Below are 135,086 nucleotides of genomic sequence, written 5' to 3' on the forward strand. Positions count from 1 at the left end.
CCAGGGGGAAAGTACTATCTCTGGGCGGCGTGTACCCTCACTTCTCTGATTACGGGTGGACATCAGCATCTTTCCGCAGACAGCCATTCCTGCTTCCTTTGGCAAACGCCCAGACCGCCCGACCCGCTTCTAGGAGGTTGCGGCCTGGGCCTTACTAACTCATGAGAGTGCTTCCTTGGCGGGGAGGGGGTCAGCCCAGTGGTGGGCATGTGAGTTACAAAGTCGTCCCCAGTTTGTCACACATCCTTGACTTAAAAGGCTATTTCGTGGCACCTGAGCGGCTCAGTCGGTTAAGCGTCCTACTTCAGCTCAGGTCATGATCTCACAGCTCATGGGTTCGAGCCCCGCGCTGGGCTCTGTGCTGACAGCCCAGAGCCTGGAGCCTGCTTCAGATTCTCTCTCTCTCTGTCCCTTTAAAATGAATAAATATCAAAAAAAAATTTTTTTAAAGGCTATTTCTATGCAAAATGTCACAATTTGTAATTTAATTAGAGTGATAAACTCTTTTCTTAACTGGTTTCTGCTTTTGTATCACGTTGAGAAAAGCCTTCCTCATCTTGAGACTATTGAAGTCTCCTGTTTTCTTGGAATGCTTTTGTGGTTGTGATTTTTTTGCAGTCATGATTCTGGGCCAGAAGAAATTTATTGTGGAGGTAGGAGTCCGATATTTTGTTTTGTTTTGGTTGTTTGCAGATGGCTGCCAGTTGTCCCAAACCCTTAATTAAATAATGCCCTTTTCCTCGTGGCTTTTGAATGCCAAATAATCGTATGCTGAATGATGACAGAAACCTCTGATCTGTGTGTGTGGTGAACTGCCCATAACAAAACGTTCCGGTTGGTTCTCTGATGGTCTGCCCTCCGGGAGGACTAGAGCCTTCTGTTCCAGAACTTTCCAGAACCTTCTGCTTAGTCATCTTTCTTTCTTTTTTATTGTGGTGAAGTACATATAACATAAAATTTACCGTTTTAACCATTTTTAAGGCTACCTTCCGGGGGCATCAGTACATTCGCGTCTTTGTGAAGCTATCACCACCACCTATTTCCTGAACCGTTTTCATTTTCGCAAACTGAAATTCTGCACCCCTTAAACACCCCTCCCCCTCCCCAGCACCCACAATCCTGCTTTCCTTCCCTGTGGTCTGAGCCCTCCAGGGACCTCATGGACGTGGACTCCCAGTGTTTGTCCTTTTGTGACTGGCTTATGTCACTCAGTGTCCTCTTGAAGCTGGAGCCAGGCCTTCCTTTTTAAGGCCAAGTAATACTCCGCGGGCTCAGCCATTCGTCCATCAGAGGACGTTTGAGTGCTGCCACCTTTTGGCTACTGTGAGTAACGCTGCTGTGAGTGGAGACTTAACACGGCTGTTCGGGTGTTTGCTCAGAAGGGGAAATCCTGGATCGTACAAACATTCTGGATTTAAGGTTTCGAGGCCATAATGTTTCCCACAGCAGCTACACCATTTCACATTCCCCCCAAGAGTGCACAGGGTTCCAATTCCTTCACGTCCTGGTCAGCACTCATTTTATCTGTCTGCCTATCTTTTCCGATAGTGGCTTCAACCAGAGGTGGCGTCTCGTGAGTTGTGACGTGCCCTGCCCTGCCCTGTGACTAACGACGCTGAGCACCTTCTTTGGGGACACGTCTGTTCAGCACTTCCAGGCTATTATTCTTGCATCTTTATTCCCTACCTGGACTTTAGAACTGGTTGATGTAGCTTTAAAACAACATCTTGTGGCTGCTTTTGCTGAGTTGTATTCGATGTACAGATCAGTTTGGGTGGGACTGTGGCCCCGCTCACCCTGCTTGCTTTCTCCGCTCTCCTCTGGGTTCCTGGCTCCGTGTACCTCATTCTTTCCACCCCCTCCTTGTGGCTCCAAGTACTCCCATACCTGATGGTGCCTAAAACCACCCTCTAGCTCAGTCCTCAACTCCCAAATGCTGCCGCACAGCTCACCTGCTTGTCCTCTAGGCTCTGCACCCCTGTGTCACTCTCTCAAGGGCTGACCCCTGCACGTCTGGTCCCAGGTTGGCCAGGTGACCGCTGGGAACCACCCTTGCCTCCCCCCTCCCTCACCTTGGAGGAAGTCAGGATCCTGGGAGGAGACAGACACAAAGAGAGAAAAGGACTTTTATGAAGGGCCATTTCCCAAGGTGTGTACAAGGGGCAGGTGAAGCTCTGGGTAGGGGCTCCTCCCAGAGCCCTGAGAGGGAAGGAAAAGCGACCCTGGGCAGGGGCTGGGGCCTCAGGGAGAGAGCAGGTCTGTGCCCAGCAAGGAGCTGGGGAAATTCCCCAACCTCTGGGCCGGGGGCCAAACTCACCCGGAAGCCAGAGGGCGTGGGGGATGGGGCCACTGATGTAGTCCGGAGCCCAGGGCGGGGAGCGGCGGGAGGACGGCAGGTCTGGGGGGCAAACCGGAATACCCTGTCCAACCTCTTTCCTCTCCTCCTTCCCCACCTTCTCCAGCCCAGGGCCTCTGGTTCGATTCCCCACCCACTCCTCTGGTTCGATTCCCCACCCACTCCTGTTAGAGTTCTCTAACACCCTGATCTGGGCAGGTCTCGGCTGGCATCAAACCCTCGTGCGGCGCCACGTTGTCCTTGGGATGAAGTCCAAACTCCTTGCCCACCCACATGCGGGTCCCTCCCCTGGCCTGCTCCCCCTCACCCCGGACCTCTCCCCTCCGGTGCTCCCCGCAGGGGTCCTGTGCCGCGGGCCGCCCGCCCCCTCCTAGCCCCGCCCACTGCGGTGGGTTTCCACCCTGTGTGCCCCTCCTCTCGCTCCCACGCCCAGGTCAGGGCCTGGTGACCAAGAGGGCGGCAGACGGCACAGGTGCAGGGCGGGTGGGCGCCGTCGCGACAGCGAACGCCCAGCGGCTGCGGCCGTCCCACAGCCCAGGCCGCCCAGCGCAGCGCCCCCACGGCGTCGCCCCGGCCTTCGGCGGCTCACCTTCGTTCAAGGCCCTCCCCGCACCTGCAAGGCAGGCTGCCGGCAGGGCCGTCCCCCCGCGAGGCGTCTCCCACGCTGCCCCCGCCCTCCCCCGTCTCCCAGCTCCCGGGCCACGACGCCTCTGCGGTAACGCCCAGCACCGAGCCAGCGGCCCGTGGGCCCCGACCCCGGGAGCGGTGAGCACCTCGCGAGCGCCCGGACGCACCCGTCCCTCGGCCCCCAGCCGACGCCCACGACCCCCGCCCCCAGCCCAGCCCGGAACGCCCCGCGCCTGGGCGCCGGGGGCGCGGGCGGGAGGGCCCGGACGGGCCTCGGGGACTCCCTCCCCCTCCCCCCAGGCTCCACCCGCATTTGGGCGGGCGGGGCTAAAGGTTAGGGGCCGGGAGGGCTCCCGGAGCGCGGTGAAGCGTTAAGCCGCGGGCCCAGGGCCAGGACTGCGGGCTGCTCCGGGCCCCAGGGTCCGCCGGGCACGCGGGGGCAGGTCCCCCAGCCGAGGCCGGGGCGGGGCGGACACTGGGAGGGGAGGGCGTCTGCGGGCGGGGTGGGAGGGGGTGGGGGGGTGGGCGGGCGCGGGGGGCCGGGACGCAGACGGAGACGGGAGGGGTCTGCGGGGGGCGCGGAGACGCGGAGGGGAGCGCGCGAGGGGCGAGGGCGGCGTTCACCTGGCACCGGGGCCCGCCCTAACCTGGATTTCCGGGGGCGGGGCGGGGGCGGGGCGGGGCCCGGGCGCGGGGCGGGAGGGGGCGGGGCCAGGGCGCGGGGCGGGGCGCGCGCCCGCAGACGTCAGGGACCCGCGCGCCAGGCCGCGGGGCCGCCGCTCCGCCCGTGGGCTCGGCCGGGGCTGCCGCGAGCGTGCGGGCCGCGCCGGGCATGTCCTAGGCGGCGGCCCCGCCCAGCGCTCGGCCGGCAGGTGCGGGCGGGAGGGCCGGGGCCGCGCCGGGGCCGAGCCGCAGGTAAGCCCGGGGCCTCCCTGCGCCCGCACCTGCGCCTGCGGCGCCGCGCGGGGATGGAAGGGGGCGGGGGGCCGGGGGGCAGGTCCCCTCCGGGCGGGACAAAGGCGTGGGGACGGCGGCCGCGGGCACACCTGGCCGGGCCGGTCCCCGCCGCCGCGGAGGCGGCCCAGGGCTGCGCCAGGCCGGGAGCGGCGCCCGGCGCGCGTCTACGCGGCCTGGAGAGGGGCGCGCAGGCCTGGGCGCCGGGGTCCCCGCCCAGGCACCGGCTCGGCCATGGCCGCCCCGGAGAGCGCTGATTCAGAAGGCGCCTGTCCCTCCCCCTCCGGGCCCGGCCGCCGCCCGGCCTGGTCTCTCCTCCCGCGGTCCCTCCCTCCTCCTCGTTTCCCGTGTCGCCGCCGTCTCTCCGCGGTCCCTGCCTCCTCTCCCGGCCTGTCCCCGGCCTCCGTTCCGTCTGCTCCTTCCAGCCGCCCGCCCGCCCCAGCCCCTGCCGCTCCCGGCCCCTGCCCCCATCCTTTCCCATTCGCAGTCCCGGCCGGCTCCCTGCCCCTGCCCCCATCCTTTCCCGTTCCCAGCCCCGGCCGCTCCCAGCCCCTGCCCCCGGGCGGCTCCACCTTCCTCCTCACCTCCTGGCGGGTGGCTTTTCTGGCTGGGGCGGCCGGGGGGACAAGTTTGGGGTGTTTATTATTCTCCCTCCTAGCAACGGTGGCCAGCCCAGCCCCGAACCAGCCGCAGGCTGTTTGGGAACATCCACGGCTCCCCTGGCCTGAGCCCTTTCAGGATGGGCTGGTGGTGGCAGGGTTGGGTGGGCTCTGGAACAGCCGCAAAACCAGGCTCTGGGGGCCTGGCCTCCCTTTGCTGTTAAGTCGAGGCTGTGGCCTCCTCTGGGTGGGGTCGCTGCCTTTTGGAGACCTTAGCAGGTGATGCAAGAGTGTGGGATGTGGGGGCTGGGAAGGGCAATGATGGGGCGGGGGCTTTCCCAGAGAAAGCCTTGTCCCCTCCCCCAGCTGCCCTAATGAGGGAGGCCTCCACAGGTCCCCACCCCCTTGGCCTCTGTCTCCTGCCCCTCTGGCTGGACTCTCAGGGAGCGCCCGAGGCCCCGGGGAGGGGGTTCTGGCAGACTGGAGCTGCCTTCTGGGCTGGATTTTCCCACGGCTTCCCACCTGCTTGCCTCAGGTGTCATGAGGGTATGCGTTGGGACACATGGCCACTCGGGCCTTCCCGGACTGGCATGTGCTGGTACTGGCCTTGCTCACTGTCTGCCCAGAAGGGAGCTGAGACCTGGGCCTCTGGGTGCGGGTAGCAAAGGGACAGGGCCTGGGGACCCCCTCTGCTTCCGCCAGGGTGGCGGCACCTTCCTCTCTCTTCCCGGTCGCCTCACCCTAGTCTGCCTAACCTCTCGTCCGTGCTGTGTCCTGTGAGTCACATCGCGGCCTTGGGACCTCCAGGGCTGGCCACACAGGCGCCAACCGGGCCCGTGCTCTGCTCTAACTGGAAATCCTTCATGACTTCTGGACAAGACTACAACACTTGGGTTTTGCGCTGAGCCCCCCAGAGGTGAAGCGTGTCCTGGAGCCAGCTTTTGGCTCCAGCCGCAGGCCTTACGACCCCATGTCTCTGCACTGGTTGTCCCTCTGCCTGGGACGTGCACATCCACCTCCTGGTGTTACATGTCAGCTTTCCGGGGCGCCTTCCCAGACACCCTCCCCCCCCTCCCCCTGCCTATCCTTCCTCTGGGACACTCACACTTCCTCAGAGCCTTTCAGCCTTGCTGCGGCCTGCCCAGCTGGAGAGCCCCCGATGCAGGGCACAGCTGCTCACAGTCCAGGACAGCGCTCGGCACACGGTGGCCCTCATGATGCGACTTGCCCCAGTGTGTGTGTGTGTGTGTGTGTGTGTGTGTGTGCGCGCTTCAGCAGTGTCTGTGCAGAGAAAAGGGGCCAGAGCGCTCGTAGGCGGTGCTCCAGGTGTGGTGTGGCCCATGTGCACACGTGTGTCCCATGAGCGTGTGTGTGTTTGGGGCCCAAGTGCCTATGCTGCCGTGATGGCGCAGCTCGGCTCTGGGGCTCCGCGCGAGCGGGCTCTGTGTGACAGCGTGTGCATGCTGGCTGCATGGGGGCCTCCGGCTGCCCCAGGGCCTGGTCTCCGGGTGACACTGGCCCTTGTTGCCACTCAGGTTGTCCCCACTGTGCCCGTCCACCTGCCTTCGCTTCCCTGCTCATCTTGACCATACCAGCCCCTCACACCCATCCTCCACCGATGCCCCCAGGACCTTGGGCACCAAAGCACTCCCCTCCTGGGCACTGGAGGGGTCACCTGATTCCTTGGCCACCTGGCGCTGGCCTGCGTGGAGGCCTCTGCCCCCAAAGTGTTCGGTCTCCTCGAGGTGATAGGTGTATTGACGGCTCAGGACTCTTGTCTTCAGCTGTCTCCCCCCGGGCCCTCCTGCCCTCAGCCGGGGAAGCTGATCCCCTGGTTCAGAGCGCGTGCCCTGGAGCGGGGGTGCAGGGAGGGACGCCTGCCCTAATGACTCCTTCCCCTCAGGGCCAGACGGGCCTTGCCTTCGCCAAGATGAGCGTCACCTCCTGGTTCCTGGTGAGCAGCGGTGGCACCCGCCACCGGCTCCCGCGAGAGCTCATCTTCGTGGGGCGTGATGAGTGTGAGCTTATGCTGCAGGTGAGTCGGGGCGCCCGAGGGGCGGGGCCGAGGGGCGGGGCCGGGGGGCGGGTCCGGAGGGCACCACACACATCGTTGGGAGCAGCAGGGCCTGAGTGTGTGCACAGGGCCGGTTCCTGCGCCTGCGCATTGGAGCTTTCTGACCGGAAGTTGCTTAGGCTTCTATCAGGCTCTCAAGGTGTCAGGGACCCCACCTTTGGAAGGTGCCGCAGAGTGGACATGTCCATATTCTTGTCCGGGGGCCCCACCTGGGCCATGAGCCGAGTGGGGAGCCGCGGGGCCAGCTCTGAGCATGAGAGCTGTCCAGGGCAGCCCGTTGAGGCACCCTGGGGTGGGGAAGGGGCCTTTCTGGGATAGAAGAGGCCGGTGGAGTCAGGGTACCGGGCACTTGACAGTGAGGAATTTCTCGGGCCCTGGGTTTCAGAGTCCGAGTTTGGCTTCTGTGGGGCTCACGCATCTGGCTATTTGGGAACGAGGAGGGAAGGGAGGTGGACGACCCTGTAGGGTTCACCCTAGTTCGGGGGTCCTTTTCCCTGCCCTCATGGGTGCGACGGAGTCAGGCTCCCCGCGGCCCCGGCCCCTTGTGGCCCATGGGCCCCTGCCCCCCAGCCCCTCAAGCCCCATGCTACCCGCTGTGGGACTCTCGGAAGGAGAGGTGTCCTGGGTGTGGTGCACTGCCCGCACGGCCCTGGTTCCTTGTGCAAACCTGGCTGCTGCTACCCCTTCCCCAGGACGCGTGGGGCCGGGGCTCCCAGCCACGTGCACATTCACGTGGGCAGCACATGTGTGTCTCCCTCTCCCGAGGGCAGAGCCCATCCCGGTCTGGACACCCGGGCTTCTCCCCAAGGTCCTCTGACTTGCCTGACCGCAGACCAGCAAAGTTCCCACATCGTGTCTGGTTGCTGGGCCTCTTAAGCGTCTTTAATCCGGAACAGTCCGTCTCCATATTTCTCTTCACGCCTATGGATGCCGGAGGGACCGAGTCGGTGACTCTGTACAGGGTGGGCACGTGTCTTCTGTAAAGCCCTGGGTGTCTGTTGGGGGCCTTCCGGGCCGCACATCCCCACGGCAGCCACTCCGCTTTGCCGGGATCCGGATGCGGCAGCCTGGCGGTGGTGATCCAGCTGACGCGGCTGGACCAGGAGGACGTTCCTTATGGGCATTGAAGCATCAATCTCGTATGGTTCCCACAGGTCACGAAGGGGTCTTGACCTTTAAAAACTGCCTACAAGTATAAAGAGCACTTGCGGCACTGGGTCCCCACGAGGCAGGCAGCAGCTGTGGGTGCGTCCGGGCCTCCGGGATGGCCCGCGTGGGTCTGGACGTGGCTGCTGCTCCCCCTGGGTGGTATCGTGGGATGTGACCCCTGCTCTCTGTCATGGGAGGCAGATCCGAACGTGTGCTGGCTTCGGGGTCACCGCGTTTGTCCCTGACCCCTGGCAAGGTGCTGTGTGCCTGTGTAGTGTGTGGATGGTTCTGCCGGTCTCCCTAGGGTGGCCAGGAGGGCCTCTTGGAGGAGGCAGTGCCTGACAGGGGGCCTCTGTGGGCGTTCTTTCTGCCCACTGCCTGGCTCTGTCCCCCCTGCATCGGACCCTCACTCTGCTTGCTTCTCTCCCCAGGTGTTGGTGGAGAGGCTTCTGGGTCACGGGGAGGGGGTCAGGCTAATCGCAGGGTTTGGGGTCCAGTGCCTAGTTCTGGTGAGTCCGTGGTGGAGCCCTGAGCGGGCCAGGAGCAGTGAGGGCTTCTCAGCCATTCGTGGGGGCCGGCCCCCGGCCTGGCTGTTCCTGTGTTTCTCCCCTGGCTGTCCTCCGGCACATGGGGAAACTGAGGCTCCAGGAGCTCACGCAGGCATAGAGGGGGTGCGGGGATGCCGTCCGCCCCTGCAGCCTCCCTCTCTGCCCGGACCCTGAGCATGCTGGGATGGCCACAGCTTGTACCTCCCTGGGGTCCTGTCCACACCCATGCTCAGATGATTCACGTGGTGTCCCGATGTGTCCCGCCCCCAGCCTTGAGCCCCCTGTGTTCATAGCCTGCTTGGACATCACAGAGGCAGCCCAGGCTGTGTGCTACTGAGCAAACCCACCATCCTCCCCTCCACCGGGGTCCCAGCCAGGGTCCCCGTCCGTGGTCCAGGGACCAGCCCTGACCTTCCCTCTCTCACCTGTGCTTTGGGCCACCGCAGGTGCCACTGCCACTTCACCCAGGTTCAGGGACAGGCACACCGGGCCCAGCCTCACCCTACACCTGCCCGGGCTGTCCGGGACCTCTCCTCGGGTGCCCTCACCTGCTTATCCTCACCAGCCAGCCCCTCCTCACCCGCTCCCTGCCTCATGCTCCCGGAGGGCCCGGGCTTTCCCTCTGCACTGTCCTCGTCTTCGTTCCCACATTTGTGGCTCAACAGTTGTGATGGAGCACCGTCCTGTCCTGGCGCTGGGACGGCCACGCAGAGACCCTGCCTGCCCCTCCCCCCCCCCCCCCCCCCCCCCCCCGCCCCGCCCGGGTCAGCGCTCCAGGGGTGGGGCCGGCCACACACATGTAAGCCGGACCAGGTGAGTCCCCAGGGGAGAGGCCCAAAAGAGGTGGCCCTGGGGACAGGATGGGGACCGTGGAGCTGAACACCCAGGAGGAGGAGAGGCGTGGAGGGCTGGCAGGGGTGCCAGGCCACTGGGGCCGCTGTACAGGGCAGAGGGAGGAGGCCGGGGAGCACGGGGCTGTCCGGGAGGCTTGTGCCACAGACCAGGCAGGAGGGGCTGTGGCTTGGCCCTCGGGGGCAGAGGACGTGAGGAGAGAGCGTTCCGGAGGCAGAGACGGCCACCTGGCCACGTGCCACCCCGTGTCCTCCAGCAGCCCCGCGGGCGGCTTGCCACCGTGTCCATGCCATGCAAGCCTGGCCCAGAGCTGGTGCCCCTCCAGGGTGTGTTAAGTAACACAGACGTGAGTGTGGACGCGGGCCCAGGTCAGGCTGCCGAGGCTCCTGCCCCCAGGGGGGCCGGGCACACTCGTGGGGGCCTGTGCGGGTGCACCCGTGGACGTAACAGGCACGCGCGTGCCCGTGGATAGGTGTCGTCTCCGCTTCCGCCCAGTTTGTCCGGTCAGAGCCTGTTGGGATTTGTCCGCTCAGATCCTTCCTCGGAAACCACAGCCCCGGGCGGGCGGACAGGCTGAGGCCGTCCTCTGTGGGCGCTTGTGGGCTGGCAGGAGGGCGTGTCCGGAGCCCTGGGGTTTGGCCGCTGCCAGGGTCAGCCTGGCCGGGCGGGGCTCCCTCCCGTGCGGGAGTCAGACACAGAGTCTGGAAGCACGTCTTTATTTCTTGTAAAGTAAGTGTCGCTAGACCTTTTCCCAAAGCTCGAAACGTTTGGAGCTTCTCAGGGCCGTTTTGCTAGTGCGTGCCGAGGCTGCTTTCCACGGGGCGGCTGGGGGGGTCAAGGGGCTGCCTCCCCCTCCCATGGTGGACGCCCAGCCTCTGAGCACCTGAACGTGGTGGAATTGGGGTCTGCTTCGGGCTTGGGGTGTCAGGGCTGGGAGGGAGCCTTCCGGAGGTCCCTCTCCGCCTGCTCCCCATTGGTCCTGGTGCCAGAGCCCTGGCTGGGAGTGGAGGGCGGGCCTGGGGACTGGATGGGGCAGCCCTGGCCGTGGGTGCAGATGAGGGCACTGTGGCAAGCAAGGAGCCAGAGGTCTGGCCGGGGCAGGGCAGGGAGAGGAAGGTTCAGAGAGGCCTCCGGGGCCTTCGGCTCACGGGACAAGACCAGCCTTTCCTCTCCGGCTGGTCGGGAGCCCCGGGAAGTTTCTGCAGAAGAAAGACGGCAGGACCGATGGGGGCTGAGAGGATAGGAGGAAGGTGGCTGTGGAGGGGACGGGTTGGGGAGGAAGGCCAGTGGGTGCCTGGGGGCAAGAGGGTATGGCGGGAACAGGTAGGGCGGGAACAGGTGGACCCTCAGCTGGTGGCGTTCCTGGGGGAGGCTGTGGGGCCGTGGGCAGGGAGGGAGGAGTCAGGTTTGGGCTTGAGCCGCCCAGAAGGTAGCCAGGGACGTGTTTAGGAGTGGGGGTGTGAGGCTTGGGGAGGGAAGAGAGTTGTTCAGGCTTCAGCCCAGAAGCCCCTCCAGCGGGGTTATTCCTTGGCAAAGGGGGTCTCCAACCCTGAGGGACAGCATGCCCTTGCTGCTGCCTCGGGCCAGCCCCGTGTGGCACCAGCTCCTGGGATGGAGCTGGCAAGAGCCCCGTGGCATGCCCCTTCCCAGGGCTCTTCCCCGGGCCTGCAGCTGCCCCCCGCCAAAATCTGCTACCCGGCTGCAAAGAGGGCGAGGCCCGGCTCCAGGCTCACCTTCCACAGGCGGGGGTTTCCTTTGGCACCCAAAGTGTCGGGCAGGGCTGAGGCGGGCGGCTGGCCTGTCCTGGAGCCCTGGGCCGAGCTTGGGAGAGGGTGCGGGTGGAGGCAAGCCCCCAGACCCACAGCAGCACTAGCCCTCTCCGCCATCAGGCTGGGCTCTCGGCACTGTGACAGCAGACTCGCAAGGGACGGTTACCCGGCCCGAGGTGAGGCGGGCTGAGCACTCAGGTCCCCCAGAGAGCTGCTGTCCTTGTCAACCCCACCTGCAGCCAGGGGCCTGAGGCCCAGGTGAGGGAGCGCCAGTGTCCCCCAGCAAGCCCCGTGCCAGGTGGGGGAGGCCCAGGCCAGGGCCAGTGGGGGGCTGCCGTGGAGGGTCACTAGGGCCGGCTGTGGGGGTGGGTGAGTGCTGGGCGGGCCTGCGTCGGGGACCAGCAGGAGAGTCTGATGGAGGAGGTGGTGCCCAGCATCCAGGGAGGAGGCTGCGGCCAGGGTGGCCAGGACCTGGCTGGCGTGGGTGCCCACTTTGGATGAGGGATCCAGGATGGGGGCAGAGGTGAGGCCTGGGGGGTGAGGCGTGGGTTTCAAGGTGAGACTCACCCGGTCAGAGGCCCGCTGCTCTGGGAGGCAGATGTGTTGGCACCGGGAGCCTCAGCAGTCTCGGTCCTGGGGGCTGACCAGGGCACATGCTCGCAGCAGGGCTGACCCCTGCCTCCCTGGCCCCCTCGGCAGTGCTGGGACGGCCCCACAGGCTGCTCTGCCCTCTGGATCGCCCCTGCAGCCCTGCTTCCTTCCAGAGGACCGGAGGCCTGTGGCCTGCGCCCCCTCCCCTCCTAATGCCTCTCCCCCCAGGCCCCCCACTGCAGCAGCAGCCTTGTGGGTCTGGCCGCATGGGGGCCTCTGATGGGCAGGCAGGGCTGGAGGCTGCTGCTGGGGCCCCGCCCACCCACTATGGTCTGTTCTCCAGAGCATTCGGCCCATCTGCTGAGCAGAGTGACCTGGGCAGGGCAGAGCGGGGCCAGAACCCGTGTCCACCCCCACCCGCACCTTGCTGTGCCCTTGGGTCTCTGGGTGAGGCAGGAGGCCCTGCCCTAGGGGCTTCTAGTCTGTGGGAGGTGCTGGGCCCTAGCCTGGTGGTGCCAGAGGGGCTGAGCAGGTGGAGAGTGTCGGAGAGGAAGTGGGCTCTGTGGGTCGGGCTGTCTCGGGGAGGGAAGGTCTGGGCACTCACCTGTGAGAGCTGACGACCCTCGAGTGGCATAGTCACACGGGCACTCGGGTCCTGGGCCAGGGGCCATCCCGGGCCCTTGCAGATAGGTCCGGGTGTCTTGTGGAGGCACTGCCCGGCAGGTGCACGGGGCCATATATTGCCATCCAGGTGGGTCTGGACACCTCCTAGGTTGGCCGGTTCTGCTGGCCTCTCCGGGGGCTGGTCCCAGGCCTGGGTCTCCTCAGGTGGCGAGAGAGGGATGCAGGGGCCGCCTGGCCGTCCAGGGCCTCCAGCAGGGTGGGGGTGGGGTGGGCAGTGGCCGTGTGCCTTGTGCCAGGACCGCCGGCCTCGTGGCTGGGGGAGGGGTTGGGTGACCATCCTCGGAGGGGTCCTGAGGGGGTGGCGAGCAGGGAAAGGTTAGAAGCGCTCGGTGTGGGAGCACTGATGTACGTGTGCACCTGTGTGGCCGGGTGTGAGCCCCGTGTGTGAGGGCACATAGACGCACCGTGTCTGTGTGTGACCGTCATTGGCAGAGGCTGCGCGGGCCCCTGTGGGGCTGACTGGGAGTGGGGGGAGGCCTCTCCCTGAGCCCCCCCGCCCGTCCATCCTCTCTGTGGGCTCTGCCTGCCCCCAACTGCCCTTGGGAGTGAACAGCAGCATGTGCCAGATGACCAGGGGGTTCCCAGCCCTCCCCCCGGCTGACGCAGGGGCAGCCTCGGGGATGGGGGGAGGGCCCCAGGGGATGGGGGGGCAGCAGGGGGCGGGAGGACCCGGCCTTGGCACCTCGCCAATTCCCTGTGGCCCGCTCCCGTGGCTGGCACAGCTAGTGGAGTCAGGCCGGGTGGGCTTTCTGGGACACACGCACTCAAGATGGGGGCGTGGGTGGGGCCTCGGGGGCTCCCAGGCCCAGGTGGCTGGTGTTGGTCTGGTGGTGGTGGTGGGGGGGGGGGTTGGAGAGGATGGGGCTCCCACTGGGGGTTCCTCTGCCTCCGCGGCCCACACCTAACCGGGAAGGTGGGCTGAGGGCAGTCTGTGTGTCCCCAGTCCCGCAGCGTGGACAAGCAGCATGCCGTCATCAACTACGACCAGGACAGGGACGAACACTGGGTGAAGGACTTGGGCAGCCTGAACGGGGTGAGTGCTAGGGGCCTCTGAGCTGCCCCGCCCCTCCCACTTCACGACCCCTCCCTCTGAGCTGCCCCCTCCCCTCCCCCTTCAAGACCCCTCCCTCTAAGCTGCCCACCCCTCCCCCTTCATGACCCCTCCCTCTGACCTGCCCCCTCCCCTCCCCCTTCACAACCCCTCCCTCCGAGCTGCCCTCTCCCCTCCCCCTTCACGACTCCTCCCTCTGAGCTGCCCGCCCCTCCCCCTTCACGACCCCTCCCTCTGAGCTGCCCGCCCCTCCCCCTTCACGACCCCTCCCTCTGAGCTGCCCCCTCCCCTCCCCCTTCAAGACCCCTCCCTCTAAGCTGCCTACCCCTCCCCCTTCATGACCCCTCCCTCTGACCTGCCCCCTCCCCTCCCCCTTCACGACCCCTCCCTCTGAGCTGCCTGCCCCTCCCCCTTCACGACCCCTCCCTCTGAGCTGCCCGCCCCGCCCCCTTCACGACCCCTGCCTCTGAGCTGCCCCCTCCCCTCCCCCTTCACGACCCCTCCCTCTGAGCTGCCCGCCCCTCCCCCTTCACGACCCCTCCCTCTGAGCTGCCCGCCCCGCCCCCTTCACGACCCCTCCCTCTGAGCTGCCCGCCCCGCCCCCTTCACGACCCCTGCCTCTGAGCTGCCCCCTCCCCTCCCCCTTCACGACCCCTCCCTCTGAGCTGCCCGCCCCTCCCCCTTCACGACCCCTCCCTCTGAGCTGCCCGCCCCGCCCCCTTCACGACCCCTCCCTCTGAGCTGCCCCCCTCCCCTCCCCCTTCAAGACCCCTCCCTCTAAGCTGCCCACCCCTCCCCCTTCATGATCCCTCCCTCTGACCTGCCCCCTCCCCTCCCCCTTCACGACCCCTCCCTCCGAGCTGCCCCCTCCCCTCCCCCTTCACGACCCCTCCCTCTGAGCTGCCCGCCCCTCCCCCTTCACGACCCCTCCCTCTGAGCTGCCCGCCCCGCCCCCTTCACGACCCCTCCCTCTGAGCTGCCCCCTCCCCTCCCCCTTCAAGACCCCTCCCTCTAAGCTGCCCACCCCTCCCCCTTCACGACCCCTCCCTCTGACCTGCCCCCTCCCCTCCCCCTTCACAACCCTTCCCTCCGAGCTGCCCCCTCCCCTCCCCCTTCACGACTCCTCCCTCTGAGCTGCCCGTCCCTCCCCCTTCACGACCCCTCCCTCTGAGCTGCCCACCCCTCCCCCTTCACGACTCCTCCCTCTGAGCTGCCCGCCCCTCCCCCTTCATGACCCCTCCCTCTGAGCTGCCCTCACCCCTCCCCCTTCACGACCCCTCCCTCTGAGCTGCCCCCTCCCCTCCCCCTTCACGACCCCTCCCTCTGAGCTACTCCCTCCCCTCCCCCTTCATGACCCCTCCCTCTGTGCTGGCTCCGCCCTTCTTCATGACCCTTTCTTCTGTGCTGGCCCTTCCCCCTTCAGGACCCCTCTGTCAGTGCTGCCCCCCCACCTCTTCATGACCCCTCCTCCTGTGTTGGCTCCACCCCCTCTGACTGCTGGCCCCACCCTCTTCAGGACCCCTACCTCTGCTGGCCCCACCCTCCCTTTGTGATGATCACCCCCTCCCGTGACCCCTCCTCCTGGTGGCAGCACCCCTCTTACCCACCCTGCCCCCCATCATGGCCTATCCCTCAGCCTTGGCTCTTCGTGACCTCCCCCTGTGTTGGCCCCGCCCCTCTCCCCTGGCCTCACCCCACCACCCTCAGCCCACCCCCCCTGCCACCCCTTGTGGTCACTTCCCCTCGGTGACCACATCCCTCTGCTCTGTTCCCACCTGGCCTCCTCCTGAAACTCCTGCTCCCGTGGGGAGGAAGCCACCCGCAGGTGCCGTGGCCCCTTGGCCTCCTCCCCTGGGCAGGGCCGTTCTGGGGAAAGGAGCCCTAGTGTGGGCAGTGGAGGCCTTGGACCACCTGCAGGCTGGAAGTGGGTCTGCTCAGGTGTCCGCTGGGACACCCTGTCCCGGGGGCCACGTGGCCTCTCGTGAGCAGGGCGCAGCAGGGAGGGGTCCGGTGAAGGCTCTGTCCAGGGTCCAGTGTCCGTCTGGGTCCAGTGTCCGTCTGGGTGTGTTGTTTCTGCCTGTCCCAGGGGCCTCTCACCCTGTCCCTCCGGCTCGTGCAGCCTGCCCTCCACCCTGAGTCAGGGGTCCCCAGTAGCCTCCGGCTGGCGAGTGCTGGGCACCCCGGACCGCCTCCCACCCAGCACTTCCGTCCAGGGCTCTCGGGCCCCCGAACCCCTCCTCTCTTGGCCCTACCGGATGGGGCTGCAAGGGGGGTGAGCGCTCCCCCCGCCCGTGTGGGCCGCACCGAGACGCCGACCCCCGGACCATGCGGTGCTGAGAGGGTCCCTGGGGCCGCTGGCCTGGCTGGTGCTCCCCCATCCTCAGAGGCCTGGGATGTCCGTGTAGCTGGGGTCAGCTCTTGCCTGCCCGCGTGACACCGAGTGCAGCCAAGGACACGGGCGGGCAGGGCGTGTCTGCAGAGCCTCCCGGCTGCCCCCCTGCCAGCCCTGCGTCCTCCACTCCCTGCTCGGGGCCGAGGACTCCTCCTCCGCATACAAAGTGTGCGCATGGAGCCCTCTCAGGCCTGCTCTGCCCGCCTCCGCCCTGTACCACGTCCTCCAGGCCTCGTGTTGCTCCTACCAGACTCTGGCCCCCACGTCTGTTGTCCCTCTGTCACCCAGGGGCCCTCAGGGTGTGCGGGGCTCTCCCACCCGTCTGGCCACAGCGCGGTATCCGGCGACCAGACAATTAGAAGTCCCTGGGTGGGGGAAGAGGGTTCCGGGGAGCGGTGGCTTTGCACAACCAGACCAGCCTCGCCACGTGGCCACTGCCAAGGACACTGTGGGGCTACCTGAGGGTCCTGGGAGTCTAGGTGATGCCGGTCCTTCAGCGGCTGCCTGTCCTGGGGTCCCTTCAGGGTTGAGGCTAGGTGCACATGTGTCACAGGCACGCAGGTCATTGGTGCAGCGTGGGCACGGGCCTGGTGCACAAGCGGCTGTTGGGGGGCAGCACGCTGCCTGGCCCAGAACAGTGCGGAAGGAGTGGACTCCTGAGTTGTTGTCCTGCTTGCTGCCGACCGGGCCCCGCCACCTGCTTCCTCTGCAGACGTTCGTGAATGATGTGCGCATCCCGGACCAGAAGTATGTCACGCTGAAGCTCCATGACGTCATCCGGTTCGGCTATGATATCCTTTCCGGGCCGTGCCCCCTCCTTCTGGCCCAGGTCGCCCTAGGTTGTCCTGGCCCAGGTTGTCCTGGCGGTGGTAGGGGCCCCAGTGGGCACAGCTGCTCCGTGCTCACGGCCCACGGCCATTAGCCTGGGCTCCGGCCTGACCTGTACCCACTCTTCCCCAGACGGAGGCCCCAGTCTCAGGGAACTGCTTCCCACCTCCTGGTCTGAGCTGACACAGGGCTCCAGGAACCAGTGCGCCGACCTGGGACCCAGGGGCGAGCCGGGGGCTGCCCAGGCGTGGCGTTCTGTGCTCAGAGCATGTGTGACTGAGGGCTGGGCCTCCGCCCTGAGCAGCCTGGTTGCTCTGGGGACCCGCACGCAGCTGGAGCTCACCCTGTCTTCTCCTCTGCCCACCGCAGCCTGCACTTGTGTGGGCATACCCCCCAGGGGGTATGGACACAGCCCCTGGCTGAGCCCTCCCCTCCCCACCTCTAGAACATAGGGAGGCCAGGGCCGAGGGGTGGTCTGGGATGGGAGCCAGGAGCTAACTGTGTGGCCTGGCTCCTGGGCGCATCACCTGCCCGCCCTGCCCTTTGTGGGGGGCGTGTAGAGGGCATGTTCATGGCCCTAGTGGTGGGCGGGGAGAGGGGTGTGCTGGGTTCCGGAACGGGCTGTGTCCTGCGTCTCTGAGTTGGGCAGCCTGGCACGCAGGCCGTTGGTGCAGCGTGGGCACGGGCCTGGTGCACAAGCGGCTGTTGGGGGGCAGCACACGCCTCTCCTCTGGGCCGTCTGCTCCCCCGCTGCCCTGCGCCCTTATCCTGGCTCCTCTGCTCTGGGTTTGCCTTAACTCGCTGCCACATTCCAACATGTACGTGCTGGAGCGTGTGCAGCACCGGGTCCCCGAGGAGGCGCTCAGGGTCAGTGCCGGCGCGCAGCCCAGGGGCTCCCCCCGCAAGGCCCCTGCGCCCCACAGCCCTCCTGGGCCAGCACCCTCAGCCTCTTGGCTCCCGTGGCCTGGTGCTGGTGCCATGAGTCAGCCCAGCCTGGTGGGGCCTGTCCTGCCAGACTGGCCAGTCTAGCGGGTGGGGAAGACGGTCACTCCCCCGAGGCTGATGCAGCCGCGGGTGCTGGGCACGGAGAAGGGGCTGCTGTGTGCCTGTACCAGCTGGGGGGGTGGGGGCGCCGAGAGGCATCCTGGGTACCAAGGAGGACCCCAAGCGGTCTACCGCAGGTGGTGGCCAGGAACAGGCAGGAGCGGTCAGTATTTGGGGACAGCCCTGTAGGGGGTCCTGGGGTACTCTCAGTCAGGTCTTGAGGGGCCCGGGTGGGGGGGCCCTGGCAGAACGGCCATGTCCTCTCCCCTTGCTCGTTTGTGTGGGAGTCTTGGAGCCCTGACTTGGGGGACCCTGTCCATAGCTTTACCCAGGAGCTCCGTGTGGGGGAGACTAGCCCTAGCCCCATCTTTGGAGTGAGCTGTGAGCAGCACCGGGCCTGTGGGCAGCCTGCCTGGAGTCACCGGCCAGCGTGAGGCCGACTTCTACAACCGCAGGGCTCGACCAGGGGAGCCCGGCACGCACACACGCACTCACACAGACATACACAGACGCACGCGTGCAAACCAACATTCACGCGCACGGTCTCTTGGGGTAGACCGCTGCTCCCCACCTCCCGTGCCCTGGGGCCCATCCCTCCCCTCTCTCTGGTGGGTCCTGGGCGGGGCGTCACCTCTGATGATTGCCGCCCGCCCCTGCCTCCCCCACCCCCTTCCCGGAAGCTTCCTGGTCTCGAGGACCCCCCCAGGCTTGGGCAAGGACCCCCGGTTTCCACCTCAGGCTGTCAACTCCATGGGGGTCGGTAAGGAGAGCTCGTGCGTGGGGCCAGTTCCTGCCCCCTCTGGACTGAGAGGAAGGCAGGCTGCCCTGGGCGTCTCCAGAGCTGGACCCCACCCTCACCCCCTCCCCCCCTCATCCCCGCCTCGCTGCCCGCAGCACGAGAAGTACACTAGCCAGCTGCAGGTGAGCGTCAAGAGCCCGGCACCCAGGAAGGGCGAGGCGCTGCCCCAGCACACCCCCTACTGCGAGTCCTCGAGCCCCAGGCCGGAGAGGGCGGACCGGAGGCCGGGAGCAGGTAGGGCAGCCCCAAGGCGCACAGGCCGGCCCCCCCACGGGTCTGCCCCATCCAGATGACTCTCTCCTACCAGCACGGACCCTTGCCCCGTCTCCCAGCCTCCTGGGCCCCCTTTGTGGCCTGAGTCACTTCCAGAGCCTCGGAGAGACTGTCCCTGGGTATGGACTCCTGTCCTCCTGACCTTCTGACAGGCAGGCCCTGGGGAGCCCGGGGCTGGGCCGGAGGGGGTGCCTGCCCCTCAGGGAGGCCCGGGCGGGGCTGGGGGAAGCCAGTGTCCTGGACTCCCTGCGACCGTCCCCCACTGCGGATGCAGAACAGGGCTCAGAGCGGTCACGTTGAAGCAGTTAAGGCAGGGTCCTGGGCAGCCGCAGGTCTGAGACGGGAGCTGATGCTGGGACCCCTCCAGAGGCCAGTGTCTCCCCCGGCTCCGGGTCTCCCTCCTTGTCTGTGTCGGTGCCACAGTGACTCGGGGTGGGACTGTCCTCCCTCTGCAGAGGCAGCAGCCTACCGGACCCCTCTGTACGGACAGCCCTCCTGGTGGGGCGAGGATGAGGGCGACAGTCCGTGTGAGGACCGGCGCCCAGAGGAGCCCGACCCAGGTGGGTCCCCGGAACCCCCGGAGGTGCCTGCGCCGGGGGAGACGGCGGTCTTGGCAGACACGGGTGGGGTGAGGGTGCTACCCTGCAGCCCCAAGGACGTGTTTTCTCCCCCCACCGACGTAGAGCGGCCCAAGGAGCCGTCGCAGCAGGACAGGGAGCTGGCCGGGACAATGGCCGGCTTCCGGGCTGCAGCGGAGCCTCCCAGCTACGCGTTCAGGCGGGAGCCCAGTTACTTCGAGATCCCCACGAAGGAGGCCCCGCCGCCACGGCCCCCCGAGGCGCCGGTGCAGGAGCCCCCCACCAAGGACGTGGAGCCCGGCGTGGCCGGTGCAGCCCCCGTGGTACAGAGCCACGCCTCCTTCACTATCGAGTTTGACGACGGCAGCCCCGGCAAGGTTAAGATCAAGGACCACGTCACCAAGTTCTCCCTGCGCCAGAGGAGGCCGCCCGGCAGGGAGGCCACGCCTGCGGAGGCCGTCTCTGCGGAGACCAAGGTGGCCGACTGGCTGGTGCACAATGACCCCAGCCTGCTGTGCCGGGCCGGCCCCGGTGACGACCGCCACAGCACCAAGAGTGACCTGCCCGTGCACACCCGCACCCTCAAGGGTGAGTGCCGACCGGCTGGCCCACCACGGGCCCCGGGACTGCCCCGCGGCCCCCTCGCCTCCCTGGGGGCGCCCCGGTCAGGTTGGTTGATGTCCCGTGTGCAGGCGATTGTTCTGGACTCGCCTCGCACTCGGGGCCGTCCAGCGCGTTTCGGCTGCCCGTCTCGGCCGTGTGGGGCGGGGTGTGGGGCGCTGTGTCCCCGAGCACCTGTGACAGCTGGGGATCCCCCACTCCCAGGCCACAAGCACGAGGACGGCACACAGAGCGACTCGGAGGACCCCACGGCCAAGGCGGCGGCGGCCGGGGTCCCCGCGGAGGGCGGCGGGGCGCAGGTGCGGCTGCAGAGGCAGCTGAAGCGGGACCCCCAGGAGCTGCTGCACAACCAGCAGGCCTTTGTCATCGAGTTCTTCGACCAGGACGCGCCCCGCAAGAAGCGCTCCCAGTCTTTCACGCACACCCCTGCCGGGGACCCCAAGGCCGACAAGCGCCGAGGCCCCGGGCCGGCCGACAGGGACCGCCCCGGCGCCCCGGCCCCGGCCCCGGCGCGGGGGACGGGCGGCAGCTCGGGGCCACAGCGGGCCAGCTCGCTCAAGCGGGAGAGGACAGAGGAGCGGCTGGGGGGGTCCTCGCCCGCCCCCCGGGCCTCCCCGCGGCCCTTTGGCAGTGTGGGGCGCCGTTCCCGTCTGGCCCAGGACTTCATGGCTCAGTGCCCGTGGGACGGCCCCCCTGCCGCCCGGCCCGGCCCTGACAAGGCATCCCCGGAGTCGCCTGCCCCTGAGACCCCCCGTGGGGCCAGCCCCGTGGCCCCTGCGACCCCGCCGCCACCCCCCGCTGACCCCCAGCTGACCAAGGCTCGGAAGCAGGACGAGGACGACAGCCTGAGCGACGCGGGGACTTACACCATCGAGACGGACGTGCAGGATCCGGAGGTGGAGGAGGCCCGCCAGATGATCGACCAGGTCTGCGTGGCAGGGGCGTGGGGGCCCGGCCGGGAGGGGGGCGCGGTCGGTGGGTTGGCACTGACCCGGGCCTGGCCGTCCCTCCCGGCAGGTCTTTGGGGTACTTGAGTCTCCCGAGCTCTCCAGGGTGTCCTCAGCCACCTTTCGTCCGGTCATCCGAGGGGACAGAGATGCGGCCGGTGACGGGGTGGCCCAGCGCATGGCCCTCCTGCAGGAGTTTGCCTCCCGGCCAGTGGGCATAGACCCCCAAGGGGGGCTCCAGGTATGTGGGACACACACTGCTCCGGGGAGGGGCCGGGCGAGGGAGGACGGCAGCCAGGCCGGGGCCCCGCCCTCGGGTCCTGTACGCACTCGAGGGTTGTGGCCTGGCCTGCGCGGCGTTCCAGCCCCTCTGCGAGGCCGCGTGGAACCTTCCGTGAGTGGCGTGCCCGCCTGGCGGCTGGGTGGGGGCCCCTGTGTGGAGGGCTCAAGGGCAGGCCCTGGGGCTCTGAGTCGGGTGGGGCCCCTGGTACGCCTGTGCCCACGGGCGGGGCTGGCCTGAGTCACAGCTGCTGACCTCCGGGCCGCCAAACTGGGCTCGGACCAGGTAGTTACGTTGGCAGTTGCGTGGGGCTCCCGCAAGCCCAGGGGAGCGCGAGGTGTCGCCTGGCTGCCTCTGACGGAGGGGTGTGCCGCAGGTGCAGGGATGGCGCGTTTGGGCCAGGTGTGGGGGGAGCTGCCCCGCTGCCCCCGCCCCTCCTTGCCGCAGACACGGCTTGCCCTTCGCTCCGCAGGGCCTCACGGTGCCGGGCTCCCCCGGGGGTCAGAAGTGGGTGTCCCGCTGGGCCAGCCTGGCTGATAGCTACTCAGACCCAGGCCTGGCAGGTAAGTGGTTCCGGCCCGGCAGAGGGGTGGGGGACTGAGGGGGAGGGGGAGGGGGAGGGGGGAAGGGGTGGCCTCAGGCCCTCGTGCTGGACACTCGGGTGCGCGTGCGCGCCGGCTCTCTGGAGGAAGGCCGGGCTTCCGGCCTGCCTGAGGGCCTACAGGCCTGTGGCCGCTCCAACCAGGTCGCCCCTGTCTTTGCAGAAGAGGGCCCTGGGCGCAGAGCCGGGGAGCTCGAGGGGGCTCTGCCCGTGCGCCAGCGACGGCTACTCCCACAGCTGCCCGGCGACAGGGCAGACAGCCCTGGGGGCCTTGAGGCCACCAGGAGGAGCGGCCCCGGGCCTCCGGAGCCGGGCAGTGAGCAGGCCAGCTGCCTCTTGGGCCAGGAGGACTTGGAGCCCGACAGCCTCAGCGATGCCAGTGGGTCAGATGGTGGGCGGGGCTCCGAGCTGGGCGGGGCCCCGCGTGAGGAGAGACGCAGGAGCCCCCAGGAGGGACCGGCGTGGACGAAGGGCCGGCGCTCGCCAAGGGCCCCCGGGGAGCCAGCCCCCACCTCTTTCTTCATTGGGGACCAGAACGGGGAGGCGGCCTTCCCTAGGAAACCGTCTGTGGCTCCGGGGGAGGCGGAGGGCCCAGGACGGGTGGCCCAGGCCAGCCCCCCGGTGAGGGACGGCGTCTACGTGAGCACCAGCGGGAGGATGGTCATCCAGCTGCGGACAGGGCGGTCCCCGGAGCCCGAGGGCTCTGCCCCGGCCTTGGTGCGGCAGGAGAGCTTCAGCAAGGAGCCGGCCACTGGCCCCCCGGCGCCTGGCCAGCTTCCACACATCTCCAGCCACCCCCTCCTGCAGGACCTGGCTGCGGCCCGGGCCTCACGCACGGACCTCCACCCTCAGGACACCCACCTGATTCTGAAGGAGACGGAGACGGCCCTGGCAGCCCTGGAGGCCCGACTGCTCTCCAAGCCCACGGATGAGACCGAGGGCCAGATGGGCAGTGCCCCCGGGCCGCCGGACGACTCCCTGTCCGGGGACTCTGACGTGGACACGGCTAGCACTGTGAGCTTGCTCAGCGGTAAGAACGGGCCCAGCCCGACCGGCACCCAGCCCACGGGGCTGCAGAAGGACAAGCCGCTGTCCCCGCCGGCGACACAGGACCCGGGGACCGTCTCCTTGAACAGCGCCCGGGACCGGCTGTCAGAGAAGCGTCGCCCGCCGGGCCCTACCGACGCGAGGCGCGTGGCTGCGCGGCGTGGCCCTGGGCCCCGGGTGCCCTCGGACTGGCCTGATGAAGAACGAGGCTCGGGCCCGGCCCACCCGCCTGGCACGGACACGGTCACCTGTGACCACGAGCCCCCCGCGGCCAGCGGGGCAGGGCGGCCAGGGTCTCGCCGGAAGCCTGCGGCCCCACCGCCGTCTCCAGCCACCCGGGAGGAGCCGGGCCGAGGCCCCACGGGCTCCCAGAAGGCACAGCAGGTGCTGACCCGCTCCAACAGCCTGTCCACCCCCCGGCCCACGCGGGCCTCCCGGCTGAGGCGGGCCCGGCTGGGGGATGCCTCGGACACGGAGGCTGCAGACGGGGAACGGGGACCCCCAGCCAACCTGGAGCCGGTGGGCCGGCCGGCTGCCGAGCAGGCCAAGAAGTTGTCACGCCTGGACATCCTGGCCATGCCGCGGAAGCGGGCCGGGTCCTTCACGGGGCCCGGCGACTCGGAGGCGGCCCCCGCCCGGGCCGGCTTCTCCGGCCGCAGCGTCGAGCTGTACTGCGCTGGCCGCAAGCCCGTCATGGCCGAGGCGCGGGCCGCTGCCAGGAAGGCCGCCAGTTCCACCACGGTGCCCCGCCAGCCCTTCAGCAGGGCCCGCCCGGGCAGCGCCCGATACTCCTCGCCCAGTGAGTGCCGGGGGCAGCCAGCCTGGGCGGTGGGTTCCTGTGCTGGCCTGGCGCAGGGCTGCGGGGTCCCGGTTCCAGCCCGCGGGGACCCCCCGCTCCTGCAAGCAGGCGTGTCTCCACAGGCACGCGCAAGTGCCCCGGGAGGCCCAGGCCGCAGGGGGGCGGGGCTCTCGCTGACCCCAGGGGGGGACCCACGTGGCTGCGGACAGCGGGCCGGGCTGCACACTCTTCCCTGGCGCTCTGGGCTGGCATCCGGCTCACGAGGTACAGGCAGAGGCCCGAGCCGTGCCCTGGGGCCCAGGGAGGGTGTCTTCCCTGGACGCCCACAAAGCCCGCGGTGGGGGAGGGCCGTGTCCGTCTCCCACGCACCCCTGGGCAGAGGCCCCGGGCCGCCCGCGGTCTGTGCACACGCACGGCGAGGACAGACGGGGCCGTGGCGGCTGGCGCTGGTCTCCTGCCCGGGGGTGGCCCGATGTCTTGCCCGCTGGGGAGCCCGTCCCCCGAGCGAACTGAAGGGTGGGCTCTCTGGCCTGTGCCTCCCGCAGCTGCAGAAGCAGGGCGCCCCTACTTTCTGGTCCTGGGTGGGGGGGGGGGGGCGGCGGCCATGGGGGCCTCCACCCCCGCTGGGGGCAAGGGGTGCCGAGGTCCGGGCTCCACTGGAGGACGAAGCAGGGGCAGTGTGGTCCGGGGTCGGGGACCCACTGCCTGTCCTCGTGTTTCCCTCTGAGTGTGTTTGCCGCCGCTGTGAGGAGTCAGGTCTGAGACCAGGGAGGGGCTGGGGCTGATCCACGTGGAGAGTTTCGCCCTGATTTGGGGTCTCTGTGGGTCCCATTTCCTGCCGCTAAGGGCGCTGACCTCCCCACGGGACGCGCGGCTGCCCGGGGCCGATCAGCTCCAGCCGTGGAGGCGCCGGGCTGCCCGCCCCGCTGTCGGCTTCTCGGCCGGCGGTGGCCTGTCCCGCGGTGCCGGGCCCTCGCCCAGAGGGGCCTGGGCTGCCGCAGCGTGCTGAGTGCTGCTCTGTTCTGTTCTTGCTCCTGGAACGAATGCACGCGCCCAGGCACACGCCGGCGGCAGCAGGGCTCAGACTGCACGTCCACGTCCGAGGAGGAGTACGGCTCCCCCAAACACGCACGCGCCCGCACCTCGGCAGCCACGCAGACCCCACGGGCCGGCAGCTCCGGCCGGACCCGACCCCGGGTCCCCGGCCTCCGGGACACGGACGACGAGGAGGAGGATCCCGACCCCTACGGTTTTATTGTGCAGACGGCAGAGATCGCGGAGATTGCCAGGTGAGCCGTCCATCCAGAGGGCGCCCCCGCCCTGGCAGGGCAGGGCAGGGCAGGCCTGGGCTTCGGGTTCTCTTCCCAGACGGGCTCCGTGGACGCTTGTCGGACGGATGGTTCGCGTGTGGACGGGTGGGCGGGTGTGGGACCTCCGGGCTGAGGAAGGACTCTGCTGTGGTTGTTAAAGATGAACTCTCTTGTGTGGTCATTTGCTGGGTCACCTCTGGCCGGGTGCTGGGAAGGACAGTGCAGACGTGGGGTGGGGGGTGCTGGGGAGCGGCCGTTGGCTGAGCACTGCAGGGCTCACGGCAGGGCAGGAGCCTGGGCCTGGGCTAATGGTGAGTGTTCGGTGCTGAGGATGCTAAGCTTGAGCCCGTGAGGCTCCTAGAAAGAGGTGACCAGAGGCAGGTGGTTCCCCGGAGAACAGCCCGTGTGGGCGTGGAGACACAGGGCTGGTGACGGAGGCCGTGGAGACTCGAGGTGGAGCAGAGAGGACCTGCCAGGCATGGAGAGAAGGGGACCAGGAACCGAGCTCCCAAGACACTGGGGGAGGGGGCGGTGCCTGTGCGCTGGGGTGGTGAGTGAGGGTTCTGGAAGGAGACACTTCACCCGGAGGAGGGAGGTGAGCAGGGTGCAGAGGAGAGAGGACGGGGAGTGGAGGGCCCCTGGGGGCTTTGGAGGCCTCTGCTTCCAGAGTGAGCAAGCTTGAGCATCTGATATGCTGGGGGCCAGAGAGAGGAGACGGGTCTGGGGCAGGGGGCCGCGGGCACTGAGTCGGGCATGCAGGGCGGGGGGAGTCGGGGACTGAGGCAGGGACATGCAGTGCGGGGGGGGGGGGTGTCGGGCCCTGAGGTAGGGGCATGCGGGGTTGGGGGGCGCCGCAGGCACTGAGGCAGGGGCACGTGGGGCGGGGGGGGGGAGTCGGGCACTGAGGCAGGGGCACGTGGAGTGGGAGGTGGCCGCAGGCACTGAGGCAGGGGCACGTGGGGTGGGGGGGGGAGTCGGGCACTGAGGCAGGGGCACGTGGGGCAGGGTGGAGGGTTGGGCACTGAGGCAGGGGCACGTGGGGCGGGGGGGGGGAGTCGGGCACTGAGTTGGGCATGCGGGGCGGGGGGGCGTCGGGCACTGAGGCAGGGACACACAGCGCGGGGGGGAGGGGGTCGGGCCCTGAGGCAGGGGCATGCGGGGTGGGGGGGGCCGCAGGCACTGAGGCAGGGGCACGTGGGGTGGGGGGTGGAGTCGGGCACTGAGGCAGGGGCACAGGCTGGTTTGGTGCTGTTGTGAATTTGAGGGGCTTCTTCTGTGTTTTCTGGACGTAGGGAGGGTGGGTGGGGGTGGGTGGGGCCCAGTGGGGCCCAGTGGGGGAGCCTCATCTTGAGGGGACCTAGGTCAGCCTTGCCGGGGAGGGAGGGGCCGGCCAGGATGGTTTCCTCCAGCTGACTAGCATTTCTGGGGGCTGGGCTCCGGTGGCCCCGCCAGGCAGGGGCTGCGGTACCGCTGGGAGTGGATGGGCCCTGGGGGCCGGCTGGCAGGTGCCCTGGGTGGTGCTGAGACCGCCGAGGGCAGAGACCTGGTCCTCGGTGGCCTTGGAAGCTCTGTCCCCGTCCCTGGGGCGACCGCAGGCGTTGACGGGAAGAAGCTGGGCGGGGTGGGCCTCGTGCCCCTGCGGTGAGGGGGGATGGTGGCGGACAGTGACAAGGGGCTCCAGTGCCTCAAGCCTGGGCCGGGGGCTCCCGTGGCACAGGATCTGCTGGCTGTGGAACCCGATGAGCTTCGGGGACAGGGAACAGAGGCTGCAGGCTGGGCCTGGGGACCTCGCAGGCAGTAGGGGCAGAAGCCGTCCCCTGTCCTCGGGGGCTCGAGGGGACGCACGTCATCGCCTGTGCAGGGCGCGGGTGAGGCCAGGCTGATGCTGGGGGCTTAGCCTCCCTCAGCCTCCCCGCCTCCCCTGCGGGCAGGTGCCCGGTCTCTGCCTGCCTCTGTCAGCCTTTGCCTGATTCTGATCGTGGTCTGTGACCCCTCCCCCACCTTGGTGTCCCTGCCTGCGGAGGAGGGCTCGTGTGGCCACACGTTCTGTGGCAGCCCTGATGCCCGGCCCTGGTGGCCGGAGGAGGAGAGGGTGTGTGTGGCTCGCTCTGGAGCCCTTCCCACCTGGCCCTGCCCGGCCCAGCTCCGGCCACCCCTCAGGGGGCACTGGGGCCTTGAGCCTCCAGACGGGGCCCTGCCAGCTCTGACGTTGCCGATGGCCGCTGGGGCACAGTCTGGGCCAGGCTGCGGGCCGCCTGCCCCTCACCGGCACTTGTCCCTTGGGAGGGGCTCCTGCCTGCACCTGAGAGGGGGAGGTCTGCCTGGGGACGGGCACCGGGTTCTGTCAGCCTCCTGCTCTCCGACCTGCCAACACCGGCCCCAGCCCGGCGGACCCCACGGCACCTGTCTTCTTCCCTGCTCCCGCAGGCTGAGCCAGACGCTAGTGAAGGACGTGGCCATCCTGGCCCGGGAGATCCATGACGTGGCCGGGGACGGCGACTCGTTGGGCTCACCGGGGCCCGCCCGTAGCCCCTCCCTCAGCAACGTGCCCAGCACCCCTGCCTCAACCATCTCCGCCCGTGAGGAGGTGAGCCCAGCCCCGTCCCCGCTCCCTGAGCCGTGAGGTCCGGTCAGGCCGTGTCTGGCCTCCCCCCCGCCCTGCGGCAGCTTCTGGCACACCTTGGCAGAGGGCGGACAGGCACCAAGGCTGTGCGTCCTCCGCTCGGCTCCCCGAACAGCTGCCTTGGGGGCAGGGGCGTCCAGGAGTCCTGAGCGCCCAGGGCGTGGGGTCGGCTGTCTCCTCGCTGTCGTAGCAGGGGGGCGTGGGTGCCCGCACCTGCTGGCGGGCGGCCCCCGAGGTGCGCTGACGCAGTCCTGCCCTGTCTGCAGCTGGTGCAACGAATCCCTGAGGCCAGCCTCAACTTCCAGAAGGTGCCACCTGGCCCCCTGAGCTCTCGGGACTTGGACCAGAATATGAACGACCGCTGTGAGGACCCCCTCGCCAACAAGATGCGGCCTTGGAACCGTGAGGAGGCAGGCGCCCGCCCCCCCCGCCCTCCCCTGCAGACAGCTGGCCTGGCTGCACACAGGGGTCCCTCTGGCCAGGGGTGGGGTGTGCCCAGGGCTCCCGGGCGCCGCACTGACACCTGGTCCTCGCAGGTGATCTTTGACAACCTGATGCTCAACCCCGTGTCCCAGCTGTCCCACGCCATCCGAGAGAACACGGAGCACCTCGCCGAGAAGATGAAGTGAGTAGGGCCAGCGGGCTCCACAGGCCCCTCGGACACACACACGCACGTGTCAGCCAGGGCCTGCCGGGGCCACACACACACACACACACCCGGCCGCCAGGCCCTGAGCTTGTGGCAGCCAGAGCCCCCAGGGCGACCCCCAGCCCTCCCTACGTGAGGCGGGGACGGGGGCTCTGGCACCAGCCAGGCCCAGGCCCTCCTCCGGGCCTCAGTTTCCCCTCGGGCACGGGAGGGGCGTGGTGGGTGGGGTGGCCTGGGAGCCTGTGGGTCTAGGCTTTGGTCCTCACTGTCCTCTGCCCGTCCCGCTCCCACCCCTGGGCGGCAGGATCCTCTTTCAGAACACAGGGCGTGCCTGGGAGGAGCTGGAAGCCAGGATCAACTCGGAGAACGAGGTGCCCATCCTGAAGACGTCCAACAAGGTGGGCGCCGGCCCCGTCCCCCAGCCACCTGGCTCCAGGGAGTGGGGGGCTCTGGCCACAGACCTGGGGGAGAGGTGACCCCTTGGCGGTCCTGTCCCATCTCCCCCTGCTCGCTCGCTTCCAGGAAATCAGCTCCATCCTGAAAGAACTGAGGCGGGTACAGAAGCAGCTGGAAGGTGGGTGTGGCCAGACGCGGGCGGGCGGTGGGGGGGGACCCACACTGGTGCTGCTGCCCCCCACCCCCACGCAGGGTCCTTGGTGGGAGACCAGATGCATTGCCCACCGTTAGCCGGCTGGGAGGCCCCGGGGTGGGTCCCTTGGGCTGGCCTAACGCTCCCGCCCCCGCAGTCATCAACGCCATCGTGGACCCCGGCGGGAATCTGGACCTGCTGACCGGAAACCGGGGCGCTGCGGGCTCGGCCCAGCTTGGGAAAGGCCGGCCGGCCGCCCAGAGCCCAGCGTCGCCCCCCTTGGCCCTGCCTCTGAGGAGCTGCCCGCCGCGGGCGAACTGCGGGTCCCCCGGCCTCCCGGACCCCGCCTTCCTCCCCGACTTCCTCCCTGACGCGGAGAGGTTCCTGATCTAGGCGGTGGGGGCCGCGGCGGTCCCCCTGTGCCCCGGGGCCGGCGCCGCCAGCCCCCTTTATCCGCCACTGCGGCCCTTCCCGGCTGCGGACGGTTCACGCGGAGCCCCCCGCACGTGCCATAACCCCTGGGCAGGGGCCTCGGTTCCCCGGGCCCCTCCCTAGCTCCCAGCAGCACCCCAGCTGGACGGGCCGGCCCGGCCCGGCTCCCGTTGCGGCCACCGCCGCGGCCCGCGTCACAGGTGTGTCCCCTGCCTCCTCTCCACGCTGTCCTTTTCGTCTTTAGCTTTTGAGGAAAGAGTCGTCTGTGCCATCGCCGCGGCTCCCTGGGCCCGGGAGGCCCCTCCCCCGCCTCTGGCGCCGGGGGCTGCTGTTCTGTCGGAGGCCCCGGGCGCCGGCCGCGGCTGGGCCGGGTGGTGCCATTCAGTGCCAAACACAGAGCCGGGAGGGGCTGGCGGTGCCCCGGGACCGGAGGCCGGGGCGCACCCGGCCGGGGCCCTCACGGGCGGCTCTGCGGCCCGGTGGCCTGGGGCGGGGACGTGGCCCGCGGAGACGTTCGGGGCGGGAACCCCACTTCTTTGGTGCCAACGCAACTGCCAAGCCCACCGAGTGTGTGGCTGCTGCCACGCCGGCTGTGCACACGGGCACACACGCATGCCAGACACGCGCCCGCGCTCCCGGCCAGCCCAGGCACGTGTCCACACTGCAGGGCGGTAGGTCCCAGCTCGGGACGCTGGCCGCACTCGGCTTCCTGCGGTTCTAGGCCGGGGTGGGGCCGGGGGGGTGGGTGGTGAGCACTAGACCCAAGTGGCTGGAAACCAGAGCCTCCCTGGGCCGCCCGCCCTCCCCCACCGTCACCCCCGTCCTCCCTGATGCTGTGGGCATTACCTGGGTGTCTGGCTCGGGGCCCCCAAGGCTGCTGTGCTCCGGTCCCGGTGCAGGGGCGGGGCGGGGAGAGCAGGGAGAGACCCCCCCCCCCCCCCCGGGACAGTTTGCCTTCTCAGGGTTCTTTCAGCTGGGAACACGCCGGGGGAGGGGGGGCAGAGCACGCCCCCCCAGGGGGGCCCGTTTCTGGAGCCTCTAAGCCAAAGAGCCCGCGGGCTGTGGCAGGTGGGGGCGGGGCTGGCCCACCCTGGCCGCCGTGGCGCGGGGTCGCCGTGCACCCTGCCTGACGCCTGTGTGAGTGGCGGTTGCGGGACGGGGCCCGGAGGCCAGTGGGTGTGAGTCCGGGCCCCATGGGTGACGTGTGTGTCTGTGTTTACATTTAGCTGATGTGGACTCGTGTGCATGGGTCCTGTACGCCCCTCCCCCCCCCCCCCCCCGTTTCTGTGTGCGAGTGGTGGCGGGGTCCTTGCCAGGACCCCGCCCCTCGAGCCTGCTGGTCCACATGGAGGAGGTGCCGGCCCGCTGTCTCCTGCATGCCCCACACAGTCGCCCGCAGCCCGTCCCCTGGAAGCAAACAGTGGCCGTTCTCCATCCACACCCACCCTCAGTGATCGTTGTACACTTTTTTTTATTCACAAATTCCTGTTCCTCCCCCTTCCAGCCTTCGACTCGGGATCGGTAACTTATTTGTCTGGCTTCTCGGAGGTACTTCTGTCTGTCTGTCCTCAGGTGGTCTTATGGCTGTCTTTCGGAAAACGATTATTTTATATGAGTTGTCATGGAATTTGTTCTAATAAATCATTCTATCACATGGCGAGGTCCCGGCGTCCCTTGCCTCGGCCTCCTCTCTCCGCCGTTGGAGTCTGGCCTGGGGATGCCTGGCCCCAGGGGTCTCCCTTCATTGGCCCGAAAATCCCATTTGACCCCCAAGACCAGGGATGCGGCAGTGCAGAGACATTGCCAGCAGGGGGCGGTGTAGGCGAGAAAGCAAAGCCTAGAAATGTCGCGTTTGCTCCTGGAGAGAAGAGTTCTAATTTTATCCCAGCCGTTGAAGGACTGGTGGACCAGCAGCGCTCTAAAATAGGCCTGCTGTGGACAAGTAGCAGGAGGGGCACGGCGCTGAGTACTGAGCCTCGGTTTCTCCCAATTCCTTCATCCTTTCTGTGGCTTTGGAGCGATCGCTGACCTCACGCCGCAGCTGTGGTGGTGTCGTGCCACCCGGTGCCTGGAGCCCTGGGTCTGCCCACCCAGGGGATCACATCCCCCAACTCTGCCGCAGGGTGGACCCAGAGGAGATGGGCAGTTGGGCTGGAGAGCATCCAGCCTGCTGTCAGCCCACACTGCTGGCTGCAACAGAGACCGATCACCAGGTCGCTCAACCACGGCACAGGAACCACTTGTACCCCACTGCTCCCCCACCAGCGCTGTTCCCCTATTAGCTCTGTTCCCCATACCAGCTCTGTTCCCCGCACAGCTCTGTTCCCCCCACCAGCCCTGCTCCCCACGTTAGCTCTGTTCCCACACCAGCTCTGTTCCCCACACAGCTCTGTTCCCCCCACCAGCTCTCATCCCCGCGTTAGCTCTGTTCCCACACCAGCTCTGTTCCCCACGTTAGCTCTGTTCCCCCCACCAGCTCTGTTCCCCACACAGATCTGAAATGAATAATACATTGAATGGTATTAATAGCCGGGAGACACTGCAGAAGAAAAGACTGTTCATCTAGAAAATATAAACAGGAGAAATTAGCCAAAATGAAGCACAGAGAAAAGGCTTTAACAAAAATGAAAAAAATTAAATTAAAAAAACAGCAGCACTGATAAATGGCACAATATCAAGAAGTCCAACACACATGTAGTTGGGGTCCCAGAAAAAGTGCGGAGAAGAAAATGTCCAAAGAAATGACAGCAAAAGATGCCTAGACTGGATACAAGCTATAGATTGATGGATGTGATGAGAACCCCAAGGCAGGGGCAAACGAAGGTGATCACCAAAGCGCATCGCAAGTCAACAGCTGAGACTCAGTGACAGGGAAGGACTGAAAAGCAGGCAGTGACTCGTTCCAGAAAGGCAGGACCACGAAGACAGTAAGAGGCTCCGTGGTTTCCGGGGGCTGGCGCTGTGGAGGGAGGGACCGGGCGCGGCCAGTGCGGGCCCTGATAGCAGATGGGTACATGTTGTACCCTGGCCCAGACCCAGAGCGTGCGCGCGGACTGAGCCCTCCTGTAAACACAGGCCCCAGCGATGATGACAGGTCACCGTAGCTTCCTCCAGGGCACTCACATCCCACTGTGGTGGGGACGCCGACGGCACAGGGGGCTTGCGTAGTGCAGGTGGGAAATCACTGTCCTCTCCCCACTGTTTTACCGTGAGCCTAACACTGCTCAAAAAAGTAAAGTCTTAATAAAAAATTAAATTTTAAGAGATTTATTACAGGGGCACTCGGGGGGCTCAGTCAGTTAAGCGTCCGTCTTCGGTTCAGGTCATGATCTCATGGTTCGTGGGTTCGAGCCCCGAATTGGGCTCTGGGAGGACGGCGCAGAGCCTTCTCAGGATTCTCTCTCTCCCTCCCTCCGTCCCTCCCCCCACCCCCACTTTGTCTCTCTCTAAAAAAACAAACTTAAAATCAGTTAAAAAAAGATGTATTACATGTAGAGGAACAAAGATAAGGATGTCATCAGACTTCTAATCCAAATGTCAAAGGTACAACATAACATCTAGAAGGTGAAATAAAATTGTGACTTTGGGGTTACAAAGATTTCTTAAATAGGACACAAGAATCAGTAGCTACAGGAAGTTTTTAAAAAAGTACTTATTTATTAGTTTTGAGAAAGACAGAGCAAGCAGCAGACGGGCAGAGAGGGAGACGGAGAGAGAGAGAGAGTCCTAAGCAGGTTCCGCTCTGTCAGCGCAAAGCCTAACGTAGGGCTCGATCCCATGAACCGTGAGACCATGACCTGAGCAGAAATCAAGAGTCAGACACTTACCTGACTAAGCCCCCCAGGCGCCACCCCCCAAGGGAAGTTTTTCTTAAACTGGGCTAGCTCGGCTAAGAACACTTATTCATCCAAAGATCCTTCTAAGAGTGTGAAAAGGGACGATATTACCTATAACTAGATTCAGCAAGTAATCCATATCCAAAATACATGGGTCCTACAAGTAGAGAGAACAAGACAGACAACGCAATAAAAAATGGTCAAAAGAGCTGAGCGGGTGCTGTATGTGAGGAGCCCAGGAGGTCGGAGAACTGTGTGAAAAGAGGTGCCACCCCGTCTGTCATCAGAGAAGCGCAAGGTAAAACCATGATGAGACAGCACAGCACGACCAGCAGAGCTGAAGCGAGGGTCCCTGTCAAGGCTGGGGAGAGTGGAACAGCTTGACAATCTTGGAAAAAACTCAGCACTAGTTACTAAAGCTACCCAATGCCTACCCATGACCCAGCAGCTCTCCTGGGTCTACACCCAAGGGAAACAGTGCGGTGATCCCCAAAAGACACCATGAGAACGCCCACAGCAGCCTCACTCATAAGCAGCTAAAAGCGACCTCCGTGGCCATCAGGAATGGAATGGATCGGTAACTTCTGGTATGTTCACGCGCTGAATAGTACACTGCGACGAAACGGAACCTCACACGTTGTGATGAATCCGCACACACAACCAAGACAAAGGAAGCCAGGTGCCAAATCTATGCGCTGCGTCGTTTTGAAAATAAGGAAAACTAAGCCATGGCCGTGGAAGTCAACACCACTACTCTGGGAGGGAGGTATTGGCTAAGGAGGGCTTGAGGTAACGTCCTCCGTCCTGATTTCTGTGGTGGTTACACAGGTACATGTATGTATACAAAAAAATCCATTGAGTCGTGCACCTGAATATCTATGCCCTCCACACGGGTACCTTATAATGCAATAAGGATTCAAAAAAGTGATGATGGAAAGTGAATGTATTGACACAAAATTGCTCATAATATTTGCTTGTCATCTTTTTAGGGTCTGAGGGTCTGTTGCTGTGCTTTTTCATTTTCACCCCAAAGAGTGGTGATTCACACTTTCTCTCTCTCCTGCTCAGTCTTGCTGGGGTCTACCCACTTTATTTTTCTTTCTGTAGAGCCAACTGCTTGGGTGGATTTGTCAATTTTCTCTATGATACATTTGTTTTCTGTTGCATCAATTTTGCTCTTATTCTGTATTTTATGCTTATTGTTAGTCTCCCCCCCTTCCCTATTTTAAGCTTTCTTTCCTCCCCTTTTCCTTTCTTTCTTTATTTTGTGAGATGGATCATCATTGATTTTCAGCTTTCCTTCTTTTCCGATATATGGATTTAAGGCTACAAATTTCCTTCAAAAGACAACTTTAGCTGATCCCATGAAGTTGCATATATTGTATTTTCATTGTCATGTGGGTGAAACAATTTTTAGTGTTCATTAAGATTTCTTCCTTGGCCCGTGAGTTATTCAGATATGTGTTGCTAAATTATCAAACATTTGAGGATTTTCCATTATTCTTTTGTAATTGATTTCTAGCCTATTTCCACTGTGGTCTGAATATATATTTTGAATTATTTCGATCATTGGAAAGGTATAGAGTATGCTTTTTCGTCCAGAATATGGACAGTTGTGATCAATGTTTCATGTGCCTTTGAAAAGAATATATATACTTCCATATATTTTCCGTCTTTTACCAGTTTGATCAGCTTTATTTTCAAATATATCCATTAATGTTTTGTCTACTTATTTCACCAGTTGTTCCAAGGGCTGTGTTATAGTCTGCCGTTGTGATTGTGGATTTATCTATTTCTCCTTTCAGTGCCATCAGTATTTCTTTATGTGTTTTGAAGCTATGTTATTAGTTGCGTACAATTTAGTTGCTATATTCCTGGTTGATGAGCCCTTTTATCATCATGAAGTCTTCTTTATCCCGAGTTATTTTCCTTGCCTTAATTAAAGTCTACTTGGTATGATATCCGTATATCTTGCTTTTCTCTGGTTGGTGTTATCATAACATCCTTTTTCATCCTTTTATTTAAACTTTTGTAGATTTTGTTTTACAAAACTCAGTCTGACAATATCTATTTTTTAGTTGGAGTGTTTTTAGTAGATTCCTGGCAATTACCAACGTACTTAACTTTAAATCTGCGATATTATATCTATTATTCCATTTTTCTTCCCTTTTTGTGTTAGGATTAATCAAGTATTCTTTTCCTTCTCCTTCTCCTCCTCCTCCCTCTCCCTCCCTTCTCCTCCTCCTCTTCTTCCTCATTTGCTTGTTTCCCCATTTGCTTGTTAGTAATACTTTCGTTATACTCTTAGTAGGTACCCAAACAATTATAAAACCCATCTTTCACTTATTATGGTCTAATGTGAATTGTTCTTTTTACTGCTTCCTGGCAATTACAAAATAATTCACAACTCTAAAATTAATTTATAAAATTTATCTTTCACTTATTAGGACCCAGTGTGAGTTTGCAGTTTTGCTACTTCCTAGACCACATACAGACCTTCCAGCTCTTTAAATCCGTCTTCCTCTCCCATCTTTGTACTGTTACGCGCAAGCATTTTAACTCTGCAAATATTATGAACCCTACAATGAATTGTCTTATTGATTTCTGCAGTCAACATGCCCTAAAGGCACTGACATATTTGCACTCTTCTTTTCAGCTGGCATTTCCATGTTTCCACCTGGGGTCATTTTCCAATAGACCGTCACTGAGATTTTTGGTTTTGGTATATAGGTTTGCCGTGACGAAATCTCTCTACTTCTCGAGTGGGGAGTGTTTGGAAATGTTTTTATTTTGCCTTTTCCTTTCACTTGGCACATTGATATAATATTCCAAGTTGGCAGTTACCTTTTTCCGGCACTTAAAATACACCGTTCCGTCGTCTTCTGGATTTCCTTACTTGCGTGGAGAGGTCAAACGCGTTACTGCTGCCTTTCTAGATGGTGTCTTCTTTTCTGGCTGTTTTAGGTTTTCTCTTTCGTTTTAGTTTTTCGGTGGTTTTCCTACAATTAGGAGCATCTCTGTGCTCCTCTGTGTTGAGGTGCGTGGCACTTCTTGAACTGGTCTTTCACCAGTTTGGGGAAAGCCTCAGCCATCCCTCTTCAGATATAATTCGGCCCCAATTTCCCAATTCCCCTTGCTCGGACTCAGTTTATACGTGCGTTAAACCTGTGTGCATGTCCTGTGTGTCTGTCATGCTCTTTCCCGCATTTTCTGTGCATTTTTCCTCCTTGTGTTCGTCTTTTATTGTGTCTGTGTCACAGCTCGCTAGGCCTCCTGCACTTCTGTCCTGGCTGTGAACCCATACGTTGCACTTTTTACTGTGGTTATTTCATTTTTAATTCTAGAATTTCTTTGATTTAAAAAGAATGTCTCCTTTCTCCAAGTGAAAACTTCCATCTTGCCATTTGTTGTTCTGAACATATTAATCACAACTGGTGCCAAACTTGTTTGATCGCTCCAATACTTGACCCCTGCTTCTCCTCTTGGCTCCATGTGCTGATGTCTGGGTGACTCTTTTTTTTTTAAGTTTAAGTTTATTTATTAAAAAAATTTTTTTTTACTGTTTTTTAATTTATTTCTGAAGGAGAGAGAGACAGAGCATAAGAGGGGAAGAGGCAGAGAGAGAGAGGGAGACACAGAATCCGGAGCAGGCTCCAGGCTCTGAGCTGTCAGCACAGAGCCCGACGCGGGGCTCGAACCCACGAGCTGTGAGATCATGACCTGAGCCAAAGTCGGATGCCCAACAGACTGAGCCACCCAGGCGCCCCTTTAAGTTTATTTATTTTAAGTAATCTCCACACCCAATGTGGGGCTCATGCTCAAGACCCTGAGGTTAAGAGTCACACATTCCTCTGACTGAGCCAGCCGCGTGTCCCTTGATGTCTGGTGACCCTTTTTTGTTTGTTTCTGAGAGAGAGGGGGAGAGAGAGAGAGAGAGAGAGAGAATGAGAATCCCAAGCAGGCTTTAAGCTCAACACCGAGCCAGATATGGGGCTTGATCTCGTGACCATGAGATTATGACCTGAGCTGAAATCAAGTCAGATACCTAACTGACTGAGCCAGAAACCCCCAGGGACTCTGAATTTAAAGTGACAGACATTGTGAACGGGGACGGAAAGAGATCCTGTGGATGAGGTTACACGTATCAGAGAGGATCACCCCCAGAGAGGGACGGATCCCTTCAGTCCACTCAGGGACTGAGCCTAGACAAGGCTTCCTCTACCTCCTGTCTGCCCGTCCTTCCGGGGCTCTGCTCTCCTGGAGTCCCCAGGAGTCCCACCTGTGGGGCGCGTGACGTCACCAGCGCCCTCCTCCTCTGAAGGTCGCCCCGAGCTCAACTCTGCGTCCCCGGAGCGGTAATGTTCCGGAACCCCCCTGTGCTCGTGTCCCGTGCAGCACACGAGTCAGCAGGTGCCTCAGGAGGAAAACCGGCCGGAGGGTCTGCTCCTCTTTCTCTGGAGGATCTGGACCCTCAGTCCCGGAGGCCCCGGCATTGCTGGACTGCGGTGTTTCCCCCCCTGGCTTGGCGAGTCCCCCCGACGCATTCTGCCTTCCTACCCGGCTTCTCGGCCCCTCACGCTTTCTGCTTCCCCTCCGACGACCAGAACATCTAGAACCGTGAGCTGAAAGTAAAATCGAAACCGGACGCAAAGCTGAGATTTTAAGAAAGAAAGGGAAACCCCGCGTACCAGGAGTCCAGGGCGGACTGGAAGCTGGACGGTCAGGAAGCGCCGCAGGGCCTCTGGGGCAGCCGCGGGCCCAGAACCGCCCGTCGGGGCCGGGCACGCAGGCTCGGCAGACCGGGGCTCGTGTCCAGGAAGAGCAGCGGTGACGTCAAGACCCCCGCTCCGAGCTGAGGGCCCCCAAGTCTGCACGCGCAGGGGAAGGGTCAGGAAATCTCTCCCGGGGCCCAGCGAGAGGCCAGGGAGGCGCATCGGCTCCGGGCTCGGGGCGGGAGGAAGAAAAGGCTGCGGCAAGAAACGGAAGCCCGAGAGAACGCCGAGCGGCCGGTGCACAGAGCTGGACACGCGACTCGGCTGGCGGGCGGGGGTGGCGGCTGGAAACCGGCCCGATGCCACCGCGGAGGCGGAGACGCGCGGCGCTCACGGAACGCGAGCGCCACAACGCGAGGGCGCGGACAGTGGGCGACGGCTGAGAACCTTCCAGAAATGACCGCGGCACGCATCCTCCGGTTTCGGAGCCCCGGGCCCCACGGCAGACGGATGCGAAGCAACCTCACCGGGCCGCGCCGGGCGCGCAGGGCGGGAGGCCAGAGACGCAGGGACGGCCCTCGAGGCGGCGCGGAGGTGAGGGGAGCCGACGCGCCGTGGGGGGCCGCGTGCAGGCGCAGCCAAACGGAACCGCGTCTCCCTCCCGGGAGCCGGCCCCGCCCGCCCCCGACGCGGGTCTCCGGGCCTCCAGAACAGAGGCGATCGATGCTGCCGTGGCAGCCGCCCGGCGCCCAGCAAACCGGTAAACGCGTTCGTTCCGCACACGCGGTGTCTGCGGAGGGGTGAGGAGGGACGCCCGCTCTAGCGGCACCCTCGGACCATTCCAGAAGACCACAGACAAGGAGGGCTTTTGCCACGTGGGTTCGTTTTTGAGAGACAGAGCACGGGCGGGGGAGGGGCAGAGGGAGGGGGAGCCACGGAAGCCGAAGCAGGCGCCGGCTCCGAGCCGTCGAGCACCGAGCCCGACGCGGGGCCCGAACCCACGAACCGTGAGATCGCGACCTGAGCCGAAGTCGGACGCCCAATCGACTGAGCCCCCAGGCGCCCCCGCTCTGTTACTCGTAGGACGCAGATCTGAAATACAGGAACACGCACCAGCCTAAGGTAGAAGGATCTTTTTAAAAAGCCAGGCCAATATTCATCAGCACAGAGCTGGCATAGCTAAATTAAAATCGGACAACATAGATTTTCAGACGGAATCCGTCATTCGGGAAAGTGCGAGCAGTGCGTGGTGACAGGTGGCCCAGTCGGGGATGTAGCCACCTGAAGTACAGCCTTCGCTGCGGGAAGCAACAGTCCACGTGGGAATCTCCGTGGCCCCGCGCCACAGACTGGCAAGAAATGATGTGTAATATTTGAACAGTGCGTCCGCGAGCCCCGCAAGACGGATGTAGACCCCAGGCCCTCCCCAGTGGAGGCCGCACGAGGTTAAGGACCCAGTGCCACCGGGGCCCCGGCGCTAGGAGGCTGCGAATCAGCGACAGAAGGAGCTTCATGTGACACTTGGGAATCTGAAACCAAATTTCCTTTTTTTTGTTTTTTTTAAGATTTTATTTTTAAATAATCTCTACACCCACTGTGGGGCTTGAACTCACAACCCAGGGATCAAGAGTCGCACGCCGTGCCGACTGACCCAGCCAGGTGCCCCTAAACCAGATTTCCAGATCATTCATGAGTGACAGAAAAATAAAATACTCAGAGGTAAATATTGGTGGTGCCACATAGCGGATGGTGGGATGCAGCAAAAGCAGAATTCTGCAGAAAACGGATCCCTTAGGGGCGCCTGGGTGACTCAGTCGGTTGAGCGTCTGACTTCAGCTCACGGGTCGTGTGTTCGAGCCCCACATCGGGCTCTGTGCCGATGGCTCGGAGCCTGGAGCCCTGCTTCAGATTCTGTGTCTCCCTGTCTCTCGGCCCCTCCCCTGCTCATGCTCTGTCTCTCTCTGTTTCTCAATAATAAATAAACGTTAAAAAAATTAAAAAAAAAGAAAACAGATCCGTTAAACAGTTGTAGCAGCAAAGAGAGCTGGGGATTAAGGAGTCAAACACCCAGCTTAAGGCAGAAAAATAACCACAGAAATATATAATATATGACAGGAGGCAGAAGGATGGATACAATAAAAGGTGGAATCGTAATAGAAACAAAAAATGTAAAAGTGGATTTCTTGAAAAAATATTAATAAAATAGCCAGAATTCTGACAAGATCTCCCAAGGGGGAGAAAAGATAGGAGGCATAAAGGCCAGTGTGTGGAAGGAAAAGGGGGCGTCACTGTGGGCGTGGGGGACGGATGCGGCGAGGAGGATGGAGTTATCCATACCCTTCGTCCATACGACTCATAAGAGCGAACAAAGAGACACGTTCCTAGAAAAATATCATTTGCCAAATGTGACTCTCAGAGAAACAGAAAGCCCGAACGGTCCTGTAACCACTAAAGAAACTGAATTAATGGTTGACCACCTTCCCACAAAGATGTGAAAAATCAAGACAGGTTCCCAGGCTCCCCGCAAATGAAAAGGGGTATTTTAGCCTGTTTTCACAAACTTTGAAACGTAGGGCGAAGGGGAGAAGGGGGTGCGTACCTAATCCATTCCAGGACTCTGATACAATTTAAATACGAAAACCAGGCGACGCAGGACGAGAAAGAAGTGTGGCGAGTGACGGTCGTGAGCTCGGATGGACGAGCTGAAGTCCGTTACCGCCGCATCCAGTCCGACCGCGCGTGATCGCGGTTCGTATGGGGCCCTCCCAGGAGACCGAGGGAAATTACACCCGAGAAACTCCCTGACCCGCTCCACTAACAGGTTCAGGGAGAGAAACCCGGGTGATGTCAGTAGGTGCGTGCGGAGCGCGAGGCAGTCCTGGCGAAGGGGCGGGACTTGCCCACCAGCCCGGCCGCACGGAGCGTTGACGTTAGGATTGCTCCTTGGACATCGTGGTAAAGATGTGACAAGCCAGAGCTAATAAATAATCATAGTGACACTGGTGGGAACCAGCATTTTCCATGTAAGAGGAAAGAGATACAAGGACACACACGGCTGGGGGAGAAAACCTGGCGATGGACGGGGAGCCTCTGTCCTGGGGGAGCCGCGCGCCCCCACCTCCCCTGCAGCGCTATTCACGACAGCACACCGCGGCAACACCCTGCGCGTCCACCGGCAGACAAATGCATAAAGGAGACGGGTGTGGGGGGCGCCTGAGGGGCTCTGTCGGCCGAGTGCCCGGCCCTTGGTTTCGGCTCAGGTCATGATCCCGCGGATCATGAGATCGAGCCCCGCGTCGGGCTCTGTGCCGACAGCACGGAGCCTGCCTGGGATTCTCTCTCTTTCTCTGCCCCTTCCCTGCTGATTCTCTCCCTCTCTCTCTCTCTCAAAATAAATAAATAAACTTAAAAAAAAGATGTGGTGTGCATTCACAGAGGCAACAGAATACGACTCAGCCATGAAAAAGAAGGAAATCCCACCACCGGTGACCTTGGCTGGGCCTTGCGGGCATCCCATGACCCTAGAGGAGTCAGGGAAAGACAAACACCGGAGGGTCGATCCCTTGGGTGGGGTCTGAGAACACCGGGCTCACAAAAACAGAGAACAGCCCCGGTTGCTGGGGGGTGGGGGTGGGGGGAGCAGCCCCCGTGGGGGGCCATGGGCCACACTTACAGTCGCCAGGCAGATGGGTCCTGGGATGTGGCGGGCAGCACGGCGAGCACGGCCGCTAAGAGAGTGGGTGTCAGCTCTCTTCCCAGCAAAGCACTGACCGCGTGCGGTGGGGGGTGACCCGACCCGCTGGTCACTTTCCAGCGTCTGGAAATATCAATCGTGTTCACCCCGGAAGCTAATACAACGTCATGTGTCAGTTATATTCTCAATAAGAGGGGGAGGGGACATGACAAAACTAAGAAACGAGAGAAGAAAGAAAGAGCCTTGTGATGCCACGGCTGAGCCGGAAAGCTCCTCCCAGAAAGGTCCGCGAAGCCGACGCAGAGGGAGGGGCACCGAGGTCTGCTTGGGTCAAGCCACTGAGGAGCTGGACGTGTGGCCCCAGAGTGTCAGCCCTGGGCTGCTTGCTGGGAGCAGGGCCGAGCGTTTTCCTAGCACAGATTTCGCGTCCCTAGCGGGGGACCCGCGGCTGCAGCCCCCGCAGCCATCCCTGCCCCCTCTGGCTCGCAGCGGGGAGAAAAGGGGAGGAGGAGGGGCGCGGGAGGATGGGTTTGGGATGGTGTCAGGAGGTGGGCTGGCAGGAGGCCGGGAGGGCCGGAGGGTGGAGACCCCGAGAGGCTATCGGTGCCCTCAGGACGGAGCCTGCAGAGAGCCCCCGCCCCTCCCCACTCGAGGACACAGCAGGCGAGCCAGGACACCCTCGCAAGGACACCCTATCTGCTGGCGCCTCGACCTTGCGCTCCCAGCCCCCAGAGCTGTGAGGAGCAGCTGTGTGCTGTTTACCAGCCCCCGGGTCCTCACTGTCTTGTTATGGCAGCCTGAACAGACTAAGACAAACCAGAACTATGACCCGTTACCATCAAGGAATCGCTGCTCTTGTGAGGGGCGGCGCTCGTGTGGCGATCCTGTAGGGAATCTATTCGTTTCAGTCTTGATACATAAGTGGAAGTGCCCTGTGGGACTTCTGGGACGTCCCTCATGCCCCTAGGACGCGGAGGTGATGGCTGAACTCCAGCAGCCTTTATGGAGCCACGAGGCTGTGGTCACCGCTAGGGAGTGGGAGCTGAGAGCTAGAGGGACCTGGCTCCCAGTGGCCGTGGAGCCCACCCCGTCTCCCGGCCACCAGCCCCTAAACCTGGTTAGTGGGAGAGAGAAGGGGACAATCAGGCCTCCTCGGGTCTCTGTGGCCGGCAGCAAGCCTGACCGATACCCAAGCCTGTGACTAGAGAGTGCCTCCCCCGGGAGGGGCAGATTTTCTCTGGAGGTGAAAGTTTGCAGGCCCCCACCGCCCCCCCCCCCACCCCCGGCTGGCTCACCCAGCTCCAGATGTCTGCGGGAGGTGCAGAGGGAGGTACTCAGGACAAAGAGGAAGTGGCCAGAAGGGGAAGCAGCAGCTACAGAGAGGAGGCAGGTGGGCCGGGCTGGCGGCCGCCAGAACCCGCCCGCCCTCACAGAGCTGGGGGCCTGCAGTCTGCCGCTGGAGCAGGATGCACGCCAAGGCAGGAGCCCCAGGGGTAAGTGCCAGCCGCGCCACGGCCGGGTGGGAGAGCCAGGCGGAGGGCCCTGGAGGCAGGCTGCCAGCAGCCCTGGGCCCGGGGGTCTCCAGGCCTCCCCGCTTCCCCCTCCGGCCTGTGCTGCCGGGAACAGCAGGGCCTCGGGGCGTCCCGGCCAGCGGACGGCAGGCCCTCTCCCCTGCCTGGGCCGGGCAGCCTCGTCCCACGCTCTGCGCCCTGCAGGGCAGGAAGTCCACGCCTCCAGCCATGACCTCTGACACCTGCAGGGTCCCAGGGCTGCCTGCCGCGGGGCCGGGGGTGCTTGGAGCTGCCCCGCAGGGTCTCCCCGCCCACCGTGCTAGCGCGTCACCCTCTGCCCAGCCCTGGTCGCCAGCGCTGCGGTGGCCCAGGGCCGCCCTGCGTGGCCGGCCTCCCAGTGTTGTTCCCAGTGGCCGAGAGGAGATGATGTGCTCTGGGCATCAGTGGCCGGGGTGGGGGGTGGGGCGGTGCCTGCGACAGCTCCAAGTCCCGGATGGGGGCCCTAGGGCTCTGAGCTGCCCTCTGCCTGGGACACCTGGGGGACAGGCCCTTTTCCGTGTGGTGCATCTGGGGAGGGTGTGCAGGGATGTCCCTGGTGCCGCCTTGGCCCCGTCCCCAGCCCGGACTTCACACCGACTGCCTCTCCTGAGAGTGAAGGCCTGGTCGCGGACCCGGATCCCCCAGGTTGGGGGGGGGGCGGTAGGGGCAGCCCCTGAGCTCAGCTCGGCCAGGTGGAGGGGGCACCTCGACGCCCCGAGCTCCCCTCCGGGGGACTCTGGCAGGCGGTGCTGTCAGACCTCCCTGGCTCTGCCTGAGGCCTTGTTCTGGCTTCTGGGGGTCCCCGCCGCCCCCTCACGTTCCGGCTCAGGGCAGACACGCCTCGTGCGGCCCACCGCTCCCCACACTGAGGCAGGCCAGCGTACCCCATGGGGGGCGGCCTTAGAGCGAACCCCAGGCTGGAGTCGGAGGCCGAGCCGGTTCCTCTGGTCCCACCCACAGAGCCCGTGCGGCCACGTAAAGGTCTGTAAGGGGGGCCCGGCTGAAAGCAGAAGTGACTCCGGGACTCGACACACATGTGGCTGAAAGAAGGAACCGAGATTCAGACACCGACACCCCCCCCCGAGAGGGAAACTGAGAGGGGAAAACAGCCCGAGGGCCGGGTCCCGGGCGCAGACGGACACACGCACGCACACGCACACACACGCACACGCACACATGCCTGCTCTCCAGCCTCCGCACAGAGACCACCACCTGAAGGCCAGGCCGCCCAGGGGGAGGGCAGCGGGGCGCCGCCTTGGGCGGGACGGGGAGGCCTCTGTGGGGGCCCCAGCTGCCCGGGCACCGCGGGGCCATTCCAGGCGGGGCTGGAGCTCCCGGTGACGCCACAGCCCATGGGACAGAGGCCAGTGCGGTGGAACTGGGGGCCCAGGGGAGGGGGCCCTGAAGCCCGGCCGAGCCCCGGGCCAGACCAGCAGGGGCTCTGCACCTGCTCGCCTCCCTGTCTCCGGGGGGCCTGGGGGACAGCATGGGGTCACAGAGTGCGCCCCAGGCCCCCCGACCCCCCGGCACAGTGGGCTTGGGCCCTGCTCGGTGCCAACCTCGCCAACCCCTTGCCTGTTGGGCCCCACCCCGCCGCAGGCCTGGTCCTCTCGGGGGCCCCGGAGGGGCCACGTCAGCCCACGCCATCTGGGGACCCCACAGTGATGCCCTTCTCCCCTTCAGGTTCCGGGAGCGCTGGCTGTGCTGTGGCTCGGTGCCATGGCCCTGGCCTACCTCCTGTGGCAAGGGCACCTGTCCCCCACCTGGGGCCAGCTGCACCCCGAGGAAGGGCCCACCAGGCCCCGGGGCCACGGCTCCAGCCCCGCCCAGGAGCCCCTGCCAGGGGGGGCCTGGCAGCAGCAGAAGGACGCCTGCCGGTGAGTGGGCTTCTCGGCTCCCCACCCCGCCCCCCGCCCCCGCCCCCTGCCCCGGGGTGGCGCCCCTGCTCCCACCTGCCCGCGCTTCCTGCGCGTAGCCCAGCCCGCACACTCACCACCTCCGGTCCAGCCCTTCCCCGGGGCCATCTTGGGCCGCCTCCAAGGGCCTCCGCACCGGTAGGCGGCCCAGACCCAAAGCCCTGCTCAGGCCCACAGCCCTCCAGCAGCTGAGGTCTGCCCGGCCCAGTCTGGTGGCACCCCCTGCACGCACCCTCGGCCTGGGCGGGGCCCCACGTTGGCAGCGGCCCCTCCGGCTCGGCCGGCCGGCGGGGACGGAGGTAGACGGAGGGGACGCTGGCCCCTGTGCCCCTCCTGCAGGCTTGTCCTTGTGGAAAGCATCCCGCAGGACCTGCCCTCCGCGGCCGGCAGCCCGTCTGCCCAGCCCCTCGCCCAGGCCTGGTCGCAGCTGCTGGACGCCGCCCAGGAGAGCATCCACGTGGCCTCCTTCTACTGGTCCCTCACGGGGCCTGACATCGGGGTCAACGACTCGTCTTCCCGGCCGGTACGACCGGGGCCCGGCCCGCCCCCTCCGGGCACGTGTCTCTGGCTCTGAGCCGTGGGTGTGCAGGGCGGGCTCCTGGGGAAAGGTCTGGGTCCCTCCGGCTCGGCAGGGGTCACCCTCACGGCCGGCCTGGCCCCGCAGGGAGAGGCCCTTCTGAGCAAGCTGCAGCAGCGGCTGGCCAGGAACGTCTCCCTGGCCGTGGCCACCAGCAGCCCGTCGCTGGCCAGGAAGTCCACTGACCTGCAGGTGCTGGCAGCCCAAGGTAGGCGGCCGCCCGGCCTGGGCCTCTGAGCCCCGGTGTGAGTGCGGCACCCCGGGACACGGGGAGAGGCCGGGAAAGGCCGCCCCTGCTCCCCTCGGTCGCTAGGAGGGCGGGCGGCCAGGGCCGGGGGTCATTTTCCGCAGGGCGGAGCGCGGGGTGGGGCTGGGGCTCGGGCGGGCAGCTCAGCCAGGGAGCAAGCGGCCGCGGGCGCAATCCGTGCAAACCTGGGCTCCGGACTTGGGCTGCCCGGAGGGATCCCGGGCCGGTCAACGCCTCCATTTCCCCACCTGTCAAGTGGGGGCGCTGATGGCATCGGCTGAGGACCGATGTGAGGGTCCACACGTCGACCCGACGTACAGGGCTGAGAGCCAGCCTCGCCACAGCGCCCCCAACTCTCGGCCAGGTGCCCAGGTGCGGTACGTGCCCCTGCGGAAGCTCACCGGCGGCGTCTTGCATTCCAAATTCTGGGTCGTGGACGCACGGCACATCTACTTGGGCAGTGCCAACATGGACTGGCGCTCCCTGACACAGGTGGGTCCGGAGCCCAGCGCGGGGAGACACCCGGAGCTTGTCCGCCGCCCACACTCCCGGGGGCTCGGCCTGACGTCCCCTGCAGCTCACCATCAAGCGGGGCCCTGCGGGGAGTCGCCAGAGCCGGGTCAGTAAGGCAGGGGCCCCGGCGGCCGCTGACACACTGAGCGACACCACGGCGGCCCGGGGGAGGCCGTGCCAGTCACTTACACGGACACCTGCGGACCACGTCGAAACCCAGTGCAAGGGCGGGGGTGGCAAGGACAGCTGCGTCTGTGGCCGGACCGCGACACAAAGAACGATTTTACGCATTTCCTGGTTTTTTTGCGAGACGCGTGTGTCGCTGTGATTACTAGAACCCAGTGCGCGAGAAGAGCCGGGAGCCCTGGGCACCCCCACCTCATCGCCTCCCCCGAGCACGCTGTCCGTCGTGGCTCCTGTGGGTGACGCTGCCTGGACCCGCTGCCAGTGGGGGGGGGGGGCTGCGCTCTGCCTGGGGGGCCACATGCGCGCACACGCGCACCCCGGGGCCGCCTCCCGCAGCCGCTGCCCTGTCCCTGCAGGTGAAGGAGCTCGGCGTCATCATCTACAACTGCAGCCACCTGGCCCGGGACCTGGAGAAGACCTTCCAGACCTACTGGGTGCTGGGGGCGCCGAAGGCCGTCCTCCCCAGAGCCTGGCCTCGGAACCTCTCGTCCCACATCAACCGCTTCCAGCCCCTCCGGGACAGCTTTGAGGGGGTGCCCACCACTGCCTACTTCTCGGTGAGAGGGGCTGAGGAGCCGGCCAGACCCCCAGGGAGGTCTGGGGCAGGTCCTCGGGGCACCGGTCTGGGAGGCCGGGGAGGGGAGGGACCCAGCTGTAGGGGAGGATGCCAGTCATCACCGTCCATGGGAGACAGGCAGCCTGGGAGGTGGCAGGGCACCCTGGGGTCCTGGGAGCGGGGGGGGGGGGGGGCTCCAAGCACACTGCTGGGTGGGCTCGAGGGGCCTCGTCTTGGGACCAGGGAGGGTGGGGGAGGAGGAGACCCAGCATGGAGCCCCGGAAGGCCTGCACGGGTGGGGGGGGCAGGGCCCTGACAGACACACGCCTCCCGGGCACAGGGGGCTGCTTTGTTCCAGGAAGTCGGGCCGAGCTGGGCCTGGGGGGTGGGGGGGTGCGGGGGGAGGCCCCCCGGCTTCCAGGCTCTCCCACCAAGACTGGGGGCCGCCCCGAGTCTCCCCCCCCTCTCCAGGCAGCACCTCTCGGTTTCCTCCAGGTTCCCAAACGCTGGGGCGGGGCGGGGGGGTGGGGCGCACGCTAGGGTCACAGGTCCAGAAAGCAAAAGGCTCGGCTCGGGCGGGCCGGCTGTGCCCTCAGGGACCCCCTCCCCGAACAGGCATCGCCTCCTCCGCTCTGCCCGCACGGCCGCACCGGGGACCTGGAGGCGCTGCTGGCGGTGATGGGGGGCGCCCGGGAGTTCATCTACGCCTCGGTGATGGAGTACTTCCCCACGACGCGCTTCAGCCGCCCTGCCAGGTGGGTCCGGGTGGGAGCCCGGCGGCCCTGCAGGGTGGAGGCCCCTCCGCTGCCGTTCCCCGTCCCGCGGGGGCCCCTGCCCGCCCGCGGCTGGCAGGCAGGGACCCCGCAGGCCCGAGACCCCGACCCTCCCTCCCCCAGGTACTGGCCGGTGCTGGACACCGCGCTGCGGACAGCGGCCTTTAACAGGGGCGTGCGCGTGCGTCTGCTGGTCAGCTGCTGGCTGCACACAGACCCCAGGATGTTCCCCGGCCTGCGGTCCCTGCAGGCTCTCAGCGACCCCGAGGCCGGCGTCTCCGTGGACGTGGTGGGCACCCACTCCCTGCGCGGGACGGGACGCGGGGGGCGGGGCGGCCCCGCCCCTTCCTGACCCGCCCCCTCTCCGTTCCCCAAAGAAAGTCTTCATTGTGCCCGTGAGGAACCACTCCAACATCCCGTTCAGCAGGGTGAACCACAGCAAGTTCATGGTCACAGAGAAGGCGGCCTACATAGGTGAGCAGCGAGGGCGGTGGGCGGTGGGCTCGGGCCTGGGCGTCCCCGGGCCCTCGAGCCTTTCCGGGTGCCAACTGTACGGGACGCGGGGGCCACATAAACCCACAGAAGGGGGCCGTGGCCCTCGAGCGTGGCCGGGCCGGGGTGCCGAAGGCGACACTGCCCTTCTGTCCAGCGGGGGCCCCTCAGGGCCGAGGGCTAGGGTGCCCGGCGGGGCTCCGAGGACCAGGCGGCCAGCCCCGCTGCGACCCGGCCCCACGGGCAGGTGGTGAGTCCTGAGCACAGGGTTGTCAGAGCCCTGAGTCCGGACCCCCGTCCCAGGAGGCTGTGGGTGGAGCCTCACACACGAGGGGCCCTTGCCCCGCCCCGAGCCGCACCTGAGGGGACGCCAGCGGCCGTGCACACCTGTCCCCGAAGCTGTGGCTGAGCCACACACCTGGGCCAGGCGGCAGAGTCCCTGTGCGAGCCCGGTCGTCAGGGACTCTTCCCCACCCCACCCCCCACAGGCACCTCCAACTGGTCGGAAGATTACTTCAGCAGCACCTCAGGGGCAGGCCTGGTGGTCAGCCAGAGGGCCTCCCGCGCTCGGCCGGGGGTGCCCACCGTGCAGGAGCAGTTACGGCACCTGTTCGAACGGGACTGGGATTCCCCCTACGCCGTGGGCCTGGACGGACAAGCCCAGGGTCAGGACTGCGCTTGGCAGGGTTGAGGTCCAGCCACACCTGATTCCCCGGCCCCATGGCTCCCGGTGGCCTGTCCCCACCCTCACAAGCCCCGCTCAGGCCCAGGACTTCCCCACTCCTGGCAGGTGCAAACTGTTTGCCAGCCCTCAGCTCTCTGAACCATCCCCTCTTAAACCTCACCTCCTGTAGAGAGCCCTCCAGGATGCTCCCCCCTGATCTGAGAGCCATAGTCCCCACCCACAAGGGGGGGTTGCTTCAGAAGCCCCCTGCCCTCCCTGCCTCTCTGTGTGAGTCCCACATGGGCTGCATCCCCTCCCGCTGGCCCCAGGTCGGAGTTCAGCACCCCCGACCCCGTGAGGGTCCACACAGCTGCCGGGTGAAGCTGCTGTCTGCCCGTGTGCCATGAGAGCCGCTGACTCTCGCTGCTGTCCGGTCCCTGCCCGCAGGAACCAGGGGACGGGGCAGGGGCAGGTGCCGGGACAGGGGGACCCAGGACTGTGAGGGCGGGTCTCGGAGAGGCGAGGTGGGCGCCTGGGCCCGTGGGGTGGTCCTGGTGCGTAGGGGTCCAGGACTCCGGGCAGCGTCCAGAGAACCTGGTTTTGAGCAGGGGGCGGGGGCAGGGTGGGGACTCGGGTACACGCGTGCTGGAGCCCCCTGTCCTGGGAGCTGCCCTGCAGAGGCGGAGGCCGACACTGCAGAGGCAGGGTCTGAATCCCGTCGGACACCTCCCTCAGCTCCCGGCCTCCTGCCGGACCGGAGGCCTGTCTCTGGCACCCCAGCCTCCGTCACCTCCTGGCTTCTGGCCAAGGCTTTGGAGCCCACCTGGCCCGTGGAGACCCTGTGGCCGCCCTAGGCTGGCGCTTGGGGCTGGCTCAGTGGTCCAAGGGACACTGGACGCCGAGGGACCTAAGGGAGTAGATACAAGATCCTCCTCTCCCCACATCTTGGGGCTCCTCCTCCCTGCCTCACCCGGTCCCCTCTGCCCCGGAGAGAGCCGGATGGGCTGGGGTGGGGCATCTTACCCATCCGCATCCTCATCGGTGAAGAGGGTCCCCCAACCCAGCCCGCCTCCCCGCCCAGCCCTGCACGCGTCCGGAGGGGGTGTCTGGGGGCCATGTGGCCCTGCAAGGCGTCCAGGGCCTCTGGGAGCTGGTCTGCGTGTGGGCCGCACTTGACCCAGCCAAGCCCCAGCGGCTGCCCAGCCTCCCACCCCGGGCTCACGTGCCGCACGGCAGCTCCCCTCCGGAGCAGACGCCATCCGAGACCCGCTCTGCTCTCCAAGGCTGCCGGTGTGGGTTTGCCCTCTGCTTCCTGTGTGTCTCAGAGCGCGTGGCCTGTCCCCAGGCTCTGTGCCCCAGGCCAGGATAACGGGTCCAGTGGCCCGGTGGCCATCAGCCAGTGGAAGTGGTGGCCACACCTCGGTGGCAGGCTTGAAGGCCTGCTCCAAAGCAGACCCCACGGGAGACCCAGTTTGACGAGCCTCAAGAGACGCCCCGGGGGACCTTGATGCGGCTGCTTCCGGGGGGGGGTGGGAGGTGGACATACCCTAAAATGGTCCCCACACCCCCACCTCCCGGACCCACACCCGCGTGGGGGTGCGGAACCCCTGCCTTCGCCTGTAGCCAATAGAGTGTGCGGCGGTGACCGTGCGACACAAGCTTGTGCCGGCGTCTTGCTGGGAGTCTGTTCCTTGTGGGGGTGAAGGAGCAAATCGCGAGGCCGAGGCCGGGGCGGCAGGGCGCTGACGGTGCCCCGGGCACACGGAGCTGCCCCACTGAACGGTGCGAGCCACGAGAGCCCAGCCCCGGCTCGCAGCCTGTGGGACCCTGAGCAGAGGACCCAGCTGAGCTGTGCTCGGATCCCTGACCCACAGGGAGGGACCGGGAGGTCTTAAATGCACATTGTCTTCGGCTGCCGGTCTGTGGGAGCACGGGGACGCAGCCTGGGTGGGTCCACGCAGCATCGAGGCCCCGTCGGGAGACTCTGCGGCCCCTCCTGCCTCCGGCGCCAGGGCCCCGGGGCCTCGGGTCTTGACCCCAGCTTCAGGGGAGGCGAGACCCCCCCCCCCCACCTCCGCCGTGGAGTCAGGCAGACCCCCACGGCGGGGTCCCCAGGAGGGCCGCGCTCACCGTGTCTGCAGGACGGAGAGGAGAGGGAGGCTGCCGGCGTCTGGACCGTGGGATGGCCTCACTGGACTTTTGGGACAAAGACCCCACCGACCTCCTTCTCCGTCCTCATTCATGAACTGCCCAGAGGCCTCGTGCCCACTTGCCAGAGGATTTCACATCCCCTGACTTGGGTGGCTCACCCAGCCCGCCACAGGGAAAGGCCCGTGTGCGCAGGGGCGAGGGGGAGCGCTCCAGCCCTGCTCCTCCCTGCCAGGGGGCGGCACCGCGTGGGGGCTCCCAGCCCAGCTCTTCGCTGCTGCACCCTCCCCTCAGCCCGAGAGCAGCCCTTCCCCTCGGGGGGCGAGGTGGCGGGTCTCCGGGAGCCAGCAGGGGCAAGGAGGGAGGGGAGAGCGGGCGGGTGCCCTGGGCCCAGGACTAGCGCTGCGGGCCGCGGGGTGGGGGGTGGGGGGTGGAGAGCTGACACGGGGGTGGGGGACCCTGGAGCCTCACTGCTGCCCCCCCATGTGTTCCCCGTGGCTGCTGGGAAGGAGGTGAAGGAAGGCCTCCCAGACGGCCTGTCACAGCCAACTGCCCTGCTCTGTCCCTGTCCTTCCCGCCGAGCAGTGGCAGCGTGGCCACACTGAGCTCCCGGCCTGCGCCTCCTTCCTTTCGGTCTCTCACAGCCGCTGACTCGAGAAGGATCTGACGGACACGCGGGTAAGCGAAGGTCTGCTCTAAGATCCCCCCCTGAACTCTCTCCTATGGCAACTCGGCCCAGACTGGTTCTGGGCGTGCGTGGGGAGCCCGAGCGGAACACAAGACCTCGCAGCCAGTGCTGTGGGTGCATCCTGTCCTTTATTGCCCATCTGGGGACAGCCAGGGAGCTTCCGCGGGGGGGGGGGGGAGGGGGGGGGGCCTGGTGGCAGCGTGTGCGCGAAGGGGCTCGGGGACCGCGCGGGGCCGTGCGGGCACGGACGGGTGCCCCCTCGGCTGGCTCACCCGCCCGCAGCCACCTCCCTCTGCCCCGCGTGCGTGTGTCGCGTGTCGTCCCCAAGCTCGCCTGGGTGAGGCCGGGAGTGAGCTCGTGACAGGCAAGCAGGCAGGGGGCTCTCTGGAAGGCGCCAGACTCCACCTGAGACGGGGCGGGACCAGACAGGGGCTACGGGACAGCGAAACTACTACACCCTCCGCGGCCCCGCCGCCCCGGGGGTCCCCACAGGGCTCCCGCCCTGGAGGGCCACGTCCGTCCGGGCACCGCCGCCCTGCGCCTCAGTCCCGTGGGCCGCGGGACGGGAGCCCCGTGCGCGGCGGGGCCTCTGCGTCGGGATTTCGTTTGGGCACCCGTCCTCCGGGGAAGGGTCTCCCCTGCCCGGCCCTCATTCGCTGCCGGGCCTGGGCGCCGGGGGCCGGCTGGCGGCTCCGTCCCCCTCCAGCAGGATCAGCTCAGTTCTCGCCGCGGAGGCCACCATCGCCCCGGAGCCCGCGGCCTCCGCCGACCCCCCCTCTTCCTGCTCCTCGGGGGAGAAGCTTTCTCGGGCGTCAAAGAAGGTGCCTGCCTCTTCCTGGAGGTGCTGCTCGGCCGGACCCGCCTCCGCCTCCACGCTCTGGCTTTTCTTGGTGGGAGACGAGGAGAAGCCCAACCTGGGCAATCGAAACCAGCCCGCTCTCTCCTGCGGGTGCGGCGGCCGCGCCTCGGGCTGCGTCTGGACCGGAGCGGGTCTCGGGGCTTCGGCCTGGGGGTCAGCGCTGGCCTCGGCGACAGAGGAGGAAAACCCGATGCTGGGGAGCCAAAACCGGAACAGGCCGGAGGACCTTTTACCTTCTGCTTTTGCTCTGGGGGCCCCGTCCTCCTCGGCCAGGGCAGCCGCCGCCTCCCGGCCCTCTTCCGGCGGGAACTCGAGAATTTCCGCGGGCTCCTCGTCAGAACAGCTGTCTGCACGCCCATGGCCAGAACGCAGGTCAGAAGAGCAGGCTGGCATTCCCGGCACGTCTCCATCGGGAGAGAGAATTTCAAAGGGCTCTCCGGTGTCGGACTGTGGGTCTCCAGAAACAGGTCCTGCTCCTGGGGCTGGCTCCTGAAGGCGCCCTCTTGGCCCAGGGTCCGCAGTCGCCGCGTGTACCTGCGACCCAGCGGTGGGCTCAGGGACCCTCCCCTTTAGTAAGGAGAACCCATAGGAAGGCGTTTGGGCCTCTGACGCAGGGACCTCTGACTCCCGCACGATCCGGGCAGGAAAAGCCTCGGGCTCCGAGAGCTCTGTGTACACGGCTGTCACCGTGCTTTGTACGGTGACCTGCCTGCTCTCGGCCTCCGCGCTCTGAATGTGCACCCTGACCTTACAGATGGGGGCGGCTTCTGAGGGGACGGCCTCGGGCGCCTTCAGGACGCCGGCGTCCCGGGCGCCGGGGCTTTGCCCGAGCAGGGCAGTGTCAGGATGGCTCTGTGGGGACGGCAGCTCTCTGACACGGGGCACGAAAACGTCAGCCTCCGCACTGGGGGCTGGGAAGCTGAACCTCGGAACCTTTAACTTGGGGAACTGGACGGTGAGCACAGAGTCCTCCCAGACTTGACCTACGTTGACCACGGAAACCTGGGACGGCACGTCGGTACTGGAGGCCCTCAGTCTGAGGGGGCCTTCGGGCTGGGGAGGCGGCTCCTCAGCGCCCCCGGCCGGGCCCTGCGCTGCTGCTGTCCCAGCAAGGGGGCGCTGGCCTGCTTCTCCTGGAGGCCCACGGGGCTCTGCAAGTGTCCCGCACACCCGGAGGGGCAGGGAGCCTGCGCCTGGCCGGACCCTGACCTCGGGAGCGGACGTGCCGGCAGCAGGGGCCTGAAGGTCTAGATTCCTCTGCGGAACATCTGTGTGAGAAGCCTCGATGCCGGTGGCTCCCACGTCGGCACCGGCCTCCAGGGGCCGCGGGCACTCAGTCGTCTCCTCCTCGGACTCAGGAACAGGGACACCCTGACTCCGGACTGTGGTCGGTGCCTGTCCCTCCCCTGGCGCACTGGTGGCAGGCGCGGGCCCCTGAGCCCCCAGCCCTGCAGACCCAGGCCTCTCCTTGGAGGGGCGCCTGAAGCTGGGCAGACGCAGCGCGGGCATTCTAAACCAGCTCTCCCTGGGGCCGGCCGGGGTGACTCCCGCTGGCGCCTCCCGCGCTGGGCTCCCCTCCGTGGGGGAGGCGGCATCTGGGGTTGTCCGGGACGGCTGCAGGGGGACCTCTGTTGAGGAGGCCATCACCTCCCCACAAAGCTGGCTTTGCGAGCTGTCCCCAGGACCGTGCTCTCTGCTGCTGTCTCCAAGGGACGGGCCACGGGTGGACAGGCTCGCCTCCGGCGGGGCCTCCGCAGGTCTGAGCGCATCTTCGACGAAGCCGGCACCGGGAGCGTGGGCCTGTGCGGGGCGGAGGGTCACGTCCACTCCTTCTGGGGGCCCAGCTGCTGCACCTGCACCCCCGCCCCCGCCACTTCCGCCGGCCCCTCCTGTGGAAGCCGTCATTGTGGGAGGTGAGACCTTCAGTAGGGCGAGGGCGGGTGCTCTGACCACCCCCTTCTCTCCCTCCTGCCCAAGACTCACATCCTCACCTGCTGCTGCTGGTGGCAGGGAAACCCCCGGTGGCAGGGCGGGTCCAGGGGCTGCTTTGGACTCCGCCCCCTTTTTTGGGGACCAGCGGAAAGAGGGAAGCTTGACTCTTGGTGCTCTCACAGGACCGCCCCTGCCCTCAGGCTCCGCGTCTCCGGCTGGGGCTTCCCCTCCAGCCACTGCTGATGTCCCCGCGGTGCCCACATGTCCCTCTGCCACCGTGGACACAGAGACACCTGCAGACGGCAACTGACTGCCTGCCAAGGGGAACCCCGTGGCTTCCCTGGCCGAGGAGTGAGGTCCCCACTCAGGGAGGGGAGGGGACAGGGCGGGGACACCCTCTGCAGCTCCGGGCTCCGCCATGCCAGCTGCTGACTGGGGGGATGACAGTTGGAACTTTGGTCGATGAAATTTAGGAAAAGTCACGCGGCCATAAGATTCAGGAAATACGGTGTGCACTGGGCCACTGTGGCCGTCAGGCTGGGACAGCAGAATATTCTCGCTGGATGGGGAGTCCACGGCACCGGCCACGCTGGGCAACTGAGACTCCGCCTGGGACCCAGACAGGCCTACACAGGGCAGCTCGGGGGAGGCGGGGTCACGGGGGATGGTCACCTGGTACTTTGTAAGTGTGACGTCCTCACCCGGAATGAGGCTAGAGGAATCCCCACGGGGACCACTGAGCCAGCCGGGCCGGGACTCCGGCAGGGAAGTTTCAGAAGTACTGGACAGCCCCGGGGACCCGCCATGCCCAGACTCGCTCGGAGGCGAACGCATGGCAACATCTCCTCCAAAAGCTAAGAACACTTTAGGGGTTTTCCCAGGTGGAGAAAAGACTTTGGGGAGTTTAAAATGGGATTTTTTGCTTTTGCTTCGACCTCCATCTTTCCCAATTGAGAGACCTACGTCACCTTTGACTGGGACGGCATCCTCATCACGAGCACGTACGACGGGATCCATGGGGCCAGAAGAAGGACTGAGGTCAACATCTTTGGCAATTCCCTCAACAGGTGGAGAGACCAGAGAGGACTTACTACTGGGGTGACCAGAAGAGGAAATGTTGATTTTAGGAAACTTCAACTTGCTTCCTTTAGAAAACAATTCCAGGTTCCGAGAGGACATATCCACATCTGACTTAGTCCTGGGTGACTGGGCGTCCAACTCCACGCTGGGCAGGGTCACATCCATGTCGGGGGCGCTCAACTCCCCTTCAGCGGTCTTCACGTCCACCTTGAGGCCCTTGATGTCCACCTGGGGCGCCTTAAAGTCCACTTTGGGCATCTTCACGCTGGGCATGTGCACCTTGGGCACGTGCCCTTTGAGTCCGGCTCCTGCTGAGGGTTCCTGAGGCTCCCCCTCGGGCATTTCGATCTCCGGGACCTCCTCAGCTACCATGGCGGTCTTGAGTTCTAGGTCGGCAGATGGCAGCTCAACGGTCACATCACTGGACTTGACCTCAGCATCCATGGAGGGCAGGGACACTTCCGCCTGGATCTTGGGCAGGGACACGTCCACCGCGGCCTCCATGGACTTGCTTGGCGCTGAGGCACCGAAGGACGGCATCTTGAACTTGGGCATTTTGAACTTGCTGTCTCTAGCGGTCACCTCCTTGTCTCCCAGGGTAACGTCACCCTCCAACTTGGCGGTGGGTGCCTGGACATCAATGTCCACACTGGGCAGGGTCACATCCACGTCAGGGGCGCTCACCTCCACCTTGGGCCCCTTGATGTCCACCTGGGGGGGCTTCATGTCGAACTTGGGCCCCTTGATGTCCACCTGGGGTGCCTTAAAGTCCACTTTGGGCATCTTGATGCTGGGCATGTGCACCTTGGGCAGGTGCCCTTTGAACCCGGCTCCTGCTGAGGGCTCCTGGAACTCTCCCTCGGGCACCTGAACATCAGGGAGCTTCTGGCCCATCGTGGAAGTCTTGAGTTCTAGGTCAGCAGATGGCCGCTCAATGGTCACATCAATGGTCTTGACCTCAGCTTCCATGGGAGGCAGGGACACTTCCGCCTGGATCTTAGGCACGGAAACATCCACCGCGGCCTCCAAGGACTTGCTTGGTGCTGATGCACCAAAGGACGGCATCTTGAACTTGGGCATTTTGAACTTGCTGTCTCTAGCGGTCACCTCCTTGTCTCCCAGGGTAACGTCACCCTCCAACTTGGCGGTGGGTGCCTGGACGTCCACGTCTGCACTGGGCAGGGTCACATCCACGTCGGGCACGCTCACCTCCCCTTTTGGGCCCTTCAGTTCCACCTTGGGCCCCTTGATGTCCACCTGGGGGGCCTTCATGTCAACCTTTGGCCCCTTGATGTCCACCTGGGGTGCCTTAAAGTCCACTTTGGGCATCTTCATGCTGGGTATGTGCACCTTGGGCACGTGCCCTTTGACTCCGGCTCCTGCAGTGGGTTCCTGGAGCTCCCCTTCAGGTATTTGGCCTTCTGGAAGCTTCATGCCCACCATGGCAGTCTTGACCTCTAGGTCGGCAGATGGCAGCTCAACGGTCACATCACTGGACTTGACCTCAGCTTCCATGGAGGGCAGGGACACTTCCGCCTGGATCTTGGGCAGGGACACGTCCACCGCGGCATCCAAGGACTTGCTTGGCGCTGAGGCACCGAAGGACGGCATCTTGAACTTGGGCATTTTGAACTTGCTGTCTCTAGCGGTCACCTCCTTGTCTCCCAGGGTAACATCACCCTCCAACTTGGCGGTGGGTGCCTGGACATCCATCTCCACACTGGGCAGGGTCACATCCACATCAGGGGCGCTCACCTCCCCTTTGGGTCCCGTGATGTCCACCTTGGGCCCCTTGATGTCCACCTGGGGGGCTTTGATGTCCACTTTGGGCATCTTGATGCTGGGCATGTGCACCTTGGGCAGGTGCCCTTTGAACCCGGCTCCTGCTGAGGGCTCCTGGAACTCTCCCTCGGGCACCTGAACATCAGGGAGCTTCTGACCCACCGTGGAAGTCTTGAGTTCTAGTTCAGCAGCTGGCAGCTCAATGGTCACATCACTGGTCTTGACCTCAGCTTCCATGGAGGGCAGGGACACTTCCGCCTGGATCTTAGGCACGGAAACATCCATTGAGGCCTCCAAGGACTTGCTTGGCGCTGAGGCACCGAAGGACGGCATCTTGAACTTGGGCATTTTGAACTTGCTGTCTCTAGCGGTCACCTCCTTGTCTCCCAGGGTAACGTCACCCTCCAACTTGGCGGTGGATGCCTGGACGTCTACGTCTGCACTGGGCAGGGTCACATCCACGTCGGGCACGCTCACCTCCACTTTTGGGCCCTTCAGGTCCACCTTGGGCCCCTTGATGTCCACCTGGGGTGCCTTAAAGTCCACTTTGGGCATCTTGATGCTGGGCATGTGCACCTTGGGCAGGTGCCCTTTGACTCTGGCTCCTGCCGAGGGTTCCTGGAGCTCCCCTTCAGGTATTTGGCCTTCTGGAAGCTTCATGCCCACCACGGCAGTCTTGACCTCTAGGTCGGCAGATGGCAGCTCAACGGTCACATCACTGGACTTGACCTCAGCTTCCATGGAGGGCAGGGACACTTCCGCCTGGATCTTGGGCAGGGACACATCCACCGCAGCCTCCAAGGACTTGCTTGGTGCCGAGGCACCGAAGGATGGCATCTTGAACTTGGGCATTTTGAACTTGCTGTCTCTGGCAGTCACCTCCTTGTCTCCCAGGGTAACGTCACCCTCCAACTTGGCGGTGGGTGCCTGGACATCCATGTCCACACTGGGCAGGGTCACATCCACGTCAGGGGCGCTCACCTCCCCTTTGGGTCCCTTGATGTCCACCTTGGCCCCCTTGATGTCCACCTGGGGGGCTTTGATGTCCACTTTGGGCATCTTGATGCTGGGCATGTGCACCTTGGGCAGGTGCCCTTTGAACCCGGCTCCTGCTGAGGGCTCCTGGAACTCTCCCTCGGGCACCTGAACATCAGGGAGCTTCTGGCCCACCGTGGAAGTCTTGAGTTCTAGGTCAGCAGCTGGCAGCTCAACGGTCACATCACTGGTCTTGACCTCAGCTTCCATGGAGGGCAGGGACACTTCCGCCTGGATCTTAGGCACGGAAACATCCATCGCGGCCTCCAAGGACTTGCTTGGCGCTGAGGCACCGAAGGACGGCATCTTGAACTTGGGCATTTTGAACTTGCTGTCTCTAGCGGTCACCTCCTTGTCTCCCAGGGTAACGTCACCCTCCAACTTGGCGGTGGGTGCATGAACGTCCATCTGCACACTGGGCAGGGTCACATCCACGTCAGGGGTGCTCACCTCCCCTTTGGGGCCCTTCAGGTCAACCTTGGGTCCTTTGATGTCCAACTTGGGTGCCTTGATGTCCACCTGGGGCGCCTTAAAGTCCACTTTGGGCATCTTCATGCCTGGCATTTGCACCTTGGGCAGGTGCCCTTTGACTCCGGCTCCTGCCGAGGGTTCCTGGAGCTCCCCTTCAGGTATTTGGCCTTCTGGAAGCTTCATGCCCACCATGGCAGTCTTGACCTCTAGGTCGGCAGATGGCAGCTCAACGGTCACATCACTGGACTTGACCTCAGCTTCCATGGAGGGCAGGGACACTTCCGCCTGGATCTTGGGCAGGGACACATCCACCGCGGCCTCCAAGGACTTGCTTGGCGCTGAGGCACCGAAGGACGGCATCTTGAACTTGGGCATTTTGAACTTGCTGTCTCTAGCGGTCACCTCCTTGTCTCCCAGGGTAACATCACCCTCCAACTTGGCGGTGGATGCATGGACGTCCATCTGCACACTGGGCAGGGTCACATCCACGTCAGGGGCGCTCACCTCCCCTTTGGGGCCCTTCAGGTCCACCTTTGGTCCTTTGATGTCCAACTTGGGTGCCTTGATGTCCACCTGGGGCGACTTAAAGTCCACTTTGGGCATCTTCATGCCTGGCATTTGCACCTTGGGCAGGTGCCCTTTGACTCCGGCTCCTGCTGAGGGTTCCTGGAGCTCCCCTTCAGGTATTTGGCCTTCTGGAAGCTTCATGCCCACCATGGCAGTCTTGACCTCTAGGTCGGCAGATGGCAGCTCAACGGTCACATCACTGGACTTGACCTCAGCTTCCATGGAGGGCAGGGACACTTCCGCCTGGATCTTGGGCAGGGACACGTCCACCGCGGCCTCCAAGGACTTGCTTGGCGTTGAGGCACCGAAAGATGGCATCTTGAACTTGGGCATTTTGAACTTGCTGTCTCTAGCGGTCACCTCCTTGTCTCCCAGGGTAACGTCACCCTCCAACTTGGCGGTGGATGCCTGGACGTCTACGTCTGCACTGGGCAGGGTCACATCCACGTCGGGCACGCTCACCTCCACTTTTGGGCCCTTCAGGTCCACCTTGGGCCCCTTGATGTCCACCTGGGGTGCCTTAAAGTCCACTTTGGGCATCTTCATGCTGGGTATGTGCACCTTGGGCAGGTGCCCTTTGACTCCTGCTCCTGTCGAGGGTTCCTGGAGCTCCCCTTCAGGTATTTGGCCTTCTGGAAGCTTCATGCCCACCATGGCAGTCTTGACCTCTAGGTCGGCAGATGGCAGCTCAACGGTCACATCACTGGACTTGACCTCAGCTTCCATGGAGGGCAGGGACACTTCCGCCTGGATCTTGGGCAAGGACACGTCCACCGCAGCCTCCAAGGACTTGCTTGGTGCCGAGGCACCGAAGGATGGCATCTTGAACTTGGGCATTTTGAACTTGCTGTCTCTAGCTGTCACCTCCTTGTCTCCCAGGGTAACGTCACCCTCCAACTTGGCGGTGGGTGCCTGGACATCCATGTCCGCACTGGGCAGGGTCACATCCACATCAGGGGCGCTCACCTTCCCTTTGGGTCCCTTGATGTCCACCTTGGGCCCCTTGATGTCCACCTGGGGGGCTTTGATGTCCACTTTGGGCATCTTGATGCTGGGCATGTGCACCTTGGGCAGGTGCCCTTTGAACCCGGCTCCTGCTGAGGGCTCCTGGAACTCTCCCTCGGGCACCTGAACATCAGGGAGCTTCTGGCCCATCGTGGAAGTCTTGAGTTCTAGGTCAGCAGCTGACAGCTCAACGGTCACATCACTGGTCTTGACCTCAGCTTCCATGGAAGGCAGGGACACTTCCGCCTGGATCTTAGGCACGGAAACGTCCACTGCGGCCTCCAAGGACTTGCTTGGGGCTGAGGCACCGAAGGATGGCATCTTGAACTTGGGCATTTTGAACTTGCTGTCTCTAGCGGTCACCTCCTTGTCTCCCAGGGTAACGTCACCCTCCAACTTGGCGGTGGGTGCCTGGACGTCCACCTCTGCGCTGGGCAGGGTCACATCCACGTCGGGCGCACTCACCTCCCCTTTTGGGCCCTTCAGGTCTACCTTGGGCCCCTTGATGTCCACCTGGGGGGGCTTCATGTCGAACTTGGGCCCCTTGATGTCCACCTGGGGTGCCTTAAAGTCCACTTTGGGCATCTTGATGCTGGGCATGTGCACCTTGGGCAGGTGCCCTTTGACTCCGGCTCCTGCCGAGGGTTCCTGGAGCTCCCCTTCAGGTATTTGGCCTTCTGGAAGCTTCATGCCCACCACGGCAGTCTTGACCTCTAGGTCGGCAGATGGCAGCTCAACGGTCACATCACTGGACTTGACCTCAGCTTCCATGGAAGGCAGGGACACTTCTGCCTGGATCTTAGGCACGGAAACATCCACCGCGGCCTCCAAGGACTTGCTTGGCGTTGAGGCACCGAAAGATGGCATCTTGAACTTGGGCATTTTGAACTTGCTGTCTCTAGCGGTCACCTCCTTGTCTCCCAGGGTAACGTCACCCTCCAACTTGGCGGTGGATGCCTGGACGTCTACGTCTGCACTGGGCAGGGTCACATCCACGTCGGGCATGCTCACCTCCACTTTTGGGCCCTTCAGGTCCACCTTGGGCCCCTTGATGTCCACCTGGGGGGCCTTCATGTCCACCCTGGGCCCCTTGATGTCCACCTGGGGTGCCTTAATGTCCACTTTGGGCATCTTCATGCTGGGTATGTGCACCTTGGGCAGGTGCCCTTTGACTCCTGCTCCTGTCGAGGGTTCCTGGAGCTCCCCTTCAGGTATTTGGCCTTCTGGAAGCTTCATGCCCACCATGGCAGTCTTGACCTCTAGGTCGGCAGATGGCAGCTCAACGGTCACATCACTGGACTTGACCTCAGCTTCCATGGAGGGCAGGGACACTTCCGCCTGGATCTCGGGCAGGGACACGTCCACCGCGGCCTCCAAGGACTTGCTTGGTGCCGAGGCACCGAAGGATGGCATCTTGAACTTGGGCATTTTGAACTTGCTGTCTCTAGCGGTCACCTCCTTGTCTCCCAGGGTAACGTCACCCTCCAACTTGGCGGTGGGTGCCTGGACATCCATGTCCGCACTGGGCAGGGTCACATCCACGTCAGGGGCGCTCACCTCCCCTTTGGGTCCCTTGATGTCCACCTTGGCCCCCTTGATGTCCACCTGGGGGGCTTTGATGTCCACTTTGGGCATCTTGATGCTGGGCATGTGCACCTTGGGCAGGTGCCCTTTGAACCCGGCTCCTGCTGAGGGCTCCTGGAACTCTCCCTCGGGCACCTGAACATCAGGGAGCTTCTGGCCCATCGTGGAAGTCTTGAGTTCTAGGTCAGCAGCTGGCAGCTCAACGGTCACATCACTGGTCTTGACCTCAGCTTCCATGGAAGGCAGGGACACTTCCGCCTGGATCTTAGGCACGGAAACGTCCACTGCGGCCTCCAAGGACTTGCTTGGGGCTGAGGCACCGAAGGATGGCATCTTGAACTTGGGCATTTTGAACTTGCTGTCTCTAGCGGTCACCTCCTTGTCTCCCAGGGTAACGTCACCCTCCAACTTGGCGGTGGGTGCCTGGACGTCCACCTCTGCGCTGGGCAGGGTCACATCCACGTCGGGCGCACTCACCTCCCCTTTTGGGCCCTTCAGGTCTACCTTGGGCCCCTTGATGTCCACCTGGGGGGGCTTCATGTCGAACTTGGGCCCCTTGATGTCCACCTGGGGTGCCTTAAAGTCCACTTTGGGCATCTTGATGCTGGGCATGTGCACCTTGGGCCGGTGCCCTTTGACTCCGGCTTCTGCCGAGGGTTCCTGGAGCTCCCCTTCAGGTATTTGGCCTTCTGGAAGCTTCATGCCCACCATGGCAGTCTTGACCTCTAGGTCGGCAGATGGCAGCTCAACGGACACATCACTGGTCTTGACCTCAGCTTCCATGGAGGGCAGGGACACTTCCGCCTGGATCTTAGGCACGGAAACATCCACCGCGGCCTCCAAGGACTTGCTTGGCGCCGAGGCACCGAAGGACGGCATCTTGAACTTGGGCATTTTGAACTTGCTGTCTCTAGCGGTCACCTCCTTGTCTCCCAGGGTAACGTCACCCTCCAACTTGGCGGTGGGTGCCTGGACGTCCACGTCTGCACTGGGCAGGGTCACATCCACGTCGGGCACGTTCACCTCCACTTTTGGGCCCTTCATGTCCACCTTGGGCCCCTTGATGTCCACCTGGGGGGCCTTCATGTCCACTTTGGGCATCTTCATGCTGGGTATGTGCACCTTGGGCAGGTGCCCTTTGACTCCTGCTCCTGTCGAGGGTTCCTGGAGCTCCCCTTCAGGTATTTGGCCTTCTGGAAGCTTCATGCCCACCACGGCAGTCTTGACTTCTAGGTCGGCAGATGGCAGCTCAACGGTCACATCACTGGATTTGACCTCAGCATCCATGGAGGGCAAGGACACTTCTGCCTGGATCTTGGCCAGGGACACATCCACCGCGGCCTCCAAGGGCTTGCTTGGTGCCGAGGCACCGAAGGATGGCATCTTGAACTTGGGCATTTTGAACTTGCTGTCTCTAGCGGTCACCTCCTTGTCTTCTAGGGTAACGTCACCCTCCAACTTGGCGGTGGGTGCCTGGACATCCATCTCCACAGTAGGCAGGGTCACATCCACGTCAGGGGCGCTCACCTCCACTTTGGGTCCCGTGATGTCCACCTTGGGCCCCTTGATGTCCACCTGCGGGGCTTTGATGTCCACTTTGGGCATCTTGATGCTGGGCATGTGCACCTTGGGCAGATGCCCTTTGAACCCGGCTCCTGCTGAGGGCTCCTGGAACTCTCCCTCGGGCACCTGAACATCAGGGAGCTTCTGACCCACCGTAGAAGTCTTGAGTTCTAGGTCAGCAGATGGCAGCTCAACGGTCACATCACTGGTCTTGACCTCAGCTTCCATGGAAGGCAGGGACACTTCCGCCTGGATCTTAGGCACGGAAACGTCCATTGCGGCTTCCAAGGACTTGCTTGGGGCTGAGGCACCGAAGGACGGCATCTTGAACTTGGGCATTTTGAACTTGCTGTCTCTAGCGGTCACCTCCTTGTCTCCCAGGGTAACGTCACCCTCCAACTTGGCGGTGGGTGCCTGGACGTCCACCTCTGCGCTGGGCAGGGTCACATCCACGTCGGGCGCAGTCACCTCCCCTTTTGGGCTCTTCAGGTCTACCTTGGGCCCCTTGATGTCCACCTGGGGGGGCTTCATGTCGAACTTGGGCCCCTTGATGTCCACCTGGGGTGCCTTAAAGTCCACTTTGGGCATCTTGATGCTGGGCATGTGCACCTTGGGCAGGTGCCCTTTGACTCCGGCTCCTGCCGAGGGTTCCTGGAGCTCCCCTTCCGGTATTCGGCCTTCTGGAAGCTTCATGCCCACCATGGCAGTCTTGACCTCTAGGTCGGCAGATGGCAGCTCAACGGTCACATCACTGGACTTGACCTCAGCTTCCATGGAGGGCAGGGACACCTCCGCCTTGATCTTGGGCAGGGACACGTCCACCGCGTCCTCCAAGGACTTGCTTGGTGTTGAGGCACCGAAAGATGGCATCTTGAGCTTGGGCATTTTGAACTTGCTGTCTCTAGCGGTCACCTCCTTGTCTCCCAGGGTAACGTCACCCTCCAATTTGGCGGTGGGTGCCTGGATATCCATGTCCACACTGGGTAGGGTCACATCCACATCAGGGGTGCTCACCTCCCTTTTGGGTCCTTTGATGTCCACCTTGGGCCCCTTGATGTCCACCTGGGAGGCTTTGATGTCCACTTTGGGCATCTTGATGCTGGGCATGTGCACCTTGGGCAGGTGCCCTTTGAACCCGGCTCCTGTTGAGGGTTCCTGGAGCTCCCCTTCAGGTATTTGGCCTTCTGGAAGCTTCATGCCCACCATGGCAGTCTTGACCTCTAGGTCGGCAGATGGCAGCTCAACGGTCACATCACTGGTCTTGACCTCAGCTTCCATGGAGGGCAGGGACACTTCCGCCTGAATCTTGGGCCGGGACACGTCCACCGCGGCCTCCAAGGACTTGCTTGGTGCTGATGCACCAAAAGATGGCATCTTGAACTTGGGCATTTTGAACTTGCTGTCTCTAGTGGTCACCTCCTTGTCTCCCAGGGTAACGTCACCCTCCAACTTGGCAGTGGGTGCCTGGACGTCCACGTCTGCACTGGGCAGGGTCACATCCATGTCAGGCACGCTCACCTCCACTTTTGGGCCCTTCAGGTCCACCTTGGGCCCCTTGATGTCCACCTGGGGGCCTTTCATGTCCACTTTGGGCATCTTGATGCTGGGCATGTGCACTTTGGGCAGGTGCCCTTTGAACCCGGCTCCTGTTGAGGGCTCCTGGAACTCTCCCTCGGGCACCTGAACATCAGGGAGCTTCTGACCCACCGTGGAAGTCTTGAGTTCTAGGTCAGCAGATGGCAGTTCAACGGTCACATCACTGGTCTTGACCTCAGCTTCTATGGAAGGCAGGGACACTTCCGCCTGGATCTTAGGCACGGAAATGTCCACCGCGGCCTCCAAGGACTTACTTGGCGCTTTGGCACCGAAGGACGGCATCTTGAACTTGGGCATTTTGAACTTGCTGTCTCTAGCCGTCACCTCCGTGTCTCCCAGGTTAACGTCACCCTCCAACTTGGTGGTGGGTGCATGGACGTCCATCTGCACACTGGGTAGGGTCACTTCCACGTCAGGGGCGCTCACCTCCCCTTTGGGGCCCTTCAGGTCCACCTTGGGTCCTTTGATGTCCAACTTGGGTGCCTTGATGTCCACCTGGGGCGCCTTAAAGTCCACTTTGGGCATCTTCATGCCTGGCATTTGCACCTTGGGCAGGTGCCCTTTGACTCCGGCTCCTGCCGAGGGTTCCTGGAGCTCCCCTTCAGGTATTTGGCCTTCTGGAAGCTTCATGCCCACCATGGCAGTCTTGACCTCTAGGTCGGCAGATGGCAGCTCAACGGTCACATCACTGGTCTTGACCTCAGCTTCCATGGAAGGCAGGGACACTTCCGCCTGGATCTTGGGCATGGAAATGTCCACCGCGGCCTCCAAGGACTTGCTTGGGGCTGAGGCACCGAAGGATGGCATCTTGAACTTGGGCATTTTGAACTTGCTGTCTCTAGCGTTAACCTCCTTGTCTCCCAGGGTAACGTCACCCTCCAACTTGGCGGTGGGTGCCTGGACATCCATCTCCACACTGGGCAGGGTCACATCCACATCAGGGGCGCTCACCTCCCCTTTGGGTCCCGTGATGTCCACCTTGGGCCCCTTGATGTCCAACTGGGGGGCTTTGATGTCCACTTTGGGCATCTTGATGCTGGGCATGTGCACCTTGGGCAGGTGCCCTTTGAACCCGGCTCCTGTTGAGGGCTCCTGGAACTCTCCCTCGGGCACCTGGACATCAGGGAGCTTATGATCCACCGTGGAAGTCTTGACTTCTAGGTCAGCAGATGGCAGCTCAACGGTCACATCACTGGTCTTGACCTCAGCTTCCATGGGAGGCAGGGACACTTCCGCCTGGGTCTTGGGCACGGAAACGTCCACCGCGGCCTCCAAGGACTTGCTTGGTGCTGATGCACCGAAAGATGGCCTCTTGAACTTGGGCATTTTGAACTTGCCGTCTCTAGTGGTCACCTCCTTGTCTCCCAGGGTAACGTCACCCTCTAACTTGGCGGTGGGTGCATGGACGTCCATCTGCACACTGGGCAGGGTCACATCCACATCAGGGGCGCTCACCTCCCCTTTGGGGCCCTTCAGGTCCACCTTCGGTCCTCTGATGTCCAACTTGGGTGCCTTGATGTCCACCTGGGGTGCCTTAAAGTCCACTTTGGGCATCTTCATGCCTGGCATTTGCACCTTGGGCAGGTGCCCTTTGACTCCGGCTCCTGCCGAGGGTTCCTGGAGCTCCCCTTCAGGTATTTGGCCTTCTGGAAGCTTCATGCCCACCACGGCAGTCTTGACCTCTAGGTCGGCTAATGGCAGCTCAAGGGCCACATCACTGGACTTGACCTCAGCTTCCCTGGAGGGCAGGGACACTTCCGCCTGAATCTTGGGCAGGGACACGTCCACCGCGGCCTCCAAGGACTTGCTTGGCACTGAGGCACCGAAAGATGGCATCTTGAACTTGGGCATTTTGAACTTGCTGTCTCTAGTGGTTACCTCCTTGTCTCCCAGGGTAATGTCACCCTCCAACTTGGCGGTGGGTGCCTGGACGTCCACGTCTGCGCTGGGCAGGGTCACATCCACGTCGGGCCTGCTTACCTCCCCTTTGGGTTCCTTGATGTCCACCTTGGGCCCCTTGATGTCCGTCTGGGGCACCTTGATGTCGACCTTGGGCATCTTCATGCTGGGCATCTGTACCTTGGGCAGCTGGCCCTTGATCCTGGGCCCTTCTGCTTTACTCTTCAGCCCAGACACAGACACGTGTCCTTTGGGGAGGGACATATCCACTTCTGCCCCACGAGGGTCGATATCAGCAGTAGGCAGCTGCATGGCGCCCTCTGGGGCTCGTATCTCCCCTCTCAGGTAGGGCAGTTTGGCCTCTGTGCCATCCTTGGACACGGGCACGTCCACGTCCACGTCCACGGATGTTCCCAAATCTTTGCTTGGGGCTGAGGTGCCAAAGGATGGCATCTTGAACTTGGGCATTTTGAACTTGCTGTCTCTGCTGGTCACCTCCTTGTCTCCCAGGGTAACGTCACCCTCCAGCTTGGCATCTGTTGCCTGAAGGTCCCTCTCCACACTGGGCAGGGTCACATCCACGTCGGGAGCCCTCACCTCCCCTTTGGTGCCCTTCAGGTCCACCTTGGGCCCCTTGATGTCCACCTGGGGTGCCTTAAAGTCCACTTTGGGCATCTTCATGCTGGGTATGTGCACCTTGGGCAGGTGCCCTTTGACCCCGGCTCCTGCTGAGGGTTCCTGGAGCTCCCCTTCAGGTATTGGGCCTTCTGGAACCTTCTCCCCCACCGTGGATGTCTTGAGTTCTAGGTCAGCAGATGGCAGCTCAACAGTCACATCATTGCTCTTGACCTCAGCTTCCATGGAAGGCAGGGACACTTCCGCCTGGATCTTGGGCAGGGACACGTCCACCGTGGCCTCCAAGGACTTGCTTGGCACGGAGGCACCAAAAGATGGCATCTTGAACTTGGGCATTTTGAACTTGCTGTCTCTGGCGGCTACCTCCCTGTCTCCCAGAGTAAAATCGGCTTGAGTTGCCCGAACACCCTCTGTTTCTCCCTCTGTGGCTCCTGAGTCTCGCTCAGGTGTGTCTAATTTTGTTTTCTCGCGTTCTGACTGTTTGACCCTGGCACCTGTCTGTGCGGTCAGAATGGTGAGGGTGCTCTCCATTTCTCTGTCTTGTTCCTGGCCTGATTTTATGTCCTTTCCTGGAGACCACCCGAATGAGGGTGTTTTGAATTTGAACCTAGTTTTCCTCTCCTGTCTGCCCTGTGCGTGTGTGTCCCCGTCTTCGGCGTGTGCCTCTCCGTGCCCTGCCTCAGCTCCCTCTGCTCCTCCTTCCTCCCGTTCTGTCAGGGGCCCTGCAGGCTTTCCGGCCAACTGTGGCCCCGGTCCGTGGTCCGGCTGCTCTTTGATGCCCGTGGCCTCTGCTGTAGGACCTCCGTGTCTGGGTCCCTGCAGTCGTGCTGCTGTGCCTGCTTCTCCGTCTGGCATTGTTTCTTTGCAGAATTCAAAGTTGGGCGTTTTGACATCGGGTATTTGGATTTGGAACTCCAGTTGGCGGCCCTGTGTGTCCACTTTGCCTTGCAGAGCCGATGTGGCAATCCCAGCTTCTGTGCCCTGGACCGCTTCTCTGTGGCCATCTCCACCTGGCTTTGGGCCTGAGTCCATCCCGGGTTTCCCATCTGACACAGAGTCGACCTGGTCCTTCGCTTCCTTTGTCTTTCTTCGGCGCCTGGGTGCCACGCTGGCCCCGTCCCCCAAGGCTCCCTCGCTGGGGCGGCCCGGCTCCACGGGTTGCTGGGCAGTGAGAGCTGATGTCCCCTCTGGTCCCTCCACCGTCCTGTCTGTGCCGGCCTTGGCGCCCTCTTGGCTGTCATCCCAGGATGCTGCCTCCTCTAGGACCCCGGACTGGACCTCTGTGCTCGGCCTCGCCCCCGGTGTTGGACCCTTCCCTGAGCCCACTCTGAATCGCAGGTTCAGGAACCTTCTCCTCCGCTGGCCGTCCGGTCCTGCCTTCTGCTCCTGCTCCTCTGTTGGGAGCTGGGCCTCTGTGTCTGTGCTCGTGGGGGACATGTCAGGTGGGTGTCCTCGCTCACGGGCCTCTGAAGAGCTGTGTGACCTCCGCGGCCCTGACCTGGGCTTGGTCTTTATTGACTGGAATTTGGGCCAGGAGAGCCTCTCGTTTTGGGACGGCCTGCCCCTGCCCTCCCTGGGCTTGGAGATCAGTCTCTCCTTGTCTCCACTTCCTTCCACAGTTTTCGTGGGGGTCTCTGTGCACCCATCGGCGACATCTTTGTCCTGAAATACAAGGACAGGGAGCGTGGCAGCAGTAGCATGGGAATTCTAGGGCCCTGGGCTCACGGGACAGATGCGGGAGGGGAGGGCGCCCCCCCACTCAGCCTCGGCCCCGGGAGCGGGGCGGTCGTCGGGGCCCAGCCTCACCTGCGTCTCACTGTCCTTGCGGCCGGGCTGAGCGCCACTGGAGACCCCTTCCTCATCCCCTGAGGCAGGACGTTTCCGTCTGACTTGGAATTGAACCTTGTAAGGCTCTGAGTACTGAAGAATTTTGAGAGCGTCTTCATATTTAATGTTGTCAAAGAATATGGTTGCACTGAGCAGCTGATCACCTAGACAAACACAGAGTGGGCCCTTGGCCTCAGTTTCCCCGCTCTCGCCATTCCTTCCAGAGATACAGGAGTGTGTGAGAGGGGTCCCTGACGGGGAGCCGGGCCCACCCTGCACGGAGCCCTGCGTGGGAAGGAGGCCACCCAGCCGCACAGAGAGCAAGCCCGGCTCAGCCCGAAAGGGCCTGGCGGGGTCCTCGGGGGCGTCCTGAGCCCCGGGGCCCTCCCGTCCTGGTGGGACCCGTGGGGACTGCAGGGGTGGGGCGGCCAAGGCACCTTCTCTTAGGCTGAAGAGCTTGGCGGCGGAGGAGTCCTTCAGCACCTGCTTGACGAAAATCCCTTGGTCCCCGCCCCCTGTGACGCTGTAGCCGCTGGCTCCGGCCTCCACCTCTGTCCTCAGCGTCACCTCTGTCGCCTCCTGCACGGACTGGATCAGAAGCACATCGGGGCCGTGGCGACCATCGGGCTGTGCCGCTGTGGCCGTCGGTGCTCGGACCCCCCCTGCCCTGCACACGGGGATCCCAGAGTCCCGCCCCTCATCCAGGTGATGCGGGGGAAGAGGAGGAGCCCCCAGCCAGAGCCCAGGCTGTGTGTCCGAGCTCCGAGCTCCGGAGGAAGCCAGCTGCAAGCCACCTCCGGTGGGAGCGGCCTCCTCGCACCCCCACCCCCACCCGCCAGGACTCGGGGGCAGCCCCGTAGGCCCGACGGGGCCGAGGAGGCTGGCCTTCCGGCTCAGCGGCCAAAGTCTCGTTCCTTCTGCACACACTCCGGCAGCGATGACGTGCAGCGTGGCCGATACTCTCTGAGGAGCCCCCGGGGCGCGCGGCACACAGTGCGGCCAGCCTGACCTCAGACCCAGCGGATGCTTCCGGTCCCAGCCGGCTTCAGAGGTGCTGACCCACCGACGGCAGAGCAGGCCGCCTCGGAAGGCAGCGCGCCCTCCTCACAGGGAGCCCCCAGAACCCAGCCTCGCCCCTGGCTTGTGAAGCAGCTGCACCCATTACACAGCCGGGGACACCGAGGCCCACGCGCCTGGCTCTACCGGCCCGGTGTCCCTGCCCGCCCCCCCCCATAGGTTTCAGGGGAACCCCGGACCAGCCTCTGGAGCCCCTGCCCGCAGACCAGGCCTGACAAAAGCGACAGGCAAGTCCCTCTCCTTGCTCCGACCCGCCACCCCCACCCCCCCCAGAGCGGGCCCCCCCCACCCCGACCCTCGGGCGCGGCCACACCCACCTGCCGACGACTCATCCTGGAAAACGTTCGAGCGTCTCCCGAATCTCGCTTCCACCAGGACCTCCGACCCCCCGAGCCCGAGGAAGCCCGCCTTCTCCGTGTGTCCTCCCCCTGCAGGCACAGATGCCAGGGGTCACCCACCTGCCTCAGCCCCGAGCACGCGGGGGGCCCGGAGCGGTGCCGCGTGCCAGGGAGCCGAGCGCGTGGGGCGGCGGGGAGGCGGCCCTTGGCCCTGGTGCTTCCCGACCGGGCCCAGCCCCCAGGCCCCAGCGCCCGCACCCAGGGCAAACCCCAGGGCAACTGGGGTTTTGTGTGGAGGGGGAGGAGGAAATAAAAGAAAACAAGGATTTAGCAAGAAGGCGCCCCCCGGGCCTCCCCCGGCCCCCCAGGCCCCCTCCACGGCCTCCCCCCGGGCCTCCTCCCCGAGACGGCGTGTGTGCACGTCCAGAGTGCGGGCTCTCTTCCCCCGCACGCACACACGCACACATGTGCCATCTCAACTGCGTCCCGGCCACCTGAAGGGAGGGGTCCCGAGGGACAGAAGGTCAGGACGTGGGAGCGGCTGGAACTGTGGCCCAGGGGGCGGCAGGGCAGGGCAGGGCAGGGCGGTGTGGCTGCACAAATGGTGCCGGTTGCCCCCACGGGGCGACGAAGGAGACGCGGCCCCCTGTGGCCCCACACCCGCACTTTCCCTCAGCCTGTGGGTCTCCGTCCGGCAGGCTTACCGGGAGTCCAAAGCCGGCACCCTCAGCAGTGCATTCGTAGACCGGCGAGGACCCCTGCGGCCTCGGCCGGACGATCTCGTCCACCGGCCCTTCGGTCACCTGGCAGGAGAGGACAATCAGGGGGGCTCTGCCGAGGCCCGCCAAAGGACGGGGGCTGTGTCGGGAGGGCATGCATCCCCCGGGCCTTGCTTACAGAGGGGTCCTCTTCCGTTTCTGCATCTGGGTCCTCAGACTGCAGCTGCCGGCCAGACACTGCGGAGAGAGAGGCTGAGTCAGTGCGGCCTCGGGGGTGCGGAGACCAGATGGCGGGCCCGGGGGGAGGGGCCCCGGAGAGTCTACGCACCGCGTTCGTGCACACGTGGCCCCATCCCGGACGCCGGGCCTGAGGGCACGCGCAGGCCGGATGGCAGAGAGCCTGCACGAGGGGAGCTCAGACAAGGCACGCTTCACGGATTCAGTCCAAGAAAGTCAGGAGACAAACACGCAGGAAAGAACGCGCCCAGCCCCGAGGGAGGCCGGGGTGCAGGGCTGCCGCGGTACGGAACCCGTGGTGTCCAGCAGTCGGCCGAGGGTCACGCGACACGCAAAGAAACAGGAAAGTATGATCCATACTGAGGAACAAGCAAGTGCTGGAAATTCTCCGAATGTCCAAGCAGCCACAAGACATGGAAAGTACGATGGCTTAGCGAGGAGACGTCGTCGCAAAGACGTACAAGTGACAACAAAGCTACACAGAGATTCTGGAGTTGAAAAATGTACTACTGGGACTCAATATCAGAACTGAGATGCCAGAAGAAAGAATCGAAAAACTCGAAAGCGAAGAGAAATTGGCCGCTTTGGTCTTTTCAGCCCCCTGGCTGCGGGAGGCTCGGCCGCAATCGTGAGCCACACAGCAGTTATTGGCACCAGGAAGTTCATGACCACCCGACGACTTCAGCGCAAGCAGCTGGTCACTGATGCTTCTCACCCCGGAAAGGCCACCGTACCTAAGACAGAAATTCGGGAAAAAGGAGCCAAATGGACAAGACCACACCAGACTCATCTCTGTGTTGGATTCAGAGCCCATTTTGATGGCGGCGCAGTTTATGATCCCTTGGGTCGTGCAGGAACAGCGAACCCAAACGTGGACTCGTAAGACACGGCCCGTCCACGAAGGAAAACGGGGAAAGGGACGCGAGAACAGAGCTAAGGACGTCAGGAGGTCTGCAAACGCCAGGTGGGCGCCAGCAACAAGGAGGAGGAAAGAGTCTGCAGGGACCATTGGTGATTCCTGAAGATCGCGGAGAAGTTTCCCGAGAGGATGAGTAAACTAAGAACTTGAAGAAGGAGAAGAAGAAGAAGAAGAAGAAGAAGAAGAAGAAGAAGAAGAAGAAGAAATTGTCCAATTTGGAGAACAGAGGAAAAAAGGTTCAAGAGAACGAAAGCGCATGTGAGGTCGCGGGGCCACGTTCAGCCCAGCGGCACACAAGCAGTCGAAGGAAGGGAGAGAGAGAAAGAGGCGGGGGAAATGTGGTTTCCAACGGTATGTGGCGGTCGCAGCGTGCCAGACACAGAGAGGCCCGGCCCCGAACGCATCCGGGCCACAGGGTTGAAGAGGAGGAGGAAGGTGTGAAAGTGGCCAGAGAAGCGAGACCCGCCTGTGACGGGCTCGGCCGCACAGTTCACACCCAACGCCCTGGGAGCCGGGAGGACGCGGCCCGAGGCACCCAAGCTGCTCAGGGGAAAAGCTTGTGAAGCAAGAATCCCGCGTCCAGCAAACCACCCTTCAAAAATCAAGGCAGGCGCGCCCGGGCGGCTCAGTCGGTGGGGCGTCCGACTTCGGCTCAGGTCGTGATCTCGCGGTTCGTGGGTTCGAGCCCCGCATCGGGCTCGGTGCTGACGGCTCGGAGCCTGGAGCCGCTTCGGATTCTGTGTCTCCCTCTCTCTCTGCCCCTCCCCCATGCGCTCTCTCTCTCAAAATAAGTAAATAAACATTTAAAATGAATGAACAAGTTAAACCAATTAAAATTAAAACCAACAGAACAGAACAAAGATCCCAGAACCAGACTCCTAGACACGAAGCTGTGGGAAACAGATAGGTGTTTTCAGTCCCTCGTGCTGGGTCTGTTGGCCATCCGTGCAGAAAAATGTCAACCCTTACGTCAGCCACAGGAAGTATTAACGTCACGGGGATTGTCGTTCCAAAGTGGAAGGCTTAACAGCGAAGCTTCCAGGAGAGAAACAGAAACGACTTTGCGGTAGGAAAGCGACTCTTAACCAGCGTACAGAAAGCGCGCTCCCTGAAGGAAATGGCCAAGTGGTCTACGTGAAAGTGAAGAGCTTCTGTTCGTCAAAAGACACCACTGAGGGAGTGAGCGGTCAGGCCACGGGTTGGGCAGAGATTTGCAACACGCTTACCAAACCGCGGCCTCCTACCCAAAATGTACAAAGAATGCGTGCGACACAAAAGGAAAAGACAGACAACCCAGTGGAAGGACGGGCGAGAAGAACTCGGAAAGGCGAGTTCTCACCACAGACGACGCCGAGCCGTGAATTAACTTATGGAAAGGCACACAGCGTGCTGGGTCCTCAGGACAGCGGCCAGTGGGAGCTCCGAGATACCGCTCCACTGCCACAGTGGAACGGCGGGAACGGCGGGGACGGCGGGAACGGGCAAGGGGGCCCCCCCAGAGAGCTGTCCCGCACGTGGGCGACGGGAACGCCACCCTGATGTGGGCGTTGGGTGCACCGGCACAGTCGCTTTGGAAAACCTCCAGCGGTAGCTACTGAAGTCTGACCGCCCTGCTCTACGGCCCAGCGGCTCCGTACCCAAGGGCGTGCCCCCAAAAATGCACTCCCCAAAGGACAGGTACAGAAATGCCCATCCTGGCACCATGGTAGTACCAGAAACCAGAAAGTCTCGAATGTCCACCGGCAGTGGAGCGAGGAGAAACCGTGGCTATTTGTCCGACGGAACGCTCTCTGGCGACGACGTGACGGATAAAGGAGTGCAGACGGAAGTCTAGTCTATGCCGTTCGCCGTCAGGCACAAGCCCACGCACGTGACAAGCTTTCTGGGGAGGGCAGAGCCTGGGGGGAGGGCCTCTGGCGCCCGGACAGCTGCTTCTCCGCGGGGGCACTGGGGACACGCGTGTGGCCACTTGGGGAAAATGCATCAAGCCACACGCTTAGGATTTGTACTCTTCCCCGATAAGGAATCTTTAAGGGGCGCCTGGGTGGCTCCGTTGGTCGAGTGCCCAACTTCGGCCCAGGTTCGTGGGTTCGGGCCCCACGTCCGGCTCCGTGCTGACAGCTCAGAACCCGCTTCCGACCTTGCGTCCCCTCCTCTCTCTGCCCCTTCCCCACGTGCCCCCTTCCCCACTCTCTCTCAAAAATAACCATTAACAATTTTTTTAAAAAGAGAGAATCTTTAAAATTCTACATAAAGTTGAAATGAGGAAACCCTCAACCTCACGCCCGTGAACGCGCACATTCAGCCGTACCGGGTTATCTGCACACAAGCCCCCTGTGGACACTGCAGAGCCGACCAGACGGTTCTGTGATGAGTCAGCGATCAGCTCAGAACCTTCCCACACACACAGCTGAGCCCGGCGCCCCCCGAATCGTACTAAACATCCCGAGAGGAAACGCACTGATCTCACACCAGCTCTGGTGACACGGCTGGGGCCGAGGGGACGCACAGGTGCCCACCCACCCCAGCCAGCAGCGCGTCGGGAGAGGAAGGGTCTGGTCGGGGGTGCGGCCCGGGCCATCAGGCGAGGTGGGGGGGCGGGGAGGCTGCTCAGGGGGAGCTCCGCCAGGTGTCACCGGCCCGCCCAGAAACCGGCGGCCGCCCGTCCTCGCCCACAGCCTCCGCAGCCCAGCCGTTTCCCTGAGTCACACAACAAAACAGGAGCTGGCGACCGCCCTCTCCCCGGGCGTGTCCCTGGAGAGGCAGCGGGGCGGAGTCCCACGGGCCTGGGAAGGGCCACCCCCCACCTGCCAGCTGGGCGCCCTGTGCCTGGGGGTGGGGTGGGTGGGATGGGGGCGCGCGGCGGTGGGAGCCTCCCGCGGTGCAGCAGGGATCCCCGGCCCTGAGAAGCCGCACCCCCAAATCTACTCCAGGAGTGTCCCGTGGGCGTCCAGGGCCCGGGTGAGGAAAGGTGTTGACAGCACGGAGGCCGGGGCACACCCCTCGCTGGGAACCAGCCTCACCACAGCCCCTCGGGCTCCACACCCCTGCAGGGTGAAGAGCGGCTCTAAGAGGTGGCTCGCTCGGCCCCAGGCCGCACCCCACGGAGGTGCCGGGAGGTGCCGGGCTCGGGCTCTAGGCCCTCCTGCACCCCCCTAGGCACAGCCACTGGATGGCCCGCTCGGGCCCAGGGACGCACAAACAGGAAGGAGGAAATCCCGCCTGTCTGATGCCAGCAGACTGCCAGGCTTGGGCCCGCACCCCGGGGAGGGAGGAGGCCCCAGTGCCCCCAGAGCCTCCTCCCACCGGCCCCCATGCCCGTGGGCCCCCCTCAGCGGTGACTGCAGGGGAAGGTGTCCTGTCCTTCTGCCTGACCCGCCCCCTGCCTCCTGCGGCCCCACAGACAGGCTCTGTGGACAGTCCAGCCCCGGCGGTAGTCTCGAACAATGGCTACTAAAAATATAGTCACCCCCACTTTGCAGGGGCGACAGGCTGGGCCAGCCCAGCAGTTCTGGCTGCTAGCACCTGGTGTCCCCCAAAAGGCCCTCCCCCGGCCTCCTCCTGGCTCTGGGCCCTGCCGCGTCCATCCAGCCCCAAACCCTGACCTTTCCATGGCCTCAGATGTGACCGTAACATCCAACTGGGGCCGGTGCTTGTACCCAGGGTCGGGGAGGAGGGGCTCAGGACTTGGGGTGAGGGGTGAGGGGAGTACGCACCTGGGTCAGCAGAAAAGTTTCACTCCCTAGAATGTTGGAATATTCTAGGGCGGGGCTCAAGGAAGTGGGTCTGGGGAGAGGGCAGAGCCAAGGTGAGGTGAGCTGACAGGGGGAGCAGGTGCAGGGGGATGCAGACAGTGGGGTGTCTGCCCAGGATGACTCCCCCGCGCTCACCTTGCCCATAGGGCTCTGGACCATGCTGGGGGCTCCCCTGTCAGCCCCTGGCCGTGGGGGTGCTCGGAGGGTCCAGAGTAGGGCCAGCCATGGGTGGGGCAACTTTGCTTAAAGAAAACCCAAGTCTGCACGGAGACTGGCTGCCCTCCAGGCGGGCCAGGGATGGTGGGGGTGTTTGCGTGCCGCCAGGGCAGCGGTGGGACTGGGGATCTGGGACAGGCAGGGAGGAGAGCTGCAAACGGGGACCTGGACCGTGGCCCGAGAAGCCACCGTGGGTGGGTGCGTGCGTGCGTGCGCCTATGAGACCGTGGGTGTTGACGTGTGTGCCTGGCTCGAGAACCCTCCCTCGAGCACGGGCACACAGTCCCGGGCAAGGCCCCCCAGCCACGCAGGGAGCCATGGGGGCGCCTGAGTCAGCTCTCCCCTCAGGGGACACTACCCTTGGGCTTGGAGCCCAGGGCCGACACGGGCACACGGCACGCTGGGGCCTCACCCCATCCTGGAACTTCACGAGGAAAGTGCTGGGCTCGGCTGACTGGTCATGAGACCTTCAGACTTCCCGAAGCAACACCCGCAGGCAGCCAGGGCCTGCCCCCCTTCCCGACTTGCTCAGGGTAACCGTGCTGCTTGGGCAGGCCAGCTCGGCTCCCGCCTCTGCCCCCACGGCTCTTGCCTGGTTGCCCTGGCCTGGGGGCGAGGGTCCTGGCCCACCGGCTCCGCTGCTGCTACAGCCGCAAGCTGGACACTTCCACGCCACCCTGTCCCGCCCCCGGATGCCCAGCCCCGTCTGCCGAGCCCCAGGACGCCCTCAGTCCTGCCTGCAGAGGCCTGGGCCCCAGACCTTTGGAGCCGCACCCCAGACTGGGCTCTCTCCCCGGCCCGGGCACTTCTCACGTTTGCTTCCTCTGCCGACTCACGGGCCCAGTGTGGCCACCCCGCCGTCATCTCTGGCCACCGCCTCATCGCTGGCCCCAAGCGCTCAGAGCCCGGCACACAGTAGGTGCATAATAAGGGCTAGTGCAGGAAGGAGACGGGGAGCAGGGCAGATCTCTTGGGAAGGGGCACGTCCCACCCAGTCTGAGGACGCCCCCGAGCTGTGGGACTAGGCGGGCAGTGGTGGGCCCAGCGCCTCTCCTTCTGCACCCGGAGAAACTGAGGCAGGAGGGGTGGGCACACCAGCCACCAGCTCCAAAGGGCCCGGCAGCCAAAAGGAAAGGCCCCCACAGTCCTGCCCGTCCCAGATGGGACTGGTGGGCCCGAGCCTATTTCTGTCTCTGAGCTGCCTGGCCAGGACCCCCCAGACATCCCGCCCACCCCCGCAGGCCCCCACCGCCCACGCGGCACCTGCAGGGGAGCTGGCCTTGCCTGAGGAGCCCTCCCCAGCCTCACGGTCCAGCCTGGGGACCTGCCTGTCCTGGGATGGCAGTGGCTATGCTTGGCCACAGCCTTGGCTGCCGTGAACTGACATGTCTGTCCTAAGGAGGGCTGGGGCTGAGGCAGGGCAGAGGGCCAGGGACATGACAGCCGTGCTCCCCAGCCCGAGCCCCCCACCCAGCCCCCTCAGGCCGACCGACTGGGCAGTGAAGAGGGCAGGGGCCCAAGGGCTGGACCTGGGCAGGGGGCAGGGGCAGGTACAGAGCACGGCCGCTGTGGCTTACCCAGCTCAGAAGTCCTCCCAGCTTGCCCAGGAGTGAAGGTCCCAGCTGGTGCTCCCTGCAGCTGCCCTCCCGGGTCCCTCCCCTCCACAGCCCTCCTCCGCTGCCAGGCCCTGGCCTCCTCCTCCTCAGGCCTGCCTGGAGCCCCACCAGAGGGATGGGCGGCCCCCTCACAGGCCCGGAGCTGGGCCAGGTCCCTCCCCCTGGGCTTCAAGGAGCTGGGGAGCCCGCCCCTCCCCCAGAGCCCCCCCCCCCCCCCGCCCCCGCCCCAGCCCAAGCAGCTGACTGGGAGAGGAAACGCCTGCCCGCCCAGGGATGTCTGAGTCACTACCACCCGCCCGTGCAGTCCAGTCCAGTCCTGCTGTGTAGACAGGTACGCAGATGCAGATGTCAGATAGGACGCTCTGGGCAAGCTTTTCTTGGGCCCCGCGCCTCAGTTTCCCTGAAGGAAGCTGGCCAGGCTAGGGGGTGCAGGGCAGGGGAGGCACAGCCCGAGGCATACATAGGCCCTTCCAACAAAGTCCTGCCCCATCTGGGCTGAGGCCCCGGCCCAGGGCACAGCCAGATCCTTCCACAGCAGACACCAGCAAGGCCAGAGCAGGGAAGGACCCAGCCCACCCAGGGCCCCGGGCGAGCGAGTGACCTTGTGGGTGGGGGGGGGGCACTGCTCACCCGCCGAGTCCCCCTGGGGCAGCCTGACCCCGGCCACCCTTCCAGCCCTGCTGCCACCTCTCCAGGCGGGTGCCCTGGGGGCCCAGGAACCTGCATCTGTCACCCCCTCCCCAGTCACTTGGCTAGAAGTGGTGGCTGAAGACCCCAGTCATCTGCTCCCCAAAGCTCCGGCTGCCTGGTCTGCCACATCTGGTCACCTCACCCTGCCGGCCCCGGGACTCAGCTCCCACGCTGGACACCGAGGGGCGGGTGGGAAGACGCAGACCCCAGGCCCGACCGGGCTGCAGGAGCCCCGGCAGGCCCGGGCAGGACCGCACCCGCCGTGCCATCGGCAGATCTCTTGCTGGGTCCCAGAGCCGCCCCGCCCTGCGCCCCACGGCCCCGCGGGGTGGGGCCCGGCTGGCTGCTGGCATCTGCACCCCACGAGCAGGTCGGAGCAGGCCTGCACAGCTGAGGGACCCACACGGGGTTCCAGGGCAGTGAGGGGTCAGGCCCGGCCCTGGGGAGGAGGCAGTGGGGCGGCCGAGCACACACCCCTGCCTGACACCACAGGCCAGGATCAGCAAGGTTGGGGGCTCTGGGGACAGCCGAGGGCAGCAGGCCCCACAGCAGAACAGGAGAAGCCAGGGGTGGCCTGGGGTGTGGTGCCGGGAAGGGGGATCCCAGGGAGGAAGGAGACTCTGGCCAGCCTGGGCCCGGGGCGTCGGGCACTCTTGAGCCCAGGGGTGGGCCACCAGTCCGGGAAGGAACGACGGCACCCAGGCCTCTCCCAGCCTCCCCTGTCCCTAAAACTTTAACGGTCACAGATGACTCTATGTCCAGTGAGACAGGAAAGCTGGTGGCCCAGACGATCCTCACCTGGGAGCTCTTTGTTTCCTGCCTGACACCCAGCAGATGTCACCTCCCCCAGGGCAGGGCTGAGCCTCCCCGGAGGAGAAGCAGGGTCACCCCCGCCCCTCCTCTCCTGAGCCCGGGTGCCCCAAACCCACAGAGCCACGTCCTCAGCCTCCCGATCCGCCGGCCGCGGGCCCTGGGCCCTGCCATAGCCCTGGTTCCCCGGCAGCCCGCAGGCTGCAGCCCTGCCCTCCCCTCCCCGACACCCCCCCCCAGGCCCCCAGGGGTGCACGTGCTGCTTACTCTGCCCGGAGTGCTTTCCCAGCTCGGACCCTGGACTCTCTCCCACGTGTGGCCCGTGGCCAGCGCTGTGTGCGGGCGGCTCCCCTGCCCGTGGTTCCACACAGGTGCCAGCCAGATGGGAGAACTGGACATACAGGGCTCTGGGTCCAGACCACTGTGGCCTTGCAGGGGCAAGACCTTTCATTCCTCGTCCCCGGGATAGTGTCCAGTCCCATGGGGGTCCCACCCGGCTCTCTGGCCGGTAAGGGCCACCGTGCAAGGCCCTGCCCGCCTGCCGGCCCCCCGCTGCCGGCCCCCCGCGGCCAGGCAGGTGCTAGGGCAGCTGAAGGGGGTCTGATGAGCTGCGGCAGCACGGGTCCTGAGGGCCAGGCTGCCCAGCACACGTGTGCTGATGCCCACCACACAGGTGGTTAAAGCCACCTGCACCCTGGGCTCCCACTCAGAGCCACCGTGGGAGCTCAGCTGCTGTCCAGGGCCGGGCAGGGCGACGGGGGAGGAGGCCAGGCCCAGGCACGGCGTTCCTAGCGGGGCGTGTCACAGAAGACCCCCGAGGTGCTGGTGCCACCCAGGAGTAAGGCCTGCCAGGCAGGGAGCCCGGGGAGGAGGCCATCCTCTTCCCCACCCGGGAGGGGCCCACGCCGATCCAGGGAACAAGGGCGTCAACAGGACGTAGGACGTAGGACGTAGGACGCAGGAGGGGGCAGAGCACCAGAGCCTGGCGCAGGTCGCCCAAGGCTGACCCCACTCAGAGCGGCAGCCGGCAGGGGGCTTGAGCCCCAAACAGAGGGGGCATGACTTGGCCAAATGGGGTCTCCTGCCCACTAGCCTCCTGGCTTGGGAGGCCCCTCAAGCAGCAGGGGGTGCTGACAGGGAGGTGAGGCCCAGACGAGGACCCCACGAAGTCCCATCCCCGGCTGCTCCTTTCTGACACCCACACCCGGCGATGTGTCCAGGCGGGGGGGGGGGGGGCGGGGAGGAGGGGGAGGGGGGAGGGGGGGGGAGGGGGAGGGGGAGGGGGCAGGCGGCGGTGCAGCTCGCAGACCCCCGTCAGGATTCCCACCCCAGACCCAGCAGGGCCCGGGAGCCCGCCAGCCAGCCTCTACCCCTGGCTCTCTGCCCACAGGTCCATCAGTCCCCTGGCGGTGATGTGGGTGCCGCGTCCCTCCAGAAAGCTATCTGGAGACGGGGCCCGATGCCATCCCAGGGCAGGGGTGTCCCCCCTCCTGCCTGGCCCCATCTCGTCCCACGGGGACGGCCCTCCTGCCTGCTTGCTTTCCTCTCCCAGACACCTCTGCTCCCCACCCCCAGGCAGCCCGCCCCAGGCTGAACCTGAAACCCAGAAGCCTTCAGCAAAGGGCAGTCAAGGGGGAAAGGACACAGAGAGGGTTGGAATCTGCAGGGGAGTGGGGGGTGGGCCCGGCAAGCCAGGGGGCTACCTGGAAGAGGCAGCTCCTAGCCCAGCCAGGGATGGAAGAGACCAGCCAGAGGGAGGGAAGGCCATGAGAGCGTTCCTGCCACGGGCTCACTGCCCCACCACAGTGAGCCCCAGTGGAGTGGGGACGCAGGGGAGGCAGGGGGCCTTGGGGCATGGGACCCTCCTAGCACAGCTGGGCCCTCCCCCACCCACTTTCCTGAGACCTTGGGGCAGGAGCAGGCTGTGTGGCCTCAGTTTTCCGCAGGGAGAAGAGCTAGGGTGCCGTCAGGAACACATCTGCCACCACCAGTGGTGGCTTAGAAAATCCGCCCGTTAAAGCTCAGGGAGGGTCGGTACCCCAGCCTAGGATGACCTCTGCTGCCTCCTCCTTGGTGCCCGCCCCTGCCAGGGACACTTTAGGCTGGAGGGGGGCACTGGAGAGCACTGCCTGGGGGGTAGGGCAGAGCCAGCACCTGCCAGACATCACTGCACTGAGAGTGTGGTGTGGCCTCTCTGGCCCCCGTAGAGGCAGAGGCTCCGGGGGGGTGTGGGGCTCGGCCTCGTCACTCCCAGACTCAGTGTCCCTGTCTGCAAAATGGGAGCGCAGCCCTGTGCCGGTGCGGACAACCCAGGGCAAAGCCATGAGTGCGGACAGCATAGACACGCTAGCCACCGGCGCTGGCACTCGGCCTCCCTGGCCACACAGCCCTCTGCCCAGCCTCTGCTGCGGACAGCTGTGGCCACTCCCGTTCACAGATACAAGGCACTGCCCGCGGCTCCTGGGAGCCCCAAGCCCAGGGCCGTGCAGAGGCCACCACAGGGACGCCCCACATTGCAACGCTCTTGGGAAGGACCCCTGCATTACCACGGCCCCCCACCAAGAAGAGACCACCCAGACCATCCCCCTCATGGTGTGTCACTATAAGCAAGGCCTCCCTGGACCTGGTGGGGGCTTCTCAGGGTGGGCATGGTGGGGGGGCGGGCCCAGGCCAGGAGTAGGGCGCTCCCTGTCAGTCTAGTTGCCCGGGACCCAGCTCTACCTTGGGAAGAAACTGGCCGTCCCCGGGATAGGAAGGGATGTGACAGCTGGTGCCCATCACAGGGCGAAGCCGTTGATGCCCCGTGTGGGGGCAGTGCAGCCAGGTGGAGCCCCCTCCCCACACGGGAATAGGGGAAGGGGCCTGGAAGGAGCTGGGGGCCAGCTGCCTCGGACTGGCAGAGGCGCCCCGAGCCTGGGCGGATCCCTGAGCGGCGTGTTCCTGGCACAGCCACAAGGGGGCAGCCTCCGGTTGCAGGCTGGACGTGGTTGGCTTCCTTCCCCAGGCTGAGGGTTAGACGTGCACGCAGGCTCTGGGAGGGGTCTTCAGAGGACCTAGCGTGACTGGCCAGAAAGGGCAGGTTTGGACTGGGCAGAAAGACGAGGGCAGAGCAAGACCTGTCCACCTCTGGCCAGCTGGGAAGGAATTGCAGCTGGAAAGACGTGGACCAGCCCCCAGGGGGCCTTATCAGGGATGCTCGTTCCCTAGCTTCTGCGAAGGGTGGGGGAGGGCCTGGCCATCTGCACAGCAGACAGAACCCCCAGGGGCTCCGATCCAGTAGGTCTCCTACTAATGCCCCACGAGAACCACTGGCCTCATTCCCTAAGAGCAGAGGGGTTTGTAGGCGGGATGTGAGGGGTGGCCAGGGAACCACCAGGTCAAAGCAGAGAATGGAGATCTCGGCTGGGGAGGGGTGCCCGAACAGGCCTTTTCAAGGCAGGAGGGCGGATGAGATGGCCTTAGACCCTGCATCTTGGGAGCCTCTGGGTAGCCTGTGAGCTGGGGGGGGGGTGGGGGGGTGGGGAAGGGCCGGCGGGGGTCGGGGGATGGCAGAGGCCAGTGTGGAATGCTGGAGGCAGGGCAATGGCCCCTCCTTCCCTGTGATGCAGCAGATCCCCAGGATGTGGGCTGGGGCCACAGTCAGGACGAGGGGGCCGGGGGCCATCATTGTCCCCCAGACAAGGGGGGCCCAAACAGGAGGTCAGCCGTGTTCATCAGAAGAGCCCATGGGGGCTCCTGCTGCAGCTGGAGGGGTGTGCCTAGGCCAAGGGGCCCCCAGAGCCCCTCTGTCTCAGCACACCACTGTCATCATCGACCTCTGTGACCCCGAGCGGTGGGGACCGGCCTGCACCATTGCAGCATGGCCCCAGCCCCCCCTAGATGGCAACTGGCCAGATGTCCTGGGTGTGGCTGCCGCACCACTGACCCAGAGCTGCAGGAACTGCCCCTGCCTCACCCCACCCTGCCCTGCAAGACGCTGAGACAGGCAACCTCTGGAACCAGACCTAGTGCGGGGACAGACAGGTAACAAAGAGCTCCTAGTTCCCATTCTGTGGCCAGAGGCGTGGGGAGTGGGAACTGCCCCATGGGCGACACCTGCCTTCCCTTGCCCAGCACTGGGCTACTCTGTGGCCTGATCTCTGACCCCACTCAGGCCCCTCACCAAGCCTCAGACCTCGGGTCTAGCCCCCTCATTGCCACCACCTAGCCGGTGACCAAGCCACACAGAGGCCACACACTGTGGACCCAGCCCAGCATGGGACTCTGGACCAAGGCCAACAGCCCTGACTCGGGGTCCAGCCAGGCTGCTCTTCCCAGAGCAGGTCAGAGGGCAAGCCTGACAGCAGCTCCCCACGGCCTGGTCACCCACGGCCCCCACTCACGCGTGCGGCCCTCCCCAGGCGGCCGCCTCTAGGGACAAGACGACGTCCCAGAGGGTTAGAGCAGGGGGACAGTGGCAGAACGGAAAAGACAGACAGGGATAGTGAGTGACCGAGGCGGGGAGCGACAGAGTGAGTGGTAGGGATGAGTCAGCGAGCGACCCGGAGAGACGGAGTGAGCGGCAGAGACGGAGAGAGGCAGGAGAGAGGCAGCAGGAGGGAAGCAGCCCGAGGCGCAGGACCGCGCGCGAGAGCCCGGGCCGGTCCCCGAGGCGCCCCACCCCGACCCGCCCGGCGCGCGGCCCCGCGCGGAGCCCACCCTCCCGAGGGGAGCGGGCTGCAGGCGGAGAGGAGGCGCACCGCTGCCGGGGGCTCCGGGCCAGGTGGGCAGCACCATGTGGAAACAGTCGCACATCGCGGCGGCCGGGCGGTGCGGGCCGGCGGCGGCCCGTCGCGTCCAGTCGCTGGTCTCGGCTCCGGCGCGCGGGCGGCCGGGTAGCCGGCGGGCGCCGCGCTCTGCCTCCGCTGGCTGGCGCTGCCGCGGGCCGCGAGCCTCTGACTGCGGACGGAGCCGGCGCCCCGGGACCCCGCTGCCGCCCGGACCCCGCCCCGCCCCGCCCCGCCCGCGCCTCATTCAGCCCATTGGCTGCAGCCCGCCAGGCCCCGCCCCCCGGGACCCCGCGGCCGCCCGGACCCTGCCCCGCCCCCGCCCCATCCAGCCCATTGGCTGCAGCCCGCAAGGCCTCGCCCCCTCCCGGCCCGGCCACGCCCCCCGGGACCCCGCCGCCGCCCCTCCCGCGTCCAGCCGCCGGTCCCGACCCCTGCGGCGGGCCGGCCCCGCGCCCTCAGCTGGCCTTTCTGGGTCCAGACAGTGGACTCTGGGCCCCTGCCAGGGAGGGGGCTCCACACGCCGCGCCTAGGCTCCCGGACTGGACCCGCGCCCCGCAGTCTTACCTCCCAGCCCAGAGAAGGACATTTCAGCTGGGGGGCGGGGCGCCCTGGGGGCCATAGAGGCGAGGGGCGTGTGTTGTGGCCTCACCGGCCCTGCCCTGGGGGCTCCCGGTCTAGAGATGTGCTCTGCCGGCTAGCACGGTGTTGGGGGTGCATGGGGAGGGGTTCCTGGCAGGCTCCCAAGGGGTCAGTCTAAGCTAGGACGTCAGGAGTGCGGGAAGTTCAGTCCAGAGCCCGGAGTAGTGTGTGCGCAGGACAGGGTAGGAGAGCCCAGGCTAGCTCACAGGGCTGAGAATCAGGTGCCGTGGGGCAGGGGGCAGCAAGACTGGTCAGAGAGCTTTGAAAAGACCACCAGGGGCTGGGACGAGGGGCGGAGGGGGGGGGGAGTGTCCCTGGGGACACTGCTGCAAGTCAGAAGCTCTGCAAGACAGTGGGGGCTGGGCCAGAGCAGCAACATGAGGAAGGAGACAAGGACCCAGGATGTTCCAGAAGCCTGCAGGGGGCCTGCTGAAGACTGGAGTGGGGTCGGCTGCGGGCTGGCCCGGGCTCCAGCTTGGCGTTGTGCAGGAGGAGGCTCTCCTCGGCGAACAAGCAGGGAGTGGAGAGGCCCAGGAGAATTCTGTTCCCACCGAGTAGGGAAGGGAGCTGCAGTCCAGCCTGACGTAGACCTGGGGAAGGGCGCCTCAGAGGTGTGGGTCCTGCTGGGGCTGGGGCTGGGGGGCCTGGGCCAGCACAGACCCAGAGAAGCATAGCTGCCACCAAGGAGGACCATTCCTGCGGGCTTCCTAGGAATGGTGCTGGTGGTGCCGGGACAGACAGGTGGACGGGCACACACACACACACACACACACACACACACACACGTGTCGAGATGACAAGCGTACTCACACTAATACACAGTCACGGATCTACTTGATATGTCCCTGTGCACAGAGACGGGCACACGCCCGCACATACACCCATGTACCCGTTCGGGCCCACGTGCCCAGATGTGCACGACAGAACACAGACACGTGCGCGTGCACTCTACTCCGGACTCACCCAGCCAGTGGGGCCCCGGTGAGCCTGCCCAGCAGGATGGCTCATGCGCGCCCGTTCCCGCTAGTCAGGCCGCAGCTGGGCAGCCTTCCAGCAGCGGGTCACACGGGCACGCACGTCGCTTCTGGGAAGAGGCTCTGGCAGCCTCCCATCCATCGAGCCCATGCCACAGTGGGGCACAGCCCTGTCCTTCAGGTGCAGACCCCGGGCCGTGGGTCTCACCTTTCTCGCCCCGGTGCTTGGTCCTGGGCTGGGCGGCATTGCCCTGGAGCCAGGGACCCTGTGCTCTCCTCTCTTCCCGAGGTCCTGCCCTGCCCTGTCGCTCATGGGTGCAGGGAGGGAGTGCCGTTTGCGTCCCTAGTGTGTCCAGCATCCGTCCAGATCTGTCGGGATCTCAGGCTGCCTGCCTGTCTGCGTATGTGAGTCTGGCTGTGGGGGCCTGGGAACAAGGGAGCGGTCTTGAATAATCAGGGACCTTGGGGTACAGACCCAGCTCTGTGTTCCCCTGCTCCATTGGGTGAGTGACCTTGGTAAAGTCGTGTGGACCCTGGGTCCCTGTCCAAATGAGGCGGTCTCGTTCCATGTGACATGTCCTGATTATCCAGCACGATGCATGTGGGGCTATGGTGGCTCCTACCAGCTGTGTGGGGGAGGGGATGACGGGGCCCTGGGTGGGGAGGCCAGGGGGCTGCCCTGCCTAAGCAGAGGCCAGGAGGAGGGTCCCACTTGGTCCCCAGCTAGCCCCTCTGCAGGCGGGTGGTCCTTGGGACCCCTGACCGGCCAGGGCCTGGGGGAGACTGGGGCCACTTCTGCCCTTGGCCTTGGTGGGGGCTGGGTGGCTTACACTGTCACCCTCGGGCCTTGCTCACTCTGCAGCAAGGGAGTTGGCTCGGCATTGGCTCAGGGCCCCAGATTCAGGGTGGGGGTGGACAGGACACCCCTGCTCCAGAGGCTTCCCCCTCCCCTCTCCTGCCTGCTCTCAGCAGAGAGCGGACTTCACCTGTTATGCTCACCCCCTCACACTCCCCTGGGCCCCCTGTGGGCCCCACTTCACCTCTAGGAGGGCCTGGCCCCTCAGCTGTGTGCACCAGTGATGGCGAGCTGCCCCTGCAGACAGGGAGATGGCCCACACACTGGCCCTCACCCACCCAGGGCCAGCCCGACTGGGCCCCACTTCCCTGGGCCCAGTCCCTCCTCCCACCTGCTGACGCCTCAGAAGCCCCAGCCTGGCCCCAGGATCACAGGGGAGAGAGGGGAGGACGCTGCCCAGGCACAGCCTTGCCGCCCCCCCCATTCCCCTCCTGTCCCTGCCCCCCAGCCAAAGCCTGGCTGTGAGCCTGCCGCAGAGCCCTGAGCTGCTGCCAGGAGCTGCTGTCGTCACGCCCAGCTACCGCCCCGTCCTGATGGCCCCGTTGGGGACCGATGCCCTGCTGGGGAAGGCCCGGCAGTTGGACACAGCTCAGAAATTGCTGTCCTCCCACAAGCACGGCGTCTCGGGCTCAACTCATAGCCACCCCCGGCCCAGATGCAGCCCCCACCATCTGAGGGTCGGGGTGGCGGGGGACGTGGTGGTTCTGCAGTGCCCCACGCTCTCTCCTGCTGGCCACACGGGCTCCACCTCCTCCCTGGGACCACCACACCGGGGACACTGGGGGCCACGCCTCGGCCCTGGCCCTAGCCTGCCAGTCAGGGTTCTCAGGCTTGCCCGCAGCCTCCCGAGGCTGCGTACCTGGGAACCAGAGCCTAGGATGCTGGGCACCGGTGGGGCCGGGATGAGGAGTCGTGGCTGCTGGCTCCACAGGCTTAGCCCCTCAGCAGAGTTCGCTCCTCCTGGCTGGCTGCTCTCCGAGCCTCTCTGGTGGGCAGGGAGGCCCAGAACATCAATGATTGATGTCTCCTTGCGGCTGCCGCAGTGCCATAAACAAAAATAGCTCTGCCGTTGTCCCTGCCCTGGCCCGGCCCAGCCCAAGAGGCACGACTGGGTGGTGGGACATCTAGGACCCTGTCGGCCACCATCTGCCCACCCCCCATCCGGTCCTGATATAGGTGGGAGCAGGGGAGCTTCGGGTCTGCTGACCCCTGGCCTCTAACTGCCTCAGTCTCCCGCAAGCTGAGTGCCTGCTCCAGGCCTGGGGGCAGGTGGCCTCCTTGAGGTCCAAGAACCCCAGAGAAGCAGGACACCCAGGTGCTTCCGGGGGCAAGGGACACCTCCCCATCTTCATCAGGCAGTGCTGCGAGGCACATGATACCGTGGGCTCCGGGCCAAGCGGAGGCTGGCCCCTTCCTCCTGAGGCTTAGCTTGGTGGTGGAGAAGCTGTCCACCATTCCTGTTCAGCGGGGCTGGATATCAGGGGCGGACGGAGGTGTCCGAGAGGAGGTGGGGGGGCCACACAGGCTCTTCCTCCTGACCACACTGCACCCAATCCCTCCGCTACCCTCCAGGGAGTCCTGCTTGTGTCTCCTGCACACCTACTTTAAAGGCACTACGCTCCCTCTGACCAGTCTCCCCAGCAGGTGAGCCTTTGAAACTTGAACAGAAGCCTGCCCCACCCACCCAGCTGGAGGCCTGGCCCTCAGCCTGTGCCCCCACGTCTCATGCCCGGCCTGCCTGGATGCTGGCCTGAGTAGCCAGGGGCCACCTGTCAGCACCTGGGTTGCACCCCCCTCCCCCACCGCCGAGCACCCAATGGCGAGTGCCCTTTGCCACCTCCTCGGAGTCTTGGCTCCCCCAAGGCAGCACCATTTTAGTAGCCAGGGGTCACCGGATATATTAGTCTCCCATGACTGCTGGAAAAAATAACCACACAGTGGCTTAAACCAACCTGCATTTATTCCCTAATGGTTCCAGGCCTCGGTGGGACTGCGGTCCTCCTGGGGGGTTCAGGGGAGGTCCAACTTCCTGGTCCCATTCAGCTTCGAGAGGCTGCCCACATCCCTGGGTTTATAGCCCTGCGTCATTCTGGCCTCTGCTTCTGTCTCTCCATTTTCTCAGACTCCGACCCTCCTGCTTCCTACTTGTAAGGACGTCGGCCTCAACAGCATGATCCAGGACTATCTCCCCATCTCAAAAGCCTGAATGTAATCGTGTCTGTAAAGTCCCTTGTGCCTCGTAAGGTCCCAGATTCACAGGCTCTGGGCATCAGGACGTGCACACCCGCGGGAGGCGTTATTCAGCTACCACGCCGGGGAATGCAGACCAGCCCGCCTGCACCCTGAAGCTCACTGTGCCTTCCTCAGTCTTCACTGAGGTCCACACAGGGTGCGGGAAACTGCTGAGCTTAGAAGAGCTGGTCCCAGCCCCAGCAACACTTCTCACTCAGGTCTTTGGGCCTGGGCCTCAGTTTCCCCACCTGTACATGACGGCACCACTTCTCCTACCCCTTTCCAGTTGCCTGGACTACGAGCACGGCAAGGACAATGGATGAGGGGGGTCCACGCAGTGGGTACGCAGCAGGAGTGCCTGGGATCGACATTGTCCCCGGGGTGACGTCGAGGCAGAAGAGCTGTCACCTGGTCACGTTCCCGCAGGGTCATCAGGTAGGTGTCTGTCCAGAGCTGGGCAGTCTGACTGCATCGCACGCACACTGCATTGCTGGCTCAGGGGAAGGGAGGGGACAGGAGGCTGCAGCCCAGAGGTCAGGTATGATCTCATCTGGTAATTTTCAGAATTAAAACTTCAATAGCTAGGCCGGGAAGGACCAGGGAGAGCGGGCGACTCATGCAAACAGGACAGGGCCCAAGGAGGTCACAGGGTAGAGAAACGTGAGCGGGGGAGACTGGGGAGCGCGGTGAGGCTCAGGCATCTGATGATGGCGCTGGGGAGGCTGGAGTCAAGCTGACTCACCAAGGTGGGTGTCAGGAGCCTGGGGTGGGGTCAGATGGGGACCGGCCTGGCCTGCCTGGGAGGGGCTGGCGGGAGGGCCAAGCTGGCCCCTCGGTGCCCCTGCCCCGGGGCGGGAGGCAGCAGGAGGGGCAGGCTGTCCAGGCCCCACACTGGGCCTGCTGTGCCCGGTGTTGGCGTCGCTCCTCCGGCCCGCAGGCGGCGGATCCCCACGCGCCCTCACGCTGGAGGAGCTAGGCTCTGGGATTCGGGGGTCGGCCGGGCGGTGGAGACGACACCCCCGCGGGTCCGGAATCGGGGGCACCAGAGACGCCCCGCCGCTCCCACCGAACCGAGGACCCTCCTCGTGGGAGGCCAGGGGCCGGGCGGACACGGCGCAGGCGCAGCGGCGGCCGGGCGGGGCGGTGACGTCACGACGGCGGGCGCCCGGCGCGGGGGCTGGCGCGTTCCGTTGCCAGGCAACGGGCGGGCGTGGGGACGACGGACGGCAGCCGCGCGCGCAGGCAGAGGCGGCGGAGCGGCCGAGGTGGGCTGCAGGCCGGACCCTCGCGGGGACCCAGGGCCCCGCGCCGCCCCCGCTCTCGGGGACTGCTGTGCTCCGGGACACGCCGCTGCGCTGGACCGGCCGCCCGGGCGCGTGCAGGAGGAAGCCGGGCCGCGGCTCCGGCCCCTGCCCCCGGGCGGCTTGTGTCGGTCCCACAGCGACCCTGGCCACACAGCAGGCCTCCCGCGCTGCCGAGGAGGCCCCGGCGGCCCCCGGCCGCCGCCCGGTGCAGCGCTGGGCAGCCCCGGCACGGCGGTGTGGGTGTCTCCCCGCGGCGTCTATGCGGGCCCGGCGGCGCCGAAATGCAGGGCCAGCGGCTGCGGGGGGCAGGGCCCGGTCACGCGCCCCCTGTCTGCGGGTCTCCGCGCGCGGGCAACGAGGGAGCGGGCGAGGTGTCCCTCTACCGGGCCTCTAGAGACAGCGGGGCCAGCCCGGCGCCCGGGAGGCGGAGAGGAGCCGGGGCGCAGTGCATGAGGAGCGCCCCCAGGACCTCCGGGGGCGGCGACGGCGTTTCCGCCTGCACGGTCAGCACTCCGGACCCTGGGGAGCACAGCAGCGCCTGGGGGGAGTTCGAAGGCTTTCAGGAATCTTCAGCCAAGTCTCCACACTTCTCCCAACCCTTTGAACTCCGGGACAGACACGCGGGACGCGGGCTGCAGAGCGCGGCCTCCACTCCAAAGGAGCGGGGTTCTGGCCAGCCTCAGCGGGGCAGGCCTTGGGCGGCCGGGACCCCCGGCACCTCCGCCTCCGAGGTATTTCTGCCAGTCCCCGTGTCCGCCGCCGTGTGGCACAGCGAGCCCTCTACACGCCGCCGGCCTCCAGCTTCAGTGGGCTGGCCAGACAGGAGGCCTGTTTCTCTCTTGGCCTTCATCCTTGGCTGGCTGGCCTCCTGACACAGGGAAGGAACGAGGCTGCAGAAGGGGACCGCGCCTGGGGGGACTCGGGAACTGGGCCGCTTTCTGTGCCCACCTGTCCGGGGTCGGGCACATCGGCCTCGACTTGCCTCCCCTCCTGAGGCCTCTACGAGCCCTGTGCCCACCGTCCCCTCCTTAGGCCTCCAGCATCCGACTGCCCTCAACCCGGCTGTGCTTTCCTGGCCTCAGGTCGGGCACTTGGGAGAGAGTTTTTTGTCTCAGCTGTCAGTCTGCCTGTTTAGACAGCATCACCAAGGGTCATTTGCAGTCTGTGTGACGATCGGGTGCTGGGGATGGCCCGGGGAGCCCAGGCCTCATCCCCTGGGCGCCCTGCTCTGCCCTTCCCGACCTGACCACCAGGTCTACCTTTTCTGTGACTGCCTCTCATGCGGCTTTTTCTTGTTTTCCTCTTCCGCCCCTGGCTTCTCTTCCTCTACGGTCTCTTCCCAAGGGCTAACCCTGGATTCCATGAGAACAGAGGGAGTAAGATGAAGAAGGGACCAGAGGAAAGGTTCCACTGGTTCTAGGGACGAGCTGTGTGTTTCCCGAGCAGCTGGGCTCTCCCCAGCCTCTGACGGGCCCCTTTGTGCACGGGGCCCGCTCTGCTCACCACTTGTGTTGGAAACAGGACTTGTGTTCCAGCGTGATTAATAGGTCAGGGAACAATCTGAGGATAGTGTGAGCTTTGCAGGAGACGCTAGGTGAATGCAGAAAACCACCCCACTGACCTCAATATATACACCGTGCACACGCACATCTCCAACAGCTCTCTGGGTTCCCGGCCCTGTCGGCTTGCACCCCCGCCCTCGCCCCCAGCCTCCCAGTGGGCACACCTGTCACTTCCTGCTGGACTTCAGACAGCCCTCATTTCAGGGCTTCACGCCCTGACCTTTCCAACCTCAGATCATCTCCCAGGAAATGCCACATTACTGTCGTGCGGGTAGATTTCCCAGCCAGTTAACATGCGGGAAACACATTGTTATGAGTGCCTCTTTCTCAGCTGTCTGACGAAGCTTGAGTGTTGTGCCCTAATCTCGCTGTCCCACACCCCATGGGAACAAGCGTGTCCTGTTTTGGTAACAGTAATGGTACAATCATTACACGTTTCATTTACGCCAAAATTATGTATTTGGTATAAGGTGATGTAATGTATTTTTTCTAGTCTTTTTTTTTGTTGTTGTTAATTTATTTTTTAGAGAGGGAACACGGAAGGGGCAGAGAGAGAGAATTCCAAGCAGACTCTGCACCATCAGTGTGGAGCCCGATGTGGGACTCGAACTCACGATCCGTGAGATCATGACCTGAGCTAAAGTCAGATACTTAACCGACTGAGCCCCCCGGGCACCCTGTAATGTATCTCTTCTAACGTCCATGTGTTTCTCTCTTCTTTTCAGCTCATTCTCAGCTATGAGGATGTTTTCAGGTTTGCTTTTCAGGAAGTACCAGTCCAGCAGGCAACTGAAGGTGTCTCCCCCTTAGGCCGCATCTTAGAAATGAGCAGTGAGGGAAAACCTGGCTGTGGACCTGGACACATACTGTGGTAATGAACTTAAATCGCAACTAACATTTATGCTTCTGGTTGACAAAGTGGACCTTTATCGGGAGCCCGTCTCTCCTGAAGTCCCCACAACCTTGGGGCCATGGGGCCCTCACGGACAGAGGGGCGTGTGGGTTGACGCTCTGGCCACGGTCCCTTCTCTCAGACCCACGTGTGGCCCCCTCCACCCCCATCAGCTCACCCGGGGCAAGGCGGGCCGGCGAGTGCCAGCTCCTGGTGCCTCCCTGCACATGCTGGGGGCGCGGAAAGGACGGGGGCCTGGGCCGTGAGCACAGGGGCCTCCTGGGTGACCTGACCGAATGGTCCTGGGCCCCCAAGAAAACAGCCCAGCGCCCTGGAGGGACGTTCCTGACAGCCTGTGTGCATCTGGTGCGGAGCGGGAGGCTGGCCGCCCTGGGGACCGGCTTCCTAAAGGAGTCACCATGCGGCTGTTTGCAGACGGCCGTTGCCTAAGACGCGCTTCCACTGGGACTGACAGAGGGACGAGGGCCGCTCAGTGGGTGGTGTGTCCCGGCGGGAAAGTTTGAGGTCCACTGGGCCAAGGCCACGGCAGGAGGTGAAGGTCGGCGGGAGCTGGCTCCCCTGGCCCCTCCATGCCTCTTTGTCAGAGAGGGAGCTCTGCAGACAGGCCACTCCTGGGGTCCAAGCCAGTGGCTGCCCCCCCGCCCCGGGGAAGCCCCCGCAGAGGCCTGGGGACAGAGGCCCAAAGCCCAGAGGGCTGTGACCACCATGGCCCAGAGGGCCGTACGCCCTGCGGACGTGGTGCTTCCCCGAGGTGTGGTCCGGGCCAGCAGGCAGGTAGAGGGGCCTCAGGTGGCAGCATGAGCCTCAGACACCTAGAGGGTGGGTGGTCCCGGGGGCCAGGTCTGGTGGGGCTGGGCCCGGTTGTGGGATGGAAGGCAGGGGGTACCTTGGGGTGTGCGAGCAAGAGGACTACTTGGGAATGATGTGGGCACTTGGTGTAACTGCCCCTGCTGTGGTTCTCCGTGGGCACACCTCCCCTTGCCTCGTGGGAGCTGGGCCAGCAACCGGGGACGGCACGTGGTTGAAGGGGGGGCTAGAAATCGTGCACGGCACGTGGTGGGGGGATGGCTCGTGACCGTGGACGGTGCATGAGAGACACCCAGGGGTTCGTCCTCTGAGCGTCGCTCTGCCCCTGGTTTTCGAGTGTCTCTGTGGCACCCAGTGCCGCTCGTGGTCCCCCAGCTGCTGAGGAACAAAACCAGAGGAGCACCGGGCTCTAGGAGCTTCCACCGCTTGGAGGAGACACTGAGTCGTGACGAGAAGTCAGAGCCAGGGGTGTGCTCTCAGGGGAGAAATAAAGTAGGAGAGGAGGGAAGGCGTGCCAGGTGTCCCCGGGGTAGCAGGTGTTGGCTGAATAAATGCCCGGTGACACGGCCTGGTGTTTCTTCAGGGGACACTCTGCTCTCAGGATTTTCAAAGGTCCACTGCCCCTCTTTTTCTCTGAAGACTTTCTCGTTACCTTTCAATTAATTTAATTAATGCATTTCTTTTCCAGTTCTGAGTCCAGGAGGCTCTGGGGAGCTCTTCAGAACACAGATAGCACATCCACTTCCCGATGGCTCTGGAGCGAGTCCCGGTGCCAGGAAAACTTGTTGCTTGTTCTCGGAATGGATGCTGCCCGGAAGGTGATGCGGGTGTAGCTGTGACTCCGGGGGTGCAGCCGGGCTCCGCAGCGACCTGGCAGGCCATCCTGAGGCCACGGCCGGGGGTAGGGGACCTTGTTGTCAGGAAACAGCAGGTGGGAGAGAAGACTCACTGGTTTCCAGCACGGTGGGGGGAGCGTGGAACGCAGGTAGGGAAGGGGAGAGATGGGTCAGTTCTTCGGCATTAGGCACCTGCCCTGCGCCAGGCTGATGGATGTCCCCGCGCGGCCCAGCCCTTGTCGCGCAGTGAGGAGGGGCTGTGGCAGAAGGCGATGACACACACAGCATGGTGGGGGGGGGCGGCAGGCGGGTTGAGGTGGGGGGCTCCCCTTGAGGAGGGGAGGGTGGAGGAGGGGGCTGGAGCTGCGGCCTGAGCGCAGCAGGCAGAGGTGTGAGGTTAGCCACCAGGTGGGGCCCTCGCACCTGAGCTGGGAGCCAGCAAAGCTGGAGCAGAGGGGTGGCAGGGGAGGGGCTGGCGACGCCTGGGCTGCAGCGGGAGGGCCGGCTGCGAGTGAGCCAAGACGCAAATCGCAGCAAGAGCAATCTTTTGGCAACAGAGTGGGCAGAGATGTCTTTCCGTTTTTACGTGTTATGAAAATGTTCAAACGTGGGAAACCTAAAAGGGGCTCGCAGGTCTCAGCGAAGACAGGGCCTTGGGACCGGAGGCTGCCCTGGCCGAGGGGCCTCGTGGGGCCGGCCAGGAGGGAAGCGAGGGGCCCCGAGGCCACCCTGGCGCTGTGTTCGTGCGAGGAAAGCGGCCAGGAAGCCGGGGAAGGGGGCGGCCTCCTGAACCGGAGGCTCCGAGGTGGGACAGCTCCAGGGCTGGGGGCTCACCCTGGAGGTGGCGAAAGACTTGACTTGAGGAGGTGGAGGGGCCCTGCAGTCCTGGAGGGACAGGGTGGCCCTGGGCCGGGTGCCAGCAGGATGGGGACCAAGTCACCATGTCGCAGTATTCCAGTGCACTGTGCCAGAGGGCTCTGAGTTACCAAAGAGAAAGAGCAAAGTAGCCTTTTAGCTTCCTTCTCACTGGCTGACACTGGTTTGTCTCACTAGAACCTTTCTGGAGACCTGGGTCACATTCTGGAATGTTCCGACCTCCAAGAGCCTGAAGAACTAGGTGTGCGCACCGTCTGTGCGCAGCCCTGCAGGGCCCTGGTCCACACTCAGGTGAGCCGCCCCTGGACAGGCCGTGGGCCGTGCTGGCCTCGTGGGTGTGTGTTGGCACTTCCCGCCTAAGTGCCGCGGGCTTAGAGAAAGTCGCGTTCCCACAGTCTGGGCAGGTGTGGCCGGTGGGGGCAGGTCTCCCAGGGGAACTGGAGGGCGGCGGGTGGCCGCAGGCAAACCACAGGACGGCCAGGCTCCACTGGGCAGTGGGTTGGGGGGGGGGGGGCGCGGCCAAGCGGGCGGCGGGGGCGGGGCTAAGCCTTTCCTGGGAGCGAGGGCGCCTCTGCTCTCCTCCGGTACCAGGAGCTGGGGCACCGGTGGGGTCGGCTCGGCAGGCCCCCGGCCCCAGGCGGGCAGCGGCACACGGGGGACAGTGCGTGCTGGGGAGGGCCGGGCTGCTGCGCGGACGCTGGGAGGGCAGGATGGAGTGCGGGAGAGGGCCCTGTCGCCTGGTCGCATGGGCCATCTGCAGCAACGCCCAAGCACGCTGGTCGACCTGCTCTTTGGAAAATGCCACAGGGCAGGAGGCAGGGACCATCTTACAGCAGGAAGACATAGAAGCTTCCGCAGCGGCACCACTCACAGTAGCCCACACGTCCGCAGCAGGTGCAGGGGGAGGTTCACAGACGCTGCGGGAAACGGGCGGGAAGGGCCCGACACACACCACAAGGGCCTTGTGACCCCTTGTAGGAAACGGGCCCACGGCTGCTTGGGGGGGGGGGGGGGCCACGGGCTGGGGTCGTAGAATCACTCGGGTCGAGGAGGCCCCATGTGGCCCTGGCCCCGGCGCACAGCCTGGCCGTCTTCCCGGCGTGGTGCCCCATTTGCTCTGCGGGAAGCCAGGGAGCTGTCGGCGGTGTCCCGTGCGCGTTCACGTTGACCTCATGAGGACAGGAGAGAAAGCCCCGCGGGGCGGGGCGCAGCAGGCCGGCCCCGGGGACAGCGGGTCCACTGGCCCTTCCACACCCTGACGGTGCCCCTCCTCCCACGCCAGCTCTCGGGGCCCTCCGGCGGCAGACAGGGGAGCCTGACCGCGTGGAGCCTCTTTCTGAAGACCCCCTTACGCAGCAGCGGCCAGTACATCCCAGTTCCACGGAAAAAGAAGATTTTCAGTCCACGTAACCTAAAAATGACCTTGTTTAATAGTAACGTTTGCTAAGACGGGAGTCCTTGGTATTTTTATGAGAAAGTTTACATTTTCTTACTGGCTCAGTTTGCTACTGGAAACCAGAACTATTTTGTGGGGGAGTTTCTCAAACCCCAAGTCGGTTTCCTGGGATCCCTGTGCAAACCACTCCCGCGCCTACTGGCGCACGCTGGGGTCTGACCGCTTTAGGAGTATGTCCTTCTGCAGAGCTGTCCCCAACGGGAAGGAGGCGCCCTGCGCCCCCCAGGAGCTCCGCCCCGGCCTCACATGAACCCGGGTGGCACTTGGGGTCCGCTGCCTGGTGAGGGACCCCAGGTCTGGCTGCCGGCATAGCACTGCGGGGGGCGCACCGGGCTGGCCTGGCTCTCGGTGGGGGGTGTCACCAGGAGACAGCCGTCCCGGCGCCCAGGAAGCCCTGAGTGTGTTTCGGGCGCACCTTGGGCAGGGCCCACGCGGCAGGAAAGCCAAGCCGTGGTCTCCCCAGAGCCCCGTGAGTGCTCACCTGGGCCACTGCCATCCAGCGGCCTCTCTCTGCGTCGGCCCTGCTCTCCAACCCCGAGCAAGCGAGCGTTCTCTGGTTCTGGCGGAGGCACTGAGTTTTGTAAAATTTTATTAAATAAAATGGCCTGGATAAGCCCATGTTCTCGCTGATTCATCTGCTGTGTGGGTCTGTTGCCAGACTCCTGTCATCTCAGCCTGTGCCTGCCCGGAAGCCCCGGCCCCGTCCCTCTGCAGAGGCCTGGGGACCCCAGGCTGGCAGAGAAGACCTTTCTGTCCCTCCAAGGCCACACTTGTGGCCGGGAGACCACAACAGGGGGCTGGCCTCAGATGCCAGCTCCGTCAACCCAGGTGTCAGACCCAAAGAGTGACGCTGTGGGGACACACTGACCGGCAGATGTCACCTGTCACGGGGAGGACCAGCACAGTGGGTCCTTGGCCACCCTCCGCCAGACTGCATGTGGTTTTGAGGTTCATGTTAAGGGGTAACAGTTTTGTTTCTTTTTAGTGCCATATGTCTGGGAATCTGCCCTGATTTTTTATTTTCAGCCAGAAAAAGGCACAAGTGTTCTCACACTGCTTTCACCAAAGGGCAGAACCACCTTGGGGCCTCCTGGGGCCCTGCCGTCATCTCCGGCCTCTGGTTAAAGTCAGACCTGAAGCTAAAATAGGCCATTCTGTGTCCTGCCTCCTGCCACCCAGAGTCCCTCTCAGACGCGGGCACTGAACCCCCCATGGCTGCCCCCCGCCCCGCTGCCAGTAAGCCAGCGCCTCACAGACCTCAGAAAAGTGACCGCCCCTGGGCCCCAGCCAGCCCAGCGTCCGGCTCCCTGAGCCAGAGGGAGGGCTGTCCCTGTCCCTCAGTCCACGTGCAAGCAGACACCAAGTTTGGCTCTGGTTCCCTGTCCTGATGTCTGGCCAGTCTGCTCAAGCTGGGGGCCTAGTGAACCGGGAGGGTCAGTGCGGACCGGTCCCCTGACTCAGGGACACCCATCCCAAGAGGCTGCCACTGTCACCCTGACCAGAACACGCCCCGTTAGCTACACAGGGTTCAAAATAATCACAGAGCCGAGGACACACAGGAGCCTACGTTAATTAAATTCAGTGCCCCCAGGGGCGGGGCAGGACCCTGGGGTGGCTGACCCGGCCTGCTGGCGGAGTCTGGGGTCTCGAGGGCCAGCACCCAGTAGGTCTGCGGCTCTCAGCCCTCGCGGAGGGCTTGCAATGGTAAGAGTGGGTGTAAGGGGGGGACAGCCTGCAGAAAACCCCCAAGTAGAAGCCAGCCTCTCAGAAGTGGGGGCCGGAAACCGAGAGACCCCTCTGGGAGGAGTGGCGGGGCCGGGCCCTTGCCCTGGGCGAGGGTGGTCCACCAGGGCCAGGAAGAGCAGCAGGGTGGATGGACCTGGGACGGGGGCAGAGGGAGCCTCCGGTGATCTGAGGTCATGGCGGCCCGGCTCGGAAACAGGCTGACGGCCAGCGCCTCACCAGTGCTGCCCTGTTGCCACCTCGAGGCCCGGGCGACACTCACCGAGCTGCCACGGGGCCCAGACCCAGCCGAACGGCGGGTGAGGAGGACACGCCCCGCCAGGAACCTGTCCGGCTAACTGTGAGACATTCCAGTCTCTGCTCCCCTCATCCAAACGCCCGGCACTTGGGAAAACCTCACAAGACGATCCAAATGCAACAAAACCCTGATCCCCAGTCAACGGGAGCAGAAGCAGAGAGGGCCCAGGTGGGCAAAGCCAAAGACCAGAAAATAAGAAGAGGTGGGGATCCAGCGGAAAAGCGGGCCCCACGCGGAAGACGTGGGAATGATCAAACGGAACAATGGAGATGCCAGAAGTGAAGGCCGTGACCTCGAGGGTGAGTCCTTCTGCAGGAGGGCCCAGCGAAGACGGGTCACCGGGAAACATCCGGGCAGGACGGAGACCAGAGTGGGGAGGAAGACAGAACCGAGTGTCCGGGGTCTGTGGGTTGGACCAGGAGCCGGAGCCAAAGGGGAGAGATATTCGAGGATTTAATGGCCAAGAACTTTCCCGCAGGGAGGACGCGGGCGGGCTCCTCAGGTTAAACTGAATGAGGATGGAGGTGCGGCACCCAAACGGGGCTGTGGGAGGGACAGCTTGGAGGGGACGGCCATCGTGCGCGCGCGCATCAGGGAACGAGGCCAGCGTAAGAGCCACCGGCCGGGCTGTCACGTCAAGGTGCCAGAGAGAGAGCTGTAGGCTCAAAGAACGGACATGAGAGCAGAAGCCACCCAAACGGGGAGCGGCGACGACTGGAGCCAAGGCCCGTGCTCGACGCGGACACACAGGAGGTGACCGGCAACACCCCCCCCTCCCCCGCCAGCCAGCAGGACAGACCCTCTCCGACCCCGCGCTCCACTGCCAGACCCGAGCCGGGCAGAGCGGCGCCGGTCCCTTCCCGCGCGAACCGCCACCAATCGGTCCCCGCAGTTCAGGTGCACGCGGCACCCCAGTGACGGAGCTCCGCGTTGCGGTGGCTGGTGTGAAGGAATTAGTGTCTGTCTCCTCACCGCCACACGGGGTTGCGGTTCTGAGGTCTAGGATGTATTCACCGGCAAGATGTTTCAACATCTCACATCTGCTCTAAGAGTCTTTGAGGAAAAAGCAGAGAACAAAGGTGGCAACCGGTCGCCACTGGCAACAGGCACAGAGGCCGCCGGCCCCCCGACTCGAGGGTGCGTCCTGTCCTCCAGGAAGGCCTTCCTCCGCTTCCTCTGAGACTCCCGTGGCCCCCCGCCCCCCCGTCGCCGAGCCCCCCAGAGTGTGCTGTCCGCACGAAGGAAGACGGGGCCGAGGCCCGGGCTCTGGGCCCCAAGCGCAGGATGCAGGCGGCTTCCGCGATGCGGGGACCAGACGGGCGGGAGGTGTCCTACGGGACGGGCAGGTGCCAGGGGTGACACCGTGTCTCAGCTGCGTCTCAGCGGCTCGGGCGCTAGAACAGTTCCTTCCCACAGGGCTGGAGGCTGGAGACCCGCGGGGCTGCCCTGGTTCACGGCCAGCCGACTTCACCCCTTCACCGTGTGCCTCCAGGGCGGGGGGGGGGGGGGGGTGGGCAGCAGGAAAGCACCTCCCAGAGGCCCCTCCTGACACCATCACACCAAGGGTTAGGCTTCAACATATGAATCTGGGGGACACGAACAACAGTCCAGGACAGAAAAGCAAACCCTAAACCACCCCCAGGGAATCACCCCGTGTGCCTCGCCCAACAGGCACACACACGTGCACACACACACACACGTGCATGCACATGTGTGCACGCTCCCCAGGGTGACCCCCGTACCCACTGGGCGGCCCCCACAGCATGGCCATGGGACAAGGAGCTCACCCACATCTCCGTCCTCACCATGAGGCCTGGGCTTTGGGCACACAGGCTCCGGCTACAGAACTAGGCCAGGCCCCTGATATTGCCCCACCCCTGACCTTGGGGTAGGTGAATCCTGGGACACAGGGTCAAGAGGCACCCCCTGCATGAGGGCGCGTCAGGCCACAGGCCACTGACTCGGGGTGCCCGGCAGCTGCTGGGGGCCACTGTGGACCCAGGCTCCTCTCCTTGTTTTCCTGCTCTCCCTGCGAGGATGGGCTGTCCTGCATCCGGTGTCTTGGTGCTGATGACGACCTCCCTGACCCAGAGCGCAGAGCTGCACGGACAGGTGGGGTGAACACAGCAGCCTGAGCGCGCTGCGGTCCCCACACCTTCCTTCTGCAACGGTTATAAAACACGTGACCATGTCCACACTGGCGCTTACAGGGCCTGAGTCCTGCATTTACGTTAGGTCCGTCCTCAGCAACCAGCCACCTGCCTCTGCTCCTCGGCGGAGAAGCTCAGGTGCTTCTAGGGGAGTCGGGGTGTCCACCAGCACGACTGGGATGACCGAGGGCCAGCACCCCCCCCCCCACTTGGCCCTGCCCAGGACAGCCAGGCCACCAAGCACCAGGAGGGAGCCTCTGGAACGAGAGCGGCAGCTGGGAGACCATCAGAAGAGCAAAGGGGAAAGGGCGCTGGTAAGAGCTGGGAGTTCAGGGTTAGCTGTCAGTGAGGTGGGGGCCCCGAAGGCCCGGCTTGGCTCCTCCCCTGGAGTGCACCATGGTCCACATTTTCAGAAAATGCCACACTTTCGAAAGCTGGGAAGATAGACACTGCAACTACTACCAAGACCGAAAAATAAAGAAATGATACAGGGGCGCCTGGGTGGCTCGGTAGGTTGAACGTCTGACTTCGGCTCAGGTCATGATCTCAGTTTGTGGGTTCAAGCCCCACGTCGGGCTCTGTGCTGACAGCTCAGAGCCCGTAGCCTGCTTCGGATTGTCTGTCTCCCTCTCTCTCTTGCCCCTCCCCTGCTCACTCTCTGTCTCTCTCGCTCAAAAATAAACGTTAAAAAAAAAATGCTATAAAGACACAAAAATACTAGTTAACCTTAAAAATAAAACTGCCAGTTATTTTATCAGCAAAAGATGGATCTACCTGGGAATAACAGAATTTCAGTACAACACAAGCAAGCTCTCCCCCAGAGCCAAAAGCAAACCCCGCGAAGGAGAGGATGCTATTTTATAGAGGAGTGGCGGGTGGGACGGACTGTTGTAAGCAAAAAGTCCATTGGAGTAAACTGGGAAGTATAAAGTGGGAAGTATTGAGGTTTCTCATTGGCTGAGCTGGGACAGTCTCTCATTTGCTGGGCTATGACCATCTCTCCTGGGCTCAGCTGGGGCGGTCTCTCATTGGCTGGGCTGTTGCCAGGGGAGGAGGAAATCTCCCTTCCTCCTGCTGGGAGAGTAGGCAGTATCCATGAGCAAGGCGCAATTCTTCCCATTGGGTCTGCAGTGGGCAAGGAACGGTGGGCGTGAGAACTCCCCCTGCTGGCCTCCTGACTCCATTCTAAACGAAGTTCCCTTACTAATTGTCACATTGCTTCAGGTTTATTGGTTATAAAACACATACACTCTATTTTCCACGAGGCAAAAGTACTTTCAAAATCGGAAGGCAACAGCAACCCGTGGGATGTCGCATCCCACCACTGGCTCCTCCAAGGGCGCTGCCCTTGCTCCTGCCGGGGGGACTGGGAGAGAGGACGGGTGCTGAACCAGAAGCCCGTCTGCTCAGCAAGGTGGAAACGCTCCACCTCATATTTAACACATATTTAACACAAGCGAAACAGGTAACCCAGCCGAAAAAGATCCACTCAAGGATTATGCTGTGGCACGACGAAGCAGATAATAAACACACTTCCATCTTGTTTGTTGGATAATTGTTTAATAAAGTGATGTATACACGACTGATACTAAAGAATGGTCCTACGCATGAGAGAAAACAAACCTTTTTGGCTAAGGGCTGGGTAAGGAAGAAAAAGCATGAGGAACAGCAACGGGGCAGGGGTGGGACGGGGTGAGCGCAGTCTTACTTGTAAACTAGTGAAAACAATACAGAAGGTCTGGGCGCTCCCCGTGGCCAGGGCAGGTTCAGGGGTGCACACACGGTACACCAGAGCCCACTTAAGTGGCACCGCCCCACCAACCCCACCATCAACTGCCCTCGGGACTGAGAAGCCACACTGGCAGGAGTCCAGACTTCCTTAGTTCTGGACTTAACGTGACTTAACCTTACGGTTCTGTCCCAGCACTTGTGTCACCTGGCACGCGGCAGACTCCGTGCACACCAGTGTGGCTAGTGTTGACCTTAAAATAAACGTCGGTTATTTTACCAGCAAACTAGGTTTATTCAGGAATAACAGAATTGTGACCTGGGAGAAACACGCTATGGGAGAACCACAGGCAAGCCCAAGCAACCAACGGGAGGAACGTCACTTACGGACAAAGGAGGGAGCCGGGAGGGCTGCTCTGAACCAAAGTCCACTGGAGAGAAGCGGGGTCCAGGGTGACGAGGGCTTCTCTCCGGCTGAGTGGTCGCGGGCCGTCGGCTTCTGGTGGGAGAGCAAATGTGCATCTTTTCCCGTGGGGGCTGGCACTGACTCCTTCCCGTTCAGGGGTCTCCTGTAGGGTCTGTGACCGGCAATTCTCGACGTCCGCAGGTGCGGCGCGGAAGCCCCCTTCTGGCCTCCTGACTCCCTTTGAGCGAGGTTCCCCTTGTTTAATGTTCACACCGTGGGGGGACTCTCGACAGCGGCGGGACACAGGGAAAGCCCGGTCGCGCTGGGAGCACCGCACGGGAGGGGCCGCGAGGGTCGGATCCTCTGAAGGCACCACCTGAGACCCCGCCCCAAGATCTCCGGTGGACAGGATGGGCCCTTCTCCAACACTTACATATAAATAGGCATAAATAAACCCCCCAGAATCCGCATGTGATTCTAACGAAGACACAGCCGGCGCAGCGGAGCCGGTAAGGACACTGGAGACCAAGAGGCACTGCTCCGCCCGACGAGCACGCGGAGAAGGTTCGCACCGACGTGAAGTGGAAATTCATGACACACGTGCGCTACACGGAGCCGCCCGAAGTTCCACCCGAAACAAAGTCCTTATCTAAACCTTAAACAATGAAATACACCAACTGCAACTGTTCAGGTTGTAAGTTCCTAATGTAGCAGCAGAAAATGTTTATAGGAAAAATATACTTTGAATAGCTGACAAAATCTAAAAAGATAAAAGTATAAAACGTTTAAAAAATAGATCTTAAGACAAAATATTGCCCCAAACATATAAAACTTAATTTAAAAAACGTCACCTATCTCAAATTACACCAGGCTGGACACCGAGCCCGGAACGGGCCCTGCACAGAGCTGTGGCGGGGGACGGAGGGCAGAGGGGCCGGCACCCGGGGCGCCGGCGGGCGTCAGGCCGGCTCGGATGGCTAGCCCGAAGGAAACCACCCAGCCCGCTGGAGGAGGACAGAGGGCACAGGGCAACGGGATGCTGTTCTGGAACGTTCTCCCCGTCGCAGACACACCAGGGGCCGAGCCCGCAGACGCCCAGGCCACGCGCTCCGGAGGCCGCAGGGGCCCCTCCGCCACGAGTCCCACCGGGGCCCGGCTGCCCTCTCAGGTCTCCACCAGGATCTCCACCGCGTGCTCCAGCTCCCCCAGATCCGACCTGCAGGTGGAACTGGGGGGCGCGGCGGCCGCGGGGGCGAAGGCCGGGAGCCCGGGGCCGGAGGGGGCGCCGCCCACCATGCCGGTCAGCACCGCGTCCAGGTCGTAGTAGGAGCTGTCCACGTCCGAAAACAGCTCTTCCACGGACCCGGGGGTTTTATTCTCCAGCGTCTCAAATATGTGATCCAGCGACTTCTGAAAGCCCCCTCTGCCCTCCCGGGAGCCGTCCAGTCCCCAGGGGCTGCTCTGCGGGCGCCTCGGGGCCTGTCCCGGGGCCGGGTCTGGCAGGGGGCCGTCTCCCTCGCCCTCCTGCTCCCGCCCCGAGCGGCACAGGATCTCCGTGGAGACGAGGCGGTCCAGGGGCGCCCGCCCTGCGGCCTGGGGCGCCACCACCCGCCAGGTCCCGTCCTGGGTCATCTCTTCCTGGATCTGCCGGACCGTGTTGGCTATGAGGACCGAGCGGCAGAGGTTGGGCTCGACCAGCATGTGGCACAGCTGGAGCTTGACGAGGGACATGTCCAAGAGCGACTGCCGCTGCAGGGTGTAGGAGGGCGCGGCCGGAACGCCCGCCACGCCCCCGTCCGCGTCCTCCGCGTCCTCGGCGCTCTTCCTCTTCAACCCTCGTGCGAACATCCTGCCCTGCGGAGAGCGAGGCGGGCCCCGATTAGCACGTTCCAGTCCCCCCCAGACACCCCCCGCCCCGACTCAGTCTGCAGTCGTCAAAGGTGGGGGTTCGGGCGGGGGCTGCCGCGGCCACCCCTTCCCCCCTCCGTGAGCGTCCTTAGGTACCTGCAGCACGGCCACGCCCGGCACCCTCTTTAAACGGCCAGAAGGTGCACCTCCAGATCATTTCTCCCCGAGGGCCTGCGTGTCTACAATTACTCCCAAATAAAAAGCCTAAAACACTAAGTAACCCTAGCTTATCGCCCCCCCCAGACTACTTTTCCCAGAACAGCAAACAGGTCGGACTTACCCACAGTCTCTGAAACTCTCTACCATTTCCACCACAGCACCTGGCTCACACTGACTTGAATCAGCGGTTTGTAAACCAGTGAATTGAAGCGTTTACCACCAAAACACATGAAAGAGGTTTCACTCACTGCTGGTGGGACAGGATTCAAGGTTTTTGTTGTGGCGGCAAATACAACTTTTACACAAGTTTTTTCTCTCATCACTTTTGTAAAAGTCACTTACTTAGAATTGATGAGTACACTGAGAATCAATGTAAGATTAGGTCAAACTACAAGATAACCTGTGAGGGGGCGGGAGGATTAAGTGTCCAGGGTTCCTCTGTGGCAAACCACTGTATCTCTTCGGCTTTTTTTTCTTCGAAAGAGAGGAGTGGGAGCAGGGGAGGGGGCAGAGAGAGAGAGGGGGAGACAGAGAATCGCAAGCAGGCTCTGTGGGGGCGAAGTGGGGCTCGAACTCACAAACCGCGAGATCGTGACCTGAGCCGAAATCAAGAGTCGGATGCTTAACCAAGCGAGCCAGCCAGGTGCCCCCGCCCCCCACGTTTAACTTTTAGTTCTCTTTTCAACCAACTCTAAAATCCCAAACCTGCATGACAACCGATTTGATTCAGGGCCCAACAAAACTCACTCAAGTGGCCCGAGTTACCACCAGGACTCTGGGCTGCCTCTCCTGCTGGCCCTGCACGGCAAGGGTGAGCACCACCACGGGGGCAGCCGGGAGCAGAGACCCACAGCTGGCAGAGCTCAAGGCGCCACATCGAGCACCGGGCTCCCTGGGGGCCCACCTCCCTCTCCTCAGGGGTCCTCTGCAAGCCCGAGAGATGAGTTTGTGAGCTGTCGGTCCAGCAGGGGCCTCTCACGCCCAGGCTGGACTCGGGGCCAGCCTCGCCGGGACGGTCAACAGCGGCCGCAGACCGTGCTAGACACACATCACAGCAGGAACCGCCCAGAGAGAGCCCTTATTCATACCTGCTCCGAAAGACCGTATGTTGAGGACGGTCGCTAATCCATCCAGGACCCCAACCCTTCCCTGTAGCAACCAGCTGAGAAAACAAAGACAAACTCACTAAAACGGAGAGGCTGGAAGGGGGAGCCAGGACCACTCACTGTCCGATCCCAGGAAGAATCACCACTTACAGGCCCTGCAGGGAAATAAGCCCACTGCCTCCCCCACAAGGACCTGAGCACCCGTGCCACTCAGGCAATGAGAAAGTCACCACCCTGAACTCCCGCTTTTCTCCTCCTTCTCCTTTCCTCCAAACTACCTCCTTACTCTCCTTTGTTGGATTTGCCTATGGCTTTGAAAAAGCTTGCTTGTCCTGTTAACTTTAAAAATAAAACTTCCAGGACACCTGGGTGGCTCAACTAGTTAAGGGTCTCTCTTTTTTAATGTTTACTTATTTTTGAGAGAGCGTGCGTGAGCGGGGGAGAGGCAAAGAGAGAGGGAGACACAGAATCCGAAGCAGGCTGCAGGCTCTGAGTTGTCAGCACAGAGCCTGACGCGAGGCTCAAACCCACCAACCGTGAGATCACGACCAGAACCGACGTCAGATGCCCAACCGACTAAGCCACCCAGGCGTCCCAAAGGCCTGACTCTTGATCTTGGCTCCGCTCGTGAGATTGAGCCCCCAAGTCAGGCTCTGTGCTGGGCATGTAGCCTAATAGTCCCTCTCTCTCTGCCCTTCTCTTGCTTGCACACGCTTTCTCAAAACAAAACAAACAAACAAAAAACAAACAAAAAAAAAAAACCTGCCAGTTATTTCACCAGCAAAAGATGGGCGTATTTGGGAATAACAAAATTTCAGTTGGTATTTTTTTTTTAATGGGGGGGGGGGGAGAGGTTAGGGAATGGGGCTATTGTAAAAAAAGTCTATTGGAATAAACTGGGAATTCGAAGTATAGAGGCCTCTCATTGGCTGAGCTGTGACCATCTCTCATTGGCTGAGCTGGGACGGCCTCTCATTGGCTGGGCTGCAACCATCTCTCATTGGCTGGGCAGTTGCTGGGGAAGGAGGAAACCTTCTTTTCTCCTGCTGGGACACTAACAGGTAGTACCGGTGTGCAAGGGGCATCTCTTCCTGTTGGGTCTGCAGTGGCAATGAGTGTGAGAGCTCCCCTGCCCACCCCCGGATGCCATTTGAAACGGCGCTTCCTTCTACTATTTTTCACACCTGGAACTGCTATTCTGTCATTCCCAAATACACCCATTTTTGCTGGTAAAATAACTGACTTATTTTTAAGGCTAACACAGCCCAGGAAGTCAGACTTCTATCTCCAGTGACAGGCCAGGAAGCCGATGACTTCTGTCACAGTCGCCCCAAGGAAAGGACTTCAAAAACTGAGGGCTTCCCTAATACTTGTCCCCACTTCCTAGAAACGCCAAACGTGCTCCCCATAAAACCACCAGGGCTCCTTGCTCCCCCAGCCTGCAGGCCCACCGGGCCCCGGAACCCTGTTCCAGGAGGCAGTGCTGCCACTCGGCCGTCTGTAGCCAAGTGCAGCTACCCGAGTAGCCGCAAGCCAGGCAGTGACCCACTCCCTGGCTGCAACTGCGTCCAGTAAACAGCTTTTGCTCTTCTCACATGGGTGCCTCCATTTGTCTCCGCAGCTCACTGTCTATAGTTGAGAAGAGTATCAGAAAGTACAAGACAGGGGGCCTGGGCAGCTCAGTCAGTTAAGAGTCCGACTTTGGCTCAGGTCATGATCTCACCGTCTGTGGGTCAAGCCCCGCATCTGGCCGTGTGCTGACAGCTCGGAGCCTGGAGCCTGCTTTGGATGCCGTGTCCCTCTCTCTGCCCCTCCCCTGCTCATGCTCTCTCTCAAAAATAAACAAACGTTAAAAAAAAAAAAAAGAAGAAAGTAGAAGACAAAAACCACCCCGGCCCCGCCCCTCTGAACCAGTTATCACGCAGGTTCTTAGCATCGTCCTAAGCACAGTCTTCTCTGTGCATCTGAGAGCTCGTTGCGAGTTCTGCTTTCCTGCTGGTCACATTTTCCACGTCGTGTAAAGGTTCACCATCACTCCGACGGCCGTGCGTCGCTATGAAGAACAGAGCCTTGTTCCCTGACATTCACACTGCTCACAGTCCTCTCGGTCACAGTGATGCTGGGCTCTAACCCTGGATGTTGGTATTTGTAGCACTTGATTCCGGAGTTTCTACGAGGGCTTAAAAAGGGAGGGGCAGTTGTAAAGCTCATGATGGACGTTATCAAGCCGCTCTCTGGGAAGGCTGAGTCAGTTCACCCTCCACCAGGTTTTTCCGTATGGTTCTTTCACAATCGCTGGAAGCTCCCCTTCACCTTGCCCATTATTCCAGCTCCTCCTCCGTGCCTCTGCCATTACCCTGTGTCACCACCCCAGACGTAAACATTATTTTCAGATTCAAAATAAGCAAGTCGAATGGGTAAACTGTGGGGTCTCTGACAACAGAACGCTCCCCAGCAACAGAATCCACACTCGTCTATGCAACAGCAAGGATGGGCCTCAAACGCTATGCCCAATCACAAAGCAAGACCAAAGAAACAGGTACCATACGACTCCATTCATATGAACTTCTGGAAAAGGGAAAGCTAACCTAGGTGCAAACTAGCAGAGGGGCTGCCAGTGGAGGAGATGGGATCATCCAGAACCCTCCAGGACGACGGAAATGCACCCTATCCAGACAGGAGAATGGCATTCGTCAGATTCACTGAGCAGTGCAAGTAATAACTGTTCATTTCACCGTATTAAGCGATGGCTTGATAAAGAAAAACACGTAAACGAGTTGACGGGGGCAGGCTACGTTAATGTGAATCCAAACCATTTTAGACACTGCCTCCCGTGTATCACTAAGTGCCTGGATCAGCATGCCAGGACCAGTATGTGCTCAGAGTCACTCGAATTATTGGCTTCAAACGGGCCAAATCCTGAGCAACTGTTAGGTTTTGTTATACTCCGTACAAGAAAATGCTGGCAGACTTGCGACTTGAGAAGGACTTCGAGGGCAGCACATGCAATCGCAAGAGCCACCGGGCTGCCACCAGAGCCTGTGTCAGGGTGATGCGTCAGGCCGAGCCCAGAAGGTGGCCGGTGAGACTCACCCTCCTACGTGTGGTTCTGGGACACAGCACACAATATGGTCCTGAAGGCAGTGGAGGTGAGCACACAGATCCCCCGGCTGGACTGGTCCAAGCCCAGCTTCTTGGGCAGCCCATGACTATGGCCTGGGGCGCCTGACCCTTTGAACACAGGACACGAGACCCCAGACTTCCCAGGCTGTCCTAACTGCAGAGCCTGACTCACCATTAAGTTCTGAACAAGAAAGTACAGTAAAACCTTGGACCGCGAGTAACTTGTTCTGCAAGACCAGTAAACATTTTGAATAAATTTTAACTTGACACACGAGCGGCGTCCTGCGATATGAGCAGTACGTGCTGCCAGATGTCACATGATCACAACTAGCCAATAGTTCTCTCTCTCTCTCGCTCACTCGCTGTGGGACTGTGGGTGATCATCTCCCATGCTCAGACGCTCGGTCTCAGGCCGCGGTGTTTGGAAGAAATCAGTGATTTTTCAGGACGTTGGAAGGTGCCCACAACTGGCACTTGTGTATTTTTGTCACTTCGAAGCGCCTCTGGACCGCCCTTTGCTTTTCCATCCAAGAGGGAGCTCGGGAATGCTTTGCTTCATTCTAGGTCATCGGACAGGTTCCTTGTTGAAGTTGCGCGAAAGGAAAGATTCCATGGAGCCAACAGAGAGCAGGGATTCCGTCAGTGATAAAAGTCATCCTACACAGCAACCCTCCTCTCTTGTGCCCCTCACACCAGCCAGGAGGGTTTTCAAAGGTTAATTTAGCTTTGTAATCTGCGTTTTCTTATGTCGTATTACAGCACCGTAACCATTTTTATATGAATATATTTGGGTTGTACGACGAGTCATCTGAGTTTCCGGTATTTCTTATGGGGAAATTCGCTTTGCGATGCAGGCGCTTTGGATAACAAGCATGTTTCCAGAACAAACCTCCGTATTACACACCTCCGTCCACTCCAGATAGCCAGAACGTCTTGCTGAGTCACACCCCACCAACTCCTCAGGGTCGATGGTGTTTTGCTCAAACCCTCCTGAGCCATGGACAAGCAGGCCAGCGGTGTCAACCCCGCGGTCAAGGCACAGCAGCCTCCAGAACAAGGGGTGACCAACAGAAAAAAACTGAAGAAGACACACTGAGTGGTTCCGTGTGGCAGGGGGAGCCAGGGAGGGGTGCTGTGTCCGCCCAATCAGGGCCCCCTCCCCAAGGCAAAGGGGAGCCTGGCCTGGTGGACCCCTCACCCTTCCTGGCCACTGGCCTCTCCTGCAGCTGCTCTCACAACGTGTGGCCAGCAGTCTCGAGGCCGGTGGAAAATGCAGATCCCCAGACTCCGAGCAGAAGAGCTGGGGCAGCAGGGGACAGACTCCGCTCAGACCTGACCCTTCACCACGACCTTCAGCCCGTGGCACACAGGTTTTTCAGGCAGACCAACATGGACTCTCGGTTTCCGGCACACGATCAGACTGTCTTTGAAATACCTCAGCAGAGGAAAATGGGACGACAGAGCAAGCGTGGCAAGGTCTTGAGAAGCGCTGCTCGGGAGTCCAGCTGTGGCTGCATCATCACCGTCTGAGACTCTCCTTCGGCAATTACTAACAAGTGAATTTCGGGGACTTCTGCGACTTGGAATGATACACAGGTTCCCTCTACATGGAATATGTCCCACTAGCAAGCTGAAAAAAAAACTTCCCAGCCCTCTTCCCAGGATAAAACCTGCCATTCTACCTAGAAGAAAGTCATAACTGACTTTCTATTCTGAACTTCAACTTCAATTGTAAAACGTGCCAAAACTTGAAAATAAAGAGTAGTTATATACAGGAAGTTTATAAGACATCAAACTTAATTTTGTAAACAGGCAATTTCTTTCTTGTTTTAAAACAACAGTTAGCTCGGTCCTGCTGTCCTGTGCATGCGACATAAAGGCCACCAGAGGAGGAAACAGTTGGGAAACCCTGGATTTGGACCAGCTCATCTGCTGGCAAACTGTGGTTACCTGGTAAGCTCTTTTCCTGGCGATCCTATTTTGCAGACAACAGGCTTTCAGGGAGGTGGACTCAAGCTTGCCTCTGACTAGTGGAAGAGTTTCTGATCCCTTTCCTAGTCCCAGCACCACCAGCTCCCACACACCTGAGTGCCACCGCAGGCAGCCACAAGGAGCCGACTGAGAAGTTTCCCAACCGGGGTCTGGGAACCCTCCTCTTCCCACATCCCACCCCGCCCTTCCCCGATGCCCGCCTCCACCGCCCACGCAGCTAGAGCTGAACAGCACAGGGGGCAGGCGCCATCAGCACCCTGAAACTCCCCTGCCAGTTTAAAGAGAAGCTGGGTCTGCTACAGAACGGGGGACAGAAGCCATTGCGAAATATCCCCGACGTTCCTTTTTCAAGCAAGTCAAACCCAGAAACAAAGGAAAAGAAGTGAAAGTGGACCCTCCCGGGCCGCGGCGGACCTCGATACCCTCCAGGGCTCCAGAGCGTGGTGCCCCGGGCTGGGCCATTCTGGAAGGGCATCAGATTACTAGCGGAACCCGTGCTGCCCAGAGGACTTTGGATGAGGCACCAGCACTGCGCGGCCAGCCACCCACTCACTCCGTGAGGAAGGCGGGCTAGGAGGAAACCCAGGAGCGCGGGCATCCCGCACCACCGGGGAAGGGGCGAAAGATGAGCACGGACGAGAGCGAGGAGGGGAGCGCGGGGACTCTGATCAGGGCTGGAAACTCAAGTCGGCCGGGCTCCCCGCGCGGACCCTTCCCAAGTCCAAGACAGGAAGGCAGTGGGGGCTGCCCTCGGAGGCCGCACCGCCCCAGCGGCCCCGCCGACCCCGCTTCGCGCTTCCCCTCTTAAAAAGCCCGCAGCGTGATGAGAGCCGGGGGTGGGGGGGGGGGGCGCAGGCAGTACTTTCGGACGCCAGTAGCGCAGGGCAGCCGGCACGAGGGGGGATTCCCAGGTGGCGGACGGCCCTCCGGGCGGACGGGCGGGGGGAGCCGGCGGCCCGCGTCGCGCCCCCTCCCCGCCCCCGCGACCCCGGCCTCCCCCCGGGGGCCCGCAGCCCCCACCCCGGGCGCCCAGGCCCGCCCGCCGCCGCACAAAGCCCGCCGCCCGCGCCGAGACGCTCACCTGGCCGCCGCCTTCCGCGCCCGCGCCCGCCGCCGAGGGAGGGGCGGGGCCGGCGGGGCGGGGCCGGGCGGGGCCTCTCCGCGCCCACAAAGGGTCGCCATGGCGCCGGCCGCCCCGCCCGCCGATTGGCCGAGTGCGGGGGCGGGGCCTCCTGTTCAAACCGCGGGCGGGGCCCGGCGCGCGAGTTCCCGCGCGGCCGCGTTGGCCGTTGGGGGGCCCGCGTCCTGGCCGCCCCGCCCCCGTCCGCTCCCAGGTCTCCGCGCGCGGCCCCGGCGCGCCGGCGCAGGGCCTTCGGGGCGGGGCGTGGCGGGAGAAGACTGGGACTGGAGGGGAGGGTGAGGGGACTGGGAGCAGTGGGCCTGAGAGGGGGGGACGGGAGCGTTGGGTGGGAGGAGTCAGAGCCGTGGGCTGGAAGGGGAGGGGAGGAGAGGGTGGGGGGAGTCAGAGCTGTGGGAGGAGGGGGGAGCAGCAAGGGGCAGCAGCTCCCCTTCCCCCCTCCCCCCCCCCCCCCCCCCGCCCCCAGCCCCCAGCCCAGGTCACTGTAGGAACTTCCCCGGTTTCACGTAAGAAGTGAAACCATGAAAGTCCAAAGCAGGGGAGGTTTTTAAAAAATTTTCTCAGGGGAAAAGGTAAATAGAGGAGCAAATCCTGACTGTTAATTCAACCAACATTGCTCTTGTGCAGGCCAGGGCTGCAGTTACAGGGAGTAAAAGCCCTTCTGGGTCTGCTGTGTCACGTGATGGGGGGGTGGCTGTGAGTGTGGTGCCCCTCATGATGTCAGGAAAAGCCAAGGTGAGGTGGGCACCCTAGGCACACGGGCCTCTGGGAAAAAGGGGGCATGGAAGAGGGAGAGAATTCCGGGCTGGAGAGGAAGGGAGTTTAAGGGAGGGGGTGAGCTGGAGATCACTGGAGGGTTGTGCAGAAGAGGGGCAGGTTCTGAGGGGGGCCGGGAGAGCATCGCTGTGGAGAACACATCTGGGAGGGGGAGAGGGGAGACGTAGGGAGGCCACTTAGGGTACGGCAGCCCTGGGGTGGGGGGACTATGGGCTGTGACCAGTGTGACCGCACAAATTTAAAATGTCCGTTTGTCAAACAGTGGAAAAGCTAGGGGGAGATTTTGCTCCTAGCCATATGCCACATGCCCCTTAACACACGTGAAAGCAAGGTGGACGAACCAATAGAAAGTGGGCACAGTTCAGTGCCTAACTGGTGAAGAGGCCGGTGCTGGGCCTCAGAATACGAGCCGAGCATAGTCGACTACCCTAGATGCCGTTCGTGCTATCAGATGGGCAAAAATCAAACATCTCTGGAGTAAGGGTATCCAGAGCCACCACTCTTTTTCACCCAGCATGTTCAGCATTAAATGAAAACAGGCAGAGCTAGACACAAAACCAAAAATGAGGGAAAAACAAGGAAAAAAAAAAAAAACACCCACATAATACTAACAGACTCATGGGTGATCCTGATACTGGAATTATCAGAGGTTTAAAAACAGCACTCATTTTCTCCATGAGAATTAATGACAAGGAGAACTAGGATGTATTAAGAGGACCCCAATGGAAGACGTAGCAGCAATCTTACACGAAGCGTTCTGGAGAATAAGGAAGGAAGTCTTCCCACCGAGAGGACCGACATCGCCCCGGTGCTAAAGCTTGAAAGGGTGGGGGTGGCAAGAGGGAGGAAGCACAGGCCGAGCCCTCGTCAACTTCCAACCAAAATGTCGGCAACTCCAGCCCCGTGAGAAGACGACCATCACAGCCACGTTGGGGTCATTCCGGTGGACAGAAGGTTAACGTTCCAAACCAACCAAAACAATTCCCGACGTTAATAAAACGCAGGAAGAAAAATAGCTGAAAATCTCCATAGGTGGAGAAGAATCCCCTGATGGCATGAGCCCACATCCGTGATAAGACACGTAGCAAACTAAATATACAAGTGCAAGGTTAGGAGCAGTGCACAAGGCCACCCCTCACTTCCGACAGGCACTGCAAGTTGGGGGCCGCCAGGACCACCCTGAGTTCAATAATTCAGTACAAAGACTCACCGAACTGGTTGAAAGCTTACAGTCGTGGTCTATTACTGAAAGTGTGCCCATTAAACTCCTGCAGGGGAAGAAGTTCATGGGGCAGGGACCAGGAGGGCCCCACGCCTGGGGCTTCCACACCAAGTGACCCGAGGCCCCCTCCCTGTATTCTGCTCTGCGGTGTGGTCCCTGCACCCCCCTCCAACACTCGCCACCGCAGGCAGGACAGCCCAGGGGTTTCGGGATCACCTCCCAGGACCCGGGGCAAAGAACAGACCCCTCCTTGGGCAAGGCCCATATTTCTGCTACACAACAAGGGGGCTCACTCCATCGAAGTGAAGTGCGTTTACAAGAACCTACGGGCAGTGCCACGGTGACTAGTCAAACAGTGAAAGCTTCCTCCTGGGATCAGGAGTTAGGGGCGGATTTCTGCTCCCACACTTATACCGGACATTGTGCGGGGAGGGGGGCTGGGGGTGGCAAATAGGCGAGGAAAAGGATTTGCAAAGAACTGAAGTCATTATTCCCAGACGATCGGTTTTCGAATATAGAAAATCCACAGAACCTCATCTTAGCCTGGAGCGCTGCCGAAACCAGAGACCCCAGACTGGGGACTGAGACCCTCGTGATTTGTGTTCTCACAGTTCTGGAGTTTGGAAGGCCAAGGGGAGCGTTCGGCCATCCTGGTTTGGTTTCTGGTGTCCACAACGGGACAGGAGTGCCCGGAAGGGGACAGGAAGGAAGAGAGGGAGAGCTTTCCCTGTGCTGAAGCCAGCAGCCCTGCCTTCCCAGCTCTTTTAACCTTAATTACCTCCTAAAAGCCCTGCCTCCAAAGACCGTCACACTGGGGGCCAGGACTTGGACAGAGGAATTTGAGGGAGACACAATTCCGTCCATAGCAAATCTCCAGGTGAATGGATCAAATGAATAAAGATTTAAGCATGACCATCAGATAATCATATTTATATATGCAAGTAACAGGCCACTATAACATTCTTTAGGGGCGCCTGGGTAGCTCAGTCAGTTGAGCATCGGACTCGATTTCGGCTCAGGTCATGATCCCAGGGTGGTGGGATCGAGACCCGTATTGGGCTCCGTGCTGAGTGTGGAGTCTTTAATGTTTTAATGATACCGTTGCAAAGCACCAAAAACATCGGCACCAGATAAATCTAACTACAGATGTGTAAGAACCGCCCCTGGAAAGTGCAAAGCCCTGCTGGGAGGTCAGTGGCTGTTTAAGTTGGGGAATGTAGTGGGGCCCCCGCTGGAAACTCACCTTCGTAAAGATACAGGTTCTCTCGGGGGCGCCTGGGTGGCGCAGTCGGTTAAGCGTCCGACTTCAGCCAGGTCACGATCTCATGGTCCGTGAGTTCGAGCCCCGCGTCAGGCTCTGGGCTGATGGCTCGGAGCCTGGAGCCTGTTTCCGATTCTGTGTCTCCCTCTCTCTCTGCCCCTCCCCCGTTCATGCTCTGTCTCTCTCTGTCCCAAAAATAAATAAAAAACGTTGAAAAAAAAAATTAAAAAAAAAAAAAAGATACAGGTTCTCTCAAACCTACCTTCAGTTCAGTGCCCTCCGAATCCCAGCCCTCACTTGGATTCGTGGACACTGACAAGTTGATTCTAAAATCTGTATGGAAAGGCAAAGGGCCAGGGACAGCCAGGAGGTCTTGGAGAAGGGCGGCCACACTGTGAGCTGGGACGGCCGCTCCGGAGAACCGTGGGACAGACACCTGTTCACAAAAACACTTGTACCCGAATGCCAATAGAAGGGACTCTCCATTACAGCCCCAAAGGGAAAACAACCCAAGCGCCCCCAGCAGGAGAATGGGCATGAGGGGCGGGGCCTGCACCACCAGGCCACACCGCCAGCTAAGCCGTCACTGCCCAGGGCAGCATGGATGGATCTCAGCACAGAACATTGAGAGAAAAAAGCCAGACTGCAGAGCGCACGCCCATTCCACAGATGGAAAGTTCAGATCAAGTGGAGCTATTCTGAGGAAGGGGACAGTGGGCTTGGGGGAGGCCCCGGGGAGATTTCTGGGACCCCGAGACTGTCCATACTTGGTCTGAGTGAAGGTGGCTAACGTATGTTTGATACGGTCCCGTTGGGGACATTCTCTACTCGTGCTCCAATAAGTAAGCCGATTAAGACGTCTAGGGCAGGGTCCACAGAGGCGGGGCCCAGCGGCCAACCCAGGCGATGCACTGGCCACGGGCCCAGGTCAGCTTCGAGCCTCATGTCTGCCTTTAATCCTGGGGACTCCTTACCACATGTGTGTCTGAGCCGGTCAAAGAATCCAGTCTCTTCTGTACTAAAGAAAACCGTGCATGTGGCTCTCCGGCCTCTTGCAGAACCCCCTCTACAGAGCCAGCCCTGCATGTGCCCGGGCCACGTCCAGGCAGAAAGAGGGGAGCCACAGCCCCTGCCTGTCCCCTCGCACTCTGGGACACCTGGGCTCGCCTGGGACCACGCTCTGGGGGGGTCCACTTGTCGGCTCCTGTCTGGCAGGTAGATAGAGGTGGGGTGGGGGGGGTGACGGGCCCGGGCACAGAGGGGACTCCAAGGCTGTGAGCCGTGTGGCCCTGCCCCAGAAATGCTCCAGGCCCACCTGCTGGTGTGGACCCTCGCTGGACCCCAACCCTGACCCCCCACCCCCTTTCCCAGAATCTCTTGTCTGCTGCTGGAGGGGGTGGGGACTGGGCAGGGGACACAAATGCTGCCAGCTAAAGTAGGTCAGGGGGTTTACCTCACCAGTCCGGCCTCATCGCCCAGCCCTCTGGACACGGCCACGCTTACACTTATACTTTGAGGAGTCAGCTTCACGTCGACATCGGGAACATTGCTGCCGGCATCAGTGTGTCACTTGTGAACCTTTCCTACGAGATGTCCTCAGGTGGGCAGAATCCTGGAAGTTTCCTTGTTGTACTCTGTTGTTTACGAAAATTAGAACAAAGAAAAAGGATGACATTAAGAAATGCTTTCCTTTATGTCGTTTAGTTTTGTGCTGCTCAGAGCCGCCCTCATCACAGACGGGCTGGATGTGCCGCAGGGACAGAAATCCGCCCAACTCTCTGGGGCTGCACGGGAAGGGGGGGCGGGTGAGCCGGGCCCGGGAGCCCAGGTGGACAGGAAGCGCGTCGGCCTTCGGCCCCTCGTCTCCTCCAGCCCCGGCCAGCGCCACTCCTCTGCCTGGGTCTCTGGCCGGGGACCATGCTGTTCTCTGCCCGTGCAGACCCCACCCCCAGCTCCCCAGCCTCTGTGTTCCCGACCAGGCGAACAGCCCAGACCCCCTCGGTGCCCAGGGAGACGGTCGGCGGGGGCCGGGCATCTCCCTTGAGGCCACCGGCACCAGCCGAGCAGGGGAACCCTCCCCTCTGTGTGGGCCCAGGCCTCAGGGGCAGGCAGAGGGTCATGGACCGGCACCCTGAAAATGCCCCTGGCAGCCCATCCCCCCAGCATAACCTTGGGGTGCACACAGACCACACGGTGCCTGAACTCACAGATGCCACCAGACCCTCGAGGTCCCCTCTGCCCACCCGCTCCCCCCCCACACACCTCTGAGGCTTGTCTCTCCACGCATGACCTCCAAGGGTGAGCCCTGTAGGTGGGCATCCTCGGAGGCCTGGGACTTGATTTTGTTGAAGGGGCCCTCGGTCTCCTTACAGGGGTAACTGCTAGCTATGCCCACGTGCCCCCGTCACCATCCGTGTCAGCCACTGGGTGGCCCCATCTCGGGGACCCCTAGAGGCCTGTTGGCCCACCTGCCTGCTTTTCCTCTGGGCCTCCCTGGGCCCCCCCTGCAGAACCCCATCTCTGGTTCCTCCTCTTCTCCCCTCTCCAGATGTTGCAGTGTCCCAGGGCCCAGTCCTCAAACCACTTCTGTCTACACCCTACACATCTGAAATGGAAGTCTGCCTCCCCCACCCAAAGCATCCTGTTCCCTTTACTGGTTCAATCAGCTGCTCACCACTCCGCCAAAGACCTTGGGGTCCTCCCGACGCCTCTCTTTTGCTCATCTCTGCCTCCAATCTGCAGCCCTCGGTCTGCCCATGGCCTCTGCCTGGCTCGGACCCGTGCCAGGACCCTCCAACCACCCCGGAGAGCCCACTCCCACAAATCAGCCGTGTCTTCGCACTCTGCCCCCTTTTTCCTCCTTCCCTTTCCCGCGGTGGGGACCAGCCTTTGGCTGTTGGGGACCGCACAGGAAAATCCCCGAACGAATGGAGAAGGGCGCCAGTGCAGCTCAGCCCAGCGCTGGGGTGTCGGGAAGGTGGAGCGAGCAGAGGACACTCAGCTTAACATACGGGTCTGCACGCGGGTTTGTGGACACACGCACAGATCTTCCCGCTCTGGAAACGGTGCCGCCTGGTGACAGCAGGCGTCCCTGGGCCCGGCTCTCACTCGCACTGCTCTCCGCTGAGAGGAGCTGGGGCCCCTCCGGGAAAAGGCTGAGCTGAGTGAGCTCGGCATCTTGTACCAGAAGGTAAGGAGGTGCCTAAACAAAACGACGTGTCCAAAGGACGCAGGATCCCACTGAAAGTTGCGGACGGTAGGCCCTCGAGTAGGACAGCAGCCCAGAATCCGTGCTGACATCAGTCCAGATGTAAGAAGGTACACCCCCAAGAGGGAAGGGAACCCCGGCCTCGTCAAAGAAATCACAAACGCCGTCCCTATGAACTGCTTCGTAACTACTTACTAATTAATGAGTGCAAGGTGCTCAGCAGTTATCTTCACAGGGAGGGGTCTTGGCAGGTGTTATCTCACCCAAGTGGCGAGACCTCACGCGAGCGGTGCTGGCTGGATGGGCACTCAGGGCCTCCGGCAGGCGGGACGTGAGGAGAAGGACACGGCCTCGCCTCCCGGGGGCCCCACAGAAATACAGAAAGCACAGGACACAGACGCAGCTAAGGAAGGGGGCATTCTGCAGAGACACGTGCAGCATGTCAAGATGGTGGGGATGTTAGATCAGTGGTGGTTTCCCGATTTTTCAGACCGCACTACGCTCATGCAGGAGAGACTCCTTATTCTCAGACGGTGCAGAAATAAATAGTTATATGGAAGGAGAGAGTGAATAATAAGGAAAATGCCATAAAATGTTGACAGTTGGGGAATCTAGGTAAAGAGAGAGAACATCCAGAATTTCTTAGTACTAAGTGTACCACTTTTCTGCAGATTGGAAGTTATTTCAAAATGGAGAATTGGATAAAAGCAAAAACAATCCCGCGTAGTTTCCACGGGTGCCTATGTGGCCAAGCCAATGTTTAGGAATAGTCTGGAGGAGTCTGCAAAGGTGCCCGTGACGATCTCAAGGGAGGAGAACAGGATTGGAGGTGGGGGAGGGGGCGGACGAGCGTCAGCAGGGCCCGTGACACCCCAGCTGCCTGCACGGAGGTATCACAGGCAATTCGTAAGAGCAAACGTGGGTGTGAGAGTACAGGAAAGAAAATAGCATCCCTGTGAAATCGCAGAGAAGCCGAGGCGGGTGCCAGTGTGGGAGAGCAGAAGGAGAGGAGGTTTGGGGGGGGGGGCTGCCATGCCCTCTGAGGGGGGCGGGCCCCGGGCACAGAGCAGGGGGGTATTGCAGGACGACGTCACTGGTCCTGACGTGGCCAAGGAGTGGGACGGCAGGTGCAGGACACGGAGGCCCTCCCCTTGGTACGGGCTTTCTGGTTCCGTGTCTTTGCCCACAGTCATAGAGCGACTGCAGCAGCTCCAGACCTCGCACCTGGCCTCGAAGCGGGTCCAGGGAAAGAGAGAGCCTTTCCCCCAGGAGGCAAACTGAGTTCCAGGCCCACCTCTCACTGGTCGAAATTGGATATGCGCCGTTCCGATGGCATCGGGCTGAGACTCAAAGGCTCTCTAGGTGTGGACACGAGCCAGGGACTCCCAGATGCAAACGCTCTGACTCAGGAGCCATGGGGCTGGGTCCCTTCTATATTTAAAAAAAAAAAATTTCTTAATCTTTATTTATTTTTGAGAGAGAGACAGAGTGCAAGTGGGGTGGAACAGAGAGCGAGGGAGACACAGAGTCCGAAGCAGGGCCCAGACTCTGAGCTGTCAGCACAGAGCCCGACACGGGGCTCGAACTCACGAACTGCAGGATCATGACCTGAGCCGAAGTCAGATGCTCAACCGACTGAGCCACCCAGGTGCCCTTGGGTCCCTTCTGTGTTTAACAGGGCCCCTCAGTGATTTGGATGTAGGCTGACATTTAAGAAATCAGAGCCCACCCTGGGCCCAAACCCAGGGGCAAAAGGACAGGCTGGGCAGGGCTGCTCACCCCCAGGCTGGTCAGGAATGATCATGATGCAGGAAGGGGACTGTCTCCTGAGCAGCACGGACAACGGGTGCCCTGCTGACCTCCCACCTGACGGCTCGGGGCTGAGGCTGCTGGGAGGCAGATCCTGAGCTGCCAGGCCCCCTCTGCCGCCCTGTTGCCTCAAACGACACCGGACTGGGCTTGGGGTGGGGGGGTGCATCTGGGTTTCTCCCTGCCACGGGAGCCGAAGATCTCAGCCTCCCCCTGCCCCCTCTGAGCCATGGTGGCCCCAGACTGTCCCTTCAGGGGCTTTGGGGCCACAGTCTGATGCATCTTTGTTTTTTTAAACTGCTTCATTGAGACATAATCACGTACCATACAGCATACCTCTCTGAGGGTACGAGTCAGTGGTTCTGCCACAGTCACAGGTATGTGCAACCAGCCCCCCAGGAAGAAGCCTGGCCCCTTTAGCTGTACCCCCTACCGCCCCTCCCAACTCTGAACCTGCTCTGTCCTCACAGATTTTCCCATTCTGCACATTTCAGAGAAGTGGAATCCTACTCCACGTGGCCTTTCGTGTCTGCTTCTGTCTCTCCGTGCTGTTCCTGAGGTCCGTCCGTGGCCCCGCTGCCCTCCGGGTCCGTCCGTGGCCCAGCTGCCGTCGGGGTCCGTCCAAGGCCGAGCTGCCCTCCGGTCCGTCCGCGGTGCATGCAGCGTGTCAGTATTTCGCTCTTCTGGGCTCAGCCACGTCCCACCGGGGGGATACACCGCATTTTGCTGGCCTGTTTCCACCCTCCGGCCATCGCGAGCGTGCCCCGTGGACCTCCGGGTGCGCGTCCCCGTGTGGACGGTGCCGTCAGCCTCGGGAGGCCCCAGGCGTGGTTCTGCCCGGCAGGGGGCGACGCCTGAGTAGCCGTTTGGGGGGCCGCCAGGCTGTTTCCGGGAGCAGCCGCCCCCTCTCCGTCCTGCCGGCCGTGTGCCAGGGCTGTGACCTCTGCGCGTGTGCACCAACACTCGTTACCGTGTGCCTCCGTGGTCCCGGTGGAGTCTGCGGAGGGGGCGCAGGGCGGGCGGCGGTGCCTCCCGGGGGGACTTGCTGCCGCCGCCCGCTGCCCTGGCGCCGAGTCTCTGCCCCGCTGGCCTCCGCCCCCTCCGGATCCGCGAGGGCGCCCCTCCCGGAGCCCAGTCCTGAGCCCCACCCCTGCCCCTGGCTTGGGGACTGATGGCACTGTCAGTGACGGCGTGGCTGTCGTTCGTCGCCAGGGCTCAAGGCCACTGGTCGTTTCTCTCCTTAGACTCAACTCTGCGCGCAGGAGGCTTTCGGGGTCAGCAACCCCCCTCCGCCCAGGCGGCAGGGCTCCGCCGGCCCCGACCGTGGCCTCCTGCGCCTTCCTCCCTTAGAACAAGAGCGGGGCCAACGGGGCCGTGCTGCCCCCTGGTGCCCGCACGCGGCACCTGCAGGGGCCGCCGCGAACTCGGCACCTCCCAGGACCCCAAGAACAGTGTCTAACCTACTTAGAGCATACACCCTGTGTCAGGCCAGCTTAAGCCAGGGACATACATGATCTCAGTTAATGTCCCCGGCGGCCCTGCAGGCATTTCCCCAAACAGTGAAGACACAGGGTGGAGTGACCTGGCCAAAGCGAGCTGTCCTCAGGAGCCCATGTCCCACGGCCAGCCCCGCCTACTCCCTGTGCACCACTCAGGAGAGCCTGCACACACCCCTCCCAGGGGCAAGAGGCTTCGGGGTCGGGGACATGCCACCCCTTCTAGGTCGACTGAGGACCGAGGGGCCCGGAACTCCCGGCTGCGCCCTTCCGGCCTCTCCTGCGGGGTCCACCCAGGGTGTGCACCTGTGGACCAGAGCCACCAGCAGTGCCCGGAGGGTCGGGTGGGCTGAGGAGGGGCCCCACCTGCACCTGACGTGCTGGTGTATTTGTCAGGGCAGGAACAGAGGGTGCCCGGTAGGTTGGTCCTATGTGAGGGTTCCGTGTGGGCTCCCCAGCTGGCACGGAGCTCGCCCACACACGTGGCCATCTGGCCCCCGTTATCCCTCGAGGAACAAGAGGGGACTACTCAGGCACAGGCCGTGTCCAGGGAGCTGGGAAGGCCGTAGTGAGCGAACAGCGGTTGGCCCCATCTGGGGACACGCTTGAGGGAAAGAGCCTAGGAGTGAGGGTGGTGGGCTCCAGGTGAGGGGGGGTGCCACCCTGCAGGGGTCTCAGGGCTCCCACCTGGGGCGCTGGCCTTGGGACTGTGAGGGTGGACCTCACTGCCGGCGTCCCTCCTCCCTCCGGCGCCCAAGGGAGCATTTCGTGGAGGGAAGAGATGGAAGAGGGGAGAGGGGGACCCAGAGTGAATGAGTGAGGCAGTGGGAGGTGGGAGGGACAGGGAGAGGGGGTTAGGGACTGGGGGGGTGAGTGGGGGAGTAAGCGGGGGGATGAGAAGGTGGAGGGTGGAGGGGAGTGGGGGGTAGGGTGAGTCGGGAAGATGGGGGGCATGGTGGGGGGCGAGTGAAGGTCTCATGTTTGGATATCTGGTCTGCTCACCAGCACAGCCCCACTGCTCACCAGAGAAGTTTCTGGAAGCAGCACACGTCAGATGAAAACACGAGAGGCCTGCGGTCAGCGAGTGAGGACGACACTATCGCTAATCTTCAAGGAGGGGAGCACAGCCAGGCGGACGGGACAGACCAGGCCAGCCCGTGCCCACCACGTCCCCAGCTGTCCCTGTCCCGCTGGGATTCGGGCCCGGTGCCCTCTGCCTCTTGCCCCCAAGATCTCACACTCAAGGGCAGGGCCGGCCTCGCTCCCTGGGTGCTCCTGCACCCACACCGGAGCTGGCACGTGGCCAGAGCCCAGCCCCTCCCACCTGGACTCCCCCAGCAGCCCCTCAGCTAACACCGCGGGGTGTGGATTGAGTAGTGTCTTAGTGTGGACGCCGAGCTGGTTGGGCCTTCAGCACAGAGCTTCTCCTTGTCCCCAGTGGTCACCATCTCTCCCCACATTCATTTTCTAATCTCATGGGTCCCCATGCTGTCACTGCAGACACCCTCTGAGACCCCCAGGGAAGGGGACCCTGCGGGTCACACCCCCCGGCCCTAGACCCGGGCCCACCCCGGCTCCAGCCGCTCTACGTCGTGCACGAGGCCCCGCCCCACCAGGCGTCAGTCCCCTCCCCCCCCCCCCCCCCCCCCGCCGCCCGCCGTCAGCGACCTATGGTGACAAGAGGAGACACCCCCCACAGAGCCCCTAGCACAGAGCTCAGACCCACGTGCCGGCGAAAGCCAACCGTCTGTTCCTTCTCTCCTGTCCGGAACGCGCTCCTGGGGTGGTACTGAGGCACCGGGACCACGCTGCCTCTCATGCTGAGGTGTGGAAAGACCCGGAAGCCCCCCCCTGCCCCCCGCCCCCCGCCAAAGTAGCACCGGCCGGGGGCCCTCGGGCAGCCTGGTCACCCTGGTGCCCACGGGGAGGGGGTGCAGGCTCTGAGCTCCCCGAGGACAAAGGACAGGAAGCGGAGCACGCTGGGCCGGGACAGCTGTGAACCCAGCGCGCCTGCGCCCGTGCCCCGCGGCCACTGGAGCCCAGCACGTGGCCCTGGGACAGGGAGGAGAGGCGGAGAGTCCCAGAGGAGAAGGGCGCGGACACGGAGGCCGACGCGGGAGTCGGGCCGGGGATGGCGGGCACCGCCCACAGCTGAGAGAAGAGTCTGGAAGGGATCCCCCCCAGAGCCCCCAGAAGGAGCCCACCCTGCAGACACCTTGATCTTGGACGCCCAGCCCCCACGACGGCGGCCGGAGAGAACAAGTTTGGTGCTAAGCTGCTCAGTCTGCGCTGAGTGGTTATGGCCCCCGGCAGGACGGCGCGGGCTCAGCATGGACGCCTTGTGGGCCTGTCCGCGGGCTCCGGGCTCCGTCCCCAGCGCCCCGTCCAGGGACACCGGGCTCCGTCCCCAGCGCCCCATCCAGGGACACCGGGCTCCGTCCCCAGCACCCTGTCCAGGGACACCGGACTCCGTCCCCAGCGCTGAGCGTTCCGGACTGTGCCCTGAAGCCACAGCCGTCACCCCAGAGCCTGGGCACATACCCCTCCCACGGGCTTGGAGCCCCCAGACAGCCCTAGAGGAAAACACGTACCTGAAAAGGGGAAGGTGGCATTATTTTGGTAGGAAGGCACCTGAGACTGGCGTGTATTTTCGCATTTTTATTTCCAAGTGTATCTTTTCAATGGCTCTCACTACAAAGAACCACCACGGACAGTGACCGCTGCCTTACAGAAACGAGAGCACAATGTAACACGACGGCCCGGCACAGCTCGGGGGGACCCGGGGTGCCCAGGCCCCCACGCCGGGCGCACAGCCCGCCGGGCTCCTGTTTGAGGCGTGAGCTGCAGGTGTGTGAAGTGCCCGAAGGACAGGTAGTGGGTCAGCGTGTGGTAGGTGTCGTTGGCCTTGTTACAGATAGGGAAACCGAGGCAGCAACGTGACCGGGCCTAGACAAGCCCGGACGTGACCTGACGCTGTGCGTCTTCAGGGACCCCACTTTTGGGCCCCACGGCAGACCAGGTTCCGTGCTCCACCCACACTCCATCCGCACCTGGTGGAGGGGCTGGAGGCCTGGGGCTGTCACCTGCTCACTCCTGAGCCCCCCCGTTGCAAGCCCTCGGCGGCCTCTCCCCTGGCATCGAGGCCGGGAAGCCTTGACGTGAAGGAATGAATCCCAGCCGTTCTCCGGGCCTCTTTAGCTGAGCGTCTGACCCTTCCCGGGTGTCCGCCGGCACTCTCGACCTGGGCCACCCTACAGGAGGCCCGTCGGCTGCCCTGCTGAAGTCAGAGCAGTTGGTGCCCCAGCCCACGGCTCCCCCGAGGAGTCCCCGGCAGCCCGTGACATCAGACCTGCGCGGCACAGAGTCGGCCCAGCCGAGGGCCCTCAGGCCTGGGCTCCTGCCCCCTCGTCGGCCTTGGCTGTCCCACAGCGAGCTGGCCCTGCGGGAAGGGCATCCTGAGACGGAGCACAAAGATGCCCTGCTGTACTATCCGGTCATCCAAGCACTGCTTGCAGAAAAGCACGGGAAATAAAGTCATCACTGCACGTGACCGGGCACCGTGCAGGGCCACACTGGGCAGGCACGCGGCCCCTGCCCACAGCCCTGCTGTTTGCTAGTGGCCGGGTGAGCCGGTCGGGATGTGTGCGGATGAAGAGGCCGGCCTGCCAGCCGCGCGCTGCCTGGGCGAGCCGCCTCCTGTGTCGGCCCGGGTGGGGGGAGCCTGGGGGGCCGGGACCCTGATGGGCCGACAGAGAGCGTGGCTCCAGGAACGAAAGATCCTGGCAGGTTTCCCAGAGGGGGGCTTCTCGGCCAGCGCCATGGGCACTCATTGGCAAGCTCAGCGGACGGGGAAGCCACACCACCGCTCCTGGGCTCCCACGCGGGCTCAACACGACTCTTCGCCCGGCCTCTCCAAGGTGCACGGTGAGCCCCACGCACGCGGCTGTGGCTCCAGGGGCTCGACGATCCTGGGGATCGCGTGGCCGTTAGTGAGCGTCGTGGGCAGGGGCGCCTCCTCTGAGTCCTTGGAACACGTGAGCTTGACAACGTCTGTCCTCACGGAGCACTTCCTCCATTCCCTGTGGATCCTGGACACCTCTTGCCACGAGTGGCCCGTGGCCAGCACGTAGATGATGGGGTCGGCCACGCCGTTGGCCGTGGACAGGCACAGGAACACCGCGGAGGTCGTGTACAGGTTGGCTTCGAAGGCGCACATGGAGCCCGGGTCTCCCTCGTAGTAGGAAAAGGCGACGGCCTTGACGAGGAGCACCAGGTGGTAGGGCGCGAAGCAGATCAGGAAGATGAGCACCACCGCGATGGCCAGGCGCTTCGCCTTGGCCTTCTGGGCGGCGCTCAGGCCCGTGCTCAGCTTGATGCTCCTGAAGATCCGCTGGTTGGTGAACGCGATGACGGAGAGAGGGACGGCGAACCCCACGGCGAAGCGGGAGTAGCAGTAGCTGGCGACCCTGGTGTTGGTGGGCAGCGTCTCGAAGCAGGTGTCCCCGTCTTCCATCTCAAACACCGGGTAGTGGATGAGGCCGACGACGAGGAAGACGGACGCCGAGATGAGGAAGGCGGTCCTCTGGTGGCGGCGGCCTCGGGTCTCCAGGGCATACACCACCGCCGCGAAGCGGTCGCAGGAGACGCAGCACAGGAAGAGGATGCTGACGTACAGGTTGCAGAAGAAGATGTAGGCCGTCACCTTGCAGGCCCACGGGCCCAGGGTCCAGCGGTGCTGGTTCCGGATGTAGACGACCCAGAGGGGCAGGGTGCCGATGTAGAGCAGCTCGCACAGCGCCAGGCAGAACAGGTAGACCGCCAGCACGTTGCCCTGCCGCGCCTGCAGCAGCGTCAGCCACGCCGTCAGGCAGTTGGCCGGGAAGCCCAGCAGGCACACGAGGCTGTACGCCACCACCAGGACCACTCTGCTGTCCTCGAAGGACACGTTACAGGGGCCCGTGCCGGGAAACGGGGTCGCCGAGACGGGGCCGCTTACTAGGGTGTCGTTCCCTGTGGGACAGAGACAAGCGTGAGGACGGGAGCGCCTGGGAACCAAGAGAACATACGACTCGTGCTCGCTCCAGACCAGAGGCACCAGGCGTTTAAGGGTTCTCCAAATGCCTGTCAGATTTTTGGGCTCCAGCCTGGCGGCGGCACGGCCCGTGGGCCGTGTGACGCCGAGTCCTCGTAACTCACGGAGGTCATTTCTCAAAGGGTTGCTTGTGTGTCGGAAAACAGAGTGTATTCTTTTTTTTTTTTTAGTGTTTATTTTTGAGACAGAGAGAGACAGAATGTGAGCAGGGCAGGGGCAGAGAGAGAGGGAGACACAGAATCCGAAGCGGCTCCAGGCTCCGAGCCGTCAGCACAGCCCGACGTGGGACTTGAACTCACGAACCGCTAGATCATGACCCGAGCAAAGTCGGGCGCTTAACCAACTGAGCCACCTGGGCACCCCCAGAGTGTATTCTTTAATTGTTGAGTGAGTGTTCTTCTGTGCACATTTTCAATAGAGTCTGGGTGCCCCCCCCCCCACCGCCCTTCTCTAGCAGCTTTCATGCTTTGACCCCCACCCTTGACCCCGGCTCGTGCACACCACCATCTTGCCTGCTTCAACCGTCAGTTATGGAGAAAAGTCATTAACCACCCTGTCGTGATGGGGGATTTGTGTACTTGTAGTTCTCTCAAGGTTTGCTTTATGTGTTTTAAGCCGTTGTTAATTGGTGCGTGTGAGTTAAAAACGGTTCTGATTTCCTGATGAATCGACCTCTGTACTATTATGTCATGGTCTCTTTATCTCTGGGGTAGGCGGAATAACGCCCCCGCCCCCCAAAGACGTGCACCTCCTGATCCCAGAACCTGTGAATCTAGCAGCTTGATTGGCTCATGTGCAACTCTGGTTCCGTGGCAAAAGGAGTTGCAAATGGAATTGGGTTTGTGAATTGCCTGGCACTAGGAAAAGAGGGAGGCTGCCGTAGATTGCCGGGGCAGCCTCGGTGCTGTCACAGGGTCCCGGAATGTGGGGACGTGGGGGCCGCTGGCCCTTCTGAAGAGGGAGGAAGGGGCTGCCAGCCCAGGGACGCAGGCAGCTTCTGGGAGCCGGACATGCAGGGAAACGGCTTCTCCCTGAGTCTCCAGAAGGAACGCGGCTGTGACACCCTGATTTTAGCCCATTTCTCACCTCTCATCCCCCGAGCAATGAAGATGGGCATTTATAAGCCTCTATGTTTGTAATCATTTGCGACACAACCACAGGAAGGCAGTGTAATTTCTAATAATGCTTTTAATACTAAGTCTTTGTTTAGTACTTAATATAAAAAGAGCAGCTCTCTCTCGATGACTAGTCATTGGTATTTTTTTCCCCACCTTCTACTTCCAGACTGTCTGCATCCTTATGTTTTGGATGTGACACTTCCGACTGGAGTTAGAAATCTGACTCTCGCTGCCTCCCGGTTACTGATTGCAATCCGTTTATACTCTTGACATCACTGATATGGTTTTGTTGGTTTTCTCCACCTTCCTTTGTGCTCTTTTGTCTGCTTTTTCTGTTTGCTTTTATTCCCCTTTTGTCTTTTGTTATGGGTTGAACTGTGTCCCCCCCCCAAAAAAAAACACGTGGGGGACCCCTGATCCCAGCACCTTAGAACATGACTGTATTTGGGGCCGGTCTTTGCAGAGGCGGCCGGGTTCAGATGAGGCCATTTGGGTGGGCCCTAATCCCTTGGGACCGTGTTCTTATTAAGTGGGCACATTCGCACACAGGGACACGGGTGGGGAAGACGGTGTGGGGACACAGGGAGACGGCAGCCCTCCACCAGCCAAGGAGAGCGGCTAGGACAGACTCTCCCTTCCCGCCAAGCAAGCGAACACGTCTTCTGGATTTGTTTACTTCTTAAATTCTGTCTCCCGCCTCTACTCATTTGGAAGTTATTATCAAGTCTATTTTTAGGTTTTCAGAGACTACCCTGGCAACGAAATGTGCGCCTCCGTGTGTCGGGAGCTCGTCAGAGCCTACACCCTCCTGAGCGTGTGGCCCGGGAGCCCCGAGCGTTATCTCTCTGGGGCCCAACTGGCCGACGCACCGCTCCCCCCAGGGTTCCAGTCGTGTGGGGGCTCGCGCGTTTCTAGCTTCGCACGTTGGCCTTGTCGTCCACCCTGTGCGACGAGCCACGCGGCGGCCGGGCTCCTGCCGGCTCACCTGCCTCCTCTGGGCCGCCCTCCTGAGACCCCTTGTCCTGCCTCAGGACGTCCTCTGCCAAGGACAGGACCTTGCTGGTAGGAGCCCCGCGGGTCTGCCTGAGACGCCCTCTTCACCCAGGGGTCCCCCGCGGCTTTGGCACGTGGACGCCCTGTGCTCCGTCCTCTGGCCTCCGAAGTGGGGAGCAGTCACCCATCGGTCTGGCTGTCCTGCCTTCGGACCTGTGGAATCCGAGAATGTGTCGATCCCACCAGTGTGCAGGGACCCCGGGTTTCGCCCTCGGGGCTCTGCTCGGCTGTGTCGGACACACGAGTCTCATCTCGCTGTGGGGCCTCCTCCACCTCGGCCCCCTTGTCCCGTGCCATCCAAGGAGCCTGCTGGTGTCCAGCTACAGGGTAGGAGTCCCTTCATCGGTGTCTAACTCGTCCAAGTGATACAGCTTTCATTCCTGGAAACTCCATCTGGCTCCTTTCCAAGTCTGTCCGGATGGCCTGTGGCTCAGTCTGTGCCCTGCGTGCCCCCGACGTGCCCCAGGTGCCCCTGTCGCACCCATGAGGCCGTCCCAGCAGTTGGCACCTGAGGGCTGAGGGCTCTAACCCCGCGGCACTAGCCCTCTGGCCCCTGCCCATGCGCCACAGCCCGGCTCCCTTGAAGGTGGGAGGCGGTTCTGAGCCCACGTTTGCTGGGCATTACCTGCGGGCATCGCCTGAGTGGAAGGGGCATCGCCTCCAGTCACCAGTCGCCTGGGACCCCCATCCGAGCTCTGGCGGCCAGCGGGCAGGGATCCTCGGATTCACTCCAGCCCTCACTGCCCAGGGCTGTCCTTTGGGGTCCCGTATGCAGGTGACCCCTTTCAAGCCCCACACCCACTCCCACACCAGAGCCACAGCTCACCTGCTGTCCCTGCCCATTAGGAAACGAATAGCAGTGAGTCAGGGCGGAAACGTAAAATGGCCTCTGTGCCGTCTTAGGCCTGTGAATGTCCCTGTGCTGATTCTCACTGAGGTTCAGTAACAGGGGACAGTCACCGTCATGTGGCATCACACGAAGTCCGAGGGCCAGAGACGCTCAGGGCTCTGGAGTTCTGGGGACCCCAATGCCCCGGGACGGAAGGGACCGCGTCGGTGCACAGCCTCGGACACCCACCCGGCCCGGTGCCGCTGACCACCTTCCCCACCCCTGCTCAGGGTTTTCCTTCCCCTCGAGAGTTCAGACAAGCTTTCACAGGGCTCGGCCGATGTGTGACCCAGCTCTGAGGTGTTTCGTAGCAGGAACGCGTTGAGGCTGGCCGACGGGCCACCGCATGGGAAGTGGGAGCCCCAGGGAGTGCCCCTAGGGTCCCTTCACCTACAACTGGGAAGATGCCCGGACACGGGGGCCCCTGCAGCACCTGCTTGTGACAGAGGCCCCTGGAGGAAGGCGTGACCTGACGGCCACCTTTGAGTCACCACCCCGTCCAACAGCAAGAAGCCGGTGAGGGGAACAGCCCTGAGCCCCGGCTCAAGCTGCCAGAGCCCGAGGTGGGTCCTCACTGCCTTCCCTCACCGGTGCCCCTGAGGGGCAGGCGCTGTGGCGGGCGGGCGAGTCGCAAGGACGAAGCGTGCCCTCAGGCGTGAGCCCCCAGCTGTAAGCGGCAGGGACGCTGCAGACTCACGCACTGTCTGGGGACCCGCCGCGGGGAACTAATCTGCCGCGTCCCGGGCGCCCCCCTCTCCTGCCCAGCCTGCTCTCCTGGGCCCCCTCTGACCGCCCGACCTGTGCCCGGGGCCACCCTGGACCCCGTCCTCCCTCCCCCGCCTCCTCTGGGACCTGAGACAGAAACGAACGTCTGTGTCCTTCCTGGTGACACACGCTTACCAGAGCCTTGGCCCCCGGCCCCTGCCTTTCAGTTCCTCAGGAGACGCTGGGGACGCTTGCCACACTGCCACACTGTCCCCGTTAAACCGGAAGTTAAACCCGAAGTCCCCTCGGCTCCCGCAGCGCCCGCGCCCCGTTCTGCTCAGTCCCTGGGAGTCGACCCCCCCCAGGCCCCCGCAGGAGTGGGGTCACACAGGATTTGCGTTTCTACGTCTGGCTTCCCTCACTCGGCTTCAGGTCCTCAAGGCCCGTCCCTGCCGCCACCAGTGTCCGAACGTCCTTCGGCGCTAAGGCTGGGCCGCGTGCGTTCACGCAGTCCTCCGTCGATGGAGGCCCGGGTCGTTTCCACTCTCCCCCCTTTCGGACGCACGCTGCCGAGAACTCGGGCGTGCAAACGTCACTTCGACACCGGCTTTCACTTCTTTAGGGTAAATACCCGTAGTGGGATTGCTCATCACACGGCAGTTCTGTTTTCGACTTTGTGAGGAACCGCTGGGCTGTTTCCCGTAGCGGCCGCGCCAGCTTAACGTTCCCGCCGACGGTGCACGGGGACCCAGTCTCTTCCCGTCCTCGCCAACACTCGTGTTTTGTTTTGTGAGGGTCGCCGTCCTAATGGTCCTAATGGGTGTGAGGTGGCTTCCCCCCGCCGCTCCCCGAGACACGAACAGCCATCCCCATTTACCGGCGAGGGTCCGAGGCACGGGGGCCTGGGCACTGTCGGGCCCACTTGTCAATTGTCCCCCCTCCCCCGCAGGCGCACACGAGGGCCCCGACCCCCTGGGAAAAGGGCGGGAGACAGGTGACAGGTGACAGCTCTGGGGCTCGGCACTTGGCCAGAGATGGGCATGATAGGAGACCCCGGTCCCTCGCGGTCCTGTTCCCGGTGTTTCCTAGCACCTCGAGAGCAAAGAAACGGACGCCTCCCTGTGTCTTGATGGAGACCCTACACCTTTATTGTTTCGGAGACGGTTTTTTTTTAGACAAGGCTATTGTTCACGCTAAGTTTTGAAGTAATTACCCCCATGTTGAGGTGACGTGCATTCTAGAAAAATTCTTGCAGTCCCTCCTAAGTGGTTAAAGTCGGCGGAGACGCGAAGGGGGCTCACCTGGCATACTTGAGTTGCTCTGATCTCAGAGAGGCTCTAACACGCACTCCGGCTTCTAGTACATGTCATGTGTCTTCTCGATCCTACTGAGCAGTTTGCTCCAAGAGTTCAAAGTGACCTGGACAAAGAGTAGGACGGAATGGCTTTAGGAAAATCAGATTAGATCAGAAATTAAGTCATTCAACAGATGACTCAACCCTTAGTGAGCATTTGTTATGTGTCAAATCTTGTATTTTGATATATAGATATAACTATGTATGATATATAGGATATATAGGATATATATAGATATATATGATATATATGATACATATATGATATATAGATATGTTTTGATATATATAGATATAACAACAGATCCTCAATATACAAAGAACATCTACAAATCAATAAATATAGGAAGTTTTGGGGCGCCTGGGTGGCTCAGTCGGTTGAGCGTTCGACTTCGGCTCAGGTCATGATCTCACAGCTCGTGAGTTCGAGCCCTGCATCAGGCTCTGTGCTGACGGCTCGGAGCCTGGAGCCTGCTTCAGGTTCTGTGCCTCCCTCTCTCTCCGCCCCAACCCACTCGCATTCTGTCTCTGTCTCTCTCAAAAGTAAACAAACATCAAAAAAAAATTAAAAATGAATGAATATAAGAAGTTTCAGAGCCCATGAGCAGATACTTTGCAAAAGACGTAATAAACAGCTCCTAAAAATCCAAAAGGTGCTCGACTCTACTTATAATCAAAGAAATGCGAACATAAACGTCAAAAGGGCAGTCTTTTCTTGCCTATCAGGTTGACGAAAACAAAGGACTCTAATTCTCAGCGTTGGCGAAAGCGTGAGGAATCGGGTGTCTTTACTGCGTTGATGGGAGCGTAAACCGGCATGAATGTTTTGGGCCCAATTGTGCAGCATGCTTCCAAAAGTCTGGGACGCACTTAACTTTCGATCATGTAAAATCCTTTCTAGGAATTTCCCCTGGTGAAACGATGACCCAAAATGTGAAGTGCACGTGAGTTGCAAGCATGTCACGGCACCTCCCCCCTACGGAAAGGACCGGGACCCCCAGGAGAGCGCCCACCGTGCCTGCAGGGCAGGGCGTGGGCGGGCCTGAGCTACAGCAGGGCCCTGGCAGGTGGGGGACAGCGTCCACGGCACCATATCTCGATACTTCCTCCCCAGAAGGAGGCGCCCTTATCCGCCAGAGAGGGTCTGGGAGAAGGCGAGCGCTCTAAACGCACGCTCCCACAGTGTGCAGGGCACGCCCGGAGCCCCAAGGGGCCGTGGGCTCCTGCTGTGCTCCGTGAGGCAGGCCCATGGGCCTCTCTGTCCTGCAGGGGCAGAGGCTGGGCCCAGAGGGGCTGCTGTGCTGGCCCCAGTCCCGCCCGAAGCTGCCTGGGCAGGGGAGGTGCACCCTAAGAGCGCGGTAGATTACCCGCCCAACCCCCCTTGTCGGCGTGTTTCCAGCAGTCAGAGGTCACAGGAAGCCCAGGGCGTTTGCCCAAAGCTACAGAAAGTAGCGCCTGGAAGTCAACAAAGGTGAGTCTAGAAAGTTGTTTCCCAAGTGACGTTGACCTTCTGAGCCCACGTTCCCAGACACGCCGGCAGGCGTGGGCCCGGAGGGCCGCCGCTGGGCCTTGCCCATCCCGCCCCCAGGTCTCGGGTCAGCCCCCTGCAAGTTGGGAAGGCCCTACAAGGGGGGCGGCCCCCGGGAGTTCCCTGACAGGTCTGTGGCCTGTTCTAGAAGGCCCTGCCCTCGCAGGAGACGGTCTAAGGCGCTCCCGGCTGTGACCCAGCAGGGCCCGCGTGGCGCAACCCCCCAGCACAGAGCCCCGGCCGGCCAGGGGTGAGGGGGTGGGCCCGACTAAGGGGGGCCCCCAAAGGAGGAGCTGCGGGGACGCCAGGCCACCCGGAAGCCGTCAGGACGTCCTGCAGCCCCGGGAGCGTGGGTGCCAGCAGCCTCAGCCCGGGGCCCGAGTTCCACCGTCACGACGGTGAGCTGCCTGCCACAGGGGCTCCGGGCCCGGCCGCCCGCACGCTCACTCTCGAGTATTCTGGAAGCTGTGAGGCTGAGCCCGTCCCCGGGGGCCGCACTGCCCGGTCTCCCCCGCGCACACAGGAGCGGGGATGGGTGGGGTCTCTCGCAGCCGCTTCTGCAAACGCCCAGAGGAAGTGGTGCCCGAGCAAAACAGCGCGCTCCTCTGAGCAGAGGCCTGCGGGGGCCGCGCGGAGAGCAGACCGGTGCGGGGCGAGGGGGGTCCTGGGGCAGCGTGCTCACGCGGCCCGTGGGGGCCCGGTGCTCGTGTCCAGGTCCGGGCCACCTCCCTGACCGTCAGGCACCGGCTGTGCGGCCCGCCCCCGGCC

The 135,086-nt window shown here is 63.1% G+C and overlaps 7 protein-coding genes across 13 annotated transcripts in view; 3 read left to right on the plus strand and 4 right to left on the minus strand.

Moving 5' to 3' along the window:
* Positions 1-3,025: 3,025 nt before the first annotated feature.
* Positions 3,026-30,723, plus strand: CEP170B (centrosomal protein 170B). 3 transcript variants are annotated; one of them, XM_053889886.1, is made up of 19 exons: positions 3,026-3,121; positions 6,440-6,571; positions 13,147-13,236; positions 16,359-16,437; positions 17,283-17,341; positions 18,413-18,551; positions 19,046-19,150; positions 19,274-19,756; positions 19,994-20,715; positions 20,807-20,977; positions 21,489-21,579; positions 21,781-23,463; positions 24,521-24,752; positions 27,201-27,360; positions 27,663-27,806; positions 27,933-28,021; positions 28,350-28,443; positions 28,568-28,619; positions 28,792-30,723. In XM_053889886.1, exons 2-19 carry the CDS (start codon positions 6,467-6,469, stop codon positions 29,025-29,027), a joined length of 4,734 nt encoding a protein of 1,577 aa, XP_053745861.1. In that variant the 5' UTR covers positions 3,026-3,121; positions 6,440-6,466; the 3' UTR covers positions 29,028-30,723. The 3 variants fall into 3 exon arrangements, with proteins under 3 accessions (XP_053745861.1, XP_053745863.1, XP_053745862.1); XM_053889888.1 differs by lacking the exon at positions 3,026-3,121 and adding an exon at positions 3,713-3,898; XM_053889887.1 differs by lacking the exon at positions 3,026-3,121 and having other exon boundaries at positions 6,418-6,571.
* On the minus strand, positions 11,795-13,260 carry LOC128773073 (proline-rich proteoglycan 2-like). Its single transcript, XM_053889905.1, has 2 exons — positions 13,105-13,260; positions 11,795-12,493 (listed from the first exon to the last, which is right to left on the minus strand). Exons 1-2 carry the CDS (start codon positions 13,176-13,178, stop codon positions 11,845-11,847), a joined length of 723 nt encoding a protein of 240 aa, XP_053745880.1. The 5' UTR covers positions 13,179-13,260; the 3' UTR covers positions 11,795-11,844.
* An 11,894-nt stretch (positions 30,724-42,617) lies between the features above and the next one.
* PLD4 (phospholipase D family member 4) lies at positions 42,618-48,975 on the plus strand. Its single transcript, XM_019434229.2, has 10 exons — positions 42,618-42,801; positions 44,542-44,735; positions 45,114-45,297; positions 45,439-45,559; positions 45,963-46,090; positions 46,654-46,854; positions 47,469-47,608; positions 47,750-47,915; positions 48,004-48,100; positions 48,607-48,975. Exons 1-10 carry the CDS (start codon positions 42,775-42,777, stop codon positions 48,807-48,809), a joined length of 1,461 nt encoding a protein of 486 aa, XP_019289774.1. The 5' UTR covers positions 42,618-42,774; the 3' UTR covers positions 48,810-48,975.
* Positions 48,976-51,802: 2,827 nt separating this feature from the next.
* AHNAK2 (AHNAK nucleoprotein 2) lies at positions 51,803-84,677 on the minus strand. The gene is made up of 11 exons (XM_053889910.1): positions 84,571-84,677; positions 71,767-71,825; positions 71,574-71,672; positions 70,849-70,959; positions 69,892-70,042; positions 69,434-69,618; positions 64,055-69,289; positions 63,560-64,012; positions 61,451-62,551; positions 56,810-61,408; positions 51,803-56,767 (listed from the first exon to the last, which is right to left on the minus strand). The coding sequence occupies exons 1-11, from the start codon at positions 84,623-84,625 to the stop codon at positions 52,268-52,270; spliced, it is 16,548 nt and encodes a 5,515-aa protein (XP_053745885.1). The 5' UTR covers positions 84,626-84,677; the 3' UTR covers positions 51,803-52,267.
* Positions 84,678-90,055: 5,378 nt separating this feature from the next.
* On the plus strand, positions 90,056-97,685 carry CLBA1 (clathrin binding box of aftiphilin containing 1). 2 transcript variants are annotated; one of them, XM_053889901.1, is made up of 5 exons: positions 90,056-90,566; positions 92,893-93,038; positions 94,576-94,705; positions 95,777-95,885; positions 96,877-97,685. In XM_053889901.1, exons 1-5 carry the CDS (start codon positions 90,078-90,080, stop codon positions 97,044-97,046), a joined length of 1,044 nt encoding a protein of 347 aa, XP_053745876.1. In that variant the 5' UTR covers positions 90,056-90,077; the 3' UTR covers positions 97,047-97,685. The 2 variants fall into 2 exon arrangements, with proteins under 2 accessions (XP_053745876.1, XP_053745877.1); XM_053889902.1 differs by lacking the exon at positions 90,056-90,566 and adding an exon at positions 90,573-91,336.
* A 5,101-nt stretch (positions 97,686-102,786) lies between these two features.
* On the minus strand, positions 102,787-112,957 carry CDCA4 (cell division cycle associated 4). 2 transcript variants are annotated; one of them, XM_053889908.1, is made up of 2 exons: positions 112,750-112,957; positions 102,787-105,234 (listed from the first exon to the last, which is right to left on the minus strand). In XM_053889908.1, the coding sequence occupies exon 2, from the start codon at positions 105,226-105,228 to the stop codon at positions 104,545-104,547; it is 684 nt and encodes a 227-aa protein (XP_053745883.1). In that variant the 5' UTR covers positions 105,229-105,234; positions 112,750-112,957; the 3' UTR covers positions 102,787-104,544. The 2 variants fall into 2 exon arrangements, with proteins under 2 accessions (XP_053745883.1, XP_019289700.1); XM_019434155.2 differs by lacking the exon at positions 112,750-112,957 and adding an exon at positions 106,536-108,373.
* A 12,244-nt stretch (positions 112,958-125,201) lies between these two features.
* Positions 125,202-135,086, minus strand: part of GPR132 (G protein-coupled receptor 132) — an 18,394-nt gene continuing 8,509 nt past the window's right edge. For all 3 annotated transcript variants that reach the window (XM_053889900.1, XM_053889899.1, XM_019434232.2), the window contains 2 exons: positions 132,738-132,855; positions 125,202-127,589 (listed from right to left, as the gene is read on the minus strand). In XM_053889900.1, coding sequence (XP_053745875.1) covers positions 126,466-127,589; positions 132,738-132,744 — 1,131 coding nt within the window. In that variant the 5' untranslated portion in view covers positions 132,745-132,855 and the 3' untranslated portion in view covers positions 125,202-126,465. The remainder of the gene's footprint in view (positions 127,590-132,737; positions 132,856-135,086) is intronic.

Source organism: Panthera pardus, unplaced genomic scaffold (assembly GCF_024362965.1).
Source record: "Panthera pardus isolate Hobbes unplaced genomic scaffold, ASM2436296v1 HiC_scaffold_24, whole genome shotgun sequence".
Classification (NCBI taxonomy): Eukaryota; Metazoa; Chordata; class Mammalia; order Carnivora; family Felidae; genus Panthera; species Panthera pardus.

Coding starts and splice junctions, on each gene's coding strand:
- CEP170B (XM_053889887.1), top strand. CDS start 6,422: ATGACTCCTTCCCCTCAGGGCCAGACGGGCCTTGCCTTCGCCAAGATG. Junction 6,572..13,146: donor AGTGTGAGCTTATGCTGCAG/GTGAGTCGGGGC, acceptor GTGTGTCCCCAG/TCCCGCAGCGTGGACAAGCA. Junction 27,807..27,932: donor GGCCTTGGAACCGTGAGGAG/GCAGGCGCCCGC, acceptor TGGTCCTCGCAG/GTGATCTTTGACAACCTGAT.
- CDCA4 (XM_053889908.1), bottom strand. CDS start 105,228: ATGTTCGCACGAGGGTTGAAGAGGAAGAGCGCCGAGGACGCGGAGGAC.
- LOC128773073 (XM_053889905.1), bottom strand. CDS start 13,178: ATGACGGCATGCTGCTTGTCCACGCTGCGGGACTGGGGACACACAGAC. Junction 12,494..13,104: donor CAGCCCACCTTCCCGGTTAG/GTGTGGGCCGCG, acceptor CCACCCCCTCAG/GACCCCTCCGAGGATGGTCA.
- CLBA1 (XM_053889901.1), top strand. CDS start 90,078: ATGGGGACCGGCCTGGCCTGCCTGGGAGGGGCTGGCGGGAGGGCCAAG. Junction 93,039..94,575: donor GGACCTGGACACATACTGTG/GTAATGAACTTA, acceptor TTTCTTTTCCAG/TTCTGAGTCCAGGAGGCTCT. Junction 95,886..96,876: donor CTGCAGGGCCCTGGTCCACA/CTCAGGTGAGCC, acceptor CCCTCCTCCCAC/GCCAGCTCTCGGGGCCCTCC.
- AHNAK2 (XM_053889910.1), bottom strand. CDS start 84,625: ATGTGCGACTGTTTCCACATGGTGCTGCCCACCTGGCCCGGAGCCCCC. Junction 71,673..71,766: donor AAACGGAAGAGGACCCCTCT/GTAAGCAAGGCC, acceptor CTCTCCTGCCAG/GTGACCGAAGGGCCGGTGGA. Junction 69,619..69,891: donor GCTCTTCAGCCTAAGAGAAG/GTGCCTTGGCCG, acceptor GTGTTTGTCTAG/GTGATCAGCTGCTCAGTGCA.
- PLD4 (XM_019434229.2), top strand. CDS start 42,775: ATGCACGCCAAGGCAGGAGCCCCAGGG. Junction 42,802..44,541: donor CCAAGGCAGGAGCCCCAGGG/GTAAGTGCCAGC, acceptor TCTCCCCTTCAG/GTTCCGGGAGCGCTGGCTGT. Junction 47,609..47,749: donor CGCTTCAGCCGCCCTGCCAG/GTGGGTCCGGGT, acceptor TCCCTCCCCCAG/GTACTGGCCGGTGCTGGACA.